Source organism: Cryptomeria japonica, chromosome 2 (assembly GCF_030272615.1).
Source record: "Cryptomeria japonica chromosome 2, Sugi_1.0, whole genome shotgun sequence".
NCBI lineage: Eukaryota > Viridiplantae > Streptophyta > Pinopsida > Cupressales > Cupressaceae > Cryptomeria > Cryptomeria japonica.
In genome coordinates this window covers 51,974,967-52,119,145 of record NC_081406.1, presented here as the reverse complement: position 1 = coordinate 52,119,145, position 144,179 = coordinate 51,974,967, and the positions used below count along the sequence as shown (strand labels likewise).

At 37.9% G+C, this 144,179-nt stretch overlaps 1 protein-coding gene across 3 annotated transcripts; it reads right to left on the bottom strand.

Annotated features, from left to right (window-relative positions):
- Window positions 1–47,624: 47,624 nt before the first annotated feature.
- On the bottom strand, window positions 47,625–142,988 carry LOC131046208 (uncharacterized). Of its 3 annotated transcripts, none has more exons than XM_057979888.2 (8): window positions 142,841–142,965; window positions 142,597–142,648; window positions 142,287–142,362; window positions 141,954–142,103; window positions 141,769–141,842; window positions 141,453–141,571; window positions 101,135–101,218; window positions 47,625–48,087 (listed from the first exon to the last, which is right to left on the bottom strand). In XM_057979888.2, exons 3-8 carry the CDS (start codon window positions 142,291–142,293, stop codon window positions 47,982–47,984), a joined length of 540 nt encoding a protein of 179 aa, XP_057835871.2. In that variant the 5' UTR covers window positions 142,294–142,362; window positions 142,597–142,648; window positions 142,841–142,965; the 3' UTR covers window positions 47,625–47,981. The 3 variants fall into 3 exon arrangements, with proteins under 3 accessions (XP_057835871.2, XP_057835869.2, XP_057835870.2); XM_057979886.2 differs by having other exon boundaries at window positions 142,597–142,666; window positions 142,841–142,942; XM_057979887.2 differs by lacking the exon at window positions 142,597–142,648 and having other exon boundaries at window positions 142,841–142,988.
- Window positions 142,989–144,179: the final 1,191 nt, after the last annotated feature.

Genomic DNA, 144,179 nt, shown 5'->3' with positions numbered 1-144,179 from the left:
CCTGCTCTCTTGTTGGTTGGCAACTATGTACTGCCAACATGTCACTTATCGGTCTGCAGTCCTTATGTCTTCAACACAAGTCAACACTAACTTGTGTACCGGTGAATCCAATGGCCATTCTGCTAGATGACCTTCTCTTCCTTACTAGTGACCTGCTATGCTAGGTGACATCAAAGACATCACATCCAGTATGCATCAATGACAGTGTTTCACATACTTCTCTTATATTGGTTGACATCAATGACAACACAATGCCAACAAGTTGATTAGTTGTTGTTGATATGATATGTAAGTATGATAGTTTTGAAAGACAATATTGATAGGTAATGAAGACTTTTCCCTTTATCCTTGATGTCAAAGGGGGAGAGAGTGTAGATGAGTGCTAGGGAAAGAGTGCATATGATCATTCTATCATATGAGTGTTGCCATCAATGACAAAGGTGGAGATTGTTGAAGATTGTTGTGTTGTCATTGATGTCGCATGTGGTGTTGTCATTGATGTCAACCCTCAAAATTGGATTGTCATTAGTGTCTCATGTGCAGTTGTATGTTGAGATGTTGCCAAAGCTATGATGAATTCTATGGCTGGATAAACCTCAAGTTGGTGTTCATGTCCATGCTCAATATTTTTGTGCCTCCATGACTCACGCCCCCATTTTCTCCCTCGACAAAATAGGGACCCCCTTTTTTTCATTTTGTCTTCTCGTTTTCATTTTTATTTCTTTTCTTTCTTCCCTTTTCATTTTTTCTCTTGTTGTTTCCTTTTCTATTTCATTCCCCTTTTTTCTCCTTTCTTCCTTCCCCCCTTTTCTTTTTCTACCCATTTTTTTCTTGTGAGGATTAGGGATAGGAGGTCCCTCTTCTACTTTGGAGTCAAAGATCCCCGATTCCTAACCCCCAAGTCTTGTTTTCTCTTCCCTCCCTTTCGAGGATCAAGGATTTTGACATCCCTGGCCCCAAATACTCCTTTGCAAGATTGAGGATGGCATCACCCTTGACTGTCGACAAGCCCTTGCAAGATCGAGGATCGGAGGTAGAGGTGCTCACTTTCTCAAGCGCACCTATCACCCCTAACTCCTAACCTCCAATTGGTCATGACTCTACCCACCATGATGCCCACATTTAATGCACTTAATCACTTATATAAATCTTGACCTATAGGTCATTTTGCACTTCATTTCCAATTCTTTCAAACATTCATTAGAGAAAATTTCTAGAGTTTCAGCACGCAGGAGAGAGCAAGTTGTGGGTCATCTTGCCAAATCCCAGGGGGTATTTTTTGGTGTCTTTTCTTGTCTTAGGTAGGGTTTTGGCTCTATCTCATTATCTTGTTTCATTTAATTTCTTTATTTATTTTTTTGTGCTATGGTTTCTACCCCGTATGTCTTTACACCCTTATTTTTGGATGTAGCTTACAAGTCAGAACTCTCATCCTCATACCACTCTACAAAGTGTGCATTTGAGCTTTCCTTTTAGTTTTGCCTCACATTATCCATCATTTGGTGTGTGTCCTAATTCTTAGGTTTTCATTGATTTGAGTTTGTTTTATTTCTAGAGTGTGGAGGTTTGAACCATCATTTATGTCTTGAAATCAACTTAGCAAATCTTTGTGTAAAGACTCGAAGAACAAAGATTATTTTTTTTCCAAAACTGCTAAGAATTTCAATGGAATAAGCTAGTTTGTGACATCCCCAACCCCTGACTAGAGTTACTTAAATAGACAAAAAACAATCCTTGCAGGGATTGGAGATGTTCATATCCCTGATACCCAATATAGGGTCATGCATGGAAACATCCCCGACCCCCGATACCTAACGCTAATGATGAATGAAGTAATACATCAAGGATCAGGAGTGTTTCCATCCCCGACCCTGATGGTCTATATGCACTGCTAAATCGAGGATTGTGGATGCTAACATCCCCGACTCATGATCACTCACACAGTATTGTACGATGGGGATCAAGGATGTTGTCGTCCCTAGCCCCCGAAGAGTTTATTGTATATGCTTGAGGTGGGGATCGAGGATGTTTCCATCCCCGACCCTTGAAATATAGGTGGTTTGTTAATGGTTGAAATGCATTAATATGACAAGTGATTAAATTCTTTGTTGTTTTAATACTTACTTAGTTTTTCTTTATTTTAATAAGATGTTTATCATTAGTAGCATAGTTGTTTTTTCTGTTCAATTAGAAATCCTAATTTGACATATTTTTGTGCAGTTGGTGATGTCCCAAAAAAAGGTCATCCCAATGAAGTATAAAATCAATTGTTATCTTCCTCCTACCAAATTTTACCCATTGGATAGGGGCATAATAGATACAAATATAGGACATATAGACATGGAATACTTCCTTAGGTGAATTTCTAAACCAAAAGGGATGACCCCATGGTCTACGTCATCGTCTGCTTAGGGCTAGTGCAAACAACTAGATTTCTTGTCTCCTTGCAATCTATAGAATTAGTCATGGCATGTGCAGCAAACTATAATTCAGATGAGAGGAGAGTCTATGCTCCATTGGGAGAAATCATCTTATATATCTCTCTTGATGCTATAGAAGTCATCGTCCACATTCCCAAACATAATACACATGCTAAGATGATATTTACTCATGGAGAGAAATAGTATGCGAAGGAGAAGAACCCAATTGCATATATTAATGAGCATTTGCTTCAGAAGTCCAAGAAACCCAATTAGTTGGAGCAAATGAAGATCATTCACTGAGCTTACCTACATATTGATGCAAGAGATTATGTCACCCTTCTTAGTAGAGTGGTAGGCTTACCAGATACAAATGAGCTCTTTCCATGGATGATTTTGTTCATCAAGGCTATCTATAAAGAAAAGATTTCATTGATTGGGGAAGGATGAACAGTAACAATTTAGACAAGTAGTTGTTGAGAGTGAAAAGAGACCCTAGGTTCTATATGACAACATATTTGGTGTATCTACTAGTGGCTCAAGCTACATATCTAAACTTGAAAAAAGTGGGATCTATTGTAGATCCTAACATGAAGATATACAATCATTACCCCTACCTTAGAGAAGCAATAAAATTCATTACATGGTTAATGATTTCTTTGTATTTACAATCATAAGAACTCTAGAGAGAGATTTTGGGAAAAGGTTGTCACTTGATGCAGTTGTTGAAATAAGAAGATTTGGCAGTTATTTTATTTAATTCAAGACTTTCTCTTATATTTGGGTGGTGGGTTGTACGATAGTGCCACATAAGTTGTCTCGATATCTTTGTGACAAGTTGGTTGTCTTGGAATTATGTTGATAAGTTGTAGGTACCCATATATGGGTGGTGAGCAATCCCAGGCCTTGTTTTTAGTTGCTAGTAAGAATAGGTGCTCACTCTTGCCTTGAGATGAAGGTTGCAAAGAACATAGAAGTTGACTTACTTGTATTCTTATTGAAACTATTACAAGTAGAGTGCAACAAGTTTAACCATATTGACACATGCAGCAAAGTAATGGGATCACATTTTTGACATGTGTTGGATATTTTAGACCATTGAGCCAACTGTACTTATGATCATGAAGTGAGGTTAAGAGATTATTGTAGATTACATCTTGACTTAGTAGTCCAAGAAGACAAATTGTGGAGGTCAAATGAAGTAAGATAGGAAAATGAGAACAAGTTGCACCCATTGTATAATCAGAAGAGATTTTTGATATTCTCATTCATAATGTAGATCCAAACTTTCTTGAGCTAGAAGATATGAAGGAGAGGGCAAGACATGTTAGAAGTCACCCCCTATATATATTGCATATCTCACAAGTTGAGAGTAGGTCACAACAAGAATAATTCAACATTTCTAAGAATAAGAAAAGTACATCTTTATCAAGTAGGCCACCTCCTCCTCTTAGGAACCCCACAAGTCGTGCAAGACCTTATGTAGAACAAGATCCATTAAAAGTACGTATAATCAAATGAAGGAAAATAAGGGAACTCAAAGAGAACCTTCCACTAGTGCTCCTCAATCTATGAAGAGAAAAGAAGTGCCTTCTACCCCTACTATGGTTACTCCATCCACAATCCATCAAAGGACTAGATTAGAAAAAGTTAAGGAAAAGGCTAAAGAGGTGGTTTAAGAAGACCCAATGGTGTATAAGAGATTAAGAAGAGGTCCTAAGGGACCTCCTCCTACAAGAATAATCAAGGATTAGTCTAAAGAAGAAGCTGAATATGGTGGACCCCAATTGCAAATAAAGAAGCAAGCAAGATCTGAACCCTTAATGCAAGAGCAAGGTGTTCAAACTTCTCAGGCTCACAAGGTAACCCCAATTGTGCAACAAATTTCTTTTGTTCAAGAACAGGGTCCTTTACCATCATCTTCAGTAGACACTCTCTGTGAGCATACAGTAGAACAACAAAAATCCTAAGGAACAATTCACATTAAATTAATATTGAAGGGGAAGCTAAAAAGGGAAGTTTTTTAGAGACACATGTTGAAGAGGAACAAAAAATAGAAGAAGATCTTCCTCAAGAGAATGTACAAGATGAAGAATTGTTGCAGATGGATACAAGAGTTGCTACAACTAAAGTACATGAGAAGCCTCCTAACATAGGTAATGAAATAGAATTTCTTGATAAGGAGATTAACGATGCATTGCTCTCCATGCTTGGGAGAGGCTTATATGAGGAAGATTATCAACGGGTAGTGACAAAGGAACAAGCTAAGGAACCACCAAGGGATGGCAATCAAGAAGAAGTTCCTAGTGATAAAAATGACACAGAAGAGATATAGATCGAAGAGTAGCAACAAGAACATTGTAAGTCAGTTGGAGAACAGGAGAAAGAACGGTAAGTTCCCTCGAAACAAGATATGGGAGGAAAATCACATCATATCAATGAAGAAACGTATGATGAAAATAAGAAAAATGAAAAGGATTTTGGTAATATAGATGGCCAAGAGGATGAAGAGCAACCTAGGGACAAGGTAGAGCAACGTTAAATTGAAGTTAGAAGTGCAAACATAACTCCCACTTGGTTGGCTAAAACATTTAAGCATAGGTAAAGAAGATATAAGGAGATAGATCAAGTTGATTTATCTATGCTAGAACAAGCATTCTAGACTCTCAAGCCCAAGAAACATGCCCAAAAACTATTAGTCTTTATGAATTAGTCACCAGTAAGGAGGGACCTCAAAGAGATCAATTCGGACCGGTCAGCAAGAGTAAACACAACAGAAACACATAGATATGATGGATGCAATGTAGAACAAGTTATTTTATTGCATAAAATCTTATTACGGCCAACTGGTAACAACTGGCTACAACATACTGGCTCACAAGCCTGGTAGAATGGGTCACAACCGGGACCTTGAATCGAAAGATCTATCTTCTATGCACAGTCTAGCTATCTGATTCTCTGATTGATTCTCATTTATTCCATTCTAATGCATAATTACAAATATATATATATATATATATATATATATATATATATATATATATATCGATCCAAAGGATCCAGTCGGGCCAAAAGGGATCAAAACCCGAAGAACAAGACCTAACATGAAAATAACAAAGGTCGGCCTCCCCCAAGAGATTCCTCCGCAAAATCCAAAGGATGAAATGTAGAAGGTCAGCCACACGCCAAGGAACATAAAAATCAATGCCCAGGGCTCCGCAAGCTTTGGAATGGGTTCTGGTAGATCACAAGAATATGTCTCGGGCAACTAATAACAAAGGAACAACTGGTAACAAGAGACTGTCATGGAAACCGGTAGCGATATCTTGTCGGAAAGTGATCCAAATGTGATGTAGTTTGAAAGCAAGAAAGATGATCAAGTCTTAAAGTAGAATCCAACTCCACAAGATCTGATGAGCCAAAACTGAGACACGCATAAAGGAAAACTGAAACTGCAAACCAAAAACAAAACAGAAAGGAAAAAAAATTTGGTTGATGCAGGATTATTGTGAATCGAGGATGCTCCTGCATCACACATCTGGGGTTATTGAAAAAGTGAGCCTCTCACATTTTGGGGGTCAAAGGAAAACCAAGGCGGTCTACCTCTACTTGAGAAATCCAAGATGAATCTTCAACTACTTTGTCCTTCCACTTCACAAGATATTCTTTATATCGATTGCACCGGGTATTACACCCAATCATACTGTCCAAAATCTCTTCAAATTGATTCGGTTCCTTTCAGGGCAACTGTTTCTCCAAGTCTGCAACATTGTCCTTACTAAATTCTAGTTCATCGTACTCATGAATATCTGCAATGTTGAATATAGGTGAAATACTTAGACTATCTGGTAGCTCCACTTCATATGCATTTCCAGAACTGAACTTCCTCAAAATCTTACAGGGTCCAAACTTCTTCATCTGCAACTTATTATAAGTTCCAACCAGGAATCTCTCTTTTCTCAGACATACCATCACTTCATCGCCAACCTCAAATTCCTTATGTCTCCTTTTCTCATCTACCTTCTCCTTATATTTGTTGTTCATGTCTTCAAAATGTTGTTTAACCTGAATATGCAATGTTGCCATGTGATCTACAAAATCTTCTCTGAACTCTTCCGGTCTTCACTGCTAATGTCTCTCAATTCTACTATAATTCTAGGGTGCACTCTGGTAACAATCTTAAAAGGTGTTTTTCTAGTACTTCTATTCACTGAATTGTTGTAGGCAAACTCTACTTGTGCAAGGATTAAATCCCAACTTCTGGTTTTATCTCAAACTAAACATCTCAACAAATTTCCCAAACTCCGGTTAACAACTCATGTCTGTCTATCAGTCTATGGATGAAAAGTAGAACTGAACTTCAAATCTGTCTTCATCTTCTTCCAAAGTGTTCTCCAAAAATAGCCAACAAACTTAGTGTCTCTGTTTGAAACTATGCTCTTAGGTAATCCATGCAATCTCACCACTTCCTTGAAAAATAGGTCTGCTACATGTAATGCATCTCATGCCTTCTTGCAAGGTATGAAATGAGCCATCTTCAAAAATATATCCACTACCACAAATATAGAATCATTCCCTATCAGTGTCTTAGGCAATCCAAGTACAAAATCCATGCTAATATCCTCCAAGGTCTTACCGGTACTGTCAAAGGTTTATACAATCCCACATTCTAACTACTACCTTTTGCAACTTGACAAACTCTACAAGTTTGCACATGTCTCTTAACAGCCTTATGGATTTGGGGCCAAAAGTACTACTCACTCACCAATGCAATTGTTTTTTCAATGCCAAAATGTCCGGCTAAACCTCCACTATGTTTCTCTTTTATCTGGTTGTCTCTCATGGAACTCTTAGGTATGTACAATTTAACTCCCCTGAATGACATCCCATCCTAAATGAAGTAATTCAACCATTTGCTTCTATCTACCATAACCAGTTCTCTACATGCTTTCCAAGGTTCTACAAAGTCCAGGTCTTCATCATACAAGGTCTTCAAATATTCAAAACCTAATACTGTTACTATCATCTCTGTCAACAAACTCCTTCTCCTACTCAATGCATCAACAACTTTGTTATATTTTCCACTTCTATGCTTCAACACAAAGGTGTAACTCTGCAAGAATTCTACCCATCTCATATGTCTTTGATTCAACTTACTCTGACTGTTCAAATACTGCAAAGCTTCATGATCTGTATACAACACGAACTCCTTATGCAACAAGTAGTGTATCCATTTCTTCAAGGCTTGAACTATGGCATAAAACTCCTAATCATACACTAAATATCTCCTCCGGGCATCATTCAATTTCTCACCAAAATAGGCTACTGCTCTCCCTTCTTGACTCAAGACTACTCCTATTTTTGTTCCACTTGCATCACAATCCACTTGAAATACTTTATTGAAATTCAATAAAGCTAACACATGCTACTCAATCACTTTCTGCTTTAATAGTTCAAAACTTTTGTTTGCTCCGGTGGTCCACTTGAATTCCTTCTAATCTCCTCTCATGGTCTCAATCATAGGGTTACAAATTGAACTGAAATTTCTGATAAACTTTCGGTAAAACTAGGCAACCCATGAAATGATCTTACCTCCCCAATGCTTTCCGATGTAGGTCACTCAACAATGGCTTTCACTTTCTCAGGTTCCATCTTCAAACCATCCTCAGATATCACAAAGCCCAAATAGACTAACTCGTCCTTCATAAAAGTACACTTCTTGATATTGATCAGCAACTTTTCTTCTCATAGCCTCTGCAAAACTTGTCATAACTACAACAAATTCTCCTCTTTTGATTTACTAAAAATTAGAATGTCATCCAAATACACAATAACAAACTTACCCAATAATTTCTTCAATACCTCATTCTTCAGCCTCATGAAAGTACTTGGTGCATTAGTCAATCTAAAAGACATCACCAACCATTCATATAGTCATTCATTTATCTTAAATGTTGTCTTCCACTCATCACCTTCTATAAACTTGATCTGATGATATCCACTCTTCAAATCTATCTTTGTAAAGTATTTTTCTCCACTCAAACAGTCCATTATGTCATCCATCCTAGGCAAAGGAAACTGGTATTTCACTATGATCTTGTTTATTTTGCTTTAATTGGTACACATCCTGCATTCTCCATTCTTCTTAGGTGCTAATATTTTTGGTACTGCACAAGGGCTCAGACTCTCCTTGATCAAACCTTTCTTCAATAGCTCTTGGACTTGTCTATTCAGTTCTTCATTCTCTGTCAGTGTCAGCCGGTGTGCAGCTTTGTTAGGCAAACTAAATCCGGGAACCAAGTCCATGCAATGACTAATACTTCTTATAGGTGGCAATCCATCAAGTACATTATCTAAAATGATGTCCTCATATTCTGTCAGCAAATCTCTTATCTATTCTAGTTGTTCTCCTGCCGGTTTCGATCTCTCAGTCTTCTTAGGAATTAAGGCAAAACACACATTCTCATGTCTTAGTCCATCCATTAATTTCCTTCCATCTACTAAATAGATTCTTGCATTCATATAGACTTCATTCTTCAAAGGTTTCTCCAAAGGTAACAAATTTTGCTTCATCCCATTGGCCACAATAGTGTATGTATTCTTCCTTCCATCATATATTGCCTGTCTATCAAACTGCCAAGGTCTACCCAACAAAAGATGACAAATATCCATACGCATAATACCACACAAAACTTCATCATGATAATTCCCAATTTTTAATTTCGCCAAACATTGTTCACTTACTAACAACTTATGTTCATCCCAAATCCATGTTATCTGGTAAGGCTTAGGGTGTTTCAATCTCTCCAATTTTAACTTATTCACCATCTCTTCTAAAACAAGATTATCTGAACTACCACTATCAATAACTTTACAACACTTACCAAATACCTTACATCTGGTCTTGAACAGATTCTTCCTCTGTAAGGGCTCTTCATCTCCTCCGATATGACACAAAGCTCTCCTCATCATCAACAGTTCTCCATCTTCTAGTTTATTGTCTGATCTGGTGGGGTTTTCTTCCACCACTGTTTCTCTTATGGTAGCCTCTGTCTTATTACATTCAAATGCGCGGTGTCCTTCTCCTCCATACTTAAAGCAAGTTCCTCTTAATGTCCTCTTGTCTTGTCTTCCAAAGTTCTCATTTTGGTAACCATCTGGTTCTCTCCTCGGGTAGAAATTTCTATCATCCTTTGGATATGAATAACCTTCTTTGTTCACTTCCTTGTCCTTGTTCTGATTTGTACTGGTTCCTCTTCCTCAGGTATATCCTCTTCCTCCTTGAAATATTTCTCTGGTAAACCTTCCACCTCTACCTCTTTGTCTTTTCTCATGTCTTTTGTTAAACTTCTCTTCAGCCTTTAGGGCATACTGGTAAGACTCTTCAACACTCTCCAATTTGATTATACTGAGTTCATCTTGCATAGACATCTACAATCCGTTCAAATATCTATATCTTGCAATTTGTTCAACTTCATCATCAACATGTCTGGATGTAACGTTCAACTTGTAAAATGCTTTGGTGTACTCCATCACACTATATTCCTTATGTCTCAGATTCTACAACTTTCGAATGAAATCAACTTGATAATTCATCGGCACAAACTTTGATTTCAACTTAGCAATCATCATATCCCATGTCTTAATCTTCTCTTTACCTCTTCTCTGTCTGTCAACTTGCAAATGCTTCCATTAAAGAGATGCATGACCTTTCAAGCGGGTACAGGCATATTTCACCTTCCTCTCTTCTATAGTGTTTTCAAAATTGAAATACTTCTCCATCTCCAAGATACAATACATCAATTCATCTGAATCTAACTTCCCATCATATTCTGGTGGGGTAAAATGAGGTTTAGTGTTCACCCTACTCAAAACCCTTAAAAAACCTTTCTTCATCCGGATCAATTGTCGATAGGTTTACTTGTTATGTCAAGGCTTCTTCTCCTTCATCTTCACTTACATCTTCAATATGTCAGCCTCTTCTTCTTTGGGTTGTCTCCATGGCTTCTAACCGGGCTATTATTCCTCGCAACATCTCCATCATAGCAAGGTCTGCATTCCCACATGCTCCACCATTCCTAGTTCCTCTTTGCGCCATCAATTCAAGCTAGTCCTCTGCAATTGTAGGTCGGATCCACAATCTGCCACCCTACAACAAGAAATTCAGGACACAACCTCCAGAACAAAACTTTGCTCTGATACCACTTGAAGCAGTCACCGATAAGGAGGGACCTCAAAAAGATCAATCCGGACCGATCAGCAAGAGTAAACACAGCAAAAACACATAGATATGATGGAGGCAATGTAGAACAGGTTATTTTATTGCATGAAATCTGATTACATCCAACCGGTAACAACTGGGTTACAACATGCTGGATCACAGGCCTGGTAGAATAGGTCACAACCGGGACCTTGAATCTAAAGATCTATCTTCTATACACAGTCTAGCTATCTGATTCTCTAATTGATTCTCATTGATTTCATTCTAATGCGTAATTATAAATATATGTATATCAATCCAAAGGATCCAATCGGCCCAAAAGGGATCAAAATTGAAAGAACAAGACCTAACATGAAAATAACAAAGGTCGGCCTCCGCCAAGAGATTCCTCTGAAAAATCCAAAGGATGAAACATAGAAGGTCAACCACACACCAAGGAACATCGAAATCAATTCCCAGGGCTTTGCAAGCTTCAAAATGGGTTCCGATAGATCACCAGAATAGGTCTCAGGCAACCGATGACAAGAAACTATCATGAAAACCGGTAGCGATATCTTGCCAGAAAGTGATCCAAATGCGATGCAGTCCAAAAGAAAGAAAGATGATCAAGTCTTCAAGTAGAATCCAACTCCACAAGATCCGATGAGCCAAAATCAGGACACACGGAAAGGAAAACTGAAACTGCAAACAGAAAACAAAATAGAAAGGAAAATGTTTTGGTTGATGCAAGATTGTTGTGAACCGAGGATGCTCCTGCTTCACTTTACCACTCATGTGTTCATTTATTAAAGGGCCTAGATTGCAGTATCTCTTGTGGATAAGCCCGAAAATGAGATGGGACCCGACGATTATCAAAAGCAAGAAGTTGACTTTGAAAAATTGATTGCTCAAATTAATCGGATGAATTATTCAATGATATACAACCATATATAAAGAGTTTACAAGGCGACATTCTAAATTAAGAAGTCGTTTTAAGTGAAAACTAAAAAGCTAAAAAACTTAAAATACTAAATAAAGCTTAAAAAACTAAATAATAAAAAGCTAACTATGCATCTTTAATAAATAAGCAACAATTTCACTTAACGAATTAAAAAAGCTAAAAATCTAAATAACTCGACAACTAAGATGACCACTAAGAATAGAAAATGACCATTATAGAATAGATATTAATATTATTTTAATACCCTCCCTAATGGTCATCGTACTCAATATCCTACAAAAGACATTGTAGATCTTTTGATCACAAATGCAAAGAACACTTCATTGATACAGAGACCCTCCCAAGATCTGCAAAATGTTAATGACCAAGAGCACAAAAATCCATCCAACCTGCTATAGTCCTCACATGCGAATTAGAGATCTTGCACACGCAAATTACTAAAGCCTGAAACCATGGTTTTGAGAAAAAATCGGCAAACCCTTTTGCAGAAGAGTATTGAGCATTGTTTTCTCCAACAATTCTAAAACAGACTACAAGATACCATGATTACAGATGTGTTGGCATTATTGGCATTAAGTTGTCATTGATGTCAGCCGGTTTGGCAAGGTCATCGGTAAGTAAGAAGTGGTGACCGGTATGGTGGCACTACACATGAGAGTGAGCAGACAAAAGGAAGGTTATCGGTACATATGACTTGTGTCATCTACCAATAAATAAGGCTTACCAGTAAGGAACAAACTAGGAGGAAGGTTGTTTGTTTGTTATGAAGGAAAAACAGCCGGTGGACAAAACAGTGAGGATGTTTGATGGTCATACCGGTAAGGTGATCTAAACCGGTAGTCTACCTTGGTCGACAAAGAATGTCAAACCAACATAGGAATCTAAGCAGAAGTGGGTGTCGGCAAGCATGATAGATGGATGCCAGGTGGAGGGATTGCACAGGTCGGTGGAGTGTGCATCGACGTAACAAATTTGCAAGCAGGTTGGCTTTAATGAGGAACCTGCAAGTCACGGAGTATGCCAAAAGATTGCGCCTCGAGGAAGGCAAGTTGGCAAAGTGACTGAACTGATCTTGCAAGAAGATCTAATCTTCGTACCTGTTTGGTGAAGGAAACAGTAAAGTCATTAATGGCGAATGACAGATAAAAGCGGAAAAGCATGGTGCAGACCTCTAGATTTAGAAAATGCACATTGGAATACGAAGCTTTGTTGGTGATTGATTGATGTCAAGAATATCTTATCCCTGGAAAAGAAGATCAAATGAAATCGGATTCAAATCGAGTTGGAGAAGGTAAAACCTAACACGACAGTGATTGAATGTGTTCTTGGCGGGAATCCATGATTATAAATACATGAGCACAAAACAGAAAAGGTTGATGCTTGAGGAGAAGAAGAAGAGTGAAGACAGCTTGAGTGCAGAGAAGAATCATCTCCCTTGGAATTTATTCTAAGAAATTTACAGAGTGAGTTAACAAGCAAACCGGTGAGAGGGTTTAACTGGCAGTGATTGAGTACCGGTATAACTGTAGCAGGTCCAACAGTTGAGCAAATCAGTGAGGTGTGGTTGAGAAAGGCGGCATCTAAGTGTGGCACAGTGAGTTGTGAGGCTGAGAGAGAGAGAGAGAGAAGAGAGGCAAAGAATCAAAGAGAGCGGTTTCATAACCGGTAGTGTGAGATCCAGTAAAGAAGAGAAGACTGTCAACCAGTAATAACCTATTTGATCAAGAGTTGCAGAACTCATTTGCAACAAGAAGCTATAACTGTATCCAAATTATATTAAAATATACATCACCAAGTTGGATCTTGGTGCAGGGGTTGGTGTTCCTTGGGTTGGTGCCCTAAATCTTTGTAATTCAGTGTTTCACTTGTGAGGCTGGATTGGAGCAGTAGTCTCCCGTAGCATTTTTTTTCCCATATTGGTTTTCCTTGTACATCTGGTGTTGTGGGTTGTATTTGTGTGTTTGTCTTCTTTGGTTTCCTCATTTGCTTTACTAGTTTGATTGTTTAGTGCTCAGGTTAACAACCAGTATTCTAAGGTTGCTTTAAAAGGGAAAAGAATTTAGGAACCACTGATTCACCCCCCTCTCAGTGGTACATTGTGCTCAACAATTGGTATTAGAGCCTAGGTTCCCGGTTGTTTAAAAATCTTGGGTAGATTCAGGACTTAGAACACAATGGAAAGAAATGAGTCTGCTTCCTCAAAAGCCCCCATGTTTGATGGATCCAACTATGCCTTTTGAAGCAGAAGAATGGAGACCTATATCTCCTCCCTTGGTTTTGATGTGTGGATGACTATCAAGAATGGGTATGATGTCCCTAGTGTTCCTCCCACTAATCCTGATGCCAAAAAGGAGCAAAGGTTATTTGAAGGAGATGAAAAATTCAAAGAGGCCAAGATGCAAGCACTAAGGGGCCAACTTGAAGGCATCAAGTTGAAGGATGATGAAAAGAGTGTAGACTATCTTCACATATTTGATGAAACTATGAATACCATAAAAGGACTTGGGGAAGAAATTGCATATGAGATCCTTGTCAAGAAGGTACTTAGGTCCCTTACACCTAAGTATGATAAAATGGTGTTTGCCATAGAAGAAGCCAAGGATATGAAGATCTTTACAATGGATGAGCTATTTGGCTCACTAACAGCCTATGAGATGAGAACAATCGGTGATGCTTCCTTAAGGAAATAAGCAACATTCAACACAACCCAGAAGGGCAAAGAAGTAGCTGCTCATAAAGGATCCAGTGAAGACTCTGATGCAGAGGTAGAAAAGTTTGTCAAAAAGCTCAAAAGAGGATCCGACAAGTATAAAGGAAAGCTACCACTCAAATGTTTCAACTGTGGTAAAGTTGGACACTTTGCTGCAAAATATCCTCATAATGAAACTGGTGGAGGGTTTAGCAGATCTGCTGGAAACGATAAAGAAAGAAATGTCTATCGGCAAGGAAGAAGAGGCTACCAGAAGCACAACAGCCTCTATACTATTGAGGATGATGCCACAGATAAAGAAAGTGCATCAGAAGATTACTACCATGATAATGACAGAAAAGTTAATCTCTTTATGGCACTTGATGAACCGGTTGGTGAAGATGAGGAAGAAGAGGATATTGAGGATGATTTGGATTTAGAAGGAGGGCTTATAAGTGCTCTTGAGGAGTTGAGTAAAACAAGAAGAGAACTCAAGAAGGTCAAGCTTGTTGTAGTAGATGAACAAGGTCTCTTGAAGCAATCCCTGGATGAGTCCAATCAAGTATATTTGACTTGAAACTGTAGTTAGAAGAAGCCAAGAGGATATGTCAAGTTACATCCTCTGATCTAATGAAGAAGGAAAACGAGCATCAAGATCTGGAAGCAGAAATAGTGAATCTCAGAAAGGAGCTTGAAGAAAGTAAGGAAGAAATAAAAGTAAGAAGCAAATATGAAGGTAGCACCGAAGCCTTAGACAAGATGTTGAGCAAACAGAAGCAATCCAAAGATACTGGTGGCTTAGGCTTTGAAGAAGGTCAAAGTTCAAATAGAAAAGACACATCTGGTAAAGAGATACAGTTCACCTCTTCAAATGAAGGTGAAGAGAAGAAGACATTCGCTGTAAGCAAGGATACTGGTAAAAAGACATGCAGATGTTGTTGGAAATCGCCACACAAACCAGTATACACAAGCAATGAACTGGAGGCCACACTCATTGTACCGACATGCAGATCCAAGGAGAAATGCAAGAGTTGACCATGAAGGATTCACCAGAGTCAACAACATGAAGGGAAGACCCTCGGTGAGGCAGACCTTTGCAGGATCAAGGCAACCTAACCGGTATGTTTCAAACTTTTATGGTTACTGTTACCGGTGTAACAAATTTGGGCATAGAATATTTGGTTGTAGATTAACCAATAATTCCTCTATGAGTTATGAAAGTAGAAATCCTTTTAATGCACTCTAGGATATGAATGTTGTCTATTATCAGTACAATGGATATGGTCATGGGAGTTTTGAATGTAGGAAGAATAAATCGGTGCCCTATAATAATTTTAAAGATTTATCTTTAAATGAAAATGTGAAATGCTATAACTGTCAAGAGTTTGGACATATAGAAAGGTTTTTTAAAAATAGGAAGATCAAGCAGAAGAAGATAAATCCTGATCAAGAACTGGTAGTTGAACCACACAAAATAGTAGCTGACAAGAAGAAGGAAACCAAACCGGTATGGATTGAGAAAGAAAAGGACAAGGCAGAATCAAGTCTGATAGTGCAGACTGCTTTACACATTGAAAGGAAAAATCTATGGGTTGTAGGTAGTGGTTGTTCCAACCATATGACTGGTGATAAAAAGAAATTTATTAAACTCGAAGACTGGAATGGTGATTCAGTAAGATTTGGAGACAACTCATCCATCAAAATAAAGGGAAAAGGTACTCTAAATATTGATAGAAAATTGAAGGCATGTGATGTATATTATGTGGAAGGCTTAAAGAATAATTTACTGAGTGTGAGTCGGATGTGTGACAAAGGTTATAAATTCACTTTTGACTCAACTGGTTGCCAGATAAAGAAAGACAATAATGGTTAGGTTGTGGAAGAAGGAAAGAGAAAAATGGCAATGTTTACAATTTGAAGGAATGCTATGAGTCCCAATGCATGATAGGACAGGTTGATGAAAGCTAGTTGTGGCACCGAAGATTAGGCTACATAAACTTTAATAACTTAGTTGCAGTAAGTAGAAAGGGGTGTGTAAGGAATATGCCATCCATCATCAAACCGGTAAGCACATTTTGTGATGAATGTGTAAAAGGGAAGCAAACTGAGGTGAGCTTCAGGACAAAACAACACAACACCTCAAGACCACTTGAGATTATGCATACAGATCTATGTGGTCCAACCAGGACAAGAGCCCTTGTCGGTGAAAGATATTTTATGCTCTTTATTGATGATTATTCAAGAATGACTTGGATCACTTTCCTGCAAGATAAGTCATAAGCTTTTGAGAAATTCAAGATCTTTAAGAAGATGGTGGAGAAGGAAAATGGCTGCAAGCTAAAATGCCTAAGATCAAACCGAGGTGGAGAGTTCACATCAAATGAATTTGAAGATTAATGTGAAAAACATGGAATTAGAAGGCAATACTCGACTCCTAGGACACCACAACAAAATGGTGTGGTAGAAAGCAAGACCAGGACAATCAAGGAGATGGCCAAAACAATGTTAAATGAGGCCAGTCTGCCGGACACATATTGCAAGGAAGTTGTTCATATTGTTGCATATACCTTGAACCGAGTTCAACTGAGGACAAACAACAGAATGACACCTTATGAGTTGTGGTATGACCAGAAGCCATCAGTCAAATACTTCAAAGTATTTGGAAGTAAGTGTTTTATCAAAATAGATATGGATGGTCTAGGTAGTTTTGACTCCAGGAGTGATGAAGGAATCTTCCTTGGTTATTCATCTAATAGCAAGGCCTACACATGCTACAACAAAAGACTAAGAAGAGTCATTGAGAGTGTGCATGTAAAAGTTAATGAGGATATGCACAAAGGAAGTCACCCGCAGGTAAACCGGTATGATGATTCTGGTGATGAAGATGAGGAAGCTTAGTTAGATAATGAACCAAAAGAAACATCCAAGAAGGCTCCCAACCGGTATGTGCAGTTGAATCAACTGGAAGAGCAAATTCTAGGAAATAAGAGTGATGGTGTGCAGACTAGAAGAAGACTTTCCCGGAATAATGAACAAGTCAACTTCTGCCTCATGACTGAAGTAGAACCTAAAACATTCAATGAGGCTAGCAAAAGACAAGAATGAATGAATGCCATGGAAGAAGAACTACAACAAATTGAGAAGAACAAGACTTGGGAATTAGTCCCTAGACCAAAAGATAAGAACATCATTGGCACTAAATGGGTCTGCCAGAATAAGATGAATGAAGAAGGTAAAATTGTTAGGCATAAAGCTAGATTGGTGTGCAAATGATACTCTCAGGTAGAGAGAATTGACTTTGAAGAAACATTTGCACTGGTAGCTAGATTAGAAGTAATTAGAATGTTTCTAACCTTTTCTGCCTACAAGGGTTATAAAGTATATCAGTTACCAACTTGATTGAATATTCTGTTAGGAATCTGGTGGCTCCATACTCTTCTATTTTGGTGAGCATAGGAAAGACATTTTCCCATTTATGTTCCTCTTTTTCCCATGGCAAAATCTAGTTTTGAATCTCTGTAATGAGGCTCTGCATCTCATCGCATAACTTCCTGGAGCTTGTGATATACTTTTCTCCGTCTTTAATTACTCCTTCAATCCATTTCTCCACAGCCCCCACAATGCTTTTAGCTCGTTGAACCTGACTCATTAGCTTTCTATTCTCTAGTAAAGTAGGGTCAAAGCTCTCTATAGCATGGGATATGGGAAGTGCTCTGAAGCAGCCGATGCTATCAATGAATTGAGCAAGAATTTTTATATGCCGGTTTAGCTCTCTCTTCTCATGCCCATCTTTTTTCGACCTGGTGAGCATTTTCTTAGCCGATACCTGGAAGAAGTGATTATCTAAATCCCTACTCGTGTTCCCGAGCTCCACCTTTGGTGATCTCAAAGTCCTCTGCATTGACCTCCTTATCTTCATCTTTTGGCTTGTAAGAAGCAATCTCGGCAACCCACTTTCCAGTTCCTTCATCATTATCCAATCTGGCAGTTGTTTTAAACTTCTTTTGCTTGGGGCCCTTCTCTGTGTACTTAACTACCATGTCCTGAATTGGGATGGTCACAGCAATGAAACTCCCTTTTTTGCTTACTGAAGTGGTTAGCCACTTAGGAGTTGCACTCGAACTGGTTGTTCCTTCGATCACTTTAGGGGGTGGCGTCATGGCTACGGCAACCGCATGGGAATCCATGGTGTTGACAATGTCACTGTCAAGATCTTCAACTTCAAATATCTGAGCATCAAGAATTTTATCCTTTACCTCTATATCTTTGGTCTGGTCCATCCTTTTCTACGCAGCACTTCATGACATAGTATGTCGAGGAGCAGAGAAGTCCAGAGCCAGATTGGGCTTGTGCCTAATGTGAGATGGCTTTTTATCCTTACCTACATGAACAGGCATAGAATTGAGATTAGAAAAATGCTTTGGTGAACGCAGAGTAACCTCACTATTTCTCACGGAGTTAGACTTGGTGCCTAATCTCACTGCTCTCTTCATGTCGCCCCACTATGTGGTTCTCTCCAAAACCCTTTTTGTTTGTAGTTGTATGTTGTCCTCTTCTTCTACATCCCAGTTGATGCAGGACACTTCGATTTCAGCTTAGTCTAAGTATCTGGGTTCAAAAAGCTCCAGATAATCTTCTTCAAGCCCACTTATGTCAAGCTTCACCTGTAGTGAAATTACTTGCTCCAATACCATTCTCATGTGTGCCCTCTTGAAAACCTCAAGTTCATCACTACAATCTTCCCAAAAGTCCTCTAGGTGTGGAATTGGGAGGTACGGCATCAAACCGAGACTTCATGAGATACCTTTATTGTCAAAGCCTTTTCTTTCGTGATACAGTGGAAAATTGAAGTTTTTCAAGTCGGCTCCAATGCTTAAAGCATCTGACATTGAACTGCAGGATAAAATATCCAACTGAATAGGAAAATGATCCTCCCATTTATCCCTGGGTTGAGCCTTCTTAATCACGGTAGCCAACTTCCTACAAATCTCTGCCAAAACAAAACAATCTGAACAAAAATGAGGAAGCTTGAAAGGCTCTTCCTCAAAACTGCCCACTCTTATGTAACAAAAGTGAGGGAACTGAATAAAGAAACTACCAAATCTCTTCACTAAGGCCTATGCATCCTCAAACATCCTCTTGATTTTCATGTTCTTTAATTCATAACACAAATTTCCCAGGAAGGCATTATGTACCTTCCTAAAGTCTTGCAAAGCATTATCCTTTTGTAACATAGGCTAAAAATCATACACAGAGACCTCTCCCTCAATGAGCTACCTAGGTATTCCCACTATCTCCTTAACACACCCAAGCAATATATCAAATATGAGGACATGAAGAAATTCTGCTTGAACTGTTTGGCCATACTCAGTTGCTCCCTCATGGAATCGACAATCAGCTCTGCCCAATCGAGATTTTGCTTTCCTTCCATTACCAGTTGTACATAGCAATAAATCTAGTCATCAAAACTGTAGGCCTCTGTCCAGCCTCTGACTCGGTGCAATAGTAACATGACATCATGAATGTGGGGAAGCATATGGTTCTTGTTGGGATTCTTGGGCAACCTGGAGCCAACCCTTTGGGGAACCTTCAACCAATATTTTGCTACATTATTCTGGTGCCTGGTTCTATCTGCGTTGAACTTAGTAATTGATTGGGCGGGAGAAAAGTTTGAGAACTGATAATTAAGTAGTTTGAAAATGGAGGAAATAACTTCGCGGTTAATGGCAAGGAGGGTTTCACCATTATCTCTTTTAATGGTCTCAGAAATTGGATCATACCTAGCAATACACTCTCTAACTAGTTCTGGGCAAGGGATAACTGGGGGGAAGGCTACCACTTCTATGAAACCACTACTCAGAATTTCTACACCAAAGGAACCATCAATTCCGTTGAACACCCTTTCCTTTAAAACTTCCAGATTTTTTCCTCTTAAGTTTGTATTAGTGACTATGGGCTCTGTACGTGGAAGACTAAAAATGTTCCCAAAAAGGTGTAATGTGGACTTCATAATTCATAAATAACAAGCCTTATTTTCTTAGCAAATCTTATTACGAGAGAGGAAAAGCAGGAAAAAATCACTGGAGAGGACAGGAAAAAAACTCACCTTCACAGTTGAGAGCAATCGGACGACTACCAGCAAACAAACCTTCTATCCAAGAAAAGTAACTCCACAGCAATGAGGAAAAAGTTTTTAGAGAACTAATCACTTCATACCTTATAGCAAAAGTAGTGATACGAACTTATTAAGTGCATCAATTCCAATCATCAGTTCAAATGTGTTGAGCATTTGGATTGGACATCACACGTGCGCATTGAATGCATGGCGGCATTTTTGGAGTAACCGCCAATTCCCAAAATGATTACTTGCCTCAAAAACTCAAACAGTTGACGTCACCCGAGATATGGTTCAATCTTCATCATACTTGGAAATAAGTGCACCATCATGTCTTTTAGCTCATGGGACCCACCTGATTTGAACACGCATGAACAATCTGAACTGACTTCATGAGAGTTCAAGTAGTTCAAGGCGTACACCGTGCCAAGAAAATTCTCTTCTAAAAAGATTAACTCTGTTAAGTGTTGTTGACCTTTTGAACTGCGTTGAACATGTTGAACACCCCCGAACCATTTAAACTAGGTTCAAAGAGTTCACAGCCTGGAGAGAGATGATATAACACATCACCGAACGCGACCATTAAAAAGAACCACTGCAAAACACTTGAGTGAATGTTAGTATGAAAACCTCCTAGACACCTAAGAACCTATGGAACCTAAATGAACATTATGAACTTGCTTCAAAAAGGTTCAATGAGTTCACGGGGTTCAAACCGACCATTAAAACTTGGCATTTCAAATTAAAAGACAATTTACAAACGGATTAAGGATTGAACTGAGGAATTTCTAGAAAGATAAGGACTTCAAATAAAATTTTATAGGGTGACTTACTCCTACTATGAAGGATGAATGGTGAGATAACATTGGCTCTGACTAGGGATTGTATTTTGCAAAGGAAAATGCAAAGAACTCTAAATATATGGTTTCTCACAACAAAAATAGGAAAGGGGCCAAAGAAAAGACACCAAACAGACACAAAACAAACACCTAATCTACTATGTACAGGAACTCTTAATCACAAATTTCACAGTTTGTAAAGCTTGAGCTCCTGCCCATTGTAAGTATAGGGCATAACCGTTCCATCGGAATAGTTGAGTCTGAAAGCATTTTGTCCCTCTGCTTCACAGATCTTGAATGGGCCTTTCCACAATGAGTCAAATTTACTATGAGCACCCTTTGGTTCTTTCCTTTTATCCCATAACAGTACTTCATCTCCTTTAAGGAAACCTCTTGGCTGAGCTCTCATGTCAAAGATCTTCTTCACTCTATTATGATGCTCTATAATTCTATCCACTAACATTTCTCTTTCCTCTTCCAACCTCATCAGATACATAACTCTCTTCTCTAGAGCAGTTTTGAAAAAGGAATCCTCAATTACAGTTTGAAGTTTGGTTGCCGATAATTCCAAGGGTAAAGAAATTTTTGCGCCAATCCCATACACCAGCTCAAAAGGTGCCATTCCAATGGATCTTTTAGGCATAATTATGTCCGCCCATAAGGCTTCATATACCTTCTTATTCCAGTTCAGAGCATTATCATCAACCAACTTCTTCATAATTGTCACCAGGTTCTTGTTGCTTGATTCTACCAATCCATTACCTTGTGAAAAGTAATCGGAGGAGTGTGAGAGAGTAATTTGATGTTCATAGCAGAACATAGTCAGTTCTTCAGAGGAGAAATACGATGCATTATCTACAACAATCTTCTGAGGGACCCCAAAACGGACTTAAATGCAATCTTTGAGAAAGTTACATACAACCTCTGAGTTCACCTTCTTAGTGGGAACAGCCTCCACCCACTTAGTAAAATAATCCATTGATGTCAAAATGTACATATGACCAGCACTGGAATGAGGATTTATTGGCCCAATGAAATCAATACCCCATTGTTTGAAGGGTTCATCTAATACCACAGGCCTTAAAGGTAGAGTAGCTAAATGTGGTTTCCTAGAAAAGAGTTGGCATTTTTCACATCCCTTAACATAAGCATATGCATCCTGAAACATACCAGGCCAATAAAAGCAATTTCTCAAAATCTTAAAATCTTAAAAGCAGTCACAGAGGATGAGAAATGTCTGTCGCAGGCTTCACCATGATAAACTTCCAGAAGCTTTTGTTGTTGAGGCTTATCCACACACCTTAAATAGGTACCATCCAAACCTTTTTTGTATAAAACATCTTGCCAAATAACATACTTGGTTGCTTTTAACTTGAGATTCATTTTCTCTTTAGCTGACAAATGACTTGGGCAACTGTCGTAAGTCAAATAGTAGGCTACATCAAAAAACCACGTATCTTGCAATCCAATGAACAGGGTCAATGGTGGCTCTTTTTCTGTTTCCATCTTATTTTCTGCTATTAATTTGCATAAGCCTTGTCCTTTAACCGTCTTTGTAGGGCGAATGTCTAGATCGTATTCCTGAATTTTAGTTACCCATGTCGCTCTTTTATTTAGTCTGACTTCTTGCTGAGTTAAAATGCTTTTCACTGCAGAAACTGGAACAAAAATCACAGAATGAGAATGCAAAATGTAATACTGAAATTATTTTACAGCTTTAACCATAGCAAAGGCTTGCTTCTCTGAGAGCGAATACTTAAGCTCATGCTTCTTGAGAGGAAGACTCATGAATGCTATAGGTGCTTCAATCCCAAATCATTTACCTGTAACAATATTCCCAACATTGTATGTTCTGAGGCATAGCAGTATATAATGAAATCCTTTTTGAAATCTAGGTTGATGAGAGTTGGTGCATTGGCAACTGAACTCTTGATTCATTCAAAAGCTTCTTTGGCTTCTTCAGTCCATTTGAAAGTATGCCTTTCACTCAACAAGCTGATGATATGCTTGGTAGTTTCTACAAATTCAGGTACAAACCATCTTAGGAAATTCACCTTGCCAAAGAAAGACCTTACTCCAGTCTGATTTGAAGGTAAGCTGAGATGTTGAATTGCATTGACTCTCTCAGGATCAATCTTGACACCTTCTTTTAAAACGATATGCCCCAACAATTTGTCCTCAGTTACACAAAAAACTGACTTCTTTGGGTTCAAGGAGATACCATGCTCTCGACAACATTGCAGAACTGCCCTCAGATCTTTGAGATAATTCTTCCTATCTTTAGAAAACAATGTCAAGTCATCTAGGTAAACAACAATAATTTTGTCACAAAAATCCCTAAAAGAAGAATCCATGGCCCTTTGAAAAGTTGCTCTGGCATTTATCAAACCAAACGGCATACAATTATATGCAAATGTTCCCCATGGAGTGATGAATGTTGTCTTGTGTTGTTCATTCTCTGCAACAATAATTTGATTGTAACCAGAAAAACCATCTAACATTGACATCATTTCTGACCCAGATACTATCTGCAAAATATGATCCATATTGGGTAAAGCATAGTTATCCTTAAGACTTGCTTGATTTAGATTGCGAAAATCTACACAAATCCAAATTTCCCCATTCTTCTTCCTCACAGGCACTATATTGGCTACCCAGGTAGAGTGATGAATTGGATATATAATTCTGGCTTTAAGAATTTTATCTACCTCCTTAAAAATTGTGTCTGCCATCATGGGATTGAAATTTCTCAATTTATGTCTGAAAGGAGAAACACCAGGCTTCAACAGAATTTGATGTTGAAATTGCCCATTCCTAAACTCCTTCAAATCATCATAAGACTAAGCGAATACATCAATGTATTACTTCAGTATCCCATTAAGTATTTGTTTTTTCCTCAGAAGAAAAACATTTGCCAATTGTTACCATTTTAGGATTAGATTCATCACCAAGATTAATCTTTTCACAACTTCCTTTTCCGCCATCGTCGGGAGCTTTCTTGCTAGTGAACACATCATTACAGGTGAAGAACCTCTCTAGAGTCACTAAACCTTTCGGAATTTTGTTCCCTTTTAGCTGAATGAAATTCTTATCAAAATCAATACCCGGATCAGGACAAAATTCCTTGCAACTATCTTCAGAACCTTCGAAATAGGATTGGGTAAATGAATGAGTGCACTCTAGAAAGTCTTTAAACTGAGCATCTGTATCAAATACTTGCCAATGGTTCACGTTATTAGGGACACTAGGCGTATAAATCATTTCAATCCTATAAGAATCATCCTTAAAGTCTGGGTGTGGTAACAAAAGGGAAGCTGAAACGGCCAACGAATCCGCCCTAGTGTTTTGATCCCTTGGTATAGCTTCAATTGAGAAAGCATCAAAAAACTCTATCTCATCCCAAACCCTGTTTCTATAATGTTTCAATCTATCATTCTTAATTGAATAGACATTTCTTACCTGTTTGACAATCAACTCTGCATCCCCTTTAACCTTGAGCAATTTTATACCCTTACACTTGGCTTCATTTAATCCTAATAGTAATGCCTCATAGTTTGCAGTATTATTAGTATTCTTGAAATCTAACTTGAAGGAAAAAGGGAAAATGTTACCATTAGGGGACAGCAAAACTACCCCTGCTCCTAAACTAGAATTGATGCAACTTCTATCAAATTTCATTTGCCACAGTCCGCCTTGCTCATCCACTACTCCTTCCATTTTTTTTTTATCAAGTGCAAGAATGAGATAATTTCTAAATTCACATTCTTGGAACAGAATCTGAGCTTTGGGATTGTCAAAAGGAAAAACAGTATATTTATTTTTAGGTTCAGGTTCAAGTTTGATTTTCTGTTTTCCTAGTGGGATAATAGCTTCTGACCAGTCCATCTTAATTTCACCTCCAAGATCTTTACAAAAAGTCCTACTCAAGAGCATCTCATAGCTTGCAGGAATGTCAGCAACCAAAATGGTTAATTTTACTCTTTTATCGGGACATGCTGCCAGCACTGCCTGAACATCCTTTACCTATCCAATGAGAGGGACCTACTTCCCATCCATTGAATAACATCTCCCAAAAGTCTTAGTAAGGGTTAAACCTAAATATCTAGCAACGGATAATGGCATTATGTTATCTGACGCCCCTGAATCTATAATACAATTGCTAAGTTTCTGACCATTCAGGAGGAGGGAGATATAAAAGGGTTCGGGCTTCAGAACTTTAGTGTCAAGCTTATCTTCAGTATTATGAAAAATGTAGACGTATAAAAATGACCATATTCCTAAAATGAATATTTTATGTTCATTTCTCTATTTAATTAAATCCAATTTAATTAAAATACCAGCATTCCTCTATTTAATTAAGTAAGTTACTCAATTTATTTAAATTAAATTCACTATACCATTTAATGAATAAATCATTTTATTCAATTAAATTCCCCCTATCCACTTTTAATTAAATACAAATTTAATTAAATAGTTATCCTAAATTGAATAAATCTAATTTATTTAATTTCTCCAAATTACAACCAAATTGAATGAAAATCATTTAATTCAATTAAATCCTATTATCCCTCCATCCACTTGCATTCTCCTACATCTCCCACTTGCCTTCCTAAACCTATTTCTAATCCCTTCTAGACTCTTCTAATCACTTCTAATTAGCCTAACCCATCTTCTAAACTTTGTCACATCCCTAAGCAAGGGGAGGTCACTTCTCAAATCCTCAAAGTCTTTGATAACCATTAAAGGCTTCAAGCCTTCAACCACTTAATTCCTCAAAGTCTTTGATAACCATTAAAGGCTTCAAGTCTTCAACCACTTAATTCCCCAAAGTCTTCAATAACCATTAATGGTTAACTCAAACCCTCTTACATGGTTAAAGAATTTCTTTTAACTCAACCTTCATCCAACCCAAGGGTCTCATCAAGCATTTAATGCTTTGACCATGATTATCTCTTAATCATTTGCACAGGGGTTTATCCTTGGATTAACTCTTAATCCATTGGGTAATCTTAATTTAGGCTTGACCCTTACCCTCTAGATAACCATAAGGTCTTCTCAGGCATTTAATGTCTCCAACCCCTTCTCTCAACCCAACCCTATGTTGACACTTGTCACCATTTCATTGGTGCAAATTGCAAACATGGATTCCCAACTTTCAAACTCAACCCTTGATCAACTCTTTCAATCCCGGCCATCCATTGCCCTATTTTTGCTATAAATAGAGCTCTCATTCCTCCATTTTTAAAAATCATCAATCCTCCAAATTTGTAGTATCATACTTATGCTCAAATACATTCAAGCTTTCATATATCATTTTTATGCTCATCATTTTAGCCTCTTTTAAATCAGGAATTAGTCTAAATATGCATGTTTACAATATTTTCTTTATCATTTAGCTCAAGCATAGACTAAATATATCATGTTAGGATAGTACTCATACTAACCTTGTCAATCTTATCATCTAGTTTATCCCATTTCTAAGATCATGCATAGCTTAGGATGCATTTCATTCTAAAATCTATCAAATCATCCCTCGTTCTTGCACTTGCCATCCCTAAACCATTTTGCTCAGTGATCTGAGAGTAAAAATATTGGTTTGAGGGACATTGTAAGATAGAGAACCATGGGACCCACCTTGGGAAGCTGAGTTATACTTTATGACTCCATAGCTTGCACCAAGAAGTCCTGTGTGTGTGTGTGGACAAGTCTTTTGGAATATTTTTCACATATTGAGTTCTATCGACCCGCTTTTCCCGCATACAAAAAACACAGGGGTTATTTGAGTCAAGGAAAGGGCAAAAAATAGGTGTAGGTTTTTCAACAGTAAACAAATCACTATCAACCACACGTTTATGCGCTAAGGACTCTGAGGTAGAATCTCCTTTTACATACTTGACCAATTTGTCTAGTTCCTTCAGGTTCAGTTTCAAATATTCAACAGTGGAAAGTTGAATAGTTGAAGCTTTATAGAATTCAATTATGTCAAAAGAGGGGGAAGGGAAAGAATTATTTTTACTTTCAAGATTTCTTTGTAAAATCTTAACTTCAGGGGTCTTTGCAAGAGAGGAAAAATCATTACTTATGGGATCCTTACCCTTGAAATTAGCTCCAAAAGAACTCGCAAAAGGAGCAGGTTGAGAGGTTCATTGATTCCTTGTGAGGATTGCACATGCAGGGTCTTCAAGAGTTACCAAAATATTACCACCTCTTCCTGAATCTAATTCATATTCAAGGTAGAATGATCCAGAGTCGCCAGGTACTTCTTGAATATTATCCGCTTCAGTGAACTCACCTAGTTCATCCTTTGTGTTTTTCATTTGAACATGTCTTATCATATCAGGACAAGAACTCCCATCATGATTTGTCGTAAGGTGAAAAGAGCACATAGCACCTTTATCAGGAGGAGCCTTTATCTGCAATCTTTGTGGGGCAGCGGGTAGTTGCAAAGTTTGCCCATAATTGTACTGGTTTGGTTGCTTTCTACTTATATCTTGATAGGGTTGTGGGTTGGAAACTCCAGGTTTCGGAATCTGCCTCTTCAAAGCAATCATATCATTGACTAATCTTTGAACAACTGGATCGGTAGAAGAGGTGGAAGCTTGGGATTGACCTTAAGGGACTTGCACATCTTTTCTCCACTTCCCTGTTGTTATCAAATCATCTTCAAGCTCTATAGCCTTATTCTATGCAGTATCAAGATCGGCTGGTCTATTTCTTCTGAGATGGAAACCAACATCAGGAGGCATGGAGTTGATAAAGAAACATTGTTGGTTATTAGTAGTGGGTCTTTTGGCCTAGGGAATCTTATGAATAATTTTATTATACCTAGCCACATAATCTCTCATTGGCTCATGAATCTCTTTTTTCATTTGTGTGAGTTGAGCCAATAGTGAGTGTTCATCATCAGCACTCTTGAACCGTTTCTCAAAAGCAATTTTTGTTGTTTGCCAATCAGTTATAGATCCGGCCTGCACATGATCGAACCAATCTGTTGCTCCCTCGGTTAGAGTTTGAGAAAAAAGCCTAACAGCCACATCCTCATGTTGTACTGCCAGTATCCCAGTAGCTACATTAAAGGAATTCAAATGTTCTTCAACCAAAATTTTCCCATCTCCATTAAACTTAAGTAAGACATCCCTAGCCCCTTTTGGAAGAGGATTATGGGCTCCGAGAGCAAGAGGTCTGACTATGGCACCCCATGGTTGAGCCATAATGAAAACAGGGTAAATAGTTACAAGGGGAGGGGCTTGGACTCCAGTAAGCGTTAGTGCTTGCCAGTGGCTAGAAGAGGAAGGTATGCGAGTGGTTCTAGTAGGATAAGAAGGTCTACTCTTAGCGTTCCTCTTGGGAGTGAAATTTGTGGAAAATGATAACCCTTGCAATTCTTCAAAACAATCATCAACAACTCCCTCTCTCCTTTGTGATCTGGTATAAGAACGAGAATGCAGTGTTATCCCATCTAGGGTCATTAAACAATTCTTTCAACCTCAACAATGTTCTTGAGTTATGGGAACTTTCCTCAACCTATTGATACAGTTGGTTATGGGTTCAATTCTAAAAAGCATTCAGCATACTGATCTATTGAATGTTTTAACGCTCCCCAGCAGAGTCGCCAAAAATCTGTTAATGAACATATTTTTGCATTTTTTTAAATTAAATTATCTCAAACTCTGTCACCTACTTTAAAAGACAAAAGTTCAGCTAAACAGTTGGGTAAGTGTAACATATACCACTTCCCTCTGAATTTTTGATAGGTACAGCTCCCTCCATTAGTTATTCAGGGAATAATCTAATTAAATTAAATTGGTATGCTTTTAACCTGAAAGCACATAAGGCTACCTACTTCATTCTTAGATGAGAGGCTAATGATTTACACATATTTCAGAGAAAAATTATTCTTCAAAATGCTTCAACATGAGAAATGGAAGTGATCGAAACAAAGTTCAGAACACCAATTCGACAGTTCATAAAAAAAAATAGATAAGAGAAATAAAATCTCTTTTCAAACACATATCTTTTAAAATCACACAGGAAGGAGTTCCAGAATAATAACAATATTCTCCATCAGAAAGGCGATCACTGTCATTTGATTAGATCGATATATGCAAAGAAATATCGCTACACATATTCAAAACTCAAAGGTTTTCCTTCTCCCAAAAACAATATGATCTTTCATATATATATATATATAGATATATATATATATATATATATATATATATATTATGTGACAAAGACACAACAATACATGTATAAATCCTTTCCAATTTCAAATTTTCAAAGTCTGATGACTTCCTTCAGCCAAAACAGAACTTCTAAAAACTAGAAAACTAAATAAAAACCAAAAATATTATAACCCCTATTCTCTCTATCTTAATCTAACTTATAGAAGTCTTTAGAACAGAGGAGGTCTCCTTGAAAAATCGACCTCCGTTGAATCAGTTATGAAAACCAACAGAGTATATTTGGGACAGATGTCCCAAAGTCATTTGCAAGATTATGAAAAATAAATAAAATTAAACAGAGCATTATCAATATGTCATGCTTCTTTTCCATCATCATCCTCTCCTCAGCTTTCCTAGGCGTCATGGGCAGTTGCAAGTTCCTGGATTATAGATTGGCTCGGATTCTTCATAGCATTTATTTTTTGCCTTTGCGGCTTCTTTGTCCCATCTGTGCTTCACCATTTTCTCGGCATGCTTCGGTAACTGATCATTACCGATCAACGTCATGGACTCGATCCGGGCGACTTGTGTTATATCTTCAGGGGTGAAATTGCCTTTAGCTTTAACTTTCTCCATGTATAGCCTAAAAGCCTTTATCGCGTCCTTCGTGTTCAGTCCACAAATCCCCACCTGCCAATCATGGTCCAAATTAACCACTTTGTTGTCATTAACCAAGCTGCATTGGAGGTCCTGAAGTTCATAAACAAAAGTCTTGGCATCGAAAATCACAGACTTGAATGTGAGTACCCGCCACATTATGGTCTTTTTCAATACGAAGAGTTGGCACTCATCGGTTACTAACTTGATTGAATGTTCTATCAAGAATCTGGTGGCTCCATACTCTTCTATTTTGGTGAGCATAAGGAAGAAATTTTCCAATTTATGTTCCTCTTTTTCCCATGGCAAAAAAATCTGGTTTTGAATCTCTATAATGAGGCTCTGCATCTCGTCGCATAACTTCCTGGAGCTTGTGATATACTTTTCTTCATCTTTAATTACTCCTTCAATCCATTTCTCCACAGCCCCTGCAATGATTTTAGCTCGTTGAACCTGACTCATTAGCTTTTTATTCTCTGGTGAAGTAGGTTCAAAGCTCTCTGTAGCGTGGGATATGGGAAGTGCTCCAAAGCAGCCGATGCTATGAATGAATTGAGCAAGAATTTTTATATGTCGCTTTAGCTCTCTCTTCTCTTGCCCATCTTTTTCCGACTTGGTGAGCATTTTCTTAGCCGATACCTGGAAGAAGTGATTATCTGAATCCCTACTCATGTTCCCAAGCTCCACCTTGGTGATCTCAAAGTCCTCTGCATTGACCTCCTTATCTTCGTCTTTTGGCTTGTGAGAAGCAATCTTGGCAACCCACTTTCCAGTTCCTTCATCATTATCCAGTCTAGCAATTGTTTTAAACTTCTTTTGCTTTGGGCCCTTCGTTGTGTACTTAACTACCATGTCCTAAATTGGGATGGTCACAAGAATGAAACTCCATTTTTTGCTTACTGAAGTGGTTAGCCACTTAGGAGTTGCACTCGAACTGGTTGTTCCTCCGATCACTTTAGGGGGTGGTGCCATGGCTACAGTAACCGCATGGGAATCCATGGTGTTGACAATGTCACTGTCAAGATCTTCAACTTCAAATATCTGAGCATCAAGAATTTTATCCTTTGCCTCTATATCTTTGGTCTGGTCCATCCATTTTTGTGCAACACTTTGTGACCTAGTATGTCGAGGAGCAGAGAAGTCCAGAGCCGGATTGGGCTTGTGCCTAATGTGAGATGGCTTTTTATCCTTACCTACATGAACAGGCATAGAATTGAGATTAGAAAAATGCTTTGGGGAACATAGAGTAACCTCACTATTTCTCGCGGAGTTAGACTTGGTTCCTAATCTCACTGCTCTCTTCTTGCCGACCCATTCTGTGGTTCTCTCCAAAACCCTTTTTGTTTTTAGTTGTATGTCGTCCTCTTCTTCTACATCCCAATTGATGAAGGACACTTCGGTTTCAGCTTGGTATAAGTATCCGGATTCAAAAAGCTCCAAATAATCTTCTTCAAGCCCACTTATGTCAAGCTTCACCTGTAGTGAAATTACTTGCTCCAACACCATTCTCATGTTTGCCCTCTTGAACACCTCAAGTTCATCACTGCAATCTTCCCAAAAGTCCTCTAGGTGTGGAATTGGGAGGTACGGCATCAAACCGAGACTTCGTGAGAAACCTTTATTGTCAAAGCGTTTTCTTTCGTGATACAATGGAAAATTGAAGTTTTTCAAGTCGGCTCCAATGCTTGCATCTGACATTGAACTGCGGGATAAAATACCCAACTGAATAGGAAAATGATCCTCCCATTTATCCCTAGGTTGAGCCTTCTTAATCACGGTAGCCAACTGCCTACAAATCTCTGCCAAAACCAAACAATCTGAACAAAAACGAGGAAGCTTGAAAGGCTCTTCCTCAAAACCGCCCACTCTTATGTAACAAAACCGAGGGAACTGAATAAAGAAACTACCAAATCTCTTCACTAAGGCCTATGCATCCTCAAACATCCTCTTGATTTTCATGTTCTTTAATTTGTAACACAAATCTCCCAGGAAGGCATTATGTACCTTCCTAAAGTCTTGCAAAGCATTATCCTTTTGTAACATAGGCTAAAAATCATACACAGAGACCTCTCCCTCAATGAGCTGCCTAGGTATTCCCACTATCTCCTTAACACACCCAAGCAATATATCAAATATGAGGACATGAAGAAATTCTGCTTGAACTGTTTGGCCATACTCAGTTGCTCGCTCATGGAATCGACAATCAGCTCTGCCCAATCGAGATACTGCTTTCCTTCCAGTACCAGTTGTACATAGCAATAAATCCAGTCGTCGAAACTGTAGGCCTCTGTCGAGCCTCTGACTCAGTGCAACAGTAACATGACATCATGAATGTGGAGAAGCATATGGTTCTTGTTGGGATTCTTGGGCAACCTGGAGCCAGCCCTTTGGGGAACCTTCAACCAATATTTCGCTACATTATTCCGATGCCCGGTTCTATCTACGTTGAACTCAGTAATTGATTGGGTGGGAGAAAATTTTGAGAACTGATAATCAGTTAGTTTGAAAATGGAGGAAATAACTTTGCAGTTAATGGCAAGGAGGGTTTCACCATTATCTCTTTTGATGGTCTCGAAAATTGGACCATACCTAGCAATACACTCTCTAACCAGTTATGGGCAAGGGATAGCTGGGGGGAAGGCTATCACTTCTATGAGACCACTACTCAGAATTTCTACACCAAAGGAACCATCAATTCCCTTGAACACCCTTTCCTTTAAAACTTCCAGATTTTCCCCTTTTAAGTTTGTATCACTGACCATGGGGTTTGTACATGCAAGACTAAAAATGTTCCCGAAAAGGTGTAATGTGGACTTCATAATTCATAAATAACAAGCCTTATTTTCTCAGCAAATCTTATTATGAGAGAGGAAAAGCAGGTAAAAATCACTGGAGAGGACAAGAAACAAACGCACCTTCACAGTTGAGAGCAATCGGACGACTACCAGCAAACAAACCTTCTATCCAAGAAACGTAACTCCACAGCAATGAGGAAAAAAATTTCAAAGAACTAATCACTTCATACCTTATAGCAAAAGCAGTGATACGAACTTATTAAGTGCATTAATTCCAATCGTCAGTTCAAATGTGTTGAGCATTTGGATTGGACATCACACGCGCGCATTGAATGCATGGCGGCGTTTTTGGAGTAACTGCCAATTCCCAAAATGATTACTTGCCTCGAAAACTCAAACAGTTGACGTCACCCGAGATATGGTTCAATCTTCATCATACTTGGCAATAAGTGCACCATCATGTCTTTTAGCTCATGGGACCCACCTGATTTGAACATGCATGAACAATCTGAACTGACTTCATGAGAGTTCAAGTAGTTCAAGGTGTACACCGCGCCAAGAAAATTCTCTTCTAAAAAAATTAACTCTATTAAGTGTTGTTGACCTTTTGAACCGCGTTGAACATGTTCAACACTCCCGAACCGTTTGAACTAGGTTCAAAGAGTTCATAGCCTGGAGAGAGATGATATAACACATCACCGAACGCGACCATTAAAAAGAACCGTTGTAAAACAATTGAGTGAATGTTAGTATGAAAACCTCCTAGACACCTAAGAACCTGTGGAACCTAAATGAACATTATGAACTTGCTTCAAAAAGGTTCAATGAGTTCACAGGGTTCAAACCGACCATTAAAACTTGTCATTTCATATTAAAAGACAATTTACAAACGGATTAAGGATTGAACCGAGGAATTTCTAGAAAGATAAGGACTTCAAATAAAATTTTATAGGGTGACTTACTCCTACTATGAAAGATGAATGGTGAGATAACACTTCTCTCAGGTGCTTTGGATGAAGCAGACACTCAAAGACATACAGGTGGACATCACCGATCCTATTCCCATCTGGTGTGATAATTCGAGTGCAATCAACATAGCAAAGAATCCAGTAATGCATTCCATAACAAAGCACATTGCCATCAAGTATCATTTTCTTAGAGAGAAGGTTGAAGGACAAGAAGTAAGGATGGATTATGTCCCTACTGGAGAACAAGTAGCAGACATTTCACCGAGCCATTACCGGTAAGAACCTTTGAGTACCTACGACACAAGTTGGGAGTTGTGTCATCTGCCTTATGCACTTAAGAAAGGAAGGTTTGCAATGGTTCATGGGGAGTTCATAATGGCAGCATCTATATCAATACCAGCTGCAATCACTGGTAGCAGCCAAAGGGGGAGCTTGGTATGGATCAAAGGGGGAGTGGAAAGTACCCTTATTCATTGTATCAAAGGGGGACAAATGTACCAGTATGAAGTGTCTTGCGGTAAGTTGACATCAATGCCAAATAGGGAGATTGTTGGCATTATTGGCATTAAGTTGTGATTGATGTCAACCGGTTTGGCAAGGTCATCGGTAAGTAAGAAGTGGTGACCAGTATGATGGCAATACACATGAGAGTGAGCAGTCAGAAGGAAGGTTACCAGTACATATGACTTGCATCATCTACCAATAAAGAAGGCTTACCGGTAAGGCACAAACCGGAAGGAAGGTTGTTCGTTTGTTATGAAGGCAAAACAACCAGTGGACATAACAGTAAGGATGTTTGATGGTCATACCGGTAAGGTGATCTAAACCGGTAGTCTACCTTGGTCGACAAAGAATGTCAAACCGACATAGGAATCCAACCAGAAGTGGATGTCGACAAGCATGACAGTTGGATGCCAGGTGGAGGGATTGTACAGGTCGGTGGAGTGTGCATCGACGTAACAAATTTGCAAGCAGGTCGGCTTTAATGAGGAACCTGCAAGTCACGGAATATGCCAGAAGATTGTGGCTCGAGGAAGGCAAGTTGGAAAAGCGACTGAATTGATCTTGCAAGAAGATTTGATCTTTGTACCCGCTTGGTGAAGGAAACAACAAAGCTATTAATGGTGAATGACAGAGAAAAATGGAAAAGCATGGTGCAGACCTCCAGATTTAGAAAACGCACATTGGAATGCGAAGCTTTGCTGGTGATTGATCGATGTCAAGAAGATCTTATCCTTGGAAAAGCATATCAAATCAAATCGGATTAGGATCAAGTTGGAGAAGGTAAAATCTAACACGACAGTGATTGAATACGTTCTTGGCGGGAATCCACGATTATAAATACATGAGCACGAAACAGAAAAGGTTGATGCTTGAGGAGAAGAAGAAGAGTGAAGAGAGCTTGAGTGCAGAGAAGAATCATCTCCCTTAGAATTTATTCTAAGAAAGTTGCAGAGTGAGTTAACAAGCAAACCGATGAGAGGGTTAACCGGCAGTGATTGAGTACTGGTATAACTGTGGCAGGTCCAACAGTACCGGTGAGGTGTGGTTGAGAAAGGCGGTGTTCTGAGGCTGAGAGAGAGAGAGAGAGAGAGAGAGAGAGAGAGAGAGAGAGAGAGAGAGAGAGAGAGATGAGTGATTTCATAACCAGTAGTGTGAGATCCAATAAAGAGAAGACTATCAATCGACAGTAACCTATTTGATCAAGAGTTGCAAAACTCATTCGCAACAAGAAGCTATAACTATATCAAAATTGTATTTAAATATACATCACCAAGTTGGAGCTTGGTGCAGGGGTTGGTGCTCATTGGGTTGGTGCCCTAAATCAGAAGGGGTTCGTGTTCCTTAGGTTGGTGCCCTAAATCTTTGTAATTCACTATTTCACTTGTGAGGTTGGATTGGAGCAGTAGCCTCTGGCAACATTTCTTGCCGAGGTTTTTCCCATATTGGGTTTTCCTCGTGCATCTGGTGTTGTGGGTTGCATCTGTGTGTTTGTCTTCTTTGGTTTCCTCATTTGCTTTACTGGTTTGATTGTTTAATGCGCAGGTTAACAAATAGTATTCTAAGGTTTCTTTAAAAGGGAAAAGAATTTAGGAACCACTGATTCACCCCCCTCTCAGTGGTACATTGTGTTTGACAAGATGTTTGTCCTAGCAGTGTGACCCAAAACTGACTGCAACAAAGAACGATTTTTGTGGAAAAAGCCATCAAACCCTAAGAAATTTGCGAATCGCAAAATCCCACGTGAACTTCGAGTAGTACAGATGATTTTTGAAGAAAAAATCGAAAAAACCAACTAACAATTTTTGAGAAAAAAATCGTGAAAACTCATAGGTCGGAGGTTACAAATCATCGTTTTTTATGGAAAAAATGATAAAACTCGAACAACCAAAATCAAATGCGAGCTTTACAAATTACAGATTATAATTTTTAAGGAAAAATTATAACCCTGCAAACAATTTTTAAAGAAACAAACATGAAAACCTAGCAAACAATTTTTGAGGAAAAAATCGTGAAAACCTTAAAATGTCGTGTGGCAAAACCCTGATTTTTGAGGAAAACATCAAGCAAAACCCTCCCATAATTTTTTGTGGAAAAAAATCAGAAAACCCATCAAAAAATAATTTTTAAGTAGAAAAATTTATTAAAACCGAACTGACAATTTTTCAAGAAAAAATCGTGAAAACCCTGAGACCTGTAGGATGAGAGGCCTTGCCCAAATCAATATGATCAAGGAAATGATATTCAAATATCGTCAACATGTGTTGTTTCTAGGTGTTGAAGTTATGGTTGTTGAACTTCTAATTGTGTTCCAACATGATATTGGTCAAAGATGTCATCACGGAAACCGAGGTTGAATAAGGTCAACCTAGTGAAGGCACAAGACAGAAGAATCTGATTAAAAATCAGAAAAGAAACAACGCACAAAAGAACTGAAACCCTAGAATGGAATACATGGATCCCAATGCACAAGTTGCTGGAAAAAAAAACCCAAAAAATTTCCTACAAACCCTAGATGGCAAAAAAATAATCAGCAAAAATAACTGGCACAGATCCCAAGGAATACTTATGTGGAAAATATTGATTTTTCTGAAAAAATCATAAAAAATATTCTACAAAAAAATAATTAAGGCAAAACCCTAGTATTAAAAATTCGGATTTGTAAAAAGCTCATGCCCTAGTCGTGTCAATTTTTTTATTTAAAAGAAACCAAAAAAAACGTTTCCCAACTTTTCCAGTAAAAAAAACAAGAACTGTCGTGGATAACTACCTCAGAAAAAACAACTGAAAATCGCAAACTAAAACAGCCAAAATCGTGAATCGCGAATCATGAAAAACGCAAAAATAAATAAATAAAAAACCTATCGTCGCACGCTCAGATCAGAAAGCCCAGCGTCGAGCAAGCGAAAATCTATGTCAGGCAGGAGAAAATCCACTGAAAAAAATACACACGAAAAATGGCAAAGGAAATCACGAAAAATACTTGCAGGTTGGCGTGAAAATTGCACGGGCCGGATAGAGGAAAAACACCCAGAGAAAAACCCTCGAACAAGACCCCAGAATAAAAAATCGCGTGAAGAAAAAAAACATGACCCTACATGATTTCAAAAACCCTAGCAAATATTCTACATCAAAAAAACTTCAGAAACCCTTATGCCCATGAACTGCAAAATCGCCCAATAGCCAATAAGATTTTTTCTTAAAAAAACTTCTGGAAAAATTCTAGGTAGGAAGAGGCTACAAATTTTTTATCAAAAAATTTGCCAAATCCTAAAAAATCCCATCGACCCACTCTAATACCATGAAAAATTGATTGCTTAAATTAATCGGATGAATTATTCAATGATATACAACTGTATATAAAGAGTTTACAAGACGACATTCTAAATTAAGAACTAGTCGTTTTAAGTGAAAACTAAAAAGCTTAAAAGCTTAAAATACTAAATAAGACTTAAAAAGCTAAATAATAAAAAGCTAACTATGTGTCTTTAATAAAGAAGCAATAGTTTCATTTAACGAACTAAAAAAGCTAAAAAACTAAATAAGTCGACTAAAAAGCTAAAAAGCTAAGTAAGTCGACAACTAAGATGGCCACTAAGAATAGAAGATGACCATTATAGAATAGATATTAATATTATTTTAATAGACTTCGGTGAGAAAAACGGAGAGGGAGAAAGACATTTGTTGCAACAAGCTATTAATACCATCTTCAAAAGAATAGATAAAGAAGATGAAACAAAAGAGGAGTTGAAATAAAGAATATAGAGTTGAAGAAATATATTAGTCAACTCCTAGGGCCAATTGATTTGGGAGCTCCATCAACAAGCATACAAGCCACTCTTTCCCAAGGGATTGCAGCATCAAGTGGACATTATTTCATTGCAGTAGCACTCAATTGGAGACATGAGATTGAGTAGCTAGGTGAAGAGGTGATTTAGCAAGTCTTGGTTGCATATGGTGTTCTTGAAAGTCAATTAAAGGTTCTTCATGGAATGTTATCTGAAGAAGGGAAAGAAGGTATAAGTATTGAGGATTCCCTCTTTATGTGGGATAACTACCTTCCTATGCTCCACATAATAAAGAATATAGATGAAATTTTGTTCATTGAGAAAGATGTGTTGGCTGAAGAAGTAGATAAAAGAACAATTGTGGAGTGGATTAGTGTAATTAAAATGGTAATCAAGGAATATAAGAAGGCTACGAATCGGGTAATTGAACAAATCAATGCTACCAATACATTGTTGTCTCGAGCTGAAGAATTCATTGAAGGATTACCATGTACTTTGTTGGATGATAACCTCAAGCCTCAAGATTAATATCACTCAATCCATTGTGCAAGATTCAAAGATAAGTTGCATAAGGATTGCACCCCTAGAGTAATTGAACAAATGGTGTCCATGAAGCAACATATCAAGATAATGTAGGTTGGGCTTCCAGTATTTGAGGTCAATAGGAAGAAACTGAGAACTTTTGTGAAGAATCTAGTTATAAAGTTGAAGTATACCAAGACACCAAAGGTGGAAGAGTTGCACAATATGGTAATTTTCTTCAATTGGCAATTTCTAGAAGTTTTAGCTCACCTTTGAAATAACTATACTTAACTTTTGAGAAAGCATAAGCATAGCGAAGAAGAAGACAGCCATGAATAAAGAGGATAATGTTTTGACTTGCAACTCCAACTGCCTCCACTTACTACATGGATCAAATGGGCAGCAAAAGAGGCATTTTTTCTAAGGTTCCCACATTTAGATGAGTGCAACAACTTTCAATTAGATGCAACAAAAGGAGAAGATTTTACCCATGTTTTGAAGGGAAAATTGTCAAAAGAGAAACAACAATTAATTGAGAATCCAAACGGTGGAAAAATAAGTTGTTTTCTTTAGTTTTGGCTACCCAAATCCATCGTTTACCTTTTGCATGAGTCTTAGGGAGTCTTAGCTTTAGATTTGGAGTAGTTTCATGCTATTTGTTTCCAATTTTTCATAAATTACAACCCAAAATTTTGCCAAGAAACCCTAGTTTTGGGTTTTCAAATTGGGTGTTGTAAATTCTATATAAACCCTTCATTTGATTTAAGAAAGGGTTGGATTATTAATGCAGACATTATAGTGAAATATGTATGCATTTTTGGTGTGAGAATTTCTACCAAACTCGTGAAGTTTGAATGAATAAATTTTAGATTTCAATATTTCCAACCTATGTTAATTGTTCAAACAACTTTATTAAATGGTATTGTTGATTGTTTGGTGATTCGATTGCAAAGGATAACTAGGCTAGATCAAATATTGAAGAGCTTATTAAGGATTTCATCTTGTATGTGAACATGGGTATGGCCATATAGTTAGATGAATTCTGAAAAATTATTATTTTAATTTATTCCTCCGATTATTGCATCATGCTTTTATGGTTGTGTCAATCTAATTTATATCAATGTGATTTATTTCGATGTGATCTAATCCTCACATGTGTTGAATGACCATATGATTAACATTGTTTGGTAGCTTTTAAATTCCAAGTTATTTTCCTTTATTTTCTTGAGCCCTTTATCCTTTTGCATTGTATTTCACAATGGATAGCATAGAATGTTAGAGTGGGTTTGTTGTTATTAATTTTTTAATGCAGATTCAGATCAAAAAAGATTCCAAAAAGATTGTTTCAACCATTAATAATCAAAGAATTTCACAATTTCGACTTGAAGTGTCAAAAACCAGCAACCACCTTGAATAGAATTCACAATTGTTCCCATTGATTTGCCTTGCACAACTAAGACCTAGCCTTCTATAACCTTGGAGTGAGGTTTTCTTCACTTTCCAAAAGAGGATATTTGTCCTTGAATCTCCTATCATTGCCTATGCTAACAATGCAGTCAAAACCTATTTTTGAAAATGCCTCTGGTTGTTGTCTCGCCTGTTGATCCTGCTCGCTCCCTTGTTGTTGTTCTCCCTAACGACACTGCGAGCCTGATTGATGTTGCGACTCATGTTGGTCCCTCCTAGGCGACGGTGGCTGCAGAGAGACCCCGTAACAGCTCTGCTCGGGTACAGTCTTTTGTTCGCAATGGGGGGGAGGGGATTTATCCCCGTTTCCTGTGCGGCCTCTATTAATGTAAATAAGGATTCAGATCGAGAAATAGAGAATAATGTGAAGGTTTTGACGGAGCATGGTGTTATCTAAAAATTGAAGGGTTTTTGGCCTAGCCTCCCGGAGCTCCACAAATGGATCTCTCATCACTGGGATCCACTAATTTCGGGTACTATTCACATATACCCTATGGCTAAAGGTTTTTTTGTAGCTAAATTTGAGAATGCAAAGGATAGGAAAAAAAAAATTGTGTGAAATTTTTTTCTATGAGAAAGATAAAATGTCGCTTTTGGCCAAACCCTGGCACTCCAATTTTAACCCCCTTTCTGAAAAGTTCAACAAAATCTCGGTTTGGGTTCGTCTTCCTTATCTTCCTATCCATTTGTGGGTGGATTCTCTCTTTGAGGAAATTGGTGATGTTGTAGGGAGTTTCATTATGGTGGATAATGAATCCTATGAGCTTTATCACACTACTTTTGCTCACATTCTGGTGGAGCTAGATGTGTCTAAGGGACTACCAGCTGAGATTGTCATTAACTCCTATTTTTGGCAGTTGGGTCCAAACTTTGGACTACGAAGGTATTCATTTTAGGAGTCGAAAACGCTTTAAAACTGACCATGTGGCTAGGAATTGTGGGCTTGAGAAGAAAAATCTTGCAGCTTCATGGTGGTCGGGGGCCTCTTACCTGCATTATACAGTTAAGAAATCTCTGGACTCTTCTAATGATTCGTTGGATGTTGGGGTTTCAATGGGTGGTTCAAACTCTTCATTGTCGAAGAATGTTTCTTCTGATGCCACTGAGGATGGCTCGGTGATGTTTCTTCTGATGCCACTGAGGATGGCTCGGTGATTAAAAATGTTGGGATACAGGATGTTGTTGTCTCTTCTGCTGAAAATGGTTTGTTGTCTCTTACCCCACCGGCAGATTCTCCGTGTGTTGTTACTTCTCCAGCCCCATCTGCTGATGGTGGCCATGCACCTGCGACAGTCGTAGCTCCCTCTCTTCTCGCTCCTTCTTCCAATCTGGATAGATTGGTGTTGGGCTCTTTGGATTGGTTTGTTGCGGCAGCTAAAGTTGAAGAGGGTTGGATTATTATAAAGGGGAAACATTCAAATACATCCAAGCCTTCTTTCAATATGACTCTTCATTCCTGCAAGGCTAGTTGTAAATCTTGAGGGCCCTTGTAGTGGGTTGTTTGGGCTGGTTTTTCTGGCCCTGTCTTAGGATGGGTTGCCTGTTGTCTTTTGGGGTAGACTCGTTTTTTTGGTTGTGGCTCTCTACTCTTTGTTGAGAAGTCAAGTTCTTTCCCTAGTTTGATTTGTAAAGGGTTTTGAGTCCCTTCAAAACCTATTTTTCACTTAATCAAAAATAATGCAGTCAATAAGTATGTTGTAGTGTCATTTATGCTTGCACTTCTATGATAATGCTTATGATAATGATGATGTGTTATGTAGAAGAACATTGATGTTGTTGAAGCTCATGATTGGATGTGATGCCTTGTTTCTTGTCAGCAGAGATGATATTATATTAAGACAAGGATTAGAAGCATTAAGATGAGGATTAGAAGTATTGAGATGAGGATTATAAGCATGGTGATGAAGTGGATATGATGTTGATGGTCATGTGCATGGTATAAGTTATTGTTCTTATTTCTCCTAAGTGAGCAAATGGTGCTACAAGGATCTTTTGGTCTTTGCATACTGGTGAAGTGTGAAAATACAGGAAAGTGCTTTAAAGATTGTCTAGGAGAATGCTTTGCACTCCTCCACACTTGAGGATATGGTGTTGCAATTTGTGAGTTAGCTTGCATGTGTTGTGAACATTGCACTCCTATCTTTCCAAGTCTCTGGTGTTGCCACAAATTTTTTTGGTAAATGCAATCTGTTGGCAGGTTGATTGTTTGTCAAGGCTAGTCCAAAAAATGCTTGCATTTCTCTGCATTGTTGTTTCTACTATTGTGGCTTGGTGGACGTGCTAATTTTTCTTGTCATGCAATGTCTTGGTTTAGATTTCAAGTGATTAAATGTATTGCAAGTATGTTTGACAATGTTCTATCTCATGGCTGTGTTTTCTGGCCCTCTAGGTATAAAGGACTATGTATCTATTTGGTTGTGTCAACTTGTTTTGGTATGACAATATGAAAAAAGTGTATGGAAATGTTGTTGAATATTCAAGGAATGTCTCTATGTGGTCCACAAGGTAGTGGTTGATCTTTTTGGTGTCGCATATTGTCTGGAGTTGATTTTTAGGGTGATTTGTGGTTGCTCGGCCAATAGGGACTATTCTCTTGCTTGTGTTATGCATTTTAGGGTATGTGCTAGCATAAGAGGTTGTGATGAGGTGACTTTTGCGCACTATTATGTCTTGATATGAGATACATTGTCCAAATTCATTTGGAAGTTATGTTTTTTGGCCCACTGATAAAGTGCTACACGTTTCATCTACACATTACCTTGTTTCTAACATGTGAAGATGTGCGCCAGCATGTTTGTTGTTTGGGGCTGCATAGAAAGATGTAATAAGTTGTTTTTCCTCCACTATATCTCTTGGTTTGAACCACTTTCACCGCAAATATGTTTTGAGGCCAACTTCTTGGGGTCATTGCTTGTCTCGAGGATTGTTTTGGCTAACCTAATTTGATGTTTTATTTGCTTGTGGAGAATATATATAAAAAATCAAATCAGTTGCAAGCAGGTGGAGTATGAGATGCAAGTTTTGTGCAATGAAAATGTGTGGTAGAAGTGTTGGAGTTGAATTGCCTAATGGTTGCTTGAGGTAGTGAGTCAAGGGCAGCTACATTCTAAGGAGATGGTTGGAGGCTATAGGTTGAAGGCTTATTAATTGTAATTCATTTTATCATGCATCCTACTCTGAGATAGTGAATCTCTTCAATAGGTCCCTATATCTTGCTCTACGATAGTGAATCTTTGCAACAAGTCATTTTAGAAGTATTGTGTTTCCTTAGGCAATGATCCTTAAAAAAAATTGCAATACTTGTTCATATATTGTGGGATAACTCTCACCATGGTTTTTCCCTTATTGAGTTTGCCACATAAATCTAGTGTTCTCTTGTGCATTGGTGTTCATGGCTTTATCTTTCTTTGTTGTTGATCTATTTAAGAGTTTTGAATTTGAATTGTGCTAAAGGTTTTAAGTTTTGGAGAATACTAATTCACCCCACCACTTTAGTAGTCTAGTATGTTCAACGCTACTATCCAACTCTATTTTTTAAGCCCATGCTCACAAATTTATTACTTGGTGTATCCAATGCAAGAGCATTCGGGTTCACAAATAATCCTACATCAACAATATATATATATACAGGTTTTTCATTCTTGGTTTAGGTTGAATCTTTAAAAGCATATTTTGGAGTGTTGAAGGATAAATATTTGTTTTATCAAGACTTGGCTTTCATTTCAAAAATCAAAACAGAGTATTTTATGTGATTTTCAAAGTATTATATTGCACAATTTCAAGGTTGCAAAGGTCGAAGGGATAAATAGGAAAATTATAAATTGAAGATGAATAATTTGTTCAATTTAGATGCCTAGGGAAGTGTTCATAGGGCAGGTGGCTTTTGGCATTCCATTCCTCTTGTATTCTTTCATTTCTAGTGCCTAAAATGAAGGGAAAAGCTGGTGATTTTTGAAAAAATAATTAAAGACTTCAATTTCCCAAAGAGCATGACTTGGTTCTTATTTTCATTCATTTTTTAAGGGCATTTACAACAAGTCATTGGATATATTTTAGAAAGTTTTTGGAAGCATTTAATAAGGAATTTCAAGCCAACACAAAGGAATTTCAAGCAAATACAAAGGAATTTCAAAAGGTAATTGGAGGGAAATGAAAGGGAAGATTTGGGTGCCTCTTTTTCATTCCTCAGAAGGTGTTCTTATCTCTATAAAATGTATCCTTCAATAGTTTTTGGAAGCAGCAAGCAACAACAACGTTGGAGACAGAACTTGCAAGTTGCTCCAAAGAATTGAATGAAGAAAGGTGTGAGAAATTAACTTGCCAAGAAGAGAGGGATAGAGAAAAGAAAAGAATGAATTTGCAAGTATGTTTGTGATGTTTAAGGCAGCCATGAAAGCTATAGGTTGAAGAAAAACATTAAACTTCAAATTAGGAGTGAAGTCAAGAAGGTGCAAAGGCATGAATATTCAAAGACTTGTAGGCATGAAGTTCCTAGAAATGTTGTAAATTTTCTGAATTTTGTATCTTGTTGTAATTCTCCATATATGTAATTATTCTTGAAGAATTATGTAAGAAATATATATTTCAATCATTGTTTCAAATGTGTTTATGCGGGCAAAATGAAATGTTAAGGTTGCAAGATTGGGCAGTTTGATAAGACCCCCTCCAATCTCAACTGCATCAATCATATCACATATGAACCAATATGTTAGCTTGGTTGTCCATAATTGTATTTTTGCTATAGATTTTAAAAGAAAAAGATTTATTTATATATTTACTTTCAAAAAAAATTAAAAAATATTGAACTTAAAAACATGGGGAAAAAAATCCAAAAATATTTATTGAATAACAAAGGTTTGGTTGCTTTTGGTGCTATGGGTGCCACAATCCCTGTCGTGGGTGATCTTGTTCCTCCCAAACCTCCTTCCTTTGTTGTTGGGCGAAGCTTTGCTCGCGTGGCCAAATCTACTGCTCATCCTCACAAGGGAATTTGTCCTCTTCCCTATGCCAAGACCTCCCCTGTTGTGGTCTGTGGCCAAGAAGTTGCGGAAAATGTTGATTTTTACCAATGTTGTGCTTTAATTTGTAGATTTGTTGGGTTTTGGCCTTCTCTTCCGAACCTTCATCATTGAGTGAGTGATTCCTAGAAGCCTTTAGTTACTCATGGCATTGATTTTTTTCCTTGTGTTAAAGGCTTTTTCATTGCTTCATTTACTTCTACTCATGGTCGCAATTTGGTTTTGGGTAAGTTGTGGGCTTGGGGGGATCACTCTCTCTCTATTAAGCCCTAGACAACTTCCTTCAACCCCCTTACTGAACCTGTTACTATTCGTCTGGTTTGGGTTCATCTTCCTAAACTTCCCCTCCATTTTCAAGAGCCTTCTTGTTTCAAGGACATCAGTAACTCCATTGGTAGCTTCTTGAAGGTTGATGATGCCATGACTGCCATGGGTTATTCTACCTTTGCCTGCCCGTTAATTGATATTGACATGTCTTTGCCCCTCCCTAGGGATGTGGTTCTAATGGTTGGGGATAGGCCATTGACTCAAAACATTGGATTATGAGGATCTCCCCTTTCACTACCAAAGATGCTTCTCAACAGGTCACTTGGCTTCAGATTGCTCTCTCTCTTGCCATAGAGATGTTGCTACTTGGTGGAAGGATGCTACTGAAGATCACTTGACGGTCAATGCTTTTAAGTTTGATTCTGTTGACTTCTCTAGGGAGGATGATGTCTCCTCCCAGGATAAGGTGTTCATTAGTGTTGATGAAGCCTCTTGTTATTGCTGCTATGGCCTCTTCCACCCCCAAGGCTCCTACATTTGTTACTCCTGATCTGCAACTCCACTCTACTCCTAGTGATTCTTCTCTTGTTGTTGTTCTGCAACAACAATTCGTTGTTGTTATGCAACAACCACCTGGCAGTAACTCTTTGAGGTTCTCCCCTGCCGAGTTTGTCTTTGTTTTGCCACCTATGGGTGGTTGTATGATAATTGATAGCCTTTTGGCTATGTGAAGGGTCAACACCCTTGTTAATGTTGCTTTTATAATCAAAAACAAATTCAACTCACATCAAAATACCAAGTTGAACATGGTAGACTTATCATATGTGAACTAATATGCTAGCTTGGTTGTCTATAATTATATCTTTGTTATTGCTATTAAGATCAAAAGTTATACTTCATGAAAAAAAAAAAAACCCCAGAGAGCCTTAAAACATGGGAAATTAACCCCAAATGTTCATTAAAGCTCTTGTTTTTGCATTTGATGCAAATTTTCTTTAAAATTCCATATTTTCTTCTTGTAACTATTATCCTATCAAATCTTTTGTTGGGTTCCATTATTGCAATACCTTGTAAATTATTTTCTTTTCTATTTTTTCTTTTCATGAATTGTTATAGTTCAATTGGCATCAAATTTTAAGCCTTAAACTAAATTTTATTGCTGTTTTTTTTATTAAGTTAATACTAGATATTAGATTAATTTTATATAGGTATCATGCTATCAAGTATTTTATATCAAATTTAAAAAATATATATTTTTTATTCTAATATTTAAACTTAGATCAATTAATGTTTTAATATTTATGAAATGTAGATAAAAAATTCATATGATGATAATCATCATATAATTTCTTTTTAGATTTTAATTTTTTATATTTCAAATTTATAATTTTAATGTTGATTTGTTCTTTGGAAAATAGTGTGATAATATTGGAATGCTTTCAAAACTAGGAAAAAATTCAAATCCCACTTAAAACTCAATTCAAGTTTTGAAATATATTTTAGTTCTATTAAAAGTTAAAGCTATAATACATTATCATTAATATAAAATTCAAATCCCACTTGAAACTCAATTCAAGTTTTGAAATATATTTTTACTTCCATTAAAAGTTAAAACTATAATACATTAATTTACTTATGATATGTGATAATGGTTAGTAGTCCTATCCAATGAAATTTAGTGATGTGGAAATCTAGTTTTATGAGAATGGTGATAAAAAATTTATAGCACTGAATTTATCAAAATATTTGATTTTTTATCATAAAATTATATTTATTAAACTTTTGAAATATAGTACCATAATAATAATCTCAAATTATTCCTCTGTTAATAATAATATTTTCGCAGCTTATAAGTATATATATATATATATATATATATATATATAATTATATAATTTAAAAAAACTGTTTCCAACATCTCTGCCGTCATTTATAATGCTGAATAGCAGTCGAGGAGGAGATTGGCAATTTTTCATATAATTTTTTACTTCTTGAAAGAGGAGCACATAATAAAAATATAATTGGATTAAGCTCAGTTAATTTAATCTCCAGATTATAAATCATTTCCAAACATTTCTGTCTGACCTACTTAATGCTGAATAAGAGTCAGGGAGGATATGACTGGCTTCTTTCATATAATTTCTACATCATGAAAGAGGAGCTAAAAATAAAAATCTAATTATAAAACAGGTAAGCTCAGATGATTTACTCTAATATTTTTGTGTTTCTAAATAGACTGGAATGAGCAAGAATAAACAAAGAGATATTGAATTAAATATTTATAAATAAGCTTTGTATGTAAGAATTGATAAATAAGCAACCAGTACTGATAGATTTGAGCTCAATTCCGAGGAAGTTTGACTACTGCAAATAACACCATCCTTCCTGCCACGTAATTCTTTGAATGTTCCGTCCTCATCCTACTTTTGTCTATTTGCTGCTCCGAAGCTTTTACTCCTTTCCCACAGATATTGGTCTACATTAAACTTTGCAATGGAGTTTGTGATTTAGATCATGAGATAGTGTACCTTAACTTTGTAATGGATTCCATCATAACCACTTTTTCACTTTTGCTAGAGCCACATGATTCTCATTCTAAGAAAGTTTGGTTATTGCCAAAAACGCCACATTTTTTTGCTTAGTGGCTCTTGAATATTCCTTTCCTCTACAGACGTCCTCTTTTCCAGTCCCTGCTCCAAAGCTTCTAGTCTTTTCCTGCAGAAAATAAGGTATCAACACTTATTGTTGCACACACAAATAGCCAGCATTTGTCACCATTAAAGGTGTGCCTCAATTACATTTAAATAAAGCCCATTTTAGTTATTTCTTTGTATTCACTTCCAATTTTCTAATCTCATTCTGCAGAAAGACTTACTTGTTCATTTAATGACAAATCAAGGCACTAATATCTTTAGAAAGATAAGCTCAATTCCACCTTGGAATGTTTAAGGATGCATATATAGAGGTTACAATCATAGGTACATGCCTTCCTGCAGATTAAAGCAGGTAGGCTTTAAATTTGACGGTCAGCTCAAGCAATTTTTTAGTGAGCTGTTTCAGAGGATCGCCCTTAGTTGTAGATATAGTTGTACCACTTCTAATTACTGATAAAAATAAGAGTAGTCACCACTTAATTCAACAATTTGTTGAAGAATTTGTCTTTGCATATGTTATGTATAAATTATATACGTATTTGACATATGAAATTGATGTTCATTGTTTATATTTCAAAGCTGCAAAGATGAGGCCGTCAACAGTTTTTATGCATTTTAATATTTATGGTATAACACAAAAAATATGTGAAAAGTCATCAATTCCTAACCCTGATAGCAGACATAACATGGAAAAGGGATGAAAGAAAAGGCAAGAATGAACATGTCTTGTTTCTGAATATTGATAAATAAGTTCAATCAAAATCAACTTAAGTTTCAGCAATTAGTGTTCGATGCCTGAAGTGATAAGAAAATGCAATGCTTTAAGGGATCATCCGTGAGCTCAAAAAGCAAAATGAGGAAGATGTGCGTTCATTTGGGCCATAAAAAGTCAATCAATTGAAATACAAGTTTCTTTACTTTCTACTTATAAAATCATATGAAATGATAAGTTTTTAAACGAAAATCAAAACTTCAAAGAGCTTGTCTGCAAAGCATACAACAATAGAGGGAGTTTGCTTCAGCGCAATACAATTTCATGGCAATGCTGCAATACTATTATACAAGTCATCCAGTACAGAAAAACCTCTCAAATTTATTTGATAAATTTTCTTTTGTCTTTGAATATTTCCAATGTGTTCTTACCAGTCTTTGTAAAATCTCCGATTAATCACATTGTTCCAACGAATCACAATTTGGTAGTATTCTTGCTTTCCCATTTTTCATTAGCAATATACAGTTCTTAGAATTGCAGATCCTTTCCATATTTTATCCTTAATTTCCTATTTAGTTTCCTGATTAATTGTTGTTTGGGACCAATTCAGCTATGAGTTCATTTTAATTGATCATGCGGTAACAATAAATTTCTTTATAAGCAACATTTCTATGGATATAAAAATATGATATAAAAAACACATACATTCTGAGCCTGGCCATAGTGGAGTTCCTTAGATTGACTAGACATCAATTCCAAAGACGGACAGAAATTTGGTAAATAGTACAGCACAAGGATGCTAAGAAATTTTACACATATATCTTATATATCCTTAATAAAAACTAAACAGCCTTTATTACTGCCAACATTCAAGTCGGCATATTGTTTGTTCCCTTGGTGCCACTGTAATCAGTTTGTTGCAATAGCATTCCCAGTGATATTTACCATTGCTAGAAACGTGACCATTAACTTTTTGCAAAATCAAATGCTGGATGCAAAAAAAAAATCATTTACTACACTTGGGATGATGACCATAATTGTCAACAAAGTCCATATGCACAGATGAGTATAAAACGATAGATGTAGGGAAAGTAGATCCATACAACAATTCTCAAAAAAGCAGGTTTGGAATTAGCGATGGTTGTTCTTTTGAGTTTCAGCCTTGCCCAAATCCAAGGCTTTGGAGACTAGGCAGAAAGCTAGCAACCTGACTGAACATGGCTAAACTTATATCTATCATGCCATTGTAATGTCATAAAATTGCGACTGTTAATTTTGTGGACCAGAATTCAAATTTATCTTGTTCTATGTATTATCTATCACTGAATTGTTGTATAAATCTGATTGTCTTCTTTTATGTTGCAGGAGAGGAGAAGCATTTTTATTTCAATGTCCATTCTCACACATTTCATTTGGTATATGTAGTGGGCTGGGTACGGTCAAGTGATGCCTTGACTGGCCATGTCTTTTGGACATGGCCGATCAAGACATCACTTGATCGTGCCCCCTCACGATAATAAATGTTTGAATGAGAGACTTCATTTATCTCTCATTCAATCATTTATCTTACCGAGGCTATCATGCATTAACACTCCCTCTTAGCTAGGTAAGATAAATGTAAAAGGTATTGGGAGCAATATTCATAAATCGTATGATGCTTATCTTGGGACCATAGTTTCAAGATGTGAATTGCCTCTGTTGGCGATTCTATTCACAAACTCTTGTGTGGATTGCCTCAGTCGGTGATTCTATCCACAAGCTCTTGTGTGGATTGCCTCAGTCGGCGATTCTATCCATGAGCTCTCACGTGGATTGCCTCAGTTGGCGATTCTATCCACAAGCTCTTACGTGGATTGCCTCAGTCGGCGATTCTATCCATGGGCTCTTGTGTGGATTGCCTCTGTCGGCGATTCTATCCACAAGCTTTTACGTGGATTGCCTCAGTCGGCGATTCTATCCACAATCTTGAGTTATTGTAAGATCGTCACCTTCCAATAACCTCAAAAATACAAGTGGAAATCATTTGGAAGTCGTCACTTCCTTATGATTTACACAGGGCCCATAAAATAATTATTAGTATTAATAATAATAATCAATATTTACAATTTTTACCTCATAAGTGCTCAATCTTGATTAGTAAGCTCCCTCTCAATCACAAGGTATCTTGAGTTTCTTCTAGAGAACATATTTTTCTGAACATACATCTGAATTTCTGACTTCAGCAAGGGACGCTTGTAGTTTAAGTTTGAGAGGACAAGTTCTTGCAATGTGGCCATATTCAAGACTTTCAAGGAGATATCAATCTGATCTTAATCGGATCTTCCTTCAGGCGGTTAGGCTTTATAGAAGGAAACCTGGCTCTGATACCATGTTAATTTTGTGGACCAGAATTAAAATTTATCTTGTTCTATGTATTATCTATCACTGAATTGTTGTATAAATTTGATTTTCTTCTTTTATGTTGCAGGAGAGGAGAAGCATTTTTATTTCAATGTCCATTCTCACACATTTCATTTGGTATATGTAGTGGGCTGGGTACGGTCAAGCGATGCCTTGACCGTCCATGTCTTTTGGACATGGCCGATCAAGACATCACTTGATCGTGCCCCTCACAATAATAAATGTTTGAATGAGAGACTTCATTTATCTCTCATTCAATCATTTATCTTACCGAGGCTATCATGCATTAACAACGACCCTAGCAATTTTAACCACATTTGAGGTCCTCACCTTGGCAGCGGCATCTTCCTTCCCAACTGAGACCTCTCGCTACACTTTCATCTTGAACCCCTCCCTATTTGAGTCATGTTTCTGCCTTTAGACCCTATCCGGGCCCCAAGATAGGGGAGGACAGGGCGCCCTTGTCCTTCCTCTTAGAAAGGCCCTAAGATGGGTCCCTCCGACCCTTTTGCTTAATTTGCTCTTCGGGGGTTTCAATCTCTCTTTGTCAGCCTTTGACGGATGAAAATTAATTCTCCTAGGCATGTATAAAAGGGAATTAGCCTTCTCATTTGCATATACATACATAAAAATACATGAATGAGAAAATATACACAAAGAGGCGAAGTTTAAGCTAGGCAACCTCCATTATCATCATCAAGCATTCAAGCACTCAAGTCTTCTTCATTCATCCCTTGGAGCAACATTACAACATTCATTTGCAAGCATGTGTGTGTGTTAGGGTTTTGTCATATTACATGCCATTTCATGCGACACTTGCGATTTCATTCAAGAAGCAAAGCAATCATCATCAACAAATTGCAGATCTACAAGGTATACAATTCCATTATCTACATTCAAGCATTTGCAATTACTTTCCTTCAAGGTTGATTTCTCAACCGGGGTTTGACTAAGGCAAACCTCGGCAAACCCCTATCCACAACCTTTCTTCTCTTCTTTTATGTGTGTAGGTTGCAAGTGTGCGGCTGTACTTTCAGATTTGGACTCCATTTGCAAAGGCAGAAAAACCCTTTTCGTTTCGCAGATTTTTCGGAGGACAGTGTGCACTTTCAACACGGTCCCGACGACTTTTCTCCAAATTTACAGGGCAGATCCGTATCAGTCTAAATATCTAAGATCCGAAGTTACAGTGCGATCCAAAACCGGTAGCTCCTCATTTCACTCATTTTATCTCCCTTTCCCGCATAGTCAACAAGTCAACTTTCCCACTTACAAAAGAAGGCAAAATCACACTTCAACCCTTGAAATCTACTTGGAATTCACATCCTTGTTTCCCTTGGATTTGGATCTAGTGGATTCAAGCCCCTCTTTTGAATGTAAAGTTCTTCCAAGCGAAAATCATCCTAGTGAGTTCCTTTCTCTCTCTTAGGTGGGGAGTCACAAGGGTTCAATTTTCCACTTTACATTTTGGTGAACCCAACTTCTTACACATTAATTCTGATTTCCCATTATTAGATCTGATTAAGTGCAATTTGAATTTCAAATTTTCATTTCCAAGTTTGATCTATTTGCAAATTTTAGAGGTTAATTGCATAAAAACCATAATTTTTCATTTTGACAAAATTAATCTAGTGAAGTGTAAAATTTTAATTGCTTGTTTCAGATCTGATTTCTATTTCAAAATTGCAATTCAAATCTGTCTTTGTATTCTGAAAATTCAATGGTTAAAAAGTAAAACCCTAATTTTTAAGATCCTTCTATTTTCGACCTGACTACTTATTTGACTGATATAGACATATCTCCAAATCGGCTATTTTTTTGGATCCTGCAATAAAATCATATTATCTATCATCCCTGAAAATTTCGAAAAAAGTTGGTCGGACCGTGTGCACTTTCAACACGGTCCCTGGCTTTTTTCCGAAATTTCAGGAGACAAAATTGATTGTATTTTTCTACTCAAATCCAGAAAATTGGCGTACTTTATAAATTTTAACACCTCCTAAAGTCGAAAACAAATTCAAATTTCACCACTTTCATCTTTTGAATTAATTTTCATAAAAAGGTCCTAATTTTAGATCTTCTTTTCCAGCAAACTAAGATTTTAATTAAGAGACTTTCAATCGCAATTAATAAATTGGATTTACTTGCTCTTTCGCATATGATTACATTGTTTTTCGCATATATTTACTACAATCATGTGTTGGATAAGAGTTTCTTTCATTCCATGTTACTTCTCTTCATTCATAGCACTTGGTCATATCGTGTTGTTAGGATTTCAAAAATTTTCCCTTTTCAATTAGATCTCAAAGCTTTCATGTATCATTTATGTTGCATTATGGTGATGTTATTAACGAAATGCATTTTCTATGTTGATCACCTCAAAGCTTTTGTAGACCCTAAACCTAGAGATTCTAACCCTTGTACCTCTCCTAGGGTATCTTTGTGGATAAGATGAGACTTAATGCTTTAACCAATGATCTCTTTAAAAAAGAGCAGGCATTGGAAAGCGACAAGGACCCATCTTCTTCTACACATACCCTTGAGCAAGGGGGAAAAAATCAAACCATTAACATTCTTACATCTTTAGATCCTCCTTATTCTCCTAAGACCTATCTTCAACATCAAAGTATATGTAGGGAGGATAATGTCATTCATGATCTTTTCCCTCACATAGAAATAACTAAAAATGAGCTTCTAGATGATGAAGATGTTCATCCCCAATCTCCCAGGATAAGTGTGATAAAGGAAAGGAGATTGTCATTTCACATGATACTCCTTCATCTACAAATCCTTTTCTTCCCCCTTACACATCAGATTTCAAATAAATTCATGATCCTATTCCTCCATCTAGTCAATTGCAACATTCTTATAGTCGTGGATTTCATATAATAACAAAACAAGGTTTTAAATGTTAATGCATGGTAGCTTATGCAAGATAAGATCTTCCTAACCTTCCTGTTCTGTTATTCATTTACATGCTCCATCTCTGATTTATATTACATATGATTATCGGATTGTACAAACATTGCTTATCATTAAGTTATCGGGTTAAATTAGCCGATACATACTTGCTATCGGATGCATAAACATTGGCACCGATTCACATCTGTTATCGGGCTTAATTATATCGAGCATATTTGTTATCGGGTTTAATGAATACACCGCTTCATTTGGCATTAAACATTGGTTAACAAATGCACCGGTTGGATTATATTCATCGTGCACTTTGAATCATCGATGTTTATCTGGAACGATTCATTAAATAGATCAGTCATTATATTATGATATTACAATATGCTATCGGGGGTTTTTGAACCGATAATCAGTATTGTGTTAACGGTATAAATGTAAAGGCACCGATCAATGCGTGCATTGATCGGTCATGCCTATGACCGGTCAATACACCAATTGACCGGTTGCCTAAATGATATATATGCCAATTGAATTCATTTGGAGAAGACATAAAAAATATTAAATGATCTCTCTCCTTCAGTCCTGCAGATAAAAATCAGAATTATTAGACATTGACATAATTCCTCATATCCATATATAGCATACATAGTTCATAACTTGTTCTTTAATTGAAATTGAAATAACTTTACATGGTATCAGAGCCAAGGTAATCGAACCTTAGGCTATTCAATTTTGATAAAATTCAAGGGCTAAGTTACAAACTACATCACATTTCCATAATGGCCAACGCTATCAGATTCGAAGATAGACTCGGAGGTAGCAAAGATTTTTCAACTTGGAAGTTTAGAATCAAAATGATTTTAAGAGAAAACAAAGTTGATTCATATGTCCAAACTGAAAGTACACTACCAGAAGATGAAACCGAGAAATCCACATGGATCGAGGGAAATGATAAGGCTATTAAAATAATAGTGGATGGGGTAAGAAATAATATAATGCCCATCATTAGAAAGCAGGAGACGGCTTATAAAATGTTCAAGGCACTTGAAAAGACATTTGAGATATCAAATGCAAGTCGTACTCTAGCACTAAAACGAGAAATAAATCATATCACCATGAAAAATGGGGAGACAATCAACGCCTACTTCATGCGGATATCAGTTCTAAAAGATGAACTTGCAACTCTGGACTACGAGATCCGAGGCAAAGAACTAACACTCATTGCTTTAGATGGGTTGCCTAGTGGATGGAGCACATTCGTCCAAGGCATCAGTGCAAGGTCCAAATATCCTAAGTTTAAAAGACTAAGAGATGACTGTCTACAAGAAGAATCCTGATTGAACAAGGTAGGAATAAAACAGAAGAATATAGATGAAGACTTGCAAGTCCTAAATACAAACATCAATAAAAAGTACAAAAAGAAGTAATTCAAGAAAAGAAAAGCTAAACAAGGCAAGAACACTTCTAAGAAAGACCTATCACATGTTCAATGTTATAGGTGTGACAAATTCGGACACTATGTTGCAAACTGTCCGGAGAGAGGGAAGCAAGCCACATTTGCAAAAGTGAAGAAATCTAGAAAAGAAAATGACTCCGAGAACTATGTCCTCTACTCAGCACTTACAAGCCATACTTCAAACAAATCTAACTCATGGGTGATCGACAGTGGTTCATCTAGACACATCACCGGCTTTAGAGAAATACTAGACTCCATGATAGAGAAAGATGATGAGAAAGTAACCATCGGAGACGATTCTTCACATCCAGTCAGAGGAATTGGAACTTGCACCATCAAACTGAAGTCAAGCATGTCACTACGACTTGAAGAAGTACTATATGTTCCAGGCATCAAAAGAAATCTAATCTCCATATCAGCACTAGAAGATCAAGGATACAGAGTGACCTTCATGGAAAACAAGGTGTTGGCTTGGCCAAAGAGATCCTCCATCAAAGACACTAAGGTCATTGGTCGAAGACAAGGCTATTTGTATGAGCTATGTACAGAGCCCAATCTAGCATTGATCCATGAAGCAACTAATGCAAATGAAGTATGGCACAAGAGATTAGGCCATCTGAATTATACAGCTTTGTCAACCATGGGAAACCTTGTCAGAGGTCTACCTAAGTTGAAGCAATATCATTCAGAGGCATGCAAAGGGTGTGCCTTAAGTAAAAATACCAAAAATGCATTTCAGAATAGTACTAGGAAAACTAGCAAAGTTTTGGAGTTAATTCATTCTGATGTATGTGGACCTATGTCCGTACCCTCGCTAGGGGGTTTTTGTACTATGTAATTTTTGTTGATGACTACTCTAGGAAGACGTGGATCTACTTTCTGAAATGTAAAGAATCAGAAGAGATCCTAAATAGGTTCAAAGAGTTTAAAACATTAACAAAAAATCTCTCTGAAAACAAAATTAAAACCTTAAGACCTGAAAATGGGGGGGAATACACATCAGAACTATTTAAAGACTTTTGTAGAAATTCTGGGATTAAGAGGGAGTTGACAATACCTTATAATCCACAACAAAATGGAGTAGCTGAAAGGAAAAATAGGACCATAGTAGAAGCTACCAAAGCCATGATACTAGATCAAAATCTAAACTTGAACCTTTGGGCAGAAGCAACTAACACTGCTGTGTATATACAAAATAGATGTCCTCATTCACACCTTGAAGATAAAACTCCTGAGGAAGTCTTTACCAAGTAAAAACCAGATATCAGCCATCTTAGGATATTTGGGTGTCCGGTCTATATTCATGTACCTAAAGAGAAAAGACTAAAACTAGAACCCTCTGGAAAAAGGGGAATACTTGTAGGATACAGTGAAACTTCTAAAGCCTACAGAATCTATGTACAAGGGCAAAGAAATATTGAACTCAGTAGGGATGTAATCTTCGAAGAAGACTTAGCCTTCAAAAGGGCCCAAAATACAATAGAACCTGAAATTCATAATCCTACTCCTAACCTAGAAGAAGAACCTACTCCTGAGCTTCAAAGGGAGTATCTTGAGGAAACTATAAGTGAAACACAAGACCCACCTATAGATAATCGCAAGAAAAGACCACTATGGGCCACAAAAACTATAGCAGAAGCTCAGAAGTTTGCTGCTCCTTCAGGAACCTTCAGGGAAAGCAAGAGGCCTAATAAATTCATCAACTATGTTGCACTTATGAATGATCTCTCTAAAGCTGAACCTAACAATGTTTCAGATGCACTCAAACATCAAGTATGGATAGATGCCATGACTGAAGAATATCAGTCCATTATGAAGAATGATGTTTGGGAGATTGTTCCTAGGCCAACCAAGAAGTCTGTCGTGTCTTCTAAATGGTTGTTTAAAATCAAGCATGTTGCAAATGGCAGTATTGAAAAACACAAGGCCGGATTTGTAGCTAGAGGGTTCTCACAGAAGGAAGGAATAGATTACGAAGAAACATTTGCACCTATTGCCAGGTACACATCAGTAAGAGTTGTCCTAGCCATTGCAGCAGCAAAGGGGTGGAAGGTACATCAAATGGATGTTAAGACAACATTCCTAAATGGCGAGATCGTGGAAGAAGTCTACTTAGAGCAACCTGAAGGGTTTGAAATTCATGATGCAAAGTCTCATGTGTGTAGACTCAAGAAAGCTCTTTATGGGCTCAAACAGGCTCCCAGAGTTTGGTATGAAAGAATTGACACCTATCTCTCAAAGCTGGGTTTCTCTAAGAATAATGCAGATCCTAATCTCTACCTCAAAAGAAATAAAGGTGATATGTTAATATTAATTTTATATGTTGATGACTTATTAATTACAGGAGATGATCACCTAATAGATCAATGCAAGAAAGATCTATCCACAGAATTCGATATGAAAGACTTGGGGCTTCTTCATTACTTCCTAGGATTGGAAGTATGGCAAAATTCTGATAATATTGTACTGAACCAAGGGAAGTACACCTTGGACATATTGACAAGATTTGGAATGCTAAACTGCAAACCCATGACCTCTCCTATGGAAACCAACTTCCATAAACTTAAAGAAGCAGCAGTAGAATCAAGACCTACTGACCTCACTCAATACAGGCAGATGATTGGGTCCCTGATGTATCTAGTAAATACAAGGCCAGATATCTCCTATGCTATTAATGTCTTAAGTCAGTTCATGTGTGAACCTAAGGAGATACACCTGGTTGCAGTAAAGCATATAATGAGATATCTACAAGGTACCCTAAAGCTTGGTCTTAAATATGAAAAGGTTGACATAGATCTACATGGATTTACAGATTCAGATTGGGCTGGCAGTGTGACTGACAGAAAGAGCACTTCAGGGTGCTGCTTCAGTTTAGGGTCAGCCATGATATCCTGGATCAGCAGAAAACAATCTTCAGTAGCTCAGAGTTCCACAGAGGCTGAATATATTGCAGCTTCAATGGCTGCCCGAGAAGCAGTATGGCTAAGGAAATTGCTCGTGGGATTATTTGGAGAACCTATGAAACCTACAGTCATTCAGTGTGATAATCAAAGCTGTATAAAACTTTTTGTAAATCCAGTATTTCATGACAGGTCCAAACATATTGAGATTCCATATCACTATGTACGAGATATGGTTGACAGGAATGTGATAAAGTTAGAATATGTGTGTACAGGAGATCAGACTGCAGATATTCTGACCAAACCACTTTCCAGAGTGAAGGTTGATCACTTCAGAAAGGGTTTAGGTATGATAGAAAGATAATCTGCTTTGTAATCTATACTTACATATATTTAAGATGTTTAAGGTGTAAACTTCTTTGTCATGTTTGGACTATCTCTTGGCTTTTTGCCACCTGTGTTGATATCTAAGAGGTGACGATCTCTCAGATACTGAACACTTGTATGTAGACATCATAAGGTGACGATCTTATGATAGTCAAACCAGTAATCATGTTGGATCACTGGTAAGTCATGGATGTGCCATGACTATATTGTGATACAACATTTGTGCAAATGTTATTGCATTATCACAACTTGGATATGATGAGAACTTAGCACTTCTCATATGGTTATCCTTGTGTTGCATGTTGGGCAATACTGATATCACTTGTAGGTGATATCTCAACCATTGATCATGTTGGATCTCTGGTAAGTCATGGATGTGCCATGACTATGTTGTGATAAACATTTATAAATGTTATTGCACTTATCACAACTTGGATATGATGAAAAACTAACCTTTCTCATAGACTTATCCTTAAGTATTGCGTGTTAGGCAATACTGATATCATGTGTTAGGTGATATCTTGATGAATCTTACAGATCAAATGTTTTTGGTGATTTCTCACATGATCAGGTGATGATTCTCTTACTTTTATCACATGTTAAAATAATACTTTGTCACATGCTCAAGTGATGTTCTTCTATTTTGTATCATATGTCTTGATGGTACTTCTCATGTATAAATGATTTTTGCTGACTAACATTATCTTAGTTATGAAAAGGAAATGTGATGCAGGTTGCCTTATCTATCTTCCAAAGCTAAGAGGGAGTGTTAATGCATGGTAGCTTATGCAAGATAAGATCTTCCTAACCTTCCTGTTCTGTTATTCATCTAAGTGCTTCATGTCTGATTTATATTACATATGATTATCGGATTGTACAAACATTGCTTATCATTAAGTTATCGGATTAAATTAACCGATACATACTTGCTATCGGATGCATAAACATTGGCACCGATTCACATCTGTTATCGGGCTTAATTATATCGAGCATATTTGTTATCGGGTTTAATGAATACACCGCTTCATTTGGCATTAAACATTGGTTAACAAATGCACCGGTTGGATTATATTCATCGTGCACTTTGAATCATCGATGTTTATCTGAAACGATTCATTAAATAGATCAGTCATTATATTATGATATTACAATATGCTATCGGGGGTTATTGAACCGATAATCAGTATTGTGTTAATGGTATAAATGTGAAGGCACCGATCAATGGGTGCATTGATCGGTCATGCCTAAAAGGCATGACCGGTCAATACACCAATTGACCGGTTGCCTAAATGATATATATGCCAATTGAATTCATTTGGAGAAGACATAGAAAATATTAAATGATCTCTCTCCTTCAGTCCTACAGATAAAAATCAGAATTATTAGACATTGACATAATTCCTCATATCCATATATAGCATACATAGTTCATAACTTGTTCTTTAATTGAAATTGAAATAACTTTACATTAAAGGACAAGGAATTGGGAAATTTGAGCAAGGAATTCGTGTCCCTATAAACCCTCCTACACAAACTACTACAAAAGGCTTAGGAAATGATGCTCCTCTCTCTATGGATGAATTCCTTAGGCTCCAACACTTCAAAAATTATCTTCAAAGACAACAAATCAAAAGAGCCCGCAAGAATGCTTCTTCTTCAAAACGTCCTTTTTGTTCATTTCATCAAACCCATGACCATAATGCTGATGATTGCCCTAATTTTCAAAAATCTATTCAAGATGGCATAGACAGTGGCAAAATTAGAGTTGTGGATAATAATCCTTCTTCTTCTAACAATCTTTCATGTCAAGATGATATTTATCATCCTGAAGGACTAGCTACAAGAATCTGTTGGAGATTGAAATATGATAGGAGCATTTCCTTTCCTCCTCAAAAGAAGAACAAGAATCTTAAGCAAGTGAAAGGTATTGAATATTGCATTTTTCATGATTTATATTTCACATTCTCTAGGGAAATGTTATGCATTTAAGAAATTTGTTCAAAAGCAATATGATCTTGCACGAATTTTTCTTACAATAGATCTAGTTGTCTTCCTTGACATCAAAATAGTGCCTTAGCACTTCTTTTCTCTTTATGTTGCTCCTCACCCTATTGCATAAATAGTCAACTTAGTTGGGGGCTTTTTATCATTTGTGGTGGTGTTGTTTCACATTTACATACTTTGGGGCAGCAACATGAAATTCATTTTCCTCTTTCTTTCTATATATTTATCTCTTCTTCGTGCATTATTCATTACTAGATCTCCTTTCTTGCATAGGGTTATTCTTATGCAAGCATCTAATTGTCCTTTGGTTTTCCTCTACGCTTGAGAGGAGTTTCTTTAATAAGTAGTGCACTTCTTCTCTTTCCTTCATTCTCTTGGAAAACTTACCTCTTCTATGGTCTCGATTATTCGCAAGTATGATATGCCCCTTAGCATGGAATGATCTCTTGAGAAGTACGTATCCCTTCCTTGAGAGGATTTGTTCCATTAGGAAGGTATATCGCTTGAAAATAATCACCATCAAAGGATGTATAATGTTTCTCCTTGTCTTCCTCACTTGGGGGGCAAGGATTTTCACTCCCTTTTTCCTTCTTTTTATCTCGTGTATCATTGTTTCCTTTGGGGGCTGTATTTTTCATATGTGATTATCATTTCTTACAATGGTATGCTTTTAAGATTAATCCCCCTTGGGGAATTTATGACACTTTTTCTCTCTTCCTTTCGAAGATTACCACTTCTTGAGACATGTATTTTACATATACTAATGTCTTTCCTTCCATGCATTCATGAAAGCACATTGTGCATTTGATTATGTTTAATCTATCTCTAGAAGATTGTGTAAATTCTTCTAATTGTCCCTACACTTGGGGGGCAATGATCCCTCTCTCTCTCTCTTTCTCTAGGGATCCACTTTGCTCTATTGTGTGGATAGTGTGAGTTATATTACTTGATGTCATTCCTTGTGCGAAATTGTTGGTGGTTTGCTCAAGGGTTCTCTCTCATACAAGAGGTGTAAGTCCTTGACTACAACCTCTTTCACACTTGGTAATGTACATCTATGATAAATTTACCCATCCCTCTTGGGGCTAAAAGTGAGTCATCCCTCATCAAGAATCCCTTTCACCTAGGAATAGGAGGAAGGATTGCATTCTTGTTCTCTCCTTTTCTTTGTTCTAGAAGATGTTATATTTGTCCAAGACAACTCCCCTTGGAGGGAGATGTCTTTCGAACAAAGATCTCTTCTCTCCAAGGGTCTCCTTTACACTTACAGCAAGATATCTATTTTCAACTATCCTATCCTTGCTTGAAGAGTACTCCCTCTCTCGATTGGATTTATGACATTGTTGCATAACGGATATCTTCTTTGTGATGAAGGTAGGTATCCTTTTTCTACTTTCCTTAAGATATCAACATCAACCTATGTTGACATCTTAAGGGGGGGGCACCCACACCGCTCCTTTGTACTATACTTCTCTCGTGCATTGTACAATGGGACATTCTTGGAACCAGAGGGCAGCCTCTTAAAGCAAGATGTCATCACTTTTCTCTTGTACAGTAGGTCATTCTCGGAACCAGAGCACAGACTCTTAGAGCGAGATGTCTTCACTTCTTTTCTTGTATAGTGGGTCATTCTTGGAACCAGAGCACGGACTCTTAGAGCGAGGTGACGCAACTTTTCTCTTATACAAGGTAATTATTCTCGAAACCAAAGCACAGACTCTTAGAGCAAGATGTCACGCCTTTCTTGACATTTGTACTATACATCTTATACAAGTTGTAGCATACTCAGGCATAGACTCCTACGAGGGGCTTCGAACCTCACTTGCACACACGCACGCTTGAGGTTGGGTGGAACTAACGGTGTTCTCACTCTCCTCCCTTACATGGATCACCCAAACACACTCTGGGGGTTAGATTTCCATGTCCTCTCCATGGATCACCTAGTTTTAGGGGCAAGGTGTCCATGGTTTCTCTCTTGTTCGCCTTTCTTCTCATGGATCACCAAAGTGTGTATTCATGTCCTCTCTCTCCTTCCTCTTATGAACCCATAGTTTTACTATTGATGGTTCATGGATGATGTTAGCTTTGCTCTTTTATGTGATCGTTTGTGTTTATGTGATGGCATTTGTCCTTGTGTCTCAATTAGTTGTTGAGACATCTGAGTATCGAGGTCTTTCCAGCTAATTGGTTTGTGGTCTTGTGTCTTGTCTTTTTTATTTTGTGTTTGGTCTTGTTTTTGGTTTGCCTTGTTCCTTTTTTGTTTTTGTGTGCTCATGCATATGTTTGAGTGAGTTAAGATCCTAAGATTGGGGGCTTTTGTTCCTCAAGATTAGTGACGTCTTATACTCCTTGTGGTATTGCTCTGCATCTCTCATCTTCATCTCTCTTTCTTCTACTTTACCAGCAGTATTGGCGTAAGCCATACTCCCGCTAAAGTGGGGGCTAAATGTAGTGTCATAAAATTGCGACCCTGGCAATTTTAACCACATTTGAGGTCCTCACCTTGGCGGCGGCATCTTCCTTCCCAATTGAGACCTCTCACTACACTTTCACCTTGAACCCCTCCTTGTTTGAGCCCTGTTTCTGCCTTTAGACCCTGTCAGGGCCCCAAGATAGGGCAAGACAAGGGTGTGGCGCCCATGTCCTCCCTCTTAGGGAGGCCCTAAGATGGGTCCCTCTGGCCCCTTTTGCTTAATTTTCTCTTCGGGGGTTTCAATCTCTCTTTGTCAGCCTTTGACGGATGAAATTTAATTCTCCTGGGCATGTATAAAAGGGAGTTAGTCTTCTCATTTGCATATACATACATAAAAATACATGAATGAGCAAATATACACAAAGAGGCGAAGTTCAAGCTAGGCAACGTCCATTATCATCATAAGCATTCAAGCACTCTTCTTCATTCATCCCTTGGAACAACATTACACAACATTCATTTGCAAGCATGTGTGTGTGTTAGGGTTTTGTCATGTTACATGCCATTTCATGCGACACTTGCGATTTCATTCAAGAAGCAAAGCAATCATCATCAACAAATTGCAGATCTACAAGGTATACATTTCCATTATCTACATTCAAGCATTTGCAATTACTTTCCTTCAAGGTTGATTCCTCAACCGGGGTTTGACTGAGGCAAACCCCTATCCACAACCCTTCTTCTCTTATTTTCGGTGTGTAGGTTGCAGGTGTGCGCGGCTGTATTTTCAGATTTGGACTCCATTTGCAGAGGTGGAAAAATCCTTTTCGTTTCACGGGTTTTTCGGAGGACCGTGTGCACTTTCAACACAGTCTCAACGACTTTTCTCCAAATTTACAGGGCAGATCCGTATCAGTCTGAATATCTCAGATCCGAAATTACAACGCAATCCAAAACCGGTAGCTCCTCATTTCACTCATTTTATCTCCCTTTACCGCATAGTCAACAAGTCAACTTTCCCATTTACAAAAGAGGGCAAAATCACACTTCAACCCTTGCAATCCACTTGGAATTCACATCCTTGTTTCCCATGGATTTGGATCTAGTGGATTCAAGCCTCTCTTTTGAATGTAAAGTTCCTCCAAGCGAAAATCATCCTAGTGACTTCCTTTCTCTCTCTTAGGTGGGGAGTCACTAGGGTTCAATTTTCCACTTTACAGCCATCATTTATTACTATGACAGATGCATGAATGGTTTGCTCCACAAGCCATAAGCGTTCTAGCAGGGAATTTCTAATGTGAAAGTCCTGTGTTAAACGGGTTGCATCTGGACCCACCACTAATTGTTTGGTGCAGAATTGAGAACTCTAGCTTATTTGTCATTCTTGGTGACCATGTTGGAGATTTACTCCAGCAGTTTCACATGATCTTCTTGAAGCCTTTGAATCTCAGATGGGAGTTCCTTAATCTGCCTCCGCATTTCATCTATGTGTTTTAGAAAATATCTAAGGTGGTGTATGTAAAATTATTAGCACTATGGATCCTTTGTAGATTTTTAATCATGCACCAGCAGGTATACGGTTTTGTGGGAAGCCTATTGCTGCTGTATAGAAGTACATAGTTATATAGGAAGTTACAAGGCTGACCGTAGGTAAAGACATGGCCAGCACAAACTTTCCCTTATTTACATGTTCAAGCCCACTTTCAAGCTCATTTCCACTGTGAAATGACAAAACTTTGACCTGTAGGCATGACTGCAGGGTTTTGTAACGTCAACTTGTTAAAGAGTAAATTGCATGAGACCATTGGAGAGCGCCAACTGCAACAAGTCTCCAAATCTTCTGTTCTCCCCAGAAATTATGCAAGATATCTTTTTTGTCCTGTTGTTTCATCCAAATATCTCAATCTTCAAGCTACTCCTAAGCAAAGTTCCTTCTGTACCTTGGTCTTATTTCAGATCTTGGTCTATTGGGGTATTGTGTATCAGTAATTTCATTGTGATTTTTAATCACCATGAAACAGAATCTTGGAAACCTAACGATGCCAAAAGTCCAAACACTGAGAGACTCAATAGTTTCTTGATTTAATATTGTAATGGTAATTGCATTCGTAGATCAATATAAAAGATGATGAAGATAATGGACATGTCATCAATTAGAATACTCTCCAAATCCATAATATGCCAACGGGTGCTGCCATTTGCCTTTCATGAAATGAATGCCAACCTGAATTTTGCCAAGTGTTTGGTTTCTACAAGTATGAATCCCATTAAATTTTCTGGCTACCACCCTGATTTGGTGATGTAACTTTGGTCCAGCTAAATATGTTTATTATGACTTTTAAATTCCCCTACAACATGAGAGGGTTCTCAATCTCCTAATCCAAATTCTAGACCTTGTACATCTTACAAGCCTTGGAATATTGTTTGTCTCCTTGGCTATATTTGCCATATAATCTTTTACAACTAGTTCCTTGTCGTCCGTAATTGTTCCATCTATGCCTGCCCTTCTCAGGTTCACTGTTGGCCTAATCAAAATTGAGCTTGCACTAAGGGTGTGGAGGTAGGGACTGGGAAATCCTATCTGTACACTGTACAGTGAATCTAGGTAGAGAAAAGTTAACAGGCAAGCACTATCTGCCATGGAAATGCATACCCAAGAGTTTAACTGATTAGTAAAACCAAAGGGTGTTTCCTTTTATGAACAAGCACCGTGCTTTTAAACTTGAGCTCAAGTCAAGCCAACCATGTTGTCTACTGGCCCATTGTTGAAATTTTGTGCTATCATTCCACAAGATGTTCAAACGTGATAAGAAAGGAGTAATTTGTACCACAAATACATGTGTTCGAACCAAACCTAACTTTTGGCTGATTCTTAAGGATGGTTGGCTTCCTCTTATCTCATACCAATTTATGTATGCCCCCATATTTATTTGGTAATATGTCATGACGTGGCTAAATGATGGCATTACTTTTGTTTGCTTGCACTGAAAATAGGTGGACTTTCCTAGCCTTTTTGCACAACACCTCAATCATTAATATTTTCTTTTGCAGTCACATGTAAGCATCGAACTTTGTCTGAGTCTTGTTGTCCCATAATTTATTCCATGTTATCTGGATATGCTTGTTGTATTGCGGCCCTCAATGAGGGACTTATATGCCAACTAAAACATCCACTCCATTATCATGTGCTCTCAATCTGCTATGGCTTGTTCTTCATTGAGGAAAATCCAAATTACCAGTTTTCTGCCTGTAGCTTCCAGGTCTCGGTCCGGTCCAGCCTGGGTGCAGATCCTGATCCAGCTTGCCTAACAATCCAAGCAAGATCTTGCATAATGTCTGCAAGTTCGCCTTGGGCAAACCCGGGGCAAATTCGGCAGGTACTCATGCCAAATCAACGGATTTTACCATTTTTTTTTTACTTTTTTTACACTAGAAAGTACAATTCACCCCTCAAACCCTAAAAAGTGGCATAGGAAACTTCCAAAAGGCAAAAACAAACTCATTTTTCATTTGTGAATGAAAAACAGAAATATTATCCTCCATTACTAAACTTATTTTTCTTGCTTGCCATTGCACAAATAGAGTTGAAGATCGATGGTTGAACATTTCAAGCTGGTTGTGCTATCCCTATGCATTTGCAAGAGTTTGTTTATTGCCAAAGAGATTGTAGAGGAAGATTTCTTCAAAAGAGGTACGTTTTTTAAATTTTTGGTTTTTTTTTCTACATTTTTTTTATAAATGAACTCTCTTGTTTCATTTTGAAGTTTTTGGATTGCTTTCATTCTTCTAGGTATCTATATCACATGCTTAATTTTTTTAAATGAATTAACTATTAAGTTGCATTTATATATTTTTGTGTTCATTTGTTTCAATTCTTCGAATGTGTTGTTTATTGAACTTGTTCTCTTTAGGTATTACAATGGCAACCAGTTCTAGATCCAAGAGCCGACCCCACTTCAAAATAGAACCAAACTCTCCCATTTGGAAATATGTTGAAATGGTACAGCAGCTTCAGAGCGGTGGGGGTTATGTTTCAATTTGTAGTGAATGTAAAGTTAGATATTTGAGCTCATAAAGTCGAGTGAAAGAACATTTGGGCAAAATTCCAAGGCAAGGCATCAAATTTTCTCCAAGAAAAGATGGTAATGATTCCAAAACCACAAGTCTTGGCATATATTGAAGAGCAAGAAAAAGAAAATCAAGCAATAGGTCATAAATCAAATCAGCCTTTGTTAAAGAAAGGATCTCGAGGGATGAAGTCCCCTCCATCACCTTCTCATTTTCAACCTACAAAAAGCCACTCATTTTTGTCCACGCATGAACAACAACTTGAGGCCTCTACACATAAGAGATCAAAAGGAATGTTGGAAATGGCATTTCACAACGATGAGAGATTGCCGATCAACACATAGCGAGATGTGTCTATGTGAATGGATTGGTATTTTATGTTGTTCACTCACCATATTGGCAACAAATAGAGAAAGCAATTAATGAGACTCCAAAAGGGTACAAGGGTCAAGGTTTTGAGAAGATGCATAGCACCTTATTGGAAAAAAAATTGAAATTTGTTGAGGACTCCTTGAACCCCATAAGGGATTTGAGAGTCAAAATAGGGGTGTCCATCGTTTTTGATGGATGGAAAGATGCAAAGCATCAACCACTAGTCAATGTTATTGCAATGTCCCCTAAAGAAGCAATGTTTTTGAGAGTAGTGGATTGTGAAGGGGAAGTACAGAATGGTGAATTTATTGCTATCATTCTTTGTCAAGACAAGGGGGCCTCGAAATATTGAGCATGTTATAACAAATAATGCCAAAAATTGTAGAGTGATTGGTTTGGTTAAGGAACGTTATTCACACACTTTGTGGACACCATGTGTTGTCTGCTCCCTCAACCTTATACTAAAAAAAATTGATTGGATCAAACAAGTTTATGCTAAGGCCAAAGAGATCCAAATGTTCATCACCAACCACCAAATGTCACAAGGCATATTTAGAACATTCTTAAAATTGGAGTTGTTGAAGGTAAGTTAAATAATAAATATGTTTCATTTTAGTAAGCTTTTTAATTTTAATTTTTTCTATTTTGATTTTTAAACAGGTTGTTGAGACTTGTTTTGCCTCCAACACAATTGTGTTGGGGCAACTTGTGAAGGTTCGTAAGGCACTTTCTAACATGGTCATCACCTTAAATTGGTCCATATGGAGACAATCTAGCACTACAAGGGCAGCAAAGGTTAAGCAAATGATCCCAGATGACATTTGGTGGGATCATATTGAGTATCTCCTCAATTTCACTAAGCCCATATTGAGCATGATCCGTTATACTAATATGGGTAAGCCTTGTTTGGGTGTGGTATATGATGGCATTGACTCAATGATTGAAAAGATGAAAGTCATTATAAATGCAAATGAGCAAGATCCTAAAGAAATATTCTTCAAACAACTACAAAAAATCATTGAAGAGAGATGGAACAAAATGACCACTTTGCTACATCTTCTTACCTTTGCATTGAGTCCCAAATATTATAGTGTTGAGCTCCTTTCTATGACAACAAGAGTCGCCCCATATAAAGACGTTGAAGTGAGTCAAGGTTACAAAGAAGCACTTCACAAACTCTTCATTGATCATGACATGCATGATTTAGTGAGGGTTGAGTTCATGGATTTTGCATGCTCCAATGACTTTAGTCTTGATGCTCTTCAAAACAAGTATAAGGTCGATGTTGATACTTGTTGCTACTTCCATGGCCAACCATTCACACACCTACAACCTCTTGCAATCAAAATTTTATCACAAGTTTGTTTTATAAAAAAAATATTTGTAAGTTTTATTTATAATTTAAATTTTTTAATTTTGTAACCCGTAACTCTCTAATTTTGTCTTAATAGGTTGCTAGCTCATCTACACATACTCCATCTACCCAGTAAAGTACAATCAACTAACTTAAAAAAAGCAGAGGACTCGATGTATGTGCATTCAAACTTGCAGCTCCTTACACACAAAGTAAGTGGCAACAAGAGGGCAAAAGGAAGTGGGATATCGAGCCAGTGCATATTGACTTGGATACTTTCACTTCTCACTTCTGATGTTGACGAACTATGAGCCAAGTAGAGAGCACGAGAGTGACAGTGCCAGTGCCAGTGCCAATGTTAGTAGCACTATTTGTGGTTCTTCTAATTTACCACTACCTACATCATCTAATATGGATGTTGATGATGTTATTTTTGAAGACCCACCATTCCAAAATTAGTGGATCCATTGTTATTTTTTATGATGTTGAGGATGTGCCTTTGTTTATTGAATGCATGTCTTATAAAAGGCTCATTTATCTTGTGAACCCTATCACGCTCATTTACCTAGTTATTTGTTATTCAGCACCTTATTTGGTTCTAACATGCCATTCAATTCGACTATGTTAGTTTATTTCTTTGACTTTCTATGTAATACTTCTATATATTTATGTTACGGTTCAGGACTTATGCTAGATAGTTCATTTAATTAGACATGATAATCAATTATTTAACTAATTTAAATGGTAATTAATTATAAAGCTAATTTAGATGTTGGTGATAAGATTTAATTAGATATTATTAATTATGTAAAATTAAATGTTGATTGTGATATTAAACCAATGCTCCATTGTGTACTAAAGTTAAATGTTAATATGTTTAAAAACTGTACAAGAAAGAATGAAGATGTTAAGTGCGAGGTGTTGAGACATGGACCAGCTAGGACTCGAACCTAGGACCTTCCATATGCTGCTGGAGTGCTCTACCACTGAGCTACTGGCCCCTCTTGGACCTAATTAATTATAAAACCAATTTAGATGTTGGTGATAAGATTTAATTAGATATTATTAATTATGTAAAATTAAATGTTGATTGTGATATTAAACCAATGCTCCATTGTGTACTAAAGTTAAATGTTAATTTGTTTAAAAACTGTACAAGAAAGAATGAAGATGTTAAGTGCGAGGTGTTGAGACATGGACCAGCTAGGACTCGAACCTAGGACCTTCCATAAGCTGCTGGAGTGCTCTACCACTGAGCTACTGGCCCCTCTTGGACCAGTCCATCGTTGGTCCAGGTGTGGCTTATTTCCAACACCAACACCCCCCCTTAAGCCACACCTCTCGTGTGCTTGGGGCTCCTAGCCTAAACATGGCTCTAATACCATGTTGAGACATGGACCAGCTAGGACTCCAACCTAGGACCTTCCATACGCTGCTGGAGTGCTCTACCACTAAGCTACTGGCCCCTCTTGGACCAATCCATCATTGGTCCGGATGTGGCTTATTTCCAACACCAACACGAGGAACCCTCTCTTTTCCCCTTTGGTACTTGTTCAATTCTAAAATATATGTTTCGAGTTGTAGATCAAGTTAAAAAAGAGGCTCCATGACAAAATTGGGTATGTTAGTGTGTTTCTTTTCATTGTGAATAAACATACTTAGTTCGCTTAATTATGATCCTTAGAAACAATTTTACAATGTTTAGAGTCAAGTGTCGAAATTTGGAAATGGACAAATTGGAGTTAGACTTGTCAAAACCACCCTTCTAAAAAAATCTCCAGTCGAGCAATGTTGTAGAAAACACAGTTTTAGAAAGCTTGTCTTGCAACTCAAGACACCACAAAATTTTTTGGAAATCCACCTGCAGTTTGACCACAACTGCACCTAAAGACCACAGATTTTTCCTAAAGCTACAATCTGGTCTTGTTTTGACCATCTTTGAACTTGTATGCATTTCTCATTTTTAATTTCATAACTTATGCTGGATTTTGATGAAATGAAGCAAAGAAAAGGGTAGTGGAAACTAGTTTGAAATGTTCTATTTTTGTAAAATTGCATAGGATTGGAAAAGCAAACAATTCCTCTCTCTCTCTCTCTCTCTCTCTCTCTCTCTCTCTCTCTCTCTCTCTCTCTCTCACACACACACACACACGCACGCACACACACACACATAAACACTTTACTTGTCTACTTTGCAAAAGAAAGATAAAGAACACCATGTTTGAAATTTGCATCTTGGTAGTTGTTGACGTGTATTTTGTACACCATCATACACAGAATAAAATACCTAAAGGCATCTTATCCTCTCTTGAATAAAGTCTCTAACTGCTGAAGATTCGCATGAAGGATCAGTTAGGATGACTCCAATGTTCTGGTTAGTAGGGTCTCTACGTGTGGATAAGCTCCAGCGGTATGATGTGATTTGCTGTGTTCTTAAGGGGCCTTACACTCCGAAAGTCTTACTAAACTAAAGAAGGTTTCAAAAAATAACAAAAGGATAGGGTTTACAAGAGATCTAATCTATTCTAACCCTAAGAATGACTTCATGTAGACAAGACTTGGCAAAATTCTACCAACTTCAATTTCGCCATAAAATAACAACTTAATTGAAATTGGTGCGATCTTCTAAGGTAACGAAATGATTTTCAATGCATCAAAGATCAAAGACACTACCACGAAGGTACATATCCAAGATACAATAATGATTGAAGGTTAAGTGATTCAAATATCTCCAGTTGACCACGCAAGGCGTTCCTACAATCAGCAAGAAGCTAGTGGTATGGAAAGCGAATCCTACCAAAGATCAAGTCTCACACTATGTCCTTCGAATTAACACACTACTTTGATTGAGCATGATTCAAGTAAATTGAACAACCATGAAGATAACCAAGAAAGTTGCAACAAAACACCATAACTTCAATATTTCATTGATTTCAAAGTCATCATATACAACAATTGTTTGAATTCCTTTCCTCAAACTCAATCTTGCTACAAAAGTAAAATTGCTTCTAACTCTAATCTCTCTAATACATCAAACTTTCTCTCTAATCTCTTAACTATCTCTATTACAAATGAAATGAAAATGAGGGTATAAATAGCATCCTCAATTACAATGAATGGTCCAGATTGAAAGCAGATCAACGGTCAAGATCATGACACCTAAACCCTAATTAGGGTTTGTTACAAAAGTTCCCCTTTTATTGCACAACATTAAATGCATAGCCAATTATAAATTTGGCACGAAAATCTAGGAGACATAGACCAATGACAATTAGGGTGCCATGTCATCTATAACAACCTCTCATCTAGAATCTTATTCCCTTTCCAATGCTCCTTTTTAGCATATGCAATGAATCTTGATACGATTCCCTCGATCTCAGCAATTGGAATCTCGGGAAGATTCTTCATTCTTTCTTCCAAGTGGATGACCTGATCAAATGCATCTAGAAGAGCTGCGTCCCATGTAAGTTCAAGTTCCTTAGTCTTTTCAATCAGGAGCATGGTAGCAAACATCTGGTCCTGTTGCTCATCTGTGATATTGACGTCCTTGCAAAAGATGACCTTGATTCTATCTTCCAATTCTTGCAAATCCACATCTGTCTCAACTTCGATCCTCCTGCCAAGAATGGTACGTAGTACCTCAAATACTCTGTCCTGGATCGGGTTGATCACCTCCTCAACATGACTGCACCTAGTACTGATGTCCTCAAAGAGAACTTCCTTCATCTGGAGTAAGGTTGACCACTGAAGTAAACTGTGAGGTCCTCCATTAATAATCTTTTCCTGCGCTAAGACCTTCCTCGATGTTTGTCTAATTACTTTCAAGACAGGAATGATAACATCCTTGGTATGAGCAAAAGCGGCTACCGTTATCATCAAATTGTGGATGATCTCAAGAACCTGAATAGCCCTATGAATAGTCTTCATCATCCTTGTTGCAAATTCTAAGGCAACTGTATGAGATTTATCCATCCAAGTACTCATACGCTGGACCATACTCCTGAATCTCTCTGCCTCACCAATTGATTGAAGGGGAAGTGCCTGTATGGGTGATCTTGCTGGATCCTGACGTCCTAAAGGCTGATTGAGATGGCTGAAATATGTTCTCCATGCACCGACCTCCCTCTCAAGCTTTCTACTCTTCTCCATTTCTTCTCTAAGCTTGTCCTTCAATGCCTCAAAGGAATCGGTGGCATCATCTAGTGTCTGCTCGGCTGTGGATGGACCTAGCTCAAATGTCTCTACATCATATTCCTCTGCTAGAATCTCCCCTTCATACTTGTCCACCGCCGGTGTAGCTATCTATAATTTTTTAGATCCAGTCTCATCTCTAATCATCTTGGACATCTTGGTAGCCTTTCTCTTCTCTGTCACTTCCTGGGAATGTCCAACAAGGCTCTCTAAATCAATCACATTGTCTTCGTCCTCGATCACAATCACCTTTGTTAATCTTTCCTTCAACCAATCTGGAATGGCTGATCTTGTCTCTCTAACCTGAATCTCCTTATGCAATATTTCTTCTTCTCTGTGAGGAGATGTTACTTCGTCATTATTCTTGTCTTCATGTAACTCATAATCTTGGAGAGATCCACTTGGCGACCTTTGAGGTACCTGTCCTTCTTTATCATTCTGAACCATCGACTCCATAGACTCCTCCACTTCAAGTGTCCTTTTCTCTGGTCTAGAAGATGTACCGGATGAACGATCTTGGCTGGCCTCTTGTTTCTTCTTGGAAGATTCTCTCTTTCCAGGTCTCTCTTTCCTCTTCGAGCCTCTTGGATGGAGATCGCCTTCACTTGCACTTCGAAGGTTGCCTTCATTTGCATTTCTGGGATTAGGATTGCCCTCGCTTACACTAGCTCCACCTTCAGCTGGTTTCTCTTCCAAAGTGAAAGTCATAGCTATGCCTTGCTCTCTCAACTTCTGATGCTGCACATCAACCCATCTGCGAGTACAAGACAAGACTGGAGCCATTAAAGCATCTAGATCCACAACTTCGGGCTCATTCCAATCTAACCTTACTGATTTGCTTTCTCGATCATAGGATGACTGGAGATGTCTGCCACTGTCCTGTGCTTGGTCAGCCACTCTGTAAATCTTGCATTTCCTGATGAAATCCAAAGGCAATCTAGAATGCATCTTTCTTTTCACTTCAAGATCGTCTAAGAGATTCATCATAAAATCTTCAATCTGAAACTCATGCTTAAACTTCCTACCGACTGTCTCCTCTATATATCCATGTGGATCAAAGCTCTCCCTCAAAGCAAAGAATGAAAAAGAAAACAAGGCTAACTCCTTCTCTGCGTCATCCATAGCTAAAGCGTTAGGACATACCTCAACTGAATTGCCCAATATGATAGGTACCGGGACTCCATTTCCATGTCTGTGTCTGAATGCCTTCGCATAAGCTGCCAACTGTCTTGTTACCTCAAGTAACACTATTCTGTCTGTCGGATATCTCGGCAACATGTATGGAGGTAAAGGACATCCATGTACTCTGATATAAGTAAACTTCGGAAATTGAATAAACCAAGCACCATACCTCTTTATTAATTCCTGTGCATCCTGAGATAATCTATTGTGAATCCCACCTTGCAACGTCCTTGTGATGTTCATCGTGAAGGTATCATTAACTAGCTTGTAGTTGCTTCCTGGCGGATGATGCAAGTGGACATAGGAATCACAAACCCTGACCTCGCCGGGTCCTCTTCCAATCACTCCTCTGTGAGGTAGTCCTGCGTACTCGAAGCTCCTGATCAAGGCATAGATGACGTATGAACTCATGTGGAAGGACTTGGTAGCCTTGAGTCTCCTCAACTGTACGTCCAAGCAATGGCTAATCATTCTAGCCCAATGAATTGTTCCTTTACCCTGAACTATCACCTGAATGAAGTAGAACATCCACTTTTCAAAGTAAAAAGCTTGAGGTGCTCCTGTGACTCAGTTGAGCATTGTAATCAAATCTCTGTACTCCTCCTGGAAATCAATCCTGTGTGGTGTGTTCGGTACCTTGCTCAGGCGAGGACGACTCTTGAGTAACCAGTTCTTGTTAATGATGCTTAGGCAAGCATCTGGATCATCTTCGTACATTGACCTGGCTCCTTCTATGCTCTTGTAGACCATATCTCTGTGCTCTGGAAGATGGAAAGCCTCACTTATAGCTTCCTCTGAAAGATAAGCTAAAGTGTTTCCTTCCTTGGACACGATCGTTCTGGATTGAGGATCATAATGACGAGCACACTCGATCATCAACTCATGACACTGTACTGCTGGAGGGAAGCCGGACGCCTTAATGATGCCACTTTCAATTATCCTCCAGGCGACAGGTGATGGCTTGCCAATGTAAGGGACATCTCGAAACTTCTTCGTGCTGAAGTTGCCCAAGTTAGTATCTCCAATGTTGCTCCACTTCGACACGATCTTGGTCTCCACTTCTTTGGTCCTTTGATCTTCCTTCATGAGAGCTGGACAACTGGTGGATGCTCCCGCCTTCGGGGTCGCCATACCTACACAACATTTCATAATAAGTAACTAGATATTGCAATGCATAACATAGATTAGATTAATTTTAGGAAACTTCATGATAAGTCTTTGAGTTATCATTTCCTAAAAACGATTGAGCAACTGGAATTCAAAATTTCAAAATTCAAAATTTAAGCTATGACGATCAACAATTCAAAATCAAAACAATAAAACCATATCGCCATACCTCACTTGAGAGCTAACACCTAAAATGCGAAACAAGAAAATCGCCTAGGCAAAAAAATCAAAATTAGATGGCTTCAACGTGATCTTCTTCAAATGAACGTCCTCTTTATCAATTTGCCACCCTTGGGGATGTCTTTGACGTGATCCTTGGCAAGTTCGCCTTAATTCAAACTTCAAGTTCGCACCTCCTTGGATAATACTTCGCACCTCCTTGCTTGAAATGAAATTCGCACCACCTTGAATACAATTCGCACCTCTCCCTTGTCTTCCTCCAATCGCATGTAAAGATGATTAAACGATGATGTAAAAATGCAATCTTTCACCTCCCTTTATAGGCGCTCATACCACAATTACCTTGAGGCCGACTTGTATAAAATTAGGCAATTTAAGATGATTTTAAATAAATAACAAAGGCCGACCTTATAATCCAAGCGCTCCATTTGATTTTTTATTAATTAATAATTAATTAATTAATTAATTGCCATCGTTTTTTAATTAACAAATTCGATTTTTTTACAAGGCAAAAATAATTAATTAATATTTAGCGCAAATTTTAAATGCTAATTTAATTGAATTTTTAAATTTATCGAATTTAGCATTTAAAATAAATTCAAAAAAATGTTTGCTTTGGCGCCAAAATTTGAAGATGAAAAATACAAACCTCATCGCCCTGGTCCCTGACTGAGGGACAGGAGCGATCTATCAACTTGGTCTTGACTCTTGCTTTTTGACGTTCAAAGTCTCCATCCTTACGTTGAAACTGGCGTTTTTGCTATGAATTTCGAACTTGGGTGACTTGACTTTGCAAATGAGTGCCTCTTGAGGTGATATCGCTCTGGTCCCTTGGAGAGGGACAGGAGCGATCCCTATGTTCTTACTTGAAATTCTTCGTTCTTGATTTTAACTCCTCGTTCATTGCCTTCCAAACGACGTTTTAAACCCTTTGTAACTTTGCTTTGACATGATCTTCGAAGGATAACAAGTATTTTAGCAAATATCGCCCTGGTCCCTTGGTGAGGGACAGGAGCAATCTTGGTGTTTCTCTCCTCGACCTTTGTAACTTCGAACTTCAATCTTCATTGTGAGGGATAAACAATGTTATTCTTTCATTCCACTCTCATTTCACTTGACTTCTACAAGGCATATTCGTTATTTGGAAGATTATCGCCCTGGTCCCTTGATGAGGGACAGGAGCGATCTTAGTGCTCTAGCCAACATTCTTTGTACTTAACCTTTAACTTCTCGTTCATTGCCTTCCAAACGACGATCTTGATCTTGTGCGACCTTGCTTCGACATGCTTTTGAAGGAAAATGAAGGATCTTGTGAGAATCGCCCTGGTCCTTGCCTGAAGGACAGGAGCGATATAGTTTCCTTGGCTCAATTGATAATCTTTCGACGTTTGAAACCTTTGTATATCATCCTCTTAAGACACCTTAGACCTTTTACCACCTCGCACAACCTTGACTTAACGTGATTTTTGAGAGATTTGGCCAATATGGTAAATATCGCTCTGGTCCTTGACTGAGGGACAGGAGCGAACTTTAAGGTTTTGAGCTCATGCTTTGCGTCCATCAACTTGCAATTACTTTCATCGTGTAGAATGAAGTCCTTTTGATTCCCTTGGACACCTGATACTTGTTAATCCTTCAAAATCTAAGCCCTCATGAAAATTTCGCTCTGGTCCCTGCCTGAGGGACAGGAGCGAACTAGGGTATTTGGTGCAAATCTTTCAATGTTGGCGACCTTTGATACTTCGTTCTTCATTGAGATGCCTTAAAACGTCCTCACCACCTTGTACTTCGTCTTGGAGTGTCTTGAACTTGGAGGAAAGGCAATATAACCATCATATCACCCTGGTCCCTGACTGAGGGACAGGAGCGATCTTGCTCTTGTAGGCTTCATCTCACTTTGCTAACTTCAAAAATTATCTTCAATGGTCTTGTAGTGCTCCGTTTCACTCATCCATGCCTTGGAATTTGCTCTTACTTGGCAAGAAATTTGTCTAAGGTAAAAATCGCTTTGGTCCCTGACTGAGGGACAGGAGCGAACTTAGGCATTTGGGTCCCTTGTAGATGTTTGGTAATCTTCAATTTGTCTTCAACGAGTTCAATTCACCTCCTTTCTTGCCTTCAAACATAAAACTTGCTTGATCTTTGCCTAAGACATGCCTTATGAAGAATTTCGCTCTGGTCCCTGGGAGAGGGATGGGAGCTACAATGGATTTCGCCCTGGTCCCTGACTGAGGGACAGGAGCGATTTTGCATATTTGGTCCACTTTTCTTCATGTTTGTGCCTTCAAATTATATTCAACTGGTAAAACGCATCTCCTTGGACCTCTTTAAATCGTCAAGTTGTTAAAATCCTGCAAGGACACAGCAATGTCTGATTTTAAGCTCCGGTCCTTCACTGAGGGACAGGAGCGATTTTGCTTCCTGAGGCATTTCTGTGTTCGTGAAATTCTTCAATTTATATTCAACGGAAAGATCATGCCTTTCTTTACTACTTCCATTCGAAAAATCATCTTGATCCTGCAGAGATAGTAAGATTTTTGAAAACGAGCTCCGGTCCTTCACTGAGGGACAGGAGCGATTTTGCTCCTACAGGCCAAAATATCATGATTTCACAAGTTTAATCACTTCACAAGGCAAAAACAAATCATTCCCCATGCCCAGGATCAGAAATCAAAAAACTCAAAATTTGGGTCAAAATCACTCAATTGGACAAAATTCGCAATTTCATCATTAACACTTAGACAAATTAAGATTCTGCATTCAAAATTCCAATTGAAAATAGACCATTCTGGCGAATTCATTTCATTCAAAATTGCATCCTACAAAAGGAAGCTTAAAAAGCTCTCAAGACTGACTGGACTTTGGCCTGAAAAGACAGTAACGGAAACCCTAAGGCTTGACCCTAAATCCAGACAACTGACGAACTACCAAAACCCTAAAAAGCAAAGCGAAAGGCGAGCAAAAACGAGCAAAAAGAGGGGGTCCCCATTTTAAATGGGGCGATGTGTGAAATGGTCACAACAGTAGTGTTGTGATGTTTTTACACATCGCCCCATTGCAAATGGGGACCCCCTTTTTTTTAAGCCCTCCTGGTTTTTTGGCTTGCGTTTTTGTGGTCTTTTCGCAGCAGTTTCGCAGCAGTCTCGTCAGTCTCTTTGCTTTGCAGGTGTTCGAGGATCATATTGATCAAGTCTGCCTTTCATTTGAGCAAATTCGGTGAAGTCTAGGGCATGTTTTGTCCCTTTTTAGGGTTTCTGCCTTCTGTCCTAGATTTTAGGGGGTTTTTGTTAGGGTTTTGAAAAAACTGAACATGCGACTGGAATTAGGACCCTTCAAGGAAACTCCCAATAAAATTTGAGCCAAAACGGAGCAACTTTCTATTTTTAGAAAGTTCCTATTTTTTAGGGATTTTACTGAGTCCCGGATTGGTCTAATTTTGCCAAAAATCAAACTTACTATTTTTAGTAAGTTCTATTTTTAGTAAATTTCTATTTTTAGTAAGTGTTTTTCTGGCCTATTTTGCCCAAACCTTGACATTTTGAAACACTTACTATTTGGAAAAAATCTATTTTTGGCAGGTTCTTCATAGGAAAACACTAAAAGCTAAATATCTCTGAAGACTGAACGTTCCTCAAGACCATTTCTAAATCCGGAAGAGTCAGAAGGCAAACAATTTGGGTCAAAAAATGGTTAAGTTTGGAACTCCTATTCCAGAAGAGGAAAGCATGCAAAATCATCCAAGTCTAGAAATTTACATCAATCCACCAATGTCATCCTGATCCGAAAATGGCTTGAAATTTGACTAAGTCTGGAAATTTGGAAGATCTTCCAAAATCCAGAATTTGCATTATGATTCCTATGGACCTGAAACCACTCTCAAACATCCTGACAATATATATGAAATATAACTTAAAGTATAATATGACATATTATACTTAAATGTTATATTTCATATCTATATCCTGACGAAGACCCTGGAACTAGTACAAAAATCCACCTCTCCATGGACATGGCCAAAATGTGCCCAAGTCAGGGCTGGGGCGCTAAAACCAAGAATGAATTCACAAGTGCAAAAATCCACCTCTCCATGGACATGTTGAAAATGCGCCCAAGTCAGGGCTGGGGCGCCAAAACTAGAAATGCATTCACAAGTGGAAAATTCCACCTCTCCATGCACATCTCCAAAATGCGCCCAGGTCAGGGCCGGGGCGCCAAAACCAGAAATGCATTCACAAGTGGAAAATTCCACCTCTCCATGGACATGTTGAAAATGCACCCAGGTCTGGGCTGGGGCGCCGAATTGAGAAAGCCATTCACAGAAGGAAAATTCATGAATCCTTGGCATGGTAAAAAAAAAAAAAAAAAAAAAAAAAATTCACTCAAGCAAAAAAATTTGAAATTTTGCCTAAGGATGGAATCCAAGGAGTCAAGGAGGGAATTATAAATAAAAAAAATTCCCCTCGGGCAAATTTTTGAATTTGCTATTTTTAGACACCTAATCTCAACAAAGTGTGGAAAATTTTATAGATTCGGAATCGTGGCAGAATTCTGCATCCAATGAACTGACTCCTAAATTTTAGGAGGATCCCTAAAAAATAGGGATGTTGAAAAGGAGACATGGACAATTCACAAAGTAATGGAAATTCCTTCCTTCAGGACATAATTCCAGGAAAGGTGAAAAATTGACTAAGTGTTGGAAATTCCTTCCTTCATGACAGAGTTCCTAAAAAAGGTGAAAATTTGGCTAAGTGTTAGAAATTCCTTCCTTCATGACAGAATTCCAGGAAAGATGAAAATTTGGCTAAGTATTGGAAATTCCTTCCTTCGGGACAAAATTCCAAGCAAGGAAGAAATACACCCGAGGATGAATTGAACATAAAATTTCTAAGGCAAGGAAGGAATCAGGGATGAACTGAACAAGGAATTTCTCCTCCAGGGAAAAATTTGAAAAATCCATTCTCGGGCATCAAATCACATCCAAATTTCAAAAGTTTTATAGATTTGGATTCGTAGGAGAATTTTCTCTCTCCTGGACCGTGGAACCCTAATTTGGAAATTTTCCTAAAAAATAGGAAATGTGCAGAATTGATGAAAAACCTTCTTCAAGCAAGGAAAGTTGAGGAGACTTCAAGAAAATTCTTCCTGAATCGATTTTTCCCTCTCCAACAATTCCAGATGTGCAGGAGCGGATATACGACGGCAGAGTCCATTTGCATGGCGAGGATCTATTGAACGCATGGCAGTATGGTGGCGCATTCATTGCCGGAATATTTGACCAAATGGCAACCTGGTCATTGCATGTTGAATTTATGGCAGATTCCTTTTGCATGCAGCCGCCGCATGTGGAAATGATGGAGCATTTATGACATAATGGGATGATTTTTGCATGGATGAATATTCAACGCATGTTGGGCGAATTTGAAGGAGGTGGTGCATTTAATGCGCAGTGGATGCTATTTTGGGTACTTTTGAATTAATTGTATATGGGCATGATGGGTTATTAATTGGAGATTCCCACCTTGTTGCATCATGTGTGGAGAATCTTTTAGGGAAAACCCTAATTAGGGTTTGCATGTAATCATGGCCCGAGGCCTATATAAAGAGGTGACCCCCTCATTTGTAAAGGGGGGAGCTTTGTATGAAATTGTTGCGATAAGTTTTTGAGAAAATAATAGTGAAACATTGTTCTCTGATGGTGTCCACTTGAGTTATTTTTTCAAAACTTGCATGGTTTCACCTTCCTCACTTAGATTAGAAGTAGAGTGCTTTGATTTCAATGGAGAATGTAATGGTGTCTAATGAATTTCCATGGTTCATACTTTTTGTATCTTGCTGATTGTAAGTTGCAGTGTAAAGTTAGCCTGAGCCACTAAACTTGTGTTAAGTTCGGTTGTGGACAGTCGTTTGGATTGCGTCGTTTTGGGTATTCAAATGCACTTTCTCAATTTGAAAATCCTTCAATATCCTCAGAAGATTGCACCGGTTCTTGCGGAGTTGTAGTTGAACTTGGCAAAGCAGAGCTTGGTTTATTTGAAATTTGTCCACCAAAGCACTATTCATTGTTATCACTGCCCTTAGGAATAGATTTAGATCATTCTGACCCCTTTCCCTTTTCTTTCAGTTCATTTTATTCCGTTCGAAGTAGCAGCATCGCAGAATTGTCATATCCGATGATGGAGTTCCAGCCACAGCAAAAAAGTGAAAGAACGATGCACACGTAAGGCCCCTTGGATTACCAGCAATCACATCAGCCAACTGAGTCACGTCCACGCATTGAAGGAACCTTGGAGTCGATTGTTTGAACTTCTTGCAATCTTAGCATGCAATCGTACTTTGATCAAGAGAGAGTGAAGTGACCGTTAAGCAACTTTATTCTGTGTTAGACGCGGTCATAAAAAACACGTCAACAGGTAGGTTGTGTAACTTAGCATGGCATCAGAATTTTGAAAGAACAAGCTGAGGAGGATGAAGACAACATCAACACGCGGGTTGCCCGCACCGAGAAGGCTCTGAAAAGCTTTATGAACCATAGTCTCCAGGTCCTAAAAGTTTCATCACAGAACATGAATGCTTTGGTGGACCATTTGGAAAGGAAAAATCAGGATAAGAATCTGGTAATTATTGAAGATGTACCAACTTCCAGCTCCACCCACCAGATTCTCAGACGTAGAACAAGGCAGAACACTACTGGGATGGAGACCAAAATGAAAGATAGCCAGCTGAGACAAAAAAGCAACGACCTGAGGGAAGCGGCCAAGGCGATGATGCTCTTGGTTCAGAATGCTGAGGAGTCCATTAAAGTTTTCAATTGATTTGCAATGCTGGGTTTGGGGCCAACTTCTTGTTGTCTTTTTCTTAGCTGCTGGTTTTTGTGCTGGTCTTTTGCAGCTGTTTTGTTTCGTCTCTTTCATGCTCATATTTCGTAATGTAATCGGGTTTGGGGTCCCTTAAAACCTGTTTTTACTTAATCAAAAACTTAGCATGGCATCAGGAAAATCTCTCTCTCTCTCTCTCTCTCTCTCTCTCTCTCTCATACAGACTTGTCTACTTTGCAAAAGAAAGATAAAGAACACCATGTTTGGAATTTGCATTTAGTAGGTTGTGTAACTTAGCATGGCATCAGAAAAATCTCTCTCTCTAAACTTGAATTTATCAAGGAAAAGAAAGTTAATTTAGAAATTGCATGTTTTTCATTCTCCAGAACATTGATGATAAAAATTATTTTCACTTGCTGCCTTCATGCTAATGATGGATCAAGGAGTGTGGTCCAAAACATTACATAGTTAAAATTCACAAACATTCTTTTCTAATATTATAGACTATTGAAATTTGATGTCTTTAATTAAAGACTAAAGTTAATGTCATGCTGATAAATTAGACAATGAAAATATAGTTCCCTTATATAAATCCACTAATAGAAATGCTCAAGAAAAGTGGTCATGATGAAGTCCTTAATTCATATGCATTATATTTTCTTCCTCTTAACTTAAGCTCTCTTTGTTAATGCATTATAGCTCCTGCAAGATAAGTAAAACCATACTTATATATGCCGTTATTTATACTGTTTAATCATGCTGACAATACTTATCTTGTTGTTGATAATAATCCATATATCGAACTTAATAATATTGCAACGTGTATCAGACTTAACTAAATGTTGTTGTTAATAGAGCGCCGATTCAAATATACAATGCGCCTTTGGTTATCGAGTGCATTAAGGCACCGATCCTAGTCATGATTTGCAATATGATTATCGGGGTTTATATGAACTGATTCATTATAGTATTTGTTAAGAGATAAAACAAACATATATTGAAAAGGCACCGATCAATGGGTGCATTGATCGGTCATGCCTAAAAGGCATGACCGGTCATTACACCTATTGACCGGTTGCCTAAATGATATATATACCAACTGAATTCATTTGGAGAAGTCATAGAAAATATTAAATGATCTCTCTCCCACAGTCTGCACATAAATAAATCAGAATTGTTAGACACAAAATAATAAATTGCAATCACATAGCATTACTAGTTTTAAACTTGTTCTTCAATAGAAATTGAATATACTTTACATGGTATCAGAGCCACGGTAATCGAACCTAAGGCTATTCAATTTTGATAAATTCAAGAACAAAGTTATAAACTACATCACATTTCTAAAATGGCCAACGCTATCAGATTCGAAGATAGACTCGGAGGTAGCGAAGATTTTTCAGCTTGGAAGTTTAGAATCAAAATGATTTTGAGAGAAAACAAAGTTGATTCATATGTTCAAACTGAAAATGAATAACCAGAAGATGAACCTGACAAATCAACATGGATTGAGGGAAATGAAAAAGCTATTAAAATAATAGTGGATGGGGTAAGAAATAACATAATGCCCATCATTAAAAAGTATGAGACGGCTTATAAAATGTTCAAAGCACTCAAAAGAACATTTGAGATATCAAATGCAAGTCGTACTCTGGCTTTGAAACGAGAGATCAATCATATCAGTATGAACAAAGGGGAAACAATTAACTCCTACTTTATGCGAATATCAAGCCTAAGAGATGACTTAGCTTCCCTTGGATACGAGATCCAAAGCAAAGAGTTAACACTCATTGCTCTAGATGGGTTGCCTAGTGGATGGAACACATTCGTCCAAGGCATCAGTGCTAGGTCTAAATATCCCAAGTTTGAAAGATTAAGAGATGACTGTCTACAAGAAGAATCAAGATTGAACAAGGTAGGAATAAAACAGAAGAATATAGATGAAGACTTGCAAGTCCTAAATACAAACACTAATAAAAAGTTCAAGAAGCAATTTAGGAAGAGAAAAGCTCATCAAGGCAAGAACACTACAAAGAAAGACCTATCACATGTTCAATGTTATAGGTGTGACAAATTCGGACACTATGTTGCAAAATGCCCAGAGAAAGGAAAGCAAGCCACATTTGCCATAGTGAGGAAATCCAAAAGAGAAAATGACTCCGAGAACTATGTCCTCTACTCAGCACTTACAAGCCATGCTTCAAACAAATCTAACTCATGGGTGATCGACAGTGGCTCATCCAGACACATCACCGGTTTTAGAGAAGTACTAGAATCCATGATGGAGGAGGATGATGAGGAAGTAACCATCGGAGATGATTCATCACATCCAGTCAGAGGAATTGGAACCTGCACCATCAAACTAAAGACAGGCATGTCATTACGACTTGAAGGGGTACTATATGTTCCTGGCATCAGAAGAAATCTAATCTCCATATCAGCACTAGAAGATCAAGGATACAGAGTGACCTTCATGGAAAACAAAGTGTTGGCTTGGCCAAAGAAATCTTCCATCAAGAACGCTAAGGTCATTGGTCAAAGGCAAGGCTATTTGTATGAGCTATGCACAGAGCCCAATCTAGCCTTGATCCATGAAGCCACTAATGCAAATGAAGTGTGGCACACGAGATTAGGCCATCTGAATTATAGAGCTTTGTCAACTATAGGAAACCTTGTCACAGGTCTACCTAAGTTGAAGCAATATCATTCAGAGGCATGCAAAGGATGTGCCCTAGGTAAGAATACCAAAAGTACATTTCAGAATAGTACTAGGAAAACTAGCAAAGTTTTGGAATTAGTTCATTCTGATGTATGTGGACCTATGTCCGTACCCTCTCTAGGGGGATTTTTGTACTATGTAATTTTTGTTGATGATTACTCTAGGAAGACTTGGATCTACTTTCTGAAATGTAAAGAATCAGAAGAGATCCTAAGTAGATTTAAAAAGTTTAAAACTTTAAAAGAAAACCTCTCAGAAAACAAAATTAAAACCCTAAGAACTGACAATAGTGGGGAATACACATCAGAACTATTTAAAGATTTTTGTAAAAATTCTGGGATTAAGACGGAGTTAACAATACCTTATAACCCTCAACAAAATGGAGTAGCTGAAAGAAAAAATAGGACCATAGTAGAAGCTGCCAAAGCTATGATACTAGATCAAAATCTAAACTTGAATCTTTGGGCAGAAGCAACTAGCACTGTTGTGTACATACAAAACAAATGTCCTCATTCACACCTTGAAGATAAAACTCCTGAGGAAGTCTTTACCAAAACAAAGCCAGATATCACCCACCTTAGGACATTTGGGTGTCCTGTCTATATACATGTACCTAAAGAGAAAAGACTAAAACTAGAGCCCTCTGGAAAAAGGGGAATACTTGTAGGATATAGTGAAACTTCTAAAACTTACAGAATCTATGTACAAGGGCAGAAAAATATTGAACTCAGTAAGGATGTAATCTTCGAAGAAGATTTAGCCTTCAAAAGGGCCTGTAAAGTTATTTCAATTTCAATTAAAGAACAAGTTATGAACTATGTATGCTATAAATGGATATGAGGAATTATGTCAATGTCTGATAATTCTGATTTTATCTGCAGGTCTGAAGGAGAGAGATCATTTAATATTTTCTATGTCTACTCCAAATGAATTCAATTGGCATATATATCATTTAGGCAACCGGTCAATGATCAATGCACCCATTGATCGGTGCCTTTGTAATTATACCATTAACACAATGTTGATTATCGGTTCAAAACACCCGATAGCATATTGTAATATCATAATATAATGACTGATCAATGTAATGAATTGGTTCATATAAACACCGATGATTCAAAGTGCACGATGTATGTAATCCAACCGGTGCAGTTGTTAACTAATGTTAATTCCAAATGAAGCGGTGTATTCATTAAACCCGATAACAAATATGCCCGATATAATTACGCCTGATAACAGATGTGAACCGGTGCCAATGGTTATGCACCCGATAGCAAGTATGTATCGGCTAATAACACGATGACTTATAGCATTTAATATGCTATCGGGTTAATACCCCGATAGCATATTAATGCCAATTAATAATTGACATTAATATGCTATCGGCTTGTTAGCCCGATAGCATAATGATAAGTGATGTTTGTACAATCCGATAATCATATGCAATATAAATCTGACATGAAGCATGTAAATAACAGAACAAGGAAGGTTTAGGAAGATCTTATCTTGCATAAGCTACCATGCATTAACACTCCCTCTTAGCTTTGGAAGATAGATAAGGCAACCTGCATCACATTTCCTTTTCATAACTAAGATAATGTCAGTCAGCAAAAAATCATTTATACATGAGAAGTACCATCAAGACATATGATACAAAATAGAAGAACATCACCTGAGCATGTGACATAAAGTATTATTTTAAAATGTGATAAAAGTAAGAGAATCATCACCTGATCATGTGAGAAATCATCAAAACATGTGATCTGTAAGATTCATCAAGATATCACCTAACACGTGACATTAGTATTGCCTAACACGCAACACTTAAGGATAAGTCTATGAGAAAGGTTAGTTTCTCATCATATCCAAGTTGTGATAAGTGCAATAACATTTATAAATGTTTATCACAACATAGTCATGGCAAATCCATGACTTACCAGAGATCCAATCATGATTAATGGTTGAGATATCACCTACACGTGATATCAGTATTGCTTAACACGCAATACAAGGATAACCATATGAGAAGTGTTTAAGTTCTCATTATATCCAAATTGTGATAATGCAATAACATTTGTACAAATGTTGTATCACAACATAGTCATGACACATCCATGACTTACCAGTGATCCAACATGATTACTGGTTTGACTATCATAAGATCGTCACCTTATGATGTCTATATACAAGTGTTCAGTGTCTAAGAGATCGTCACCTCTTAGATATGAACACAGGTGGCAAGAATCCAAGAGATAGTCCAGACATGACAAAGAAGTTTACACATTAAACATATTAAATATATGTAAGTATAGATTACAAAGCAGATTACCCTTCTATCATACCTAAACCCTTTCTGAAGTGATCAACCTTCACTCTGGAAAGTGGTTTGGTTAGAATATCTGCAGTCTGATCTCCTGTACACACATATTCTAACTTTATCACATTCCTGTCAACCATATCTCGTACATAGTGATATGGGATCTCAATATGTTTGGACCTGTCATGAAATACTGGATTTATAGAAAGTTTTATACAGCTTTGATTATCACACTGAATGACTGTAGGTTTCATAGGTTCTCCAAATAATCCCACGAGCAATTTCCTTAGCCATACTGCTTCTCGGGCAGCCATTGAAGCTGCAATATATTCAGCCTCTGTGGAACTCTGAGCTACTGAAGATTGTTTTCTGCTGATCCAGGATATCATGGCTGACCCTAAACTGAAGCAACACCCTGAAGTGCTCTTTCTGTCAGTCACACTGCCAGCCAAATCTGAATCTGTAAATCCATGTAGATCTATGTCAACCTTTTCATATTTAAGACCAAGCTTTAGGGTACCTTGTACATATCTCATTATATGCTTTACTGCAACCAGGTGTATCTCCTTAGGTTCACACATGAACTGACTTAAGGCATTAACAGCATAGCAGATATCTGGCTTTGTATTTACTAGATACATCAGGGACCCAATCATCTGCCTGTATTAAGTGGGGTCAGTAGGTCTTGATTCTGCTGCTGCTTCTTTAAGTTTATGGAAGTTGGTTTCCATAGGAGAGGTCATGGGTCTGCAGTTTAGCATTCTAAATCTTGTCAATATGTCCAAGGTGTACTTCCCTTGGTTCAGTACAATATTATCAGAATTCTGCCATACTTCCAATCCTAGGAAGTAATGAAGAAGCCCCAAGTCTTTCATATCAAATTCTGTGGATAGATCTTTCTTGCATTGATCTATTAGGTGATTATCTCCTGTAATTAATAAGTCATCAACATATAAAATTAATATTAACATATCACCTTTATTTCTTTTGAGATAGAGATTAGGATCTGCATCATTCTTAGAGAAAACCAGCTTTGAGAGATAGGTGTCAATTCTTTCATACCAAACTCTGGGAGCCTGTTTGAGCCCATAAAGAGCTTTCTTGAGTCTACACACATGAGACTTTGCATCATGAATTTCAAACCCTTCAGGTTGCTCTAAGTAGACTTCTTCCACGATCTCGCCATTTAGGAATGTTGTCTTAACATCCATCTGATGTACCTTCCACCCCTTTGCTGTTGCAATGGCTAGGACAGCTCTTACTGATGTGTACCTGGCAACAGGTGCAAATGTTTCTTCGTAATCTATTCCTTCCTTCTGTGAGAACCCTCTAGCTACAAATTTGGCCTTGTGTTTTTTCAATACTGCCATCTGCAGCATGCTTGATTTTAAACAACCATTTAGAAGACACGACAGACTTCTTGGTTGGCCTAGGAACAATCTCCCAAACATCATTCTTCATACTGGACTGATATTCTTCAGTCATGGCATCTATCCATACTTGATGTTTGAGTGCATCTGAAACATTGTTAGGTTCAGCTTTAGATAGATCATTCATAAGTGCAACATAGTTGATGAATTTATTAGGCCTCTTGCTTTCCCTGAAGGTTCCTGAAGGAGCAGCGAACTTCTGAGCTTCTCCTATAGTTTTGGTGGCCCATAGTGGTCTTTTCTTGCGATTATCTATAGGTGGGTCTTGTGTTTCACTTATAGTTTCCTCAAGATACTCCCTCTGAAGCTCAGGAGTAGGTTCTCCTTCTAGGTTAGGAGTAGGATTATGAATTTCAGGTTCTATTGTATTTTGGGCCCTTTTGAAGCTAAATCTTCTTCGAAGATTACATCCCTACTGAGTTCAATATTTCTCTGTCCTTGTACATAGATTCTATAGGCTTTAGAAGTTTCACTGTATCCTACAAGTATTCCCCTTTTTCCAGAGGGTTCTAGTTTTAGTCTTTTCTCTTTAGGTACATGAATATAGACCGGACACCCAAATATCCTAAGATGGCTGATATCTGGTTTTGTCTTGGTAAAGACTTCCTCAGGAGTTTTATCTTCAAGGTGTGAATGAGGACATCTATTTTGTATGTACACAGTAGTGTTAGTTGCTTCTGCCCAAAGGTTCAAGTTTAGATTTTGATCTAGTATCATGGCTTTAGCAGCTTCTACTATGGTCCTATTTTTCCTTTCAGCTACTCCATTTTGTTGTGGATTATAAGGTATTGTCAACTCCCTCTTAATCCCAGAATTTTTACAAAAGTTTTAAAATAGTTCTAATGTGTATTCCCCCCCATTGTCAGTTCTTAAGGTTTTAATTTTGTTTTCAGAGAGATTTTCTGTTAATGTTTTAAACTCTTTGAACCTACTTAGGATCTCTTCTGATTCTTTATATTTTAGAAAGTAGATCCATGTCTTCCTAGAGTAGTCATCAGCAAAAATTACATAGTACAAAAATCCCCCTAGCGAGGGTACGGACATAGGTCCACATACATCAGAATGAATTAACTCCAAAACTTTGCTAGTTTTCCTAGTACTATTCTGAAATGCATTTTTGATATTTTTACCTAAGGCACACCCTTTGCATGCCTCTGAATGATATTGCTTCAACTTAGGTAGACCTCTGACAAGGTTTCCCATGGTTGACAAAGCTCTATAATTCAGATGACCTAATCTCCTGTGCCATACTTCATTTGCATTAGTTGCTTCATGGATCAATGCTAGATTGGGCTCTATACATAGCTCATACAAATAACCTTGTCTTCGACCAATGACCTTAGCATCTTTGATGGAGGATCTCTTTGGCCAAGCCAACACCTTGTTTTCCATGAAGGTCACTCTGTATCCTTGATCTTCTAGTGCTGATATGGAGATTAGATTTCTTTTGATGCCTAGAACATATAGTACTTCTTCAATTTGTAGTGACATGCCTGACTTCAGTTTGATGGTGCAGGTTCCAATTCCTCTGACTGTATGTGAAGAATCGTCTTCGATGGTTACTTCCTCATCATCTTTCTCTATCATGGAGTCTAGTATTTCTCTAAGGCCGGTGATGTGTCTGGATGAACCACTGTCGATCACCCATGAGTTAGATTTGTTTGAAGTATGGCTTGTAAGTGCTGAGTAGAGGACATAGTTCTCGGAGTCATTTTCTGTTCTAGATTTCTTCACTTTTGCAAATGTGGCTTGCTTCCCTTTCTCCGGACAGTTTGCAACATAGTGTCCGAATTTGTCACACCTATAACATTGAACATGTGATAGGTCTTTCTTAGAAGTGTTCTTGCCTTGTTTAGCTTTTCTTTTCCTGAATTGCTTCTTTTTGTATTTTTTATTGATGTTTGTATTTAGGACTTGCAAGTCTTCATCTATATTCTTCTGTTTTATTCCTACCTTGTTCAATCGGGATTCTTCTTGTAGACAGTCATCTCTTAGTCTCTCAAACTTAGGATATTTAGACCTTGCACTGATGCCTTGGACGAATGTGCTCCATCCACTAGGCAACCCATCTAAAGCAATGAGTGTTAGTTCTTTGCCTCGGATCTCGTAGTCCAGAGTTGCAAGTTCATCTTTTAGAACCGATATCCGCATGAAGTAGGCGTTGATTGTCTCCCCTTTGTTCATGGTGATATGATTTATTTCTCGTTTTAGTGCTAGAGTACGACTTGCATTTGATATCTCAAATGTCTTTTCAAGTGCCTTGAACATTTTATAAGCCGTCTCCTGCTTTCTAATGATGGGCATTATATTATTTCATACCCCATCCACTATTGTTTTAATGGCCTTATCATTTCCCTCGATCCATGTGGATTTCTCGGTTTCATCTTCTGGTTGTGCACTTTCAGTTTGGACATATGAATCAACTTTGTTTTCTCTTAAAATCATTTTGATTCTAAACTTCCAAGCTGAAAAATCTTCGCTACCTCCGAGTCTATCTTCGAATCTGATAGCGTTGGCCATTATGGAAATGTGATGTAGGTTGTAACTTAGTCCTTGAATTTTATCAAAATTGAATAGCCTTAGGTTCGATAACTTGGCTCTGATACCATGTAAAGTTATTTCAATTTCAATTAAAGAACAAGTTATGAACTATGTATGCTATAAATGGATATGAGGAATTATGTCAATGTCTGATAATTCTGATTTTATCTGCAGGTTTGAAGGAGAGAGATCATTTAATATTTTCTATGTCTACTCCAAATGAATTCAATTGGCATATATATCATTTAGGCAACCGGTCAATTGGTGTATTGACCGGTCATGCCTTTTAGGCATGACCGATCAATGCACCCATTGATCGGTGCCTTTGTAATTATACCATTAACACAATGCTGATTATCAGTTCAAAACACCCGATAGCATATTGTAATATCATAATATAATGACTGATCAATGTAATGAATCGGTTCATATAAACACCGATGATTCAAAGTGCATGATGTATGTAATCCAACCGGTGCAGTTGTTAACTAATGTTAATTCCAAATGAAGCGGTGTATTCATTAAACCCGATAACAAATATGCCCGATATAATTACGCCTGATAACAGATGTGAACCGGTGCCAATCGTTATGCACCCGATAGCAAGTATGTATCGGCTAATAACCCGATGACTTATAGCATTTAATATGCTATCGGGTTAATACCCCGATAGCATATTAATGCCAATTAATAATTGACATTAATATGCTATCGGCTTGTTAGCCCGATAGCATAATGATAAGTGATGTTTGTACAATCCAATAATCATATGCAATATAAATCTGACATGAGGCATGTAAATAACAGAACAAGGAAGGTTTAGGAAGATCTTATCTTGCATAAGCTACCATGCATTAACAGGGCCCAAAATACAATAGTACTTAAAATCTATAATCCTACTCCTAACCTAGTAGAAGATCCTACTTCTGAGCTTCAGAGGGAGTATCTTGAGGAAACTGTAAGGGAAAGACAAAACCCTCCTATAGAAAAACTCAAGAAAAGACCACTATGGGCCACCAAAACTGTAGCAGAAGCTCAGAAGTTCGCTGCTCCATCAGGAACCTTCAGGGAAAGCAAGAGGCCTAAAAGGTTCACCAACTATGTTGCCCTTATGAATGATCTCTCTAAAGGTGAACCAAACAATGTATCAGATGCACTCAAACATCAAGTATGGAAAGATGCCATGTCTGAAGAATATCAGTCCATTATGAAAAATGATGTTTGGGAGATTGTTCCTAGACCAACCAAGAAATTTGTTGTGTCTTCTAAATGGTTGTTTAAAATCAAGCATGCTGCAGATGGCAGTATTGAAAAGCACAAGGCCAGATTTGTAGCTAGAGGGTTTTCACAGAAGGAAGGAATAGATTATGAAGAGACATTTGCACCTGTTGCCAGGTATACATCAGTAAGAACTGTGCTAGCCATTGCAGCAGCAAAGGGGTGGAAAGTACATCAAATGGATGTAAAGAGAGCATTTCTAAATGGCGAGATCTCAAAAGAAGTCTACTTGAAGGGTTTGAAATTCATGATACAGAGTCTCATGTGTGTAGACTCAAGAAAGCTCTCTATGGGCTCAAACAAGCTCCCAGGGCCTGGTATGAAAGAATTGACACCTATCTCTCAAAGCTAGGTTTCTCTAAGAATGATGCAGATCCTAATCTCTACCTCAAAAGAAATAAAGGTGATATGCTAATATTGATTTTATATGTTGATGACTTATTAATCACAGGAAATGATCACCTAATAGATCAATGCAAGAAAGATCTATCCACAGAATTTGATATGAAGAACTTGGGGCTTCTTCATTACTTCCTAGGATTGGAAGTATGGCAGAATCCTGATAATATTATACTGAATCAAGGGAAGTACACATTGGACATATTGACAAGATTCGGAATGCTAAACTGCAGGCCCATGACCTCTCCTATGGAAACCAACTTCCATAAACTTAAAGAAGCAGCAGCAAAGTCAAAACCCACTGACCCTACTCAATATAGGCAGATGATTGGGTCCCTGATGTATCTGGTAAATACAAGGCCAGATATTTGTTATGCTGTTAATGCTCTAAGTCAGTTCATGTGTGAACCTAAGGAGATACACCTGGTTGCAGTAAAACATTTAATGAGATACTTACAAGGTACTCTAAAGCTTGGTCTTAAATATCAGAAAATTGACATAGACCTACATGGATTTACAGATTCAGATTGGGCTGGTAGTGTGATTGACAGAAAGAGCACTTCAGGGTGCTGCTTCAGTTTAGGTTCAGCCATGATATCCTGGATCAGCAGAAAACAATCTTCACTAGCTCAGAGTTCCACTGAGGCTGAATATATTGCAGCTTCCATGGCTGCCCGAGAGGCAGTATGGCTTAGGAAGTTGCTTGTGGGATTGTTTGGAGAACCTATGAAACCTACAGTTATTCAGTGTGATAATCAAAGCTGCATAAAACTCTCTGAAAATCCGGTATTTCATGACAGGTCCAAACATATTGAGATTCCATACCATTATGTGCGAGATATGGTTGACAGGAATGTGATTAAATTAGAATATGTGTGTACAGGAGATCAGACTGCAGATATTCTGACCAAACCTCTTTCCAGAATGAAGGTTGATCACTTCAGAAAGGGCTTAGGTATGATAGAAAGGTAATCTGCTTTGTAAATCTATACTTACATACATTTAAGATGTTTAATGTGTAAACTTCTTTGTCATGTTTGGACAATCTTTGGTTTTCTTTGCCACCTGTGTTCATATCTAAGAGGTGACGATCTCTCAGATACTGAACACTTGTATGTAGACATCATAAGGTGACGATCTTATGGTAGTCAAACCAGCGATCATGTTGGATCTCTGGTAAGTCATGGATGTGCTATGACTGCGTTGTGATAAAACATTTATAAAATGTTATTGCACTTATCACAACCTGGATATGATGAGAATCTCAACACTTCTCATATGGTTATCCTTGTATTGCATGTTTAGGCAATACTGATATCACGTGCTTAGGTGATATCTCAACCAGTGATCATGTTGGATCTCTGGTAAGTCATGGATGTGTCATGACTGTGTTGTGAGAAACATTTATAAAATGTTATTGCACTTATCACAACTTGGATATGATGAGAACTTAACACTTCTCATATGGATTATCCTTAAAAGTATTGCATGTTTAGGCAATACAGATATCACATGTTTAGGCAATACCTTGATAAATATTGGTATCACATGCTTCGGTGATACTTTATAAACATGCTCAGGTGATGTTCTTTTATTTTTCATATCATATGTTTTGATGATATTTCACATGATATAGATTTTGATGACTGACATTGTCTTTGTTATGAAAGAGAAATGTGATGCAGGTTACCTATCTTCCAGAGCTAAGAGGGAGTGTTAATGCATTATAGCTCCTGCAAGATAAGTAAAACCATACTTATATATGCCGTTATTTATACTGTTTAATCATGCTGACAATACTTATCTTGTTGTTGATAATAATCCATATATCGAACTTAATAATATTGCAACGTGTATCGGACTTAACTAAATGTTGTTGTTAATAGAGCGCCGATTCAAATATACAATGCACCTTTGGTTATCGGGTGCATTAAGGCACCGATCCTAGTCATGATTTGCAATATGATTATCGGGGTTTATATGAACCAATTCATTATAGTATTTGTTAAGAGATAAAACAAACATATATTGAAAAGGCACCGATCAATGGGTGCATTGATCGGTCATGCCTAAAAGGCATGACCGGTCAATACACCTATTGACCGGTTGCCTAAATGATATATATACCAACTGAATTCATTTGGAGAAGTCATAGAAAATATTAAATGATCTCTCTCCCACAGTCTGCACATAAATAAATCAGAATTGTTAGACACAAAATAATAAATTGCAATCACATAGCATTACTAGTTTTAAACTTGTTCTTCAATAGAAATTGAATATACTTTACACTCTTGAGAGGTAAACTTATGAAATGATTATATCTTATTAAGCTGTTTAGTATAGGGAATGCAATGAACTTACCAGGTTCAAGTTTTAAGTTAATCACTAAGTTTTCTTATACTTAAAGTAGTTGGTCCCTTTAGGGCTATGTCCTTCACTATCATCCTAGTGTCCTTGGTTAAGCTTGGCTACCTTGCAGGCACCTTCTCTCCTTCTTGCCTTACCCTTTTGCATGTCAAGTGTGCCACATGGGAATGAATGTGGCACATCTTTCTTTCACATTCGTCCCACCACTCTTCCTTTCTGATCATTTAACAGTGTATTCCTTCCACACATTGTTAGTACCGAATGGCATCACATGTGTCAGCAACACTTGTTGTGCATTGTGAGTTCTACATTGTGACGTGCTTCAATTAACCAAAAAGAAAAATTGTTGGTCAGGTTTTTCAAGGTTTTGTCCATGGTATTTTGTGGGCATCAATGCTGCTGCTAATTGCCACTGTTTATTTTTCCAAACCTCAAAGGTAAGAATTTGGTCCAGCTTTTCATCTATATAGTGTCAAGCCCTCCGTTTGTTGCAACAAGTATACAGGCCATAGAAGAAATATAAGTCTCTTAAAGAATATCGCCTTATTATTCTCATATTTTTCTCTTCAAGAATTAGCAGCTTTCTTTTTTAGGTTTACCTGAAATCTACTTTGACAAAAGCATCTGTTAGATTACTTCTATTCAATGGCTTTGTCTATATTGACTTGTCTAGGGTTTACCCCACTCTGGTTAGATCGCTCTGCTTCCTAATTTTAGTTTTAAATGCTTAGTGCTGTTGGCTCAATCATATATGTATATGTACTGCCATGGAGAGCTTTTACTCTAGAGGTTTCAAATATTGAACTGCTGCAGATGACAACTCATGGATGGAAATATACCCTAGAATCCTTCTTAAAAGAAAGCTTGTAGATCTTTCAAGGCTGGAAGATCTATTCTGAGAATTGGTTGTTAATAATTATTTGAGTATAATGTATCATCTAGACTCCCAAATAATTTTTTGCAGTTTCTTTGTGTTTTATCAGTTTGAACTCTAGGTTAAAAATTTGCTGATTTGCAAGTAATTGTGAGTCAAACTCCCTAGGCAAGTCACTCACCTAGAAACTTGCTAGCAAGTTTCTGATGAGTTCTCAGTGAACTACTTGTCCAGAAACTTGCCAAACTCGTGTGTCCATGGGAACAACCTGCCCACTAACAAAAAATGACAGTCAATGGCCAGAAAAATGAAAACCCCTCATTTTTCATGATTTCTTCTTCTAGCTCTCACTCCTTCAACATGATGACAACATTCAGTGCATTAACAAGTGATTTCAGTGGATTTAGCATGAGCTTGAACCTATTTGATGAGTGTTTTGGCAGCACTTGAGAGATGTAACAATGTTACTATTTGATTTTTTTCATTTTCAAATTTTTGTTTTGTTTTCCCCCTCATTCTAAGGTTTTATTATTCTATTTTGTTTCTTTTACTTAGCTAGCTACTAGGGTTTACATTTTATAATATTTATTTATTTAAGCTAGGGTTTCAAATTCAGTTTTTTGTTTGAGATGTGGCATTAAGAAGAAACAAAAATGGTGGCAAGCTTAGGGATCCTACTTGGAACTATGGAACACAAGGGCACAAACAAGACTAGTAGTATATAATTATTGTGGGATGACGATCACATGAGGCATCAACCAACTCAAATATCATCTTGTGTGGATCCCTCAAAGAGATGTTTCACTCTGTGATATAGTGGAGCCGAAGGTTATGTGAGGGGTACATATTGGGAGAAGAACATAAAAAAGAAAGGGACTGCTGAGGCAATGGCAATTGTAATGGATTCTTCCCCTTGAAAGGAAATATGCTACAAATCCCACTTCAAATTCTCTGATCTATGTGAATTTCAGCAACATTTTGGCATAGTAATAGCACTATGAAAGTAACTATAATAGAAGAGAGAATAAGAAGAAAACAAAATAAACAACCACAATGTAACATAGATATACTTTGGGAAAACTCTCATAAGGGAAAAACCCAGCCTCCGAAGTATCACATCCAATGAAATGCTCAACAAAAAATAATTAAAATAAAATAGCAATCTTCGTATTTCACAACAGATCTACTCTCTAAAACTTGAGGAATTTCAGCAGCATAATCCTACATAAAACATGACATAAAGCCTCTGAAGTATCACATCCAATGAAATGCTCAACAAAAAATAATTACAATAAAATAGCAATCTTCGTATTTCACAACAGATCTACTCTCTAAAACTTGAGAAATTTCAGCAGCATAATCCTATATAAAACATGACATAATATCTACATCCCAAGCTCTCTCTCTCTCTCTCTCTCTCTCTCTCTCTCTCTCTATATATATATATATATATAACCAAGGAAGCCCAAAAACCTAGGAATGATTTTCCAAAACCTTGAGCCAAAGTCAAGTCCAAATTGTCCACATTCAACCCATGTGCCCCATTCCAAAAGTAACTCCTCCAGAATTATAATGTGACTTCTATTTGACAGATTTGACCCCTATGAGCAAGAAGTCCAAGCGTAACTCCCAATCACTACAACACTTACAAACCTCTTAGACACAATTATAATTAGCCAGAAAAAAATGCTAGTCATACTCCAGTTAGTAGCCCCCCATTCAATGACTTCTTACATTCGTTATTAGACCAATGAACATGGCAGAGAGTGCCAACTATGGAATCTCAAGATTCCATCCAAGTGGGATGCTCTTTTTCATGTGGGCACATTATTCTCAATATTACAAAATATAAATTAATTGCAACCAAATCTAGAACTTGCAAAATGTACAACAACAACTTGTCCCTTAGCCCTGACACTCTTGATATCAATGTAGGGAGGTCCTACATTGGCTTGCAGACATGGAGACCTTCTACCACGAGTAGGACTAGTTGGCCCTTACAAACAGATGTACATGGTTTCCTTTTTTGTGTAACACTCCCAATGCCCAACCTTCCCTCAAAAGCATTGCATGGAACCACAATAAGCATAATAAGACAAGGTTGGCGATTGTCAATTTTAGGTACTTCAACAGCATTCCCTTCCAAATTGTGAGCAGCCCTTATTGAGAGTTAGTTGTCACTAAGAGGTTCAAGTCACTGAGCCCTTATGATTTGAGTGGGCCATTGTTGGAGGATGTTGCTAAACAAATGGAGGTCTTGGTGGAGGAACAAAAGAGTGTTTGGCAAAGAAAAGCCTAGACTATTTTGTCTGATTGGTGAATGAATGGCAAGATCCATACTGTAATTAACTTCCTCATGGATTTAGGTGGACAGTTGGTGTTCTCAAAGTCAATTGATGCCTCTAATGAAATGAAAAATGCTAAGACACTATGCAACATGTTGGATGGGGTGATGATTAAGGTGGGTGTGGGGAACGTTGTCCAAGTTGTGATGGGCAGTGCATAGGATATCTAGTAGGCTACAAGATGTAAGGCACCATACTACTTTTGGAGCCCTTGTGCCACCCATGGCATTGATCTACTCCTTGAGGATATCAGATATTTGGGTGGTTCAAACCCTATCATCCTAGTCGAGGATGCAAGAAACATAACAAAATACATCTACAACTACACTTGGATGCTTATTTTGACAAGAGAGCACACAAATGGTAAGGAGATTGGGCAGTTAGGTGTCACATGGTTTGCCATTAATTTCATCTTCATAGAATGTTGCAGCCTCACTGTCATCTTTTAAGTAAATGTTTGCAAGTGTTAGGTGGAGGGACTATCCTTATTCAAAAAAGGCTGAAGGGGAAATTGTAGTAAGGACTATTTTTTATTAACTTTTTGTCAAACACATACACAAGATCCTCACAGTAACTTACAAAATTATCAACCTAATATTCCAAAATTAGCTTTTATAATTTTAGTTTACTCCTTTAGTGTGTGTGTGCCATTCAAACTATATTTTTATTTTATATATTGTTTTTTTTTAAGGTTTTAGAACCTTTGGGGAGGATTCTATCATAGGTGGATGGTAAGAAAAACCCCATGGGTTTTCTATATGAAGTCATTGACAAGGCCATTGAGGAAATACAATATTTCTATGGGTCAAACAAAAACAAAAAATGAACCCATTTGGCACATTATTAATCAGAGATGAAATGAACAACTTCACCAACACATTCATACTGCTACCCACTACTTGAACTAGAAGTTTTTCTTTCTCTTAATTCCTTCAAGGCTGATGAGGTCATAGATGGCCTCAACATGTGTATAGAAAGGATGGTCCCTAATGAAGACCTTAGAGATGTGATTTGGGATGAGTTGCAAGTTTACAAGGCCACAGAAGGGTGGTTGTTTTCTTCACTTCTATGCATTTGAAGACAAATAACTTTTAACTAAATCTTGTCCTTGAGGATTTGTGGTGGGAAGATTATGGTGCCAAGAAACCTAATCTTCAAAAACTCACCATCCACATTTTGTCTAAGCCCTATAATACTTATGGGTGTGAGCACAATTGAAGCATATTTGGGGACATTCAAATCAAGAAGCGGAACAGGTTGACTCAAAAGCACATGAATGACCTTATTTTTGTGGAGTACTACTTTTGTCTACATACCAAAAAGGTGGAGGTAAGGGGCACACACAAAGCCATTGACCTTGATGACATAAATCCGTGTTCAGATTGGATCACTGATGATGTGGAGCCCATCTTTTCCGGATTAGATTGTTGATCTTGAGAGAGAAGCAACAAAACGGGTAACAGATGTAGCAGCACAAGAGGATACAGAAGGTGAGGCATTAGTTGAGGCTTCATTGGATGCAGTTGCACATGATATGCCTGAGGAAGATATTTTTCATCAAGAGAAATGAAAATCATTACCATCTACTTTGAGGGCACTCACACGGTCACTTAGATGTTTTATTCATAAAAGAAATTTGTGTAATATTAATACGGATTGTAGTTTATGATCATATGACACTATGATGTGTATTGAACTTCTTTTGTATTGGAACTATGATTTGTAATAAATGAATGAAAAATTACTTATCAGTTTTCTAAATTCAGTTTTATGCATCCTTTAAGATTATTTGGCAAATATATGTGTTTGTTAATGCTCGGAATTTTTACCCAAGTCCTAAGTCCAGGTCAAATGTTAGGCTTGCCAGGTTTTTTCTGAGTCTGAATTTTTAACCTATAGTTTGAACACCCAAAGCGTTACTCTTAGCAATTGGCCATCTTTCCAATTGTAAAAATAGTGCCTTTTCTGTAACTTCTATAATACAAATGTCAACTGAAAGTGTAACACAGATCATGCTCCAATATCCAGCACTGCACTTTAATAGACATCACTATATACCATCAAATACCACAGTTCTTCAGAAAACTCAGAACAATTTTTGCTTTGGGTTGAGATGGAAATCTATAAAGTAATTTTTCAAGTGATTTTTAATAAATCCTCTGTCCTGAACACTGAGCCATCTTCAAAAGTAACAGCAAGGAACTTTCTGAAGACAACCATATGTGGATAATATATTAAAGTGGTGTTGAAGCAGAAAAAACACAGAAAACATTAGGTTACTCCAAGAAGGAAGCCAGAGATGTATTGTAGCCAGAAATTACTTCATGTCTTGAAGGCGACCGTGTAAACTCCAACGTTGACGGAATCCTTCCATTCCCTCAATCCCACTTGCAAGAACTAAGCGCCTGCAAATTCATATTAAAATATCACAACTGTAAGTGCTCATGTCAACCTGGGTTACATAGGCAAAATAAATTAATTTACCAAAGCAAAGACAAGTGCATTTTTCCCAAATAGAATAGACTCAATAAACAAAAATCATATTGAGAATGCAGATAATATTTCCAAATCTGGACTGTTTGTTGAATCGGGAATAGTGACAGATATCATAAAGGCTACATATTTAAACATGACTTGAGTAGTCAGGATCTGAAAAATTCTGTATGGTTTTGAGAAACACGTCATTACAAATAAGGTTAAAAGTGACAGTATTTGGGATGAAAAGCAGATTTCAAGCTGGGAAACAATAGAAATATAGGAATTACTGTAAGTCTGCAAGTATGAAAAATTATTTAGTCTACAGGCTAGAGCATGGAAATTGCATTCAGTGGTCATAGTCTAAAACATCACAGAATCATTCTACTTGGACAGACGTTACAAGTTACAACAAGATACTAATGGAATATACCAAGAGTAATTGAGACAGGAAAAATGCACCTTTGCCATAAGAAGCTACTTATGCACAATTCACTCATAAGAAGCTACTTATGCACAATTCAGTCTTTTAATGTAAAACTGAATTATTATGTCAGAAACACATAAAGACCGAAAAGCGTGAGGTGTTTGATAGCTTCTATGAAGGGGTGAAACATTTAAAATTATTACGCTATTGAGTGTAAAAGTAATATAGCCTCGTATAATGTATATTCTTGTGATTATAGAATATTTCTCATTTAATCAAAGTATAGGCAGGAAAGTTCTAGACTCCTTTGCCTATAAATATGTCCTTTGCATTTAATACCATTCTACAATTCTTGAGATGAAGTTGATCTCATAGTAGTTAGCTGTTAATATAGAATGAAAGTTATTTTTTGTCAATTGCCGAGTTGATCTTGTGGTTTTTTGTGCTAATTAAGTTGACTCATATTCTATGCATGCACGCATAGTAGACTACAAGAAACACAAATACAAAATTGTTAAGCAAAGTACTTTCCAACTTGGATTAAGGTGTAAGGCCTCAGGCGTATGTGCCTAGTACGACTGCTTGTATATATATATTTTGATGTTGCACTTGTCAATGAGATTTGGTATTGCCATCAATGTACTTAGTAATGATGTTTTGTATTGAAATTTAGCATCTGACTATGTACTATGGCATGTATATATTGTAACTTTGTGTGTGGACTATTTCAATGCTTTTGTTTGATTGTTTTCACTACATATGATGTATGTGATTGATTATGTTATTGAGTTCAGCACTCTGTGCATTATTAATTATCCATGTCGATATTTATGTTTTGGATCATGTGGAGTAAAATCATTATCAGTTGATGCAACTATTGATGTATTTACCTTATATTATATCGTGTTGAATGTTTATTTTGTGCTTTGGCTATCTTGTATGGGGCAAGTATGATTGATGTTTTATGAAGTGTGCAAGCACAGATTTTAGCCCTAATGGTATTATTCGGAGATGGTTTGGTTTGTGCAAATATGGGATGTGTATCTCCCCGTCCCACTCGATATGAGTTGTGAGATGTATCTTGTAACATCTGTGAACCAGGACCCAAATCAAAGTCAATTTTGGATCCACATGTTATGAATAAACCAATAATGTGTGGATTTCATTACGTGTGTTTTTTTCATCACTTGGTTTCCATTTGCATTTACTTATTATGGAATGCTGCAATAATATCTATATATTAATTGTGAAAGTTAAATATTTAATCACTATCATGAAATAGCTTCATGCATTTAACATTGTGATATTTTAGATGCATTTGAAATTTAAAAAGATTGCTTGCGCTTTATTGCTTAGCCAAATCGATTAAATTGAATGTGTTAATTCATTTGGAGAAAATAATTAGTTTAATTGAATTTAATGGGAAATGTAAGTGATTTTCTAAGGATAATATCAATATGATATTAAGAAAATATGTTAAAATATCTATTTTGTAATAGTCCCATTTTTCAAATATAAAGATATAAAATAGAGGAAAAAGGGAATTAAGGATAAAAAGAAGGAAAGACATTTCTTTTCATTGTGTGCTTGAAAAACCTCTCTCTCCCTCTTCTGAAAAGAATTCTCTACATTTTGAACAAGCTGTTTTTGGAATTGCTTGGACTTGGATTAGTTTGGAATTGAGATTGCTTTGAAGTTGGAAAGATTTCTTATTGCATTCTTGCCTCTCAAGGAGGGATTCTCCATTTTGGGAGATTTCTTGGAGAGGTAACTTTCTTGGTTTAATCATGCTTTTAAAATGCAATCTGTACACTTGCTATGCCTAAAATAGGTGGATACATATGGCTTCTTCATTCATACGAGTGACTGGTGTACAATGCAAGTGATTAGAAGTAGAATTAATTTATTTTGAAGAGTGCAATAAAAAGTCAAGGTTAAAGCACAATTTTCTTTGAATCCCTTGTGAATTGGAAGGCTTCTTATTGTGCATTTTTGGTATCAAAGGGTTTATTTGAAAATTGGAAATTTTGTGTAATTTGGAAAATAAAATGTATTTTGGGTGATGTCATCAATGGTGAATTTAGGGATTGTCATGGTTATGAATCTTTTTGAAAAAAACAGAAATTAGAATATAGACCATGATAGCTAGTTTTATTTTGTGAGTTAAAGAATCTCATGTTTCTTATGAGTTTCTCAACCTTTTGGATACAAGAATCGTGAACTTTGACCTTGTTTTTTGTGCCTTGACTTTTGGGTGAAGATTGATGTTGTGGACCGAGTATTGATTGCTAAGTCAAGGGGTAGAGTAGAACCACGTAGTACTTGCATGGGATGTCCCAATATGAAGTGTCATATGGGTATTATAATATTAAATGAATTGGAGATCCAAATATTCAAAAGTGAATTGATTAAAGAACTCATCACAAATGTTTCTTCTTCTTACGCTTATTCTTGATAAATTTGCGTAGACCAAGTTCGGTTTCCAAGTTTTGACAATATTGATATCTTGTTGTTCATTTTTTATATGTTGTATAGATCAAATTTGGTTTCCAAGTTTAGACAATATTGATATCTTCTTGTTCATTTTAATATTTGGCTTGAATCAAGAGTTTAGTTATGACCTTATTTCTTGGGAACCATGTACTTTTTGGGGGTTCCTATTAGGTCACAATATAGTCTATAAGTGCTTGAATGTTTGGTGCAGTCAATTTTGCCCAGCACAAAACTGAGAAAGTTATGTCCTTTTATAGAACTTGTTGTTTTTATACTTGTGCATTTTTCTGTAAGTTGCAGTTCTAAATCTAAGTCCACAATCCAAATTGCAAGAGGATTAAAGTTCAGAGTTCCACTTGCATTTTTTAGGATGCAAAATGTGAATCAGACTCTGAAGTCTGAATTTGATGTTGCATCCAGAGCTGTTCATGCATTTTGATGGTGCAAGGTGTCATGCTAATTCCGAAATTCAAATTCTTTAGTGGTTGGGGTTCAGCCTTGGCGTCCAATTTTGTTCTTGGTTGACAAATATAAATCAAAGCCCAAAGTCTAAAATGCACCATGCAAATCAAACTCTGAGGCCCTAAGTACTCAACCTATGAAGCTTGGAGCTGGTGACCAAATTTGCATGCCCACAATTTTTTAGTCAAGGTCTGAAGCCCGAGTTGTAGGTTTCTAAGACTTGGAGCTAGAGTGAGCATTGACAGCTCTGGTTTGCAACTCGAACACTAAAGCCCAAGGTGTTGCAAATCACAACTTGTACCCCAAACTCTGAGGTCCAAGGCAAGAGAGAAGTGAGTGTTGTAGGTGGCTTAGGAGCCTCACTACTCTTCCTCATAAAATAGCTTGTTGTTAACTCGATGACCTTGGCCCCAGTTAGTTGAAGTTTTCTAGTGATGTGATCATGCTTAGTGCATTGATGTGTGTGCCAAGCGTGTGATGGTTGGTTCCATGTCACCTTGTGCATGAAAAGGTGTTTTGTGTCTTGTTGTTTGTGGCTTTTGTATTGCAAAAAAATTGATTTTCCTATTTTTAACTATTAATGTCTTGAGCATAAGCTTAGGGCATTACAGAAATGAAAAGGGATTGCTGAAGTTTCCAACCATAAATACAGCAATCAATTTCCCATTTTCTTATTAATTCGTGAACTAATCCCTAGATAGAATGAAATGCTCATGAAAAATGAGGACTCGTGACAAATTTGTAAAATCATCTAATGTACTCAAGAAGAAACATTAAAGATGGTGCTCTAGACCTTCATAACTAAATAAGATACATCGAAAGTACATTGTAAGAAACAACTAAATCCATTGTTTTATGCACGTCATTTGGATGACTATTACAATCTCCCTTTCCAATAGCTTGAACCCTAAGTTGCCGAATCAGGTATGGGAACGGGAACGGGTACATGGGTATGAAACGCCGGTATGGCAGAATTTTTTATGGCGGTTGGGTATTGTTGTGAGGTATTGTTGACGTGTATTTTATACACCATCATACACAGAATAAAATACCAATAGGCATCTTATCCTCTCTTGAGAAAAAGTCTCTAACTGCTGAAGATTCGCATAAAGGATCAGTTAGGATGACTCCAAGGTTCTGGTTAGTAGGGTCTCTACGTGTGGACAAGCTTCTAGCGGTATGATGTGATTTGCTGTTTCCTTCAAGGGGTCTTACGCATTCCGAAAGCTAAAGATTTTACTAAACTAAAGAAACTTTCAAAAAATAACAAAAGAGTAGGGTTTGAAAGAGGTCTAATCTAATCTAACCCTAAGAATGACTTCGTGTGAACAAGACTTGGCAAGATTCAACCAACTTCAATTTTGCCATAAGATAACAACTCAATTGAAATTGATGCGATCTTCTAAGGTAACAAAATGATGTTCAATGCATCAAAGATCAAGGACACTACCACGAAAGTACATATCCAATGATACAATAATGATTGAAGGTTAAGGGATTCAAGGTATTCTCCAGTCGACCACGCAAGGCGTTCCTACAATCAGCAAGAAGCTAGTGGTTTGGATTACGAATCCTACCAAAGATCAAGTTTCACACTATGTCCTTCAAATTAACACACTACTTTGATTGAGCATGATTCAAGTAAATTAAACAACCATGAAGATAACCAAGAAAGTTGCAACAAAACACCATAACTTCAATATTTCATTGATTTCCAAGTCATCATATACAACAATTGCTTGAATTCCTCTCTTCAAAACTCAATCTTGCTACAAGATAAAATTGCTTCTAACTTCTAATCTCTTAGCTATCTCTCTTCTCTATTACATCAACTATTATCAAATGAAATGAAAAATGAGGGTATAAATAGCATCCTCAATTACAATGAAAGGTCCAGATTGAAAGTAGATCAACGGTCAAGATCATGACACCTAAACCCTAATTAGGGTTTGTTACAAATGGCCTCCTTTTTACTGAACAATATTAAATACATAGCCAAATATTAAATTTGGCACAAAAACCTAGGAGACATAAACCAATGACAAATAAGATGCCATGTCATCTATAACAACCTTTCATCTAGAATCTTGTTCCCTTTCCAATGTTCTTTTTTGGCATATGCAATGAATCTTGTCACGATTCCTTCGATTTCTGCAATTGGAATCTCGGGAAGATTCTTCATACTCTCTTCCAAGTGGATGACCTGATCGAATGCATCTAGAAGAGCTGTGTCCCATGAAGATTCAAGTTCCTTTGTTCTTTCAATCAGGAGCATGGTGGCAAACATCTGATCATATTGCTCATCTGTAACATTAGCGTCCTTGCAAAAGATGACCTTGATTCTATCCTCTAATTCCTGCATATCTACATCTGTCCCGACCTCGATCCTTCTGCCAAGAATGGTACGAAGTACCTCAAATACTCTGTCCTGGATCGGATTGATCACCTCCTCAACTTGGCTACATCTAGTACTGATGTCCTCGAAGAGAACACTTTTCATATGGAGTAAGGTTGACCACTGAAGCAAACTGTGAGGTCCTCCATCCATGATCTTCTCTTGCGCTAAGACCTTCCTTGATGTATGTCTAATTACTTTCAAGACAGGAATGACAACATCTTTGGTATGGGCAAATGCCGCTACTGTTATCATCAAATTGTGGATTATCTCAAGAACCTGGATAGCTTGATGAATAATCTTCATCATCCTTGTTACAAATTCTATGGCCACTGTATGAGATCTATCCATCCAATTACTTGTACGTTGGACCATGTTCCTGAATCTTTCTGCCTCATTGATTGATTGAAGTGGAAGTGCTTGCACTGGTGATCTAGCTGGATCCTGACGTCCCAAAGGTTCATTGATGTGACTGAAATAAGTCCTCCATGCACCGACCTCTCTCTCAAGCTTTTTGTTCTTCTCCATTTCTTCTCTAAGCTTGTCTTTCAATGCCTCAAATGAGTCAGTAGCATCGTCCAATGTCTGCTCTGCTGTGAATGGTCCTAGCTCAAATGTCTGTATATCATATTCCTCTGCTAGGATCTCACCTTCATATTTGTCTACTGCCGGTGTAGCTATCTGCAGTTTTCTGGATCCAGTCTCATCTCGAATCATCTTGGACATCTTGGTAGCCTTCCTCTTTTCTGTTACTTCATGTGAGCGTCCAACAAGGCTCTCTAAATCAATTGCATTGTCCTTGTCCTCTACTACGATCACCTTGGTTAATCTTTCCTTCAACCAATCTGGAATAATCGATCTTGTTTCTTGAACTTGTATTTCTTTATGCACTATTTCTTCTTCTCTGGGAGGAGATGTCATCGCATTGTCCTCTTTATCTTCATCTAACTCATAGTCCTGGAGAGATCCATCTGGTGACCCTTGTTGTGCCTGTCCTTCTTCCTGCCTATCGTTCTGCACCATAGACTCCATGGATTCTTCCACTTGAATTGTTCTCTTCTCTGGTCTAGAAGATGTACCGGATGAACGATCTCGGTTGGCCTCTTGTTTCTTCTTGGAAGATTCTCTCTTTCCAGGTCTCTCTTTCCTCTTCGAACCTCTTGGATGGAGATTGCCCTCACTGGCACATCGAAGGTTACCTTCACCTGAATTTCTAGGATTAGGATTGCCTTCACTCACACTAGCTCCACCTTCGGCTGGTTTCTCTTCCAAAGTGAAAGTCATAGCTATGCCTTGTTCTCTCAACTTCTGATGCTGTACGTCAACCCATCTGCGAGTACAAGACAAGACTGGTGCCATCAAAGTATCTAGATCCACGACCTCGGGCTCATTCCAATCCAACCTTATTGTTTTACTTTCCCGATCATAGGATGACTGGATATGTCTGCCACTGTCCTGTGCTTGGTCGGCCACTCTATAAATCCTGCATTTCCTGATGAAATCCAAAGGCAATCTAGAATGCATTTTTCGTTTCACTTCAAGATCATCTAAGAGATTCATCATAAAATCTTCAATTTGGTACTCATGCTTAAACTTTCTGCCGACTGTCTCCTCTAAATGTCCATGTGGATCAAAGCTTTCTCTCAAAGCAAAAGATGAAAAAGAATACAAGGCTAACTCCTTCTCTGCGTCATCCATAGCTAAAGCATTAGGACATACCTCAACTGAATTACCCAAAATGATAGGTACTGGAACTCCATTCTGATGTCTGTGTCTGAATGCCCTCGCATATGCTGCCAACTGTCTTGTTACTTCAAGTAACACAATTCTGTCTGTCGGATATCTCGGCAACATGTATGGAGGTAAAGGACATCCATGCACTCTAATATAAGTGAACTTGGGAAACTGAATAAACCAAGCACCGTACCTCCTTATGAATTCCTGTGCATCCTGAGATAATCTGTTGTGAATCCCACCTTGCAACGTCCTTGTGATGTTCATCGTGAAAGTATCATTAACCAACTTATAGTTGCTCCCTGGCGGATGATGCAAGTAGGCATAGGAATCACAAGCTCTGACCTCGCTGGGTCCTCTTCCAATCACTCCTTTGTGAGGTAGTCCTGCATACTCAACACTCCTGATCAAGGCATAGATGACGTATGAACTCATGTGGAAGGACTTAGTAGCCTTGAGTCTTCTCAACTGTACGTCCAAGCAATGGCTAATCATTCTAGCCCAATGTATGGTACCTTTCCCTTGAATGATCACCTGGATGAAGTAAAACATCCACTTCTCAAAATAGAAGGCGTGAGGGGCTCCTGTAACTCGGTTGAGCATGGTAATCAAATCTCTGTACTCCTCCTGGAAATCAATCCTGTGCGGTGTGTTCGAGATCTTGCTCAGACGGGAACGGCTCTTAAGTAACCAGTTCTTATTGATAATGCTTAGACAAGCATCTGGATCATCTTCGTACATTGACCTGGCTCCTTCTATGCTCTTGTATATCATGTCCCTGTGCTCTGGAAGATGGAAAGCTTCACTTATAGCTTCCTCTGAAAGGTACGCCAAAGTGTTTCCCTCATTAGACACAATCGTTCTGGACTGTGGATCATAGTGACGAGCACACTCGATCATCAACTCATGGCACTGAACAGCTGGAGGAAAGCCGGCCGCCTTAATGATGCCACTCTCGATTATTCTCCGGGCGACAGGTGATGGCTTGCCAATGTAAGGGACCTCTCGGAACTTCTTCGTGCTGAAATTGCCTAAGTTTGTATCTCCAATGTTGCTCTACTTCGACACGATCTTGGTCTCCACTTCTTCGGTCTTCTGATCTTCTTTCATGAGAGCTGAACGACTGGTGGATGCTCCCGCCTTCGGGGTTGCCATACCTACACAACATTTCATAATGAGAAACTAGATTTTGCAATGAATAACATGGATTAGAGAGTATTTTTTAGGAAACCTCATGATAAGTCTTAGAGTTATCATTTCCTAAAAATAATTGAGCTAGGAATTCAAAATTCAAAATTTCAAAATTTAGATAATGACGATCAACGATCAAAGTTAAAACAATAAATCCATATCGCCATACCTCAATAGAGAGCTAACTCTAGAATGCAAAATGAATAAAATTCGCCTAGGCAAAATTGACGTTAGATCTCTCTTCAACGTGATTTCAATGTCTTTAACAAGTTCGCACAAATGGATCTTCAAATTCGCACCCCCTTTGAGATAGTAGTTCGCACCACCTTGAATATAATTTGCAATACTCCAAATCGCACTTTGAACACAATTTCGCACCTTCTCAAATCGCATGTGAATGAAGAACGATAATGTGAAAATGAAGATTTTCACCCTCCCTTTATAGCGCTCATACCATAATTACCTTAAGGCCGACTTTGTGTAAAAATAAGGCAATTTAAATGATTTTTAATAAATAACAAGGCCGACCTTTATAAACCAAACGCTCAATTCGATTTTTTATTAATTTAATAATTAATTATTAAATGCCTTTATTATTTAAATTGTCAAATTTCGATTTTTTACAAGGCAAAAACAATTAATTAATACCAAGCGCAAATTTTAAATGCCATTTAAATTGAATTTTCAAAAATTATCGATTTTTAGCATTTAAATAAATTCAAAAATATTTGTTTTGAGCGCCAAATTTTGACAATAAAATATACGTACCTCATCGCCCTGGTCCTTGACAGAGGGACAGGAGCGATCCATCACTTTGTCTATGATCCTTGCATTTTAGACGTTCAAAGTCTTTATCTCCACGTTGAATTTGCCATTTACGTTGGGTCCTTCGAGCTTGATTAACTTATCCTTGCGATTGAATGTCTTTAAATGTGATATCGCCCTGGTCCCTTGGAGAGGGACAGGAGCGATCCTCATGCTTTCTCCTAGATCTTGCATCTTCGATCTTAAATCTTCATTGTGAGAGACAAGCAATATTATTTCTTCATTCCTTTCTCGTTTCACTTGAATTCTATGAGACGTTTTTGATGTTAGAGGATCATCGCCCTTGTCCCTTGGAGAGGGACAGGAGCAATCCATGTGTTTTCTCCATTTCAAGCTTAAATTGGTAACATCTTAACGTCCATCTCCTTTGTATTGCCTTCCAAATGGTGTTTAAAACCTTGTGCAACTTTGCCTTGACGTGGTCTTCAAAGGATAACGAGTGTTCTAACCAATATCACTCTGGTCCCTTCCTGAGGGACAGGAGCGATCCTTGTGTCTTGGCTCAAATTTGCAAACTTTTGATCTTTGTTCTTTGTTCATTGCTTTCCAAATAGCGTCCTTGACCTTGCCTATCCTTGCCTTGTCATGCATTTGAAGAAAAATGAAGGTCCTATGCAAATCGCTCTGGTCCCTTCCTGAGGGACAGGAGCGATATAGCCTCTTTGTTCAATTCGATGATCATTTAACGTTTAACCCTTTTGCATATCACCTTGTTATGATGCCTTAGACCTTGTGTGATCCGCAAAAACCTTGACCTCACGTGATTTTTGAGAGATTTAGCCAATATGATTAATATCGCTCCGGTCCCTTCCTGAGGGACAGGAGCGAACTTAGGTATTTTGAGTTCGTGTTTACTTTGTTCAACTTGCCATCGCCTTCATCGCATAAAATAAAGTCCTTTTGATTCCCTTGGACATTTGGAACGTGATCAATTTTCAAAATTTAGAGCCTTTATGCAAATTTCGCTCTGGTCCCTTCCTGAGGGACAGGAGCGAACTTGGTGTCTTGATGTAAATTCGTTCAACATAGGCGACCTTTGTAACTTTGTGCTTGATTAAGACGCCTTAAAATGTCTTCACCACCATGTACTTCGTCTTGGAGTGGTCTAAACTTGGATAAAAGACAATATAACCATCATATCGCCCTGGTCCCTTGGAGAGGGACAGGAGCGATCCTGGTCTTGGGGGCTTCATCTTACATTACCACCTTCGAAAATTGTCTTCAACGGATCCGTTGTTCCTCCTTTCATTCATCCATGCCTTGGGATTGATTGTAACTTAGCAAGAAATTTGTCTAAAACAAAAATCGCTCTGGTCCCTAACTGAGGGACAGGAGCGAACTTCAACATTTGGGTCCCTTGTTGACGTTCATAATATTCGATTTGTCTTCAACGGGTTCAACTCACCTCCTTTCTTGCCTTCAAACATAAAATTGACTTGATCTTTGCCCAGAACGTACCTTATGAAGAATTTCGCTCTGGTCCCTGGGAGAGGGACGGGAGCTACAAAGAACTTCGCCCTGGTCCCTGACTGAGGGACAGGAGCGATTTTGGCATTTTGGGTCATTCTTCTTCACGACGGCACTTCAAGTTATATTCATTTGGTAAAACACATCTCCTTGGACCTCTTCAAATCGTCAAGTCGTAAAAATCCTGCAAGTACAAGGCAAAATTTGATTTGTAGCTCCGGTCCTTCACTGAGGGACAGGAGCGATTTTGCTCCTACAGGCCAAAATGTTAAGATTTTACACATTTAATCACTTCACAAGGCAAAAACAAATCATTTCCAATGCCCGGGATCAAAAATCAAAAAAGGCAAAATTTGGTCAAAATTACTCAATTGGGCAAAATTTACATTTCATCATCAACACTTAGACAAATTTAAGCTCTGCACTCAAAAATTCCAATTGAAAATAGACCATTCTGGTGAATTCATTTTATTCAAAATTTGCATCTTACGAAAGGAGGCTCAAAAGCTCTCAAAACTGACTGGATTCTGGCCTGAAAAGACAGCAATTAAAACCCTAGGGCTTGACCCTAAATCCAGACAACTGACAAACTAACAAAACCCTAAAAAACGAAGCAAAAAGGCGAGCGAAAAACGAGCAAAAAGAGGGGGTCCCCATTTCAAATGGGGCGATGTGTGAAATGGTCACAACAGGTATTCACACATCGCCCCATTGCAAATGGGGACCTGTTGACGTGTATTTTGTCCACTATCAAACACAAAATAAAATACCTAAGGGTACCTTATCCTCTCTTGAATAAAGCATCTGATTGCTGAAGATATCGCGGAAAAGGATCAATTAGGATGACTCCAAGGTTCTTGTATGTAGGGTCTCTACGTGTGGATAAGCTCTCTGTGGTATGATGTGATTTGCTGGAATCACAAGGGGACTTACACTTGATGATTGAACTTCTGATCTGCTTTGAATATTGCTGGAACACAGGCTCTTACTAGCTTTGATTTGAAAAAAGGAAAAAAGATGAGGGCGAGGAAAAGATCTAATCTTAACACTAAGAATGTAAGAGCAATGAATGATCTTTGATGAAATTCTAACTAAGTCTTGTTTTGACATCCCAGGACCATCTCCACAAGGTTAGTGCGATCTTCGAAGGAAAGCTTTATGATGTTCAAATCATCACTGCAGGCATAGACACCATCAGGTTGATGCATATCAATGAAGAAGCGACAATTGAAGTTAAGCTTAAGCTGAATGATTCCAGTTGACTACGCAAGGCAAGTCTGCAATCAACAAACTGCTAGTAGTATGGATATACGAATTTCACCATCAATCAAGCACATTTCTTCCACTCATCTAATAACATGAAATCAAATATGAGAAGTATAAAGACCATGCAAATTGTCGAATCGACCCATAAATTTCACCATTTCTTCAATGAAGTTTTACAAGTCTCTTACAACAACATCTTGGCAACAATCTTTGCCTTCTCTCTCTACTCTACTCTAATTGCTATTCTAATCACCTTCTAATTACTCTCTATTCACTAACTCTATTCTATTTCTTCCAACTTACTGCCTTTACAAAATGAAATGCCAGGGCTTATATAGTGCCCTCAATACAATTCGATGGCTTAGATCAATTCGAGATCAATGGCCAAGATTTTACAATGAAAACCCTAATTAGGGTTTGTTACAACCATTACATAACATTTAATGCTTGACCAATGATAAAATTGTATTGCTTGGACACATGTCCTCTCTGGAAAATTCCACCAATGGATAGCTGGGGTAGGTACATCGAAGTTTGTGCCACCTTCCATAAGTTAGGTACATTGAATCTGGACACGCTGAGGTGGACCTATCCGACTGTAGAAGTGATGACTGGGATGCCACCTCATTTGACACTTGGTTGATACTCAATTTGGTAACGTTGAGAAGCTAGCTTTAATTAATTCATCTGGAACTATCTGCTTCTTCAACGAACCCTTGCTCTAACTTCTTTTGTCTTTGATGTGCAGGATGTTGATGTACCTCGCCTTGGAACGCTGGATTGGAAGAGGTCGCCCTTGTTGATGTTGGATCGAAGAGGGTCGTCCTTATCCTTGCTTGATCTTCTTGGAGGAGACCGCCTTTGATCTGGCTTGATTTTCCAACTCCGGGATCTCCATTTGATGCCTACACAAAATATTAAAGTTAGTCTTTTGAGCATCAAACCTTAAAGTATGAAATTTAAGACCTTTCAAAGGTAAAACTTAAGATATTAATTTGAAAAAAGTCATGATAAACCAAGAACTACACATTTTCAAATTAATCATGAATGGAATTTGGATCTTCAAAATTGCAATGGGATCACAATAAGTCTTGAGTAAGAACTTCAAAAAAGATTCTTCATACCTCCTCTTTTGAGTTTTAAACTCTAAGAAATGATGTAAAAAATAGATTTCGCTAGGCAAAGTGTAGATCAAAGCCCTCTCTTGAACAAATTGCGCCTCCTCTAGCTTGGAAAAGAATAAACACCACTAGCCTCTTCAAAAATCTGGAAATTCGCCTTCAAATGTCTTCAAAAAAATCTGGAAATTACCCTCCAAACTAGCAAGAAATTCGCCTCTCCAATTTGCTCCCCCAATTCGCATTTTAAAACAATGAATGAATGATTTAAATTGTAAAAAAACACCTCCAATATATAGAGCGCTCACCTTCCACTTACCCATGAGGCCGACCTAGCAAATAAAAGGTGAAATAATAAATAAAACCTCAAAAGGAGTAGGCCGACTTGACAAAATAAATAAAAATAAGCCTTCAAGTGCTCCATTTTCAATTTTAATTTTAATTTCACAAAAATTAATTTTAAATGCCTTAATAATAAAAAAACCGATTTTTTTGAGGCTCAAAATTAATTTATTAAATGCCATGCGCCTTTATTAAATGCCAATTTAATTAATTCTTTTTTAAATATTTCGAAGTTGATGATTTTGGCATTTCATGCGATTTGGAGGATGTCAACGTTAGGATATGGCAAAAAATAATGAATGCACATGTTAAGCGCTCTGGTCCCTTAGAGAGGGACAAGAGCACTTTTTTATTTTTAGGCTAGGATTCTCAATTTTTTAAAGTCAAACCTTTGTTCACCATGTTTTAGAAAATCCTTCCCATCTCATACAACTTTGCCTTAGCATAATCTCGGAGGGAATTTGTTGTTTTCATAAAAAGTGGGACGGTCCTTCAGTGAGGGACGGGAGCACTTTTGAGTCCATTGCATGAATTCTTGATCATATTAATCTTCAATTTACCCTCAAGGCGTAGAATATCACATTTCATACCATCTTGAGCCTTGGTAATAAAAATATTATTTCAAAATGCAAGGTAAAAGGTCATATTTGGAAAAAGTGGCACGGTCCTTCAGTGAGGGACGGGAGCACTTTTGCCAGTTGTCGTCAAAATTTGCAACTCTCGCATCTCAATTCAACTTCAAGGCTTTTTAAACACTTTTTCAAACTTGCGCCTTGGTCTCAATTTGTCCAAAATTGGTGAGAAAGGGAAGATAACATATTAAGTGACATGGTCCTTCAGTGAGGGACGGGAGCACTTTGAAAAAGTGGCATGGTCCTTCAGTGAGGGACAGGAGCACTTTTGCAATTACAAGCTTATCTGTCCTTTGCTAGCCTTCGAAATTATCTTCAATGGATGAATCTTGCCTTCTCTCATTCATTTCAATCACGCAACTTGCCTTGCCTTTGCAAGAAATTTGTATTTTTAGAAAAGTGGGATGGTCCTTCAGTGAGGAACGGGAGCACTTTGTCTTGGTCCCTTGGTGAGGGACGGGAGCACTTTTTGTCATTTTGGCATACTTTTTGCTCTTTAAACCCCTCAATTGCGTCCAAGGCATAAAACATCATTCGTCTTTCCCATCCAAGTCAAGTTTTATCATAAAATATCGATCAATGAAGAGAAACTTGAAAAAGTGGCACGGTCCTTCGGTGAGGGACGGGAGCACTTTTTGTCATTTGGGTTGATTTTCTCCTTTGTAGACTGCTTAAATTATATTCAATGAACAAAACATGCTTCCCTTAACCCCTTCAAATCATAAAATCACCTTAACCTTGCAAAGATAGTGCAAATTTGAAAAAAGTGGCACGGTCCTTCAGTGAGGGACGGGAGCACTTTTTGTGTTCTAAGCCAAATTGTCTCACTTTTCACCTCGAAATTCCTTTGCTAGAGAAGATTTCATCTTACTTCATGCTATGATTAGAAGTTAATGTCCAATAAAGGTCTAAAATTGTGCATATAAAGAAAAGTGCTCTGGTCCTTCAGTGAGGGACGGGAGCACTTTTTACCTTCTAGGCAAAAACTTCATCATTTCTTTGCTTTCAATCAAGTTTGGATGCTTTATCATGTTCATTTCGTCCTTCACTATGCCTTTGATGTTTCAATTTGACCAAACAAGGCCAGGAATGGCCCCAATAAGTCTTTTCGCCTTTGTCTTTCAGTGAGGGACGGGAGCACTTTTGCCTTGGTCCCTTGAAGAGGGACGGGAGCACTTTTTCCTTTAACCTTCAAAATTCACCATTTTTGTGCCTTCAGAATCTTCAAAAGTATCAAGTCATGTCCAATTATCATTCCGGAAGACCCTGCACAAAACAAAATAGAAAAGTCAGTGACAAATATGCATATAATAACATTTGTGCTCTGGTCCCTTGGAGAGGGATGGGAGCACTTTTGTCCTTTCTGGCTAAAATATTCAAAATTTAGGTCCCCAATCACTTCACAAGGCAAAGTTAGGTCATCTTCAAGGCTAGGAATCAGTTATCTTGAAAAAGTGGCATGGTCCTTCAGTGAGGGACGGGAGCACTTTTTTGTGTTTCAGGCATCATCTTGCCTCCGAAATCTGATCAAAATTTACCTAAGCAAGAATATACAATTTCATCTTCAAAATGCTAATACTTAGACAAAATTTGAATTTTCCCAAAAAACCCTGACTAGACCTAACCTGAGACATACTTATCTTACTTCAATGATCAACCCTCGGAAGGACGCTTAATAACTTTCAAAATTTGATTGGACTCAGCTTGAAAAATATCCAAAAGAAACCCCCTAAGGTTTAGCCCTAGCCCAGACAGACAACTCACTCATTCAAAACCCTAAAAGCAGAGAGAAGAACAGGCAAAACAAAAGCGAAAAGAGGGGGTCCCCATTTAAATGGGGCGATGTGTGAAAACGTCACAACGGGACCCCCCACTTTTTTTAGCTTTCTCGGTTGTGTTAGAGTCTTTGCTATTAGTCTTTGCATTGAAGGGATAGAATTTCTCAAGTATCTAAAGGGTCATCATGTTAGGTTGAAGTAAGTCATCAAGCATGTGGCAAGAATGATTTATGGGTGAAAGACTTAAGGATTGAGCAAACTGAGCAAAGTCAGGTGAAAGGACTAAGTTAAGAGTCTTTCCTAAGGACATGAGACCACGTACCTTGCAAAGGTCCTAGAGCGAGATTTTGATGTCCTGTCCTTGCTGAGGTCCCAGAGCGAATTTTGTCCAAAATCATGTCCTGTCCTTGGAGAGGTTCCAAAGCAATTTTTTGCATTTAGCTCGTGTACCTTGCCAAAGGTCAAGAGCGAACTTGATTCATGTCCTTCCTAAGGTCCTAGAGCGAACTTGACCCTGTCCTTCCAAGCGTCCTGGAGCGAACTTCATGCCTTGTCCTTCCAAGGGACATAGAGCGAATTTCTCCAAATCGTGTACCTTGGCCATCACATATAGCGAATTATATTTTAGGTCTTGTCCTTGGCAAAGGTCAAAGAGAGAAATTCTTTCAACAAGTCATGTACCTCATCAAGGTCCCAGAGTGAATTTTGTTTTTTGTGTCCTGTCCTTCCAAGGGACGTGTTGTGCGTTGCACACGCTCCCTGTCGCCGACAGGGTCCCCCTTTCCTGTTTTGAGTTTTTTGATCGTTATCCCGAGGATCCAAGCAGAGTTTCTCGTGTCTCTTCGAGCGAGTTCGTGATCAGTCCACAAGCTGATTGACGTTGGAGTAATGAACCAGTGAGTCCCCCTAGCTGATCCGGCTTTCGAGCGTGAATGCCGAAAGTTTTGTTCCAAAATTTTGAAAGATTGCCTTGGATAGGCGTAAGATGGTAAGAACCAACAGACCCCGCCAACCCAGAGCTATAAGGCCAATTGCGTAAAGTTTGCTACCCGACCCTTGCGAAGAACGGGCGGCCAAGTGCCTTGGTATTTTGATGCCTCCCAAGTCCAAATTTGTGGAGTCGGGCGAAGTTGCTGGGAGGTCCGACATTCTGTGTAAGTTTCCAAATTTTCTCTAAGGAACAGATTCCCCCTCCCCCGAGATCACCAATATAGGAGAACGATTTTCGGACCCCAGGTCCGAAATTTTTGATGAAGGCGGAATGTTCTGAAAAGGATGCATAGGGTCCGAAAGCCCGAAAAGACGCTTAGGTCCGAGGCTGCGGTGTCTTGTTAACGCGTTAAGCTTTGAACTTTTAAAACACAAAAAAAAAAAACGAATTTTTAACGTAATGCATCTCCTTTTTCGGACTCTAGGTCCGAACTTGGCGAAAGTCAAGTTAAGTTAAAACAAAAACATCACACTTTTCGGACTCTGGGTCCGAACTAACATGAAGTGAAAGTTAAAACACAACACTGCACTCCTTTTCGGACCCCAGGTCCGAACTTTTACGAAAGTAAAAGTTTAAAACATGAAGTGAAAGTTAAAACACAACACTGCGCTCCTTTTCGGACCCCAGGTCCGAACTTTTACGAAAGTAAAAGTTTAAAACATGAAGTGAAAGTTAAAACACAACACTGCGCTCCTTTTCGGACCCCAGGTCCGAACTTTTACGAAAGTAAAAGTTTAAAACATGAAGTGAAAGTTAAAACACAACACTGCGCTCCTTTTCGGACCCCAGGTCCGAACTTTTACGAAAGTAAAAGTTTAAAACATGAAGTCAAGTTAAAACACAACACTGCGCTCCTTTTCGGACCCTAGGTCCGAACTTTTACGAAAGTAAAAGTTTAAAACATGAAGTCAAGTTAAAACATAGCATTGCGCGATCATTTTCGGCCCTAAGCCCCGAACTTCAACAAAGGCAAAGTTTTAAAAATACAACGCGAGGCATTTTCGGCCCTAAGCCCCGAACTTCGACGAAAGTCGAGTAACAAAAACATTATGCATATCATTTTCGGACCCCAGGTCCGAACCAACGCGAAGGTGAAACATTGTATAACGCGATCATTTTCGGACTTTAGGTCCGAACCAAAACGAGGGCAAAGTTGAGTTTAAAACCTAACGCATCTCCTTTTCGGGCTAAAGATCCGAACTTTGGCAAGTTAAAACACAGACTTTGATAAGGGCGAGCAAAAACGCGAAGGCACAGTTTGTAACACAAGGGCGAGCAAAAACGCGAAGGCACATTTTTAACGCAAAATCTACTATTCAGCGCAAACCACACCCTTTACCCCAGGTCCGAAGTCCGCGAAGGTTAAATCCGAAGCCTCCAATTTTGTCAAAATTCAAAGTTAGAAATAATGCAATTCAAAGTTTGAAAGAGCTCTCAAATCCGAAAAACAAGGAGGTAAGACGCCGCATTATCCCCCCATCAACCATTTAAAATTCAGATTGCTAGGCACAGAACCATGTGAAATTGATAAATCCTCTTTCATCCTCCAAACCGCGAAAATTTAAATAGGAGGGATAACCGTTGGGATTCAAATTTTGCAGGATCGTCCGTTCGCCTCGCGCAACAAGGTCGGGCAATCACTCATCATTCGCTCCAATCAGGTAAGTACGCTTTATCGCGTATGGTCATTTAAAATATGTGAATCAAATAGGCAAATACGCAAAAATGCTTGGAGTCTGCATCTCCGTTATTCGAACATCCGAAATTTAGGATTCATTTCCGAGGTTTGGCCAGAAACTGCATCTCTTTTCAAATTCAAACTTCTCATGTTTTGCCTTTGTTGAAAATTAATCCAAAAAAATTCGAAAATGAGAATGCATAGTCATAAATCTTCAGGAATATGATGCTGTTAAAGTTAATCAAATTGTTAGCCAAAGTGATATTTAAACTAATCCCGGTCTGTTGAAGCACTTTTGTTATTATCTAACTCGCATTATCGTTCTTGTATCACCTTGTAATCCGTGTCTGGCTATGCAGGATAAATGCCTAAATCGGCGGCAGAATCATCAAAAACACCCGCTGCAGCCGAAACCTCACGAGCATCCAAATCAGACATCCCGCGAAAAGTTGAAAGAATGAAGTATCAATATCAGAGGGGAGGATTAAGAGAGTCAAAGGTCCAGAGCGTCTGGGACAACATTGGTGACACCGACCTTGGCCACATTGATATTCAGGACTTCAAGGATCAGGTCTTCTCGCCCAACGCATATGGCAGGCTTAGGCAAATGGTGGAAAGTGGCATCGCCCAAGCAGCAGGTTTTCCTCCAGCAATCCAGAACTATGAATTAGTGGTGGAGGCTGCTCGGCATTACGAACCAAAGTCCAGATTAGTGCTTCTGGAAGATATGACTATTGCCGACTTCTCCCCTGAGGCTATCGGTGATGCATTTGATATCCCCTTTCCAAATAATCCCATAGCTACAACAATGGACGAGGCACAAGGGGCATATGATATGAACCCGGCCCGATGCAGGGCATTGATTAACGAAGAATGGTTCAAGGAGAAAAGGCCTTCAAGCACCAGGATTGTGAAAAAGACCCCCAGGAGTGACTTTCATAATGAACATGGGGACATGGTCACCTTACTTAGCCGAGTCATGGGACTTCCTAAGTCCAACTACTTTGAAGAATGGATGTTCTATTTTACAGAACAGGTCTTTGCCGGAAAGTCTAAGTTTGACTGGGCCCAGATCATAAGTGATAACATCCACGCTCAGCTGATTGAGCTCGAGACAAAGAAGTATTTCACCATGACCTCCTATTTGGTCTATATGTTCGCAAAGAACCAGCCACTGCCAGGGTTAATAATGAAAGGTGAGATCGGGAATGGGCCTGGTCAGGTAAAGGTTTATGATTGCTACCCGCAGCTGCACTACCAGGATATAGCTCAAAGGGAAAAGAGCAGCCCGGCTTACGCGGTTGGTCAGTACGAACGCGTCAACGACGCCTTCACAATGCGCCTAGTCAGGCTAATGCAGGGAGGGTTACACATAAGGCTCTCGGAGCAAGCTACCATTTTAGTGCAGAGGTATGGGGCCTGGTTCATTCAGTTCCCAAGGTTCTCCTACATCCGAATAGCTGGCTTCGAAGGTGCCCCCCTTCGACTTCCGCGGTACCCAACCGATAAAGTAGTCCTCATGGAGGTGGCAAGACAATCACGCCCTGCCGGCATATTACTACGAGAGAGCAAGCAGGCTGGATTCGCATTTCCAATGATCATAGGCAACCATGATGTCCAATTGAGAACCCCCACCCTAGCAGAGGAGTCCCTTGCAGAGCTAGCCTCTTATGGCCTACAGGAACATTTCCCAAGGAAATGTTTTGATCATGACAATTTGGCGAAGAGAGCTTATGGTAGGCGCTACAGAGCAAAGGAGTCAATTGAAGATTATTGGAAAAATTGCTCCGATGACTACGAAGTCAGGCGACGGGAATATTCTAGATTGAGTGTGCAGCAAATGCGACTCTTTGAGTACCGTCAGGTCCCGGATCAGCTCACAGACTCGGGGAACTGCCTCCAAGTCCGAGAATTCGAAGCAGTAAGGCATCTCTTGCCAGGCGTTGATTGGTCTCAAGACCCAATCACGGATTTCGAAGCAGTCATGGCAGCCCCGGCAAGATACACAGATCAATGGTTACATCACCAGATCGAGAGGCTAGTCCATGAGGGGGTCCAGTTTACTTACCATCTGATGGGCAGTTTCGACTCTCAGTCTTCCGAAGACGAAAGGACATCAGCTGAGAAACCAAAGAAAAGAAAGAAAGCTAAGGCTTGCAGAGGAACTCGGACGTCCAAAAGAACAAGAAGGGAGAAGATTCCCATAAGGAGGCCAGAGACCACTTCATCTTCAAAGGACCCCAGTTCGTCCGACGACGCCATAGATTTGGATTGCATACCTGCTCCGCCTTCCCAGAGCGACATAGAGGCATTCCAAGCCAATGATCCTCCTGCTCCAGATATGCCGGACACCGGGCAAAGGGGCCCCAATTCGACTAAGCCGGGTGACCAAATAGAGGAAGGAGAAATCCCATCCACCCAGGGGATCGAAGTGCATGAACCTACCCAGCAGAGCCGCCATGAATTGCTACTCCTCCATGCAGCCAAGGACGACTCGACTGTCGAAGGGGAACAAAGAACAGACGAGATCCATGAGCTCGAGGGAACCAAGGAGCCACCGTCACAGGAAGATGTCAGACAATTGTTCAGTGAGATAGGGGAGAACTCAGATGCAAACAAGGAGCTTCCTCCTTTCACCCCTCCGATGGCGGGACGGCTGCTAATTTGTGATCAGCCGGTTGAAAGCACGGGAGAACAAGGTGCTAACTTAACCCTATCCTCAACCCAGACAGTGCCTCAAGAGTGGCTGATCGCCAGAGCTCAGCGCAGGGCCGCCACCAAGGCACCCATCGATCTAGAGGACATCTTCTCACGAATGGATCAAGCAAAAGCGAAAGGGAAGAAGAAACCAAGAACATACTCTAAGATAACCATGGATGAGCAAAGGAACCGCACTCTTCATATTGCCACCCCACCCGTGAACAAGCCAGCAGATCAAATAACACTGGCAGATTATAGCATTACGACTGTCCCCATCGGACGAGCTACAAAAGAGCAAGAAAAGGAGGAATTTAAGGACTCAGTGCAGAACATACTCAGACAGCTCGAGGAAATCACTGCCGAAAAGGATATGTATCGGGCCCGTGCTGAACAGGCCAAGGGATACATCGATAAGCTCCTGCGGCCATTACACAACCCCTCTGAATCCCATATTCCCCCAATAGCATTGGCGCAAAGGACCACAACTGAATTTGAAGGAATTCGGGATACCGCAAAGGCCGTCAAGGAATGGGTGCAGGACATCAAGAAAAAGGGAGAACAGATCCTCAAAGAAGTAAAGGAAATGGCTCTCCATCGAGAGCTCACTCTAGTCAGGCTGTTGGAAGTAAAGAGGGAATCCCTTCACATGCATGAAGTAGCGGCCTCTACCCTTCCCCTCCTAAGAGCTCTTTTTTGGACACATACACAGATTCCCACACTGCCTGACATCCTAGATCCCCATGGCATCAGTGTTCTCAAGGAATGGTACTGGACCGTCACCATGAAGAACGACGCCCAGGAAATTATTGACAAAGAAAATGACGCATGTGAGGCAATTCTGGGGAACATGCAAGAACTAGGCAAGACCATCCTCCGATCAATGGTTTCGGGGTGGATAAATGACCTATCCGACAGTGTAATCCGGCCGGATTGGGAGGAAAGGTTGGGAGCAAATAAGGTTTCTTATTCCATTGAAGACTTGAGTTTTGCTGGTCAGTTCCATTCAGACATATTGTGCTTCGAGTGTAATCGCTCCAGCTGGAAGGACGGTTTAAGGCACGTGGACCAGTATCTCGAAGGCATGCAGTACAAAATTCGCCATCCTCCCATGCCACCTTTTAGTCCCCTCTTTCAATTATGTATCAAGTTTCAGGAATATGTCCGCAAGGAACGGGCAGCAGGTCGTGATTTATGGCGAGAATACCTGCATGGCGAAGACCAGTTTCTACAGAAAGAATGTGAAACCAGAATAGAGAAAGTAGTTTCTCAAAAATGCCTTTTTCCCTCCAAATCTTAAAAGGTGCACTTTTGTCCCAAAAAGGTGACAGTTGACTTCTGGTCAACATATTGTAAAGTTTTTTGTACACCTCCCCTTTTTTTGGATTATTTCAATAGTTGTAATTATCCTTTGGTAGTTATTGCTCCCTTTTGGGGTAGTTGTAGATATTTACCCCCCATTTATGGGTGTGGGTCCCCTTTTTTGTAAGGATGAATCTGGGCCACTTGTCTAGATTAGATCTTGGCCATTCATCCATTTTTGGAAACCTATTTAAGGGGACTGGTTTTCCCTCATTTGGGAGGAAGTTCTTGGATTGTTGCGAAAGCTCTGAAGGAATTTTGCAGGAATTAATACTATGGATTACAATTACTTTCAAATTTCCTTGTGAGTGCATGGTCTCCTTCTTCATTTAATTTAGAAAGCTTTTAATTATGTCTACTCATTTTGCACAGCAGTTTTTACCAAGCATCTGATAGAACCCCCACAGTCCATACCATTAGAGGATAGCTGATTGCTTTTTTTTCCTTTCTGCATGGTTAATCTGGGCTATTTTATGATTCAGTTCGATTATCAAATATATACATATCATGAATGTAGAAGTTCTAATATTGTATTTGGTAATATGAAAATCTGGTTTCTCCTTTGAAGATTGCACTAAGTTTATGCAAACATTGTGTCTGAATGACTGATGATGCTTAATTTGGTTTCCTGGAGGTGTCTGTCTGCTTGAGTGAACCTGCTGTCCTAGTTAACATTTACAGTTCTCTTTTTTCCTACCCTTCCTTTCTTTCCTCCCAATTTTATCCCCCTTTTTAGAAATCTGCAGTCCTGCTAAATCAGCTTCAAATTAACCAACATCACCTGAAAGAAAACCGTAAAAGGTCCCTGGGAATTCGTACATGGAATTGCCAATCAAACGTAAGTCCCCTTGTGTTTCCAGCATAAACACATAAAGCCACTGAGAGATCCCACAGTCAAGACCTAACAAAAGAAACCTTGAGGTTATCCCCATTGATCAAAACGTAGAAAATAGCATTAGGGATTCCCTTATTTCAAGAGAGGGTAGGATACTCAGTGAGTTTATTCTATTCTGCGTTGGCCGTATGGAGTTTGCAGCGATGCGATTTCATCCACGTCAACAGGACGTAGAGCAAATTCCATTTTAAGTCTTGTCCTTGAAGAGGTCATGGAGCGAAATTCCTTATCAAGAGCTTGTCCTTCCAAGGGACATAGAGCGAATTCCATTTTAAGTCTTGTCCTTAGAAGGGTCTTGGAGCGAAAATTATCACCTCAACCTTGTCCTTGCTGAGGGTCCAGAGCGAACTACTTGCCTTGTCCTTGTTGATGGTCTAGAGCGAACTTGAGTATGTGTCTTAGAGCAAACTTTGTTTAGAATAATGCCTTGTCCTTACCATGGTCCAAGACCGAACTTGATCATTTGAAGTTGTCCTTAGAAAGATCTTGGAGCGAATAGCATTATAGATCCTATCCCTGCCAAGGACATAGAGCGAACCTCAATTATAGGTATTGTCCTTGCAAAGGACAGAGAGCGAACTTCATCTTGAGTCTTGTCCTTGTTGAGGACACAGAACGAAATTATCGTATAGGTCTTGTCCTTACAAAGGACATAAAGCGAACTGATGTGAAGATGGCGTACCTCCAAAGGTCATCAAACGAATTTTTTGATATAGCTCATATCCTTGGAAAGGACATAGAGCGAACTCTTTCATTTTGACACTGTCCTTGCTAAGGACATGGAGCCAATTTCTTACCTTGGACCCTGTCCTTGCTAAGGTCCTAGAGCGAATTTCTTGTTTGGAACATGTACCTTCCAAAGGGTCTAGAGCGAATTTTTGCTAAGGTCATGTATGTACCTTGTTGATGGTTCAGAGCGAAATTTGGAGTATACCTTGTCAAGGACATTGAGTGAAATTATTCCTAAGGTCTTTTTGAAAGCTAATTCAGCATTAAAGTGACTAAAGCACTTAAGGTTGGAGTAAAGTAAAGGCAAGTGTAAGAGGTTGAATGATAAGTATACACCAAACCATGTCCTTTGCTCTTAATTTGAAGCGAAATTTCCATGTACCTTGCCCATGATTTAGACCAAAATTCTTTGGGGATATGTACAGTGCCTCCTATTTTGACCGAATTGTACCTATAGCATGAACTTTTGATTAAATTTAGTGAAAATTTACATGAGATCAGAATGAGAGATCAGGTTAAAATAGGAGTATGAAAAGGTTATGAATCATGTGTGTTGATGCTTATTTGTTTATTTTGCTGAAAATAAGTAAAGAAATGAAGAGAATCACCTTGGAGGAAGATCAAAATAAGTGTCTTAAAGACAAAATGTCAACATCAAGATCAAGTTGTAAGGAAGATATCTACACCAGCATGTAAAGGGAATGCTTCATCTACAAGCACAAAATACTCAAGAGGAATCTCGTTTTTCGCCACACCCTAGAGGCATGAAGAGATCAAAGGAGTGTTAAGGAGAAGTCATACAATCACTCCAAGGCAAGCAAGCAAGGATGGAAGAATGACTCAGTTGCATCAATTATTCCCATCACCACTACTTTGAGCGAGCTAGATAATGTTAGAGTATCAAGAGATATCTCTCAATATCTCTTCATGATGATGAATCTATCCAGTCTATAAAGGTGCAAGTTAAAGGTGGCGTCCTAGTCATCATCCCAGTCACCATTCACCAATCAGGGAAGATCTACCTCAACATGTCTAGATGCAATGCACCTGGTTCATGTAAAGTTATTTCAATTTTAATTAAAGAACAAGTTATGAACTATGAATGCTATATATGGATATGAGGAATTATGTCAATGTCTAATAATTCTGATTTTTATCTGCAGGTCTGAAGGAGAGAGATCATTTAATATTTTCTATGTCTTCTCCAAATGAATTCAATTGGCATATATATTATTTAGGCAACCGGTCAATTGGTGTATTGACTGGTCATGCCTTTTAGGCATGACCGATCAATGCACCCATTGATCGGTGCCTTTACAATTATACCATTAACACAATGCTGATTATCGGTTCAAAAACCCCCGATAGCATATTGTAATATCATAATATAATGACTGGTCAATTTAATGAATCGGTTCATATAAACACCGATGATTCAAAGTGCATGATGAATATAATCCAACCGGTGCATTTGTTAACCAATGTTAATGCCAAATGAAGCGGTCTATTCATTAAACCCGATAACAAATATGCTCGATATAATTAAGCCCGATAACAGATGTGAATCGGTGCCAATGTTTATGCATCCGATAGCAAGTATGTATCGGCGAATTTAACCCGATAACTTATAGTATTTAATATGCTATTGGGTTAATACCCCGATAGCATATTAATGCCAATTAACAATTGACATTAATATGCTATCGGGTTGTTAGCCCGATAGCATAATGATAAGCAATGTTTGTACAATCCGATAATCATATGCGATATAAATCAGACATGAAGCATGTAGATAAATAATAGAACAAGGAAGGTTAGGAAGATCTTATCTTGCATAAGCTACTATGCATTAACAGTTCATACATGGATGCATGAACTCCGATGCACCTACCCTCAATATCTATTGGTTCACATTCACTAAATGTAATTTTCTCATTTGCTAAGGAGAGTTTGTTGTAACAAACCCTAATTAGGGTTTCATTGTAAAATCTCGGCCATTGATGGAGAATCAATCTGGGCCCTTCATTAAATGAGCTCTCTATATAAAGCTCAAACTCTTCATTTTGTAAAGGTTAATAGTGAATTGAGGAATAGATAGTTAGTGAATAAAAGAGCAATTAGAATAGAAGTTATGTAAAGTTATATTCAATTGCAATAAAAGAACAAATTATATATGTGAGAATTTTATATGATTATATTGTCTGATAATCTAATTGTTTTGTTGCAAGCTGAAGGAGAGAGATCATTAATATTTTTTATATATCTTCTCCAAATGATTCATGTCGGGCTTCATATGTTTTAGAAGACCAGTCAATAGATGTCTTGACCGGTCATGTCTTTTAGACATGACCGATCAAGGCACCTATTGATCGGTGTCTTTCCATATTGCACATCCCGATTTCAGTTATGTTTGGTAACTAACATTTAATACTTAAACACTCGGTTGAAACGGTGTTAGTTATGATGCTTTGTTAATGACCCGATTATAAATGTTTATCGGTATGAATTAAACCCGATAACAAATAACATTACATATGCTATCGAGTTAATACCCCGATAGCATATTAATGCCAATTCATAAATGAATCAACATTAATATGCTATCAGGTTATTAGCCCGATAGCATTTAGATCGACGCTTAACTATGTTAAGCAAGTCGTCGATCTAATCCATCTTTGTTAATGCATGGTAGCTTATGCAAGATAAGATCTTCCTAACCTTCCTGTTTTGTTATTCATCTAAATGCTTCATGTCTGATTTATATTACATATGATTATCAGATAGTACAAACATTGCTTATCATTAAGTTATCGGGTTAAATTAGCCGATACATGCTATCGGATGCATAAACATTGGCACCGATTCACATCTGTTATCGGGCTTAATTATATCGAGCATATTTGTTATCGGGTTTAATGAATACCGCTTCATTTGGCATTAAACATTGGTTAACAAATGCACCGGTTGGATTATATTCATCGTGCACTTTGAATCATCGATGTTTATCTGAAACGATTCATTAAATAGATCAGTCATTATATTATGATATTACAATATGCTATCGGGGGTTTTTGAACCGATAATCAGTATTGTGTTAATGGTATAAATGTAAAGGCACCGATCAATGGGTGCATTGATCGGTCATGCCTAAAAGGCATGACTGGTCAATACACCAATTGACCGGTTGCCTAAATGATATATATGCCAATTGAATTCATTTGGAGAAGACATAGAAAATATTAAATGATCTCTCTCCTTCAGTCCTGCAGATAAAAATCAGAATTATTAGACATTGACATAATTCCTCATATCCATATATAGCATACATAGTTCATAACTTGTTCTTTAATTGAAATTGAAATAACTTTACATGGTATCAGAGCCAAGGTAATCGAACCTTAGGCTATTCAATTTTGATAAAATTCAAGGACTAAGTTACAAACTACATCACATTTCCATAATGGCCAACGCTATCAGATTCGAAGATAGACTCGGAGGTAGTGAAGATTTTTCAGCTTGGAAGTTTAGAATCAAAATGATTTTAAGAGAAAACAAAGTTGATTCATATGTCCAAACTGAAAGTACACTACCAGAAGATGAAACCGAGAAATCCACATGGATCGAGGGAAATGATAAGGCTATTAAAATAATAGTGGATGGGGTAAGAAATAATATAATGCCCATCATTAGAAAGCAGGAGACGGCTTATAAAATGTTCAAGGCACTTGAAAAGACATTTGAGATATCAAATGCAAGTCATACTCTAGCACTAAAACGAGAAATAAATCATATCACCATGAACAAAGGGGAGACAATCAACGCCTACTTCATGCGGATATCAGTTCTAAAAGATGAACTTGCAACTCTGGACTACGAGATCCGAGGCAAAGAACTAACACTCATTGCTTTAGATGGGTTGCCTAGTGGATGGAGCACATTCGTCCAAGGCATCAGTGCAAGGTCCAAATATCCTAAGTTTGAAAGACTAAGAGATGACTGTCTACAAGAAGAATCCAGATTGAACAAGGTAGGAATAAAACAGCAGAATATAGATGAAGACTTGCAAGTCCTAAATACAAACATCAATAAAAAGTACAAAAAGAAGCAATTCAGGAAAAGAAAAGCTAAACAAGGCAAGAACACTTCTAAGAAAGACCTATCACATGTTCAATGTTATAGGTGTGACAAATTCGGACACTATGTTGCAAACTGTCCGGAGAAAGGGAAGCAAGCCACATTTGCAAAAGTGAAGAAATCTAGAACAGAAAATGACTCCGAGAACTATGTCCTCTACTCAGCACTTACAAGTCATACTTCAAACAAATCTAACTCATGGGTGATCAACAATGGTTCATCCAGACACATCACCGGCTTTAGAGAAATACTAGACTCCATGATAGAGAAAGATGATGAGGAAGTAACCATCGGAGACGATTCTTCACATCCAGTCAGAGGAATTGGAACCTGCACCATCAAACTGAAGTCAGGCATGTCACTACGACTTGAATAAGTACTATATGTTCCAGGCATCAAAAGAAATCTAATCTCCATATCAGCACTAGAAGATCAAGGATACAGAGTGACCTTCATGGAAAACAAGGTGTTGGCTTGGCCAAAGAGATCCTCCATCAAAGACGCTAAGGTCTTGATGGAACCATAGATGTCCTCATTCACACCTTGAAGATAAAACTCCTGAGGAAGTCTTTACCAAGACAAAACCAGATATCAGCCATCTTAGGATATTTGGGTGTCCGGTCTATATTCATGTACCTGAAGAGAAAAGACTAAAACTAGAACCCTCTGGAAAAAGGGGAATACTTGTAGGATACAGTGAAACTTCTAAAGCCTACAGAATCTATGTACAAGGGCAGAGAAATATTGAACTCAGTAGGGATGTAATCTTCGAAGAAGACTTAGCCTTCAAAAGGGCCCAAAATACAATAGAACCTGAAATTCATAATCCTACTCCTAACCTAGAAGAAGAACCTACTCCTGAGCTTCAGAGGGAGTATCTTGAGGAAACTATATGTGAAACACAAGACCCACCTATAGATAATCGCAAGAAAAGACCACTATGGGCCACCAAAACTATAGCAGAAGCTCAGAAGTTCGCTACTCCTTCAGGAACCTTCAGGGAAAGCAAGAGGCCTAATAAATTCATCAACTATGTTGCACTTATAAATGATCTCTCTAAAGCTGAACCTAACAATGTTTCAGATGCACTCAAACATCAAGTATGGATAGATGCCATGACTGAAGAATATCAGTCCATTATGAAGAATGATGTTTGGGAGATTGTTCCTAGGCCAACCAAGAAGTCTGTCGTGTCTTCTAAATGGTTGTTTAAAATCAAGCATGTTGCAGATGGCAGTATTGAAAAACACAAAGCCAGATTTGTAGCTAGAGGGTTCTCACAGAAGGAAGGAATAGATTACGAAGAAACATTTGCACCTATTGCCAGGTACACATCAGTAAGAGCTGTCCTAGCCATTGCAGCAACAAAGGGTTGGAAGGTACATCAGATGGATGATAGCATTCCTAAATGGCGAGATTGTGGAAGAAGTCTACTTAGAGCAACCTGAAGGGTTTGAAATTCATGATGCAAAGTCTCATGTGTATAGACTCAAGAAAGCTCTTTATGGGCTCAAACAGGCTCCGAGAGTTTGGTATGAAAGAATTGACACCTATCTCTCAAAGCTGGGTTTCTCTAAGAATGATGCAGATCCTAATCTCTACCTCAAAAGAAATAAAGGTGATATGTTAATATTAATTTTATATGTTGATGACTTATTAATTACAGGAGATGATCACCTAATAGATCAATGCAAGAAAGATCTATCCACAGAATTCGATATGAAAGACTTGGGGCTTCTTCATTACTTCCTAGGATTGGAAGTATGGCAGAATTCTGATAATATTGTACTGAACCAAGGGAAGTACACCTTGGACATATTGACAAGATTTGGAATGCTAAACTGCAGACCCATGACCTCTCCTATGGAAACCAACTTCCATAAACTTAAAGAAGCAGCAGCAGAATCAAGACCTACTGACCCCACTCAATACAGGCAGATGATTGGGTTCCTGATGTATCTAGTAAATACAAGGCCAGATATCTGCTATGTTGTTAATGCCTTAAGTCAATTCATGTGTGAACCTAAGGAGATACACCTGGTTGCAGTAAAGCATATAATGAGATATCTACAAGGTACCCTAAAAACTTGGTCTCAAATATGAAAAGGTTGACATAGATCTACATGGATTTACAGATTCAGATTGGGTTGGCAGTGTGACTGAGAGAAATAGCACTTCAGGGTGCTGCTTCAATTTAGGGTCAGCCATGATATCCTAGATCAGCAGAAAACAATCTTCAGTAGCTCAGAGTTCCACAGAGGCTGAATATATTGCAGCTTCAATGGCTGCCCGAGAAGCAGTATGGCTAAGGAAATTGCTCGTGGGATTATTTGGAGAATCTATGAAACCTACAGTCATTCAGTGTGATAATCAAAGTTGTATAAAACTTTCTGTAAATCCAGTATTTCATGACAGATCCAAACATATTGAGATTCCATATCACTATGTACGAGATATGGTTGACAGGAATGTGATAAAGTTAGAATATGTGTGTACAGAAGATCAGACTGCAGATATTCTGACCAAACCACTTTCCAGAGTGAAGGTTGATCACTTCAGAAAGGGTTTAGGTATTATAGAAAGATAATCTGCTTTGTAATCTATACTTACATATATTTAAGATGTTTAAGGTGTAAACTTCTTTGTCATGTTTGGACTATCTCTTGGCTTCTTGCCACCTGTGTTCATATCTAAGAGGTGACGATCTCTCAGATACTGAACACTTGTATGTAGACATCATAAGGTGACGATCTTATGATAGTCAAACCAGTAATCATGTTGGATCACTGGTAAGTCATGGATGTGCCATGACTATGTTGTGATACAACATTTGTACAAATGTTATTGCATTATCACAACTTGGATATGATGAGAACTTAGCACTTCTCATATGGTTATCCTTGTGTTGCATGTTAGGCAATACTGATATCACGTGTAGGTGATATCTCAACCATTGATCATGTTGGATCTCTGGTAAGTCATAGATGTGCCATGACTATGTTGTGATAAACATTTATAAATGTTATTGCACTTATCACAACTTGGATATGATGAGAAACTAACCTTTCTCATAGACTTATCCTTAAGTATTGCGTGTTAGGCAATACTGATATCATGTGTTAGGTGATATCTTGATGAATCTTACAGATCACATGTTTTTGGTGATTTCTCACATGATCAGGTGATGATTCTCTTACTTTTATCACATGTTAAAATAATACTTTATGTCACATGCTCAAGTGATGTTCTTCTATTTTGTATCATATGTCTTGATGGTACTTCTCATGTATAAATGATTTTTGCTGACTAACATTATCTTAGTTATGAAAAGGAAATGTGATGCAGGTTGCCTTATCTATCTTCCAAAGCTAAGAGGGAGTGTTAATGCATGGTAGCTTATGCAAGATAAGATCTTCCTAACCTTCCTGTTTTGTTATTCATCTACATGCTTCATGTCTGATTTATATTACATATGATTATCGGATTGTACAAACATTGCTTATCATTAAGTTATCGGGTTAAATTAGCCGATACATACTTGCTATCGGATGCATAAACATTGGCACCGATTCACATCTGTTATCGGGCTTAATTATATCGAGCATATTTGTTATCGGGTTTAATGAATACACCGCTTCATTTGGCATTAAACATTGGTTAACAAATGCACCGGTTGGATTATATTCATCGTGCACTTTGAATCATCGATGTTTATCTGAAACGATTCATTAAATAGATCAGTCATTATATTATGATATTACAATATGCTATCGGGGGTTTTTGAACCGATAATCAGTATTGTGTTAATGGTATAAATGTAAAGGCACCGATCAATGGGTGCATTGATCGGTCATGCCTAAAAGGCATGACCGGTCAATACACCAATTGACCGGTTGCGTAAATGATATATATGCCAATTGAATTCATTTGGAGAAGACATAGAAAATATTAAATGATCTCTCTCCTTCAGTCCTGCAGATAAAAATCAGAATTATTAGACATTGACATAATTCCTCATATCCATATATAGCATACATAGTTCATAACTTGTTCTTTAATTGAAATTGAAATAACTTTACAATCTTTATCCAATGCCAATATCATAATCATGATCAATGTTACAATCTGATAAACATATTCAATTCGGAAAACATAAATCAGATAATCTAATAGCATAGATGAATAAACCATAACAGAATAGAGAAGTCTTATCTTGCAGAAGCTACTAATGCATTAACACTCCCTCTTAGCTTTGGAAGATAGATAAAGTAACCTGAATCACATTTCTCTTTCATAACCAGAATAATGTCAGTCTCCAAGAATATATATCATCTATACATATGATAGGAAGTACCATCAGGACACAAGATACAAATATAAAACATCACTCTAAGTATGTGACATATAGTATCACCTAACCATGTGATATAGAAGATTCATCATTTCATTATGACAAGATATCACCTGAACACGTGATATCAGTATTGCCTAAACACGCAATACTACGGATAAACATATGAGGATGGTTAAATTCTCATCTTATCCAGGTTGTGATATGTGCACAAACATTTTATACAAATGTTTTACCACAACACCATCATGGCACATCCATGACATACCAGAGATCCAACATGATAACTGGTTTAGAGAATCATAAGATCGTCACCTTATGATGTCTGCATACAAGTGTTCATAATCTGAGAGATCGTCACCTCTTAGATATGAACACAGGGGGTGAAACCCAAAATGTCCTAACATGACAAAAGAAGTTTACACATTAAACATCTTATTTACAAAGCAGATTACCTTTCTATCATACCTAAACCTTTTCTGAAGTGATCAATCTTCACTCTGGAAAGAGGTTTGGTCAGAATGTCTGCAGTTTGATCTCCTGTACAAACATATTCTAATTGAATTACATTCCTGTCAACCATATCTCGTACATAGTGGTATGGGATCTCAATATGTTTGGACCTGTCATGGAATACTGGATTTACTGAAAGTTTTATGCAGCTCTGATTGTCACAATGAATAATAGTAGGTTTCATAAGTTCTCCAAACAATCCCACAAGCAACTTCCTAAGCCATACTGCCTCTCGGGCAGCCATAGAAGCTGCAATATATTCGGCCTCGGTGGAACTTTGAGCTACAGAAGACTGCTTTCTGCTGATCCAAGATATCATGGCTGAACCTAAACTGAAACAACACCCTGAAGTGCTTTTTCTGTCAGTCACGCTGCCAGCCCAATCTGAATCTGTAAATCCGTGTAGATCTATATCAACTTTATCATATTTAAGACCAAGGTTTAGGGTACCTTGTAAGTATCTCATAATATGTTTTACTGCCACCAAGTGTATCTCCTTAGGTTCATACATAAACTGACTTAGAGCATTAACAGCATAACAAATATATGTCCTTGTATTTAATAGATACATTAGGGACCCAATCATCTACCTGTACTGAGTAGGATCAGTGGACTGTGATTTTGTTGCTGCTTCTTTAAGTTTATGTAAGTTGGTTTCCATAGGAGAGGTCATGGGCCTACAGTTTAGCATTCTGAATCTCATCAAAATGTCCAAGGTGTACTTTCCTTTGTTTAGTACAATATTATTGGAATTTTGCCATACTTCTAACCCTAGGAAGTAATGAAGTAGTCCCAAGTCCTTCATATCAAATTCTATGGATAGATCTTTCTTGCATTGATCTATAAGGTGATCATCTCCTGTGATTAACATATAAAATCAATATTAGCATATCACCTTTATTTCTTTTGTAGTAGAGATTAGGATTTGCATCATTTTTAGTGAAACCTAGTTTTGAGAGATAGGTGTCAATTCTTTCATACCAGGCTCTGGGAGCCTGTTTGAGCCCATAGAGAGCTTTCTTAAGTCTACATACATGAGACTCTGCATTATGAATTTCAAACCCTTCAGGTTGCTCTAGGTAGACTTCTTCTGAGATCTCACCATTTAAAAATGTTGTCTTAACATCCATCTGGTGTACCTTCCATCCCTTTGCTGCTGCAATGGCTAGTATAGCTCTTACCCATGTATATCTGGCAACAGGTGCAAATGTTTCTTCATAATCTATTCCTTCCCTTTGTGAGAACCCTCTAGCTACAAATCTGGCCTTGTGTTTTTCAATACTGCCATCTGCAGCATGTTTGATCTTGAAAAGCCATTTAGATGAAACAACAGATTTCTTAGTTGGCCTAGGAACAATCTCCCAAACATCATTCTTCATAATGGATTGATACTCTTCAGACATGGCATCCTTCCATACTTGATGTTCAAGTGCATCTGATACATTGTTTGGTTCAACTATAGAGAGATCATTCATAAGGGCAACATAGCTAGTGAATTTATTAGGCCTTTTACTTTCCCTGAAGGTTCCTGAAGGAGCAGCATAGTTCTGAGCTTCTGTTACAGTCTTGGTGGCCCATTGTGGTCTTTTCTTGAGTTTTTCTCTAAGTGGGTTTTGAGTTTCACCTATAGTCTCCTCAGGATTCTCCCTCTGAAGCTCAGGAGTAGGATCTTCTTCTATGTTAGGAGTAGGGATATAGATTTCAGGTTCTATTGTACTTTGGGCTCTTTTGAAGGCTAAGTCTTCTTCAAAGATTACATCCCTACTAAGTTCAATATTTCTTTGACCTTGTATATAAATTCTATAGGCCTTGGATGTTTCACTATATCCTACAAGTATTCCCTTTTTTCCAGAAGGTTCTAGTTTTAGTCTTTTTTCTTTAGGTACATGTATATAGACAGGACACCCAAATATCCTAAGGTGGCTGATATCTGGCTTTATTTTGGTGAAGACTTCCTCAGGAGTTTTATCTTCAAGGTGGGAGTGAGGACATTTGTTTTGTATATATACCGCAGTGCTAGTTGCTTCTGCCCAAAGTTTGATATTTAGATTTTGATCAAGTATCATGGCTTTGGCAGCTTCTACAATAGTCCTATTTTTCCTCTCAGCTACCCCATTTTGTTGAGGATTATAAGGTATTGTTAACTCCCTCTTAATCCCTGAATTTTTACAAAAATCTTTAAATAATTCTGAAGTATATTCCCCCCCATTGTCAGTTCTTAGGGTTTTAATTTTATTTCCTGAGTAGTTCTCCGTTAGTGATTTGAATTCTTTAAACCTATTGAGGATCTCTTTTGATTCTTTACATTTCAGAAAGCAGATCCAAGTTTTCCTAGAGTAATCATCAACAAATATTACATAATACAAAAATCCCCCTAGAGAGGGTTCGGACATAGGTCCACATACATCAGAATGAACTAATTCTAATATTTTGCTTGTCTTCTTAGTACTATTTTGGAAGGCACCCTTGGTATTTTTACCTAGGGCACATCCCTTGCACGCCTTTGAATGATATTGCTTCAACTTAGGTAGACCTGTGACAAGATTTCCCATAGATGATAAAGCCCTATAATTCAGGTGGCCTAGTCTTCTATGCCACACCTCATTTGCGTTAGTATTTAGGACTTGAAGGTCTTCATCTATGTTCTTTTGTTTTATTCCAATTTTGTTCAATCTCGACTCTTCTTGGAGACAATCATCTCTTAATCTTTCAAACTTAGGATATTTGGACCTTGCACTAATGCCTTGGACAAATGTATTCCATCCACTGGGCAACCCATCTAGAGCAATGAGTGTCAATTCTTTACTCTGGATCTCATAATCAAGGGTTGCAAGTTCATCTCTTAGGGTTGATATTTCGCATGAAGTAGGAGTTGATTGTCTCCCCTTTGTTCATCGTGATATGATTTATCTCTCGTTTCAATGCCAGAGTACGACTTGCATTTGATATCTCAAATGTCCTTTCAAGTGCTTTGAACATTTTGTAAGCCGTCTCTTGTTTCTTTATGATGGGCATTATGTTGTTTCTTACCCCATCAACTATTATTTTAATAGCCTTTTCATTTCCCTCAATCCATGCTGTTTTGTCAGGTTCATTCTTGGGTGCTGCACTTTCAGTTTGAACATATGAATCAACTTTGTTTTCTCTCAAAATCATTTTGATTCTAAACTTCCAAGTTGAAAAATCATCGCTACCTCCGAGTCTATCTTCGAATCTAATAGCGATGGCCATTTTGGAAATGTGATGTAATATATAATTTTGTTCTTGAATTATTCAGAAATTGAATAGCCTCAAATTCGATTAACCTGGCTCTAATACCATGTAAAGTTTTATTCAATTGCAATAAAAGAACAAATTATATATGTGAGAATTTTATATGATTATATTGTCTAATAATCTGATTGTTTTGTTGCAAGCTGAAGGAGAGAGATCATTAATATTTTTTATATATCTTCTCCAAATGATTCATGTCGGGCTTTATATGTTTTAGAAGACCGGTCAATAGATGTCTTGACCAGTCATGTCTTTTAGACATGACCGATCAAGGCACCTATTGATCGGTGTCTTTCCATATTGCACATCCCGATTTCGGTTATGTTTGGTAACTAACATTTAATACTTAAACACTCGGTTGAAACGGTGTTAGTTATGATGCTTTGTTAATGGCCCGATTATAAATGTTTATCGGTATGAATTAAACCCGATAACAAATAGCATTACATATGCTATCGGGTTATTAGCCCGATAGCATTTAGATCGACGCTTAACTATGTTAAGCAAGTCGTCGATCTAATCCATCTTTATCCAATGCCAATATCATAATCATGATCAATGTTACAATCTGATAAACATATTCAGTTCGAAAAGCATAAATCAGATAATCTAATAGCATAGATGAATAAACCATAACAGAATAAAGGAGATTAATGGGTTAGAGAAGTCTTATCTTGCAAAAGCTACTAATGCATTAACAAGTTAGAGTAGGAGAAGGCAAAGATTGTTCCCAAACATGGTTGTAAAGAACAATTGATTTCATTGAAGTTATGGTGAAATTGATTTGTTACTTCAACAACTTACATGGTCTTTGCTCCTCAATTTGCTTTCATGTAATTAGATTGAGTGGAAGAATTTGTTGAATGTATTTATGTGGAATCCGCCTAATCCATACCACTAGCTGCTTGTAAGTGCGCCTTGTGTGGTCAACTGGAGTGATATGAGCTTAACTTCGAATCGTTATGCGTCCATTATTTATGCATTAAATTGAATGATGATCAATGTTGATGGTAATGATTTGAACATCTTTGAAATATCCTTAGAAGATTGCACCGAGCTTGTGTCAAATTGTTCAAGTTGATGGTGAGACTTCATTTGGTAGGGTTCCATATAGTCATTCATCCATGTTCTTACATTCTAGGCCTTAGAATAGACCTTCTCAACCCTTTCCTTTTGCCATTTTTTCAAAATCGAGTTAGTTTAGGACAAAGAGCATCACCATATAGCAACACCAGATGATCGAGTTCCAGCAAATCAAGCATTCAGGGATTTAAATGTAAGTCCCCGTGTGATTTCAGCATAATCACATCAACCAACAGAGCTTATCCACACGTAGTGACCCTACATTCATGAACCTTGGAGTCTTCTCGAGTGATCCTTACGCTAATCTTCAGCATCTGAGAGATTTTGTTCAAGAGAGGATAAGATACTTTTTTGGTATTTTATTTTGTGTTTGCATGCACATGAAAAACACATCATCAAGTACGTTTTTGGTACATTCACACAAAAATAATATATATATATACAGACATACATATATATATCTATGTATGTATGTATGTATGTACATAGCTAAAAAATAGAATTAAGTTTAGAATGTCATATACCAATACATGTGCTAAACAAAACCATTACAAATTTCAAAGTTTGAAATATAACATACTAATTTAAATTCAGTTTTCAATATCAAAAAGATCAAACTAGAATCCCATGATAGATAAGTTCTGAGTTCACTAATCAGCACTGTCTTAAGAATATCAAAAAGCTCAAACTAGAATCACTAAACATTTTGAAAATATTTCGGCATCTAAAAATGCGAACCCTAGATACCCACAGGAGATTCATTTTAGAATCCGATTCCGGTACATTTCGTACCAGGAATCGCTCGAAAAATCCCATGATTCAGCAGCTTAGCTTGAACCTGCATGCAAGCTGTAATTTGTCAGCTCTTATCATAGCTGAATATAACCTGGACCTGCTCAATAAGTACATAGCAAGCATTTCTTGGAGAAGTAAAGGGTCTAGGTTGCAAGGTTGAATTCTTCTAAATCAATAGGCCATGACAGTGTGACACTGGTTGGACATTTATTGTTAATTGGCTGGATCTATCAACATGCTTATGTACATATCTAATGGTTACAGAAAACAATCAGATTTAGCTCTATATACAGGCTAGCCTATTTCCCTTTCAATAATCTGAAAAAGTATTAAGTAATCCCTCCAGACACTGGGATAAAGCCTAAAGGACAAAAGTAAAGAAGAGCTCCGCATAGACCTTGCACAACCCTTAATAGAGAACAGCTTGCCAAATGAGTGTTTTAGTTCCACCGCCAGCCCAGCCATTAGACTGATATTATCAGCCACTATTAGATTGATGTCTACAAATAGACTCAATCGGAATCCCCCAAACCACTAGAAATGTCTGTTCAAAATTTTCTACTTTGACTCTTTTATTTGTGGAGATGATAAAATATTTCTGAGCCAGCATACTTAGAGATTACTAAATATGGCTGATTCCACCAGCGATAAAAGATAAGAGTCATGCTGAAAGAGAATATAAACTGGGATAGTTGGAGGAAATAAACAAATGAGATAAATAATTAAAACTTCTCAATTATTAATACTTAAAGTCCAATGCTAGGTCTCTACATAGAGTTTTTAATTGCAGCCATAATCAGGCAAGGTAGCCTTCCTTTAGAGCAGGATAAACCACCATACACAGCACAAAAGAAATGCATAGAATTGATAGAGATACATGTAAATAAATCAATTTTAGTAAATGGCCACTACGAATCAATCTGGTCTCAGGGAAGTAGGAAATCATATAAAATTTACCTAAAGAAAAATAAAATGAAGGGGCCTGAAAATCATGATTGGGCTAATAAGTCTGAAGATAATCTCATTTGTGGATCTCCAAATTTTAATCAAGATAGCCTGATTTCCATATAAACTACCTGTTGAAACATAATTAAAATAAGAAGAAAAATCTTAACTCCTTGTTAGCCAAAAAAGGCAGCCTTACGATAGAACTGAGAAATGCTATTAGTCTAGACTATGGTTAACACAAAAGGATGAAAATTATAAAAAGGAATGTGACACCGACAATCATTAATTTTGTACCATGACATCACTCTACTTATGAAATATATTTTTTTTTAAGATGAAGCTAAAAATAACTAAAGGCTCAATCTTTCTTCATCTTCATCACCATGCGCGCCCCTATCCTGCACCCTCCACAAAACACATACAAAGGAAAAAAACGACACTTGGCAGTATATGCACACAAGTCCTCACACATATTCAGAATTGAAAAAAAATTAAAATGAATCTTTTAATTTGCAACCAATCTAATGCCCGCCTGACATAGTGTCATACATAAAGTTCATTGTGTTATAAGTGCTGATTATGAACCTTTCCAACAAAGTCACTTCTGATTGAAGTTGGGTAGCTCGCTCCTTTGCATCTTTCTCAGGCATCAACTGCCCCAGTTTTCTTTCACTTTCTTCAATTCGTTGCCTGAGTTTTTTATCCTGCGATATTCAATATAAAATCAGATGGAAACCGAGATCATACAGAAAAGTCTGCAACATTAATGCATTTATATGGTTCATCGATCCCTAAAAGTGATCATCATAATGCTTCATTCCTTACATCACTTTGAAGCAAGATAAATGCAGTTCAAAACTATTTAAGAATTCTATACGAGATATCAATAGGCAGCACCAACCCGATTTTCAGCACATTGGCGATACAATGCGATCTCATCTTGACAAAAAGGTTCAATATCATTTATTTGCAAGCCTGAAATGATCAGCAATTGACTCAATATTCCACTTCATATGTCCACCTGTCAGAAAAGGAAAAAAAGCATCCAAATCCCAAAAAATGTGGCAAATGAGAAATTTAACTTACAGAGAAAAAGTTTCTTCAAAAGTCCATCACACAGATCAACACCCTCTAGGACATGAGAAGCAATGTCTGGAGGGACAAGAGGTGACGGTAAACCCAACATGAGGTCATCCCCAACAAGAACGGTCTCCTCCATTGGTTCCTCTTTACCAACTACACAATCATAGGGGATAATGAATAACCTTAAACAACACAAAATCATGCAAGTAAGGAAATTAAAAGACATACAGAACAATAAATTGGATGCCCTCCGAATATAAAAATGCGTATGAACACTACAAATAAACTATAATCATTGAATATAAATTTATATCGTCCAGATGTTAAGTTTCGTACCATCCATGATTGCCCAGAAGTCTAGCGAACCCTTGTACGACAACTTGCAATGCTTCCGAGCTAAGTTATTCCAAACCTACAATCAAGTATGCTCCCAAACTTAGTAATGAAATATTAAACAGTCGAAATAACTGAAATAGCTTGAATCTATACAAATTCCGGCATTTCTTTTTACACCTTAACTGTTTATATCATAATTTCCTTTGAAAACTTATAGAGCCATCTGATTGTGCTTGTGGTTCTAATTTGATTATCAAAATAGGCCACCCTAACAGCATAGGATCACATTAAAGATACAAATAAGACTTACAGTTATTCAAAATATCAATATCGAATGCAGTACCCACAATGAATACAAAATGCTGCAACCAATTATCATACTTTGGAAGACACTTGGTCTTATCAAAATTTATGGAATTTGAGGAAAAACCCGAGGGAGCACAAAACAAGGAAATACACAAGAGTTTACAACAAGATGCCAAAACGAACAACAAATTCAAATCCTTTGTCTACAAGAATAATGATTGTTAAGGGTTTAGGGTTTATGAATATACTTCAACACTGTGAAGGCTCTTTAAAAAGCGTCTCCAACGTTTTCTAGGCGGAGTGGACAAAAAATTAGCAGAGTTTGTGGCAGACGAAAGAGAACGAGATTTAAACCATCGCAGCCCTTAATAAAATGGTTAAGGGAATTTAGGCTAATTAATTAGTCCAAATGCAATCAGGTTAATTCATTTACATTAACGTTAGAGTTCGATTCATAAAGAATAGTAATAAATGTGATAATTAATTTCTATATTTCTTTATTTTTAAACATTTATCACATAAGTGAAATAAAATAGTTAAATAATTAGTTCAAATGCAATCAAGTTAATTAATTTAGATTAATGTTAGAGTTCGATTCATAAAGAATAGTAATAAATGTGATAATTAATTTTATATTCATTTTAGATAAGTTTATATATATAATGTGGAGAGATTTTTATTTTTTTAAACATTTATCACATTAAGTGAAATAAAATAGTTAGATAATTAATATAGATTTATTTGAAATAAATCTACCAATAACATATATAATTGTATAATGTAAATAGTCATTCATGATATAGTGTGATGTTTAAATCATGGAATTGTTGTAGTCATCAACATTCAAACTCTTGTTCCTTGTGATTATGGGCATTATGTCTTCAATGATCTATTGTGCTTTGAAATAACCTTATCCCTATGTTTACGAGAAAGCACAAAAAATGCAATCAATGTACAGAGATGCTTAGGATTTCCAAGGTGGGCACCATTCTAACACTTACGTTTGCTTCTATCGACACTCATGCAATGGCTCCTTTATTTATTGATGGTTGCAGGAATTGGAGCAATCCATTCCATACTTGCAGCGATTTTTGTCAATGGTGAGTGCTCAAGGAGAGCCCTAAAATACTGCCTAACCCTCCTTTTTCAAGCCATGGTGACCCTGGCTCTGTTATGACTGACATAATTTCAAACTTACATGATGGGTGATTTTGTGGTGCGCATTGTTGATGAACCTACTACTTTCTGCATCTCGAGATCAAGCATTGACCCAATCTCTATCGATATCGAGTGTCGATCCATTCTCATTTGTTGCATGAGTAGGTAGCCTTTGGTGGACCAGTTTGTCAAGTGGATGAAAGTTACTTGGTGCAACTTGACTACTCCTAACACTGAAATCCTTTATTTTGGTTTCTTATTGCTTCATTTTTCCTCTGTTAAAGTTTGTATTTGTGTGAAGTAGAATTCCCCTTGGTTCTATGGGAAGTTGGGCCTATTTATCTCCACTTGGCATCCTTTTTCTAATCCCATTGTTGCAATTATCACTTTTGTTCCAATTTGGATTAGGTTATACAATCTTCCTTTGAT

What these genes read in the sequence shown, in the direction of transcription:
- LOC131046208 (XM_057979887.2), bottom strand. An exon ending in GCCAATGTGCTGAAAATCGG is followed by an intron (nt 141,572 to 141,768) that starts GTTGGTGCTGCC and finishes TGAATATCGCAG; the next exon opens with GATAAAAAACTCAGGCAACG. An exon ending in GGTCGCCTTCAAGACATGAA is followed by an intron (nt 48,088 to 101,134) that starts GTAATTTCTGGC and finishes TATTTTCTGCAG; the next exon opens with GAAAAGACTAGAAGCTTTGG.